Source organism: Cervus canadensis, chromosome 18, assembly GCF_019320065.1.
Source record: "Cervus canadensis isolate Bull #8, Minnesota chromosome 18, ASM1932006v1, whole genome shotgun sequence".
NCBI lineage: Eukaryota > Metazoa > Chordata > Mammalia > Artiodactyla > Cervidae > Cervus > Cervus canadensis.
Genome location: NC_057403.1, coordinates 10,376,150 through 10,502,777, shown reverse-complemented (window position 1 = coordinate 10,502,777; position 126,628 = coordinate 10,376,150). Strand labels below are relative to the sequence as shown.

General features: G+C 54.1%; 11 protein-coding genes and 4 non-coding genes across 25 annotated transcripts in view; 8 read left to right on the top strand and 7 right to left on the bottom strand.

The window, feature by feature from the left end:
- The window catches only part of ZSCAN22 (zinc finger and SCAN domain containing 22), an 8,174-nt gene extending 4,949 nt beyond the window's left edge, over window positions 1-3,225 (top strand). Inside the window, 4 exon segments of the mRNA XM_043435988.1 lie at window positions 2,182-2,730; window positions 2,733-3,120; window positions 3,122-3,154; window positions 3,156-3,225. Coding sequence (XP_043291923.1) covers window positions 2,182-2,730; window positions 2,733-3,120; window positions 3,122-3,154; window positions 3,156-3,225 — 1,040 coding nt within the window.
- Window positions 3,226-8,549: 5,324 nt separating this feature from the next.
- A1BG (alpha-1-B glycoprotein) lies at window positions 8,550-12,963 on the bottom strand. The gene is made up of 8 exons (XM_043435985.1): window positions 12,817-12,963; window positions 12,710-12,745; window positions 12,347-12,625; window positions 11,443-11,715; window positions 10,925-11,221; window positions 10,187-10,483; window positions 9,271-9,558; window positions 8,550-8,726 (listed from the first exon to the last, which is right to left on the bottom strand). Exons 1-8 carry the CDS (start codon window positions 12,848-12,850, stop codon window positions 8,719-8,721), a joined length of 1,512 nt encoding a protein of 503 aa, XP_043291920.1. The 5' UTR covers window positions 12,851-12,963; the 3' UTR covers window positions 8,550-8,718.
- Window positions 12,964-16,790: 3,827 nt separating this feature from the next.
- Window positions 16,791-26,147, top strand: LOC122420670 (wiskott-Aldrich syndrome protein homolog). Its single transcript, XM_043436061.1, has 2 exons — window positions 16,791-17,918; window positions 22,671-26,147. Exon 1 carries the CDS (start codon window positions 16,791-16,793, stop codon window positions 17,505-17,507), a length of 717 nt encoding a protein of 238 aa, XP_043291996.1. The 3' UTR covers window positions 17,508-17,918; window positions 22,671-26,147.
- A 686-nt stretch (window positions 26,148-26,833) lies between these two features.
- On the top strand, window positions 26,834-32,273 carry RPS5 (ribosomal protein S5). The gene is made up of 6 exons (XM_043436070.1): window positions 26,834-26,954; window positions 27,667-27,775; window positions 30,756-30,965; window positions 31,110-31,238; window positions 31,978-32,076; window positions 32,155-32,273. The coding sequence occupies exons 2-6, from the start codon at window positions 27,668-27,670 to the stop codon at window positions 32,221-32,223; spliced, it is 615 nt and encodes a 204-aa protein (XP_043292005.1). The 5' UTR covers window positions 26,834-26,954; window position 27,667; the 3' UTR covers window positions 32,224-32,273.
- Window positions 32,274-32,326: 53 nt separating this feature from the next.
- Window positions 32,327-34,641, top strand: RNF225 (ring finger protein 225). The gene is made up of 2 exons (XM_043436033.1): window positions 32,327-33,102; window positions 33,503-34,641. Exons 1-2 carry the CDS (start codon window positions 33,050-33,052, stop codon window positions 34,506-34,508), a joined length of 1,059 nt encoding a protein of 352 aa, XP_043291968.1. The 5' UTR covers window positions 32,327-33,049; the 3' UTR covers window positions 34,509-34,641.
- Window positions 34,642-44,612: 9,971 nt separating this feature from the next.
- On the top strand, window positions 44,613-52,489 carry ZNF584 (zinc finger protein 584). 3 transcript variants are annotated; one of them, XM_043436025.1, is made up of 3 exons: window positions 44,613-44,680; window positions 45,964-46,090; window positions 50,955-52,489. In XM_043436025.1, the coding sequence occupies exons 1-3, from the start codon at window positions 44,672-44,674 to the stop codon at window positions 51,959-51,961; spliced, it is 1,143 nt and encodes a 380-aa protein (XP_043291960.1). In that variant the 5' UTR covers window positions 44,613-44,671; the 3' UTR covers window positions 51,962-52,489. The 3 variants fall into 3 exon arrangements, with proteins under 3 accessions (XP_043291960.1, XP_043291961.1, XP_043291959.1); XM_043436026.1 differs by having other exon boundaries at window positions 44,632-44,680; window positions 45,946-46,090; XM_043436024.1 differs by lacking the exon at window positions 44,613-44,680 and adding an exon at window positions 44,688-45,116.
- Window positions 52,490-54,975: 2,486 nt separating this feature from the next.
- Window positions 54,976-63,423, bottom strand: ZNF132 (zinc finger protein 132). Of its 2 annotated transcripts, XM_043435893.1 has the most exons (4): window positions 62,973-63,423; window positions 61,116-61,196; window positions 60,791-60,959; window positions 54,976-57,793 (listed from the first exon to the last, which is right to left on the bottom strand). In XM_043435893.1, the coding sequence occupies exons 1-4, from the start codon at window positions 62,985-62,987 to the stop codon at window positions 55,869-55,871; spliced, it is 2,190 nt and encodes a 729-aa protein (XP_043291828.1). In that variant the 5' UTR covers window positions 62,988-63,423; the 3' UTR covers window positions 54,976-55,868. The 2 variants fall into 2 exon arrangements, with proteins under 2 accessions (XP_043291828.1, XP_043291829.1); XM_043435894.1 differs by lacking the exon at window positions 61,116-61,196.
- Window positions 63,424-63,661: 238 nt separating this feature from the next.
- On the top strand, window positions 63,662-80,061 carry LOC122420623 (zinc finger protein 324A-like). Of its 3 annotated transcripts, none has more exons than XM_043435952.1 (4): window positions 63,662-63,755; window positions 76,191-76,317; window positions 76,624-76,740; window positions 77,348-80,061. In XM_043435952.1, exons 2-4 carry the CDS (start codon window positions 76,197-76,199, stop codon window positions 78,739-78,741), a joined length of 1,632 nt encoding a protein of 543 aa, XP_043291887.1. In that variant the 5' UTR covers window positions 63,662-63,755; window positions 76,191-76,196; the 3' UTR covers window positions 78,742-80,061. The 3 variants fall into 3 exon arrangements, with proteins under 3 accessions (XP_043291887.1, XP_043291886.1, XP_043291888.1); XM_043435951.1 differs by lacking the exon at window positions 63,662-63,755 and adding an exon at window positions 74,269-74,617; XM_043435953.1 differs by lacking the exons at window positions 63,662-63,755; window positions 76,624-76,740 and adding an exon at window positions 74,269-74,617.
- Window positions 68,792-68,864, bottom strand: TRNAW-CCA. The gene has a single exon. It is a non-coding gene; the product is annotated as a tRNA-Trp (tRNA).
- LOC122421832 lies at window positions 75,179-75,308 on the top strand. Its single transcript, XR_006263641.1, has one exon. It is a non-coding gene; the product is annotated as a small nucleolar RNA SNORA30/SNORA37 family (small nucleolar RNA).
- A 1,987-nt stretch (window positions 80,062-82,048) lies between the features above and the next one.
- On the top strand, window positions 82,049-88,829 carry ZNF446 (zinc finger protein 446). Of its 5 annotated transcripts, none has more exons than XM_043436010.1 (7): window positions 82,049-82,108; window positions 83,341-83,708; window positions 83,784-83,985; window positions 84,258-84,388; window positions 85,465-85,546; window positions 85,669-85,767; window positions 85,882-88,829. In XM_043436010.1, exons 2-7 carry the CDS (start codon window positions 83,367-83,369, stop codon window positions 86,268-86,270), a joined length of 1,245 nt encoding a protein of 414 aa, XP_043291945.1. In that variant the 5' UTR covers window positions 82,049-82,108; window positions 83,341-83,366; the 3' UTR covers window positions 86,271-88,829. The 5 variants fall into 5 exon arrangements, with proteins under 5 accessions (XP_043291945.1, XP_043291946.1, XP_043291944.1 ...); XM_043436011.1 differs by lacking the exon at window positions 82,049-82,108 and adding an exon at window positions 82,134-82,849; XM_043436009.1 differs by lacking the exon at window positions 82,049-82,108 and having other exon boundaries at window positions 82,135-83,708.
- Window positions 88,830-91,899: 3,070 nt separating this feature from the next.
- SLC27A5 (solute carrier family 27 member 5) lies at window positions 91,900-100,222 on the bottom strand. The gene is made up of 10 exons (XM_043435897.1): window positions 99,432-100,222; window positions 98,874-99,083; window positions 98,390-98,548; window positions 95,302-95,426; window positions 94,061-94,255; window positions 93,891-93,981; window positions 93,119-93,317; window positions 92,563-92,660; window positions 92,332-92,462; window positions 91,900-92,251 (listed from the first exon to the last, which is right to left on the bottom strand). Exons 1-10 carry the CDS (start codon window positions 100,117-100,119, stop codon window positions 92,075-92,077), a joined length of 2,073 nt encoding a protein of 690 aa, XP_043291832.1. The 5' UTR covers window positions 100,120-100,222; the 3' UTR covers window positions 91,900-92,074.
- A 1,125-nt stretch (window positions 100,223-101,347) lies between these two features.
- Window positions 101,348-106,333, bottom strand: ZBTB45 (zinc finger and BTB domain containing 45). 2 transcript variants are annotated; one of them, XM_043435946.1, is made up of 3 exons: window positions 106,190-106,333; window positions 102,725-104,003; window positions 101,348-102,155 (listed from the first exon to the last, which is right to left on the bottom strand). In XM_043435946.1, exons 2-3 carry the CDS (start codon window positions 104,001-104,003, stop codon window positions 101,899-101,901), a joined length of 1,536 nt encoding a protein of 511 aa, XP_043291881.1. In that variant the 5' UTR covers window positions 106,190-106,333; the 3' UTR covers window positions 101,348-101,898. The 2 variants fall into 2 exon arrangements, with proteins under 2 accessions (XP_043291881.1, XP_043291879.1); XM_043435944.1 differs by lacking the exon at window positions 106,190-106,333 and adding an exon at window positions 105,862-106,183.
- Window positions 106,334-108,455: 2,122 nt separating this feature from the next.
- On the bottom strand, window positions 108,456-108,539 carry LOC122421843. Its single transcript, XR_006263651.1, has one exon. It is a non-coding gene; the product is annotated as a small nucleolar RNA SNORD78 (small nucleolar RNA).
- Window positions 108,540-119,973: 11,434 nt separating this feature from the next.
- Window positions 119,974-120,080, bottom strand: LOC122421882. The gene has a single exon (XR_006263683.1). It is a non-coding gene; the product is annotated as a U6 spliceosomal RNA (small nuclear RNA).
- Window positions 120,081-126,628: the final 6,548 nt, after the last annotated feature.

Here is a 126,628-nt window from a genome sequence, read left to right as displayed (position 1 = left end):
TGATGGGCTATAGTCTATAGGGTTGCAAAAAAGTTGTCCAGGACTGAAGTGACTTAGCACGCACATACAGTGGGCTTAGAGGAGGAAAGAAGAGTCTAGAGCTGAAATCCCAACTTGGCCACTAGCTGGCTGTGTGATCTTATAAAAGTTACTCAACCTCTATGAGTTAATCATGTGGTCTTGTACCAGTTACTCAAGACCTCCCCTCAGTTGGGCGTGCATTTCCTTGTCTGGAACACAGTGGTTAAAGTGCCTCTTTCTGAGAGCAGAATAAAGCTTACACGAGGCAGTGGAAGTTACCCACTGTAGTTGCAGCCTAGCGTAGAACAAGAGCCTGATGACGGCCAGCAGCCCTGGGAGGCAAGCAGTATAGTATCCCGTCTTCCAGATGAGGAAACTGAGGCCCAAATGAGGGCAAGACTGCCCAACCCTTGGAGCTGGCCAGTTGCAGAGCTAGAACCCTACTGTGGACCTAACCAACACTTATTCCAGCCACCCCCATCCTGGAATCTGTCCAGTAAACAAGGCCCAGTCAAGCATCCTCGGGTGCCATACGCACCCGTCAAGAGCAGGGCAGTTCAGGCACGCACCTACCCCGTACACGGGCCAGCTTGCAGCTGCCCCTTAGGTGTGCGCTGCCTTCCCAGCAGATTATGAAGAGCAGGCCTTGGGTGTCCAGGTGGCTCAGGGAGGCCAGGTGGGCATCGCCCACCACCCACAGCCCCAGGTGTCTGCCTGGGATTCAAGGGCGAGTCTCCTGCAGCCTGGATTGATTCCCTCTTCCAACCAGTATTTACTGAGCCTCTGCAGACTCATCCAGGTCCAAGCGGCAGGGAATGAGGGGGTAGGATGGAGCTCGAGCCGGCCCCGGAAGCCTGTCCTCAGCTGCCTGGCTCTCTCAGATCAGTTCAACCCCGGGGATTTCCTTCTGATATTTGAGACAAAATCGGGAGCCTTAAAGAATGGAGGGTTTGAGAGGTAGTGAGTGAGGGATGACTAGAAACCTGTGACACAGGGTTTTTTAATATATTGGTTTACAATGCTGTGTTAATTTCTGCTGTATAGCAAAATGATTCAGATATACACACATATACATTCTTTTTCATATTTTCCATTATCTTTTATTCAAGGATATTAAATATAGTTCCCTGTGCTGTACAGTAGGACCTTGTTGTTTATCCATTCTATATACACTAGTTTGCATCTGCTAACCCCAAACTCAATCCATCCCTACCCCTCCTCCCCCGTGGCCACCACAAGTCTGTTCTCTATGTCTGTGAGTCTGTTTCTGTTTCATCGATAAGTTCATTTGTGTCAGGTTTTTTTTGGCTGCGACATGTGCCATGCAGGATCTCAGTTCCCTGACCAGGGATTGAATCCATGCCCCCTGCGGTGGGACCAGGGAGTCTTAACCCCTGGACCACCAGGGAAGTCCGTGTGTCATATTTTAGATTCAACATATAAGTGATAGCACGTGATACTTATTTTTCTCTTTCTGACTTACTTCACTTTGTATGATAATCTCTAGTCCCATCCATGTTGCTCCAGATGGCATTATTTCATTCTTTTCATGGCTGAGTAATATTCCATTGTGTATACATACCACATCTTCTTTATCCATTCATCTGCCAGTGTACATTTAGGTTGCTTCCATGTCTTGGCTATTGTAAGTACAATGTGAACACAGGGGTGCCTTCTCAAATTAGAGTTTTGTCTGGATATATGCTTAAGAGTGGGATTACTGGGTCATATGGCAACACTATTTTTTAGTGTTTTGAGGAACTGCCATACTGTTCTCCATAGTGGCCAAGTCAATTTACATTTCCACTACACACCCTCTCCAACATTTATTATTTGTAGACTTTTTTGATGATGGCCATTCTGAGCAGCATGAAGTGGTATCTCACTTCTGATGTGCATTTCTCTCGTAATTAGTGATGATGAGCACCTTTTCACGAGCCCATTCGCCGTCTGTGTGTGTGACGCAGGTGGTTGATGGTGTCGGAGAACAGCCCTGTGCCTTTTGTCATCCAAGACACCAAGTGAGAAACTTTTCTTTGGAAACAGGACCACATGTCAGGAGTGGCCCACACCTTCCCTTTCAGAGTGAGGCCAGGGCTCGGCAGAGTGGGGGAGGCCTGGTATGGAAAAGCAGTGACTCTGTGGTTCGAACTGTTGCAGGCTGGGCGCTGGGATCTGAACTCACAGACACCAGCTGTAAGCAGAGCGGTTCGGAGGAGTCCGGGCCCTGGGACAGGGCCATTGAAACCGTGGGAGGAGGGACTCCCCCGGGACCTGCCTTTGGTGATGACCGTGAATCCAAGGGTGGCCTAGAGAGGCAGGCCAGACTCTCAGGGGAAATGTGGGCCCAGTCTGCCGCCCACCAGATGGATTTGAGGAAAACTTCAGGGCCTCACAAGGACGCTCCCCCAGCCCAGCCTAGCTGTGAAGCTGGTGCCTTGGGGGACAGCCCCCACGTGCGGCCAGACCTCACCTCCCGAGAGAAGACTCCTTCCGAGGAGAGATGGGATCCACCGGATGGCAGTGGGACAGAGCCTCCAGGCACGTGCTCTGGAAGGAAGCCTCCCATGTGTAGAGAGTCGGGGAAGACGCTCCGGAGCCCCTCGACGGCCCACCAGAAGACCCGCGCCCGCAAGACACCCTACACCTGCAGCGAGTGCGGGAAAGCCTTCTGTCGGAGCGCGCACCTGGCCCAGCACCGGGTGGTGCACACGAGTGCGGCAAGGCCTTCGGCCGGCTCACCCACCTGAGCCAGCACTGGAGGGTGCACACCGGTGAGAAGCCCTACGCCTGCGCCGAGTGCGGTAAGACCTTCCGCCGCAGCTCCTACCTCAGTCAGCACCGGCGGACGCACTCGGGCGAGTGGCCCTACGCATGCGACGCGTGCGGCAAGGCCTTGAGCCAGAGCACACATCTGACCCAGCACCGGCGCGTGCACACCGGCGAGAAGCCGTACGAGTGCGGCGCCTATGGCCGCGCCTTCAGTGACTGCTCGGCGCTGGTGTGGCACCTGCGGGTGTACTCCGGGGAGAAGCCCTACCAGTGCCGGGCGTGCCCCAAGGCCTTCACGCAGAGCTCCTCCCTCCTCGAGCACAAGCGTGCACACGGGCTAGAAGCCCTACCGGTGCAGCGACTGGGAAGGCCTTCAGCCGCAGCTCCGCCCTCATGGTTCACCTGCGCCTCCACGTCAGCGTCCTGCAGTGACGAGCGCACCTCCCGCCAAGGCGCAGCGCTGGCGAGGAACCCAAATTCCAGAAGAACCAGGACAGCTGGACTGGGGACTGGTGAGTCCCCGAAACGACGAGGTGCTTACGGACAGAATCTGGGGCCGCTGGGGGACAGCGCTTCATTCAGGGACGCAGAGGGAGGCTCTTCGGGCCAGCCAGCGAAGCTTCCAGAAGACCCGGCTGCCTTCCGTTCCCCACTCAGGGCCGTCTCAGAACAGCTGAATCCAGGGGGAGCGTTGGTTCTTGAAGCCGGGACAGACCACGTCACGCTGCTCTCAGGACTCAGGGGCCCCCAGGTGCTCGGGCGGGAGGCTCGTCTTCACACGCCCAAGTGGCTGCCCTTCCTGCCCGCCCCTCTCCTGTGTAATCGGGGGGCCTGCCCACGCCCACCTGTGCCTTCACACACACTGTTCCCTCCGCCTGCCCAAGTCCGACTCCAAGGCCAGCCTGGGAGCTGCCTGTTACACGAGGCCCTCTCCGACCCTCAGCCTCTCTGGCATTTGCCCTGTCCAGAGGGTGCTTTTGTCGCTACACAGCATCCATTTCTCCCTGCCCGCTCTGTGCACGGCCCACCAGTCGTCAGCCTGTTGATTTTAGTTACAACCTCCTCTACTCCATCTTCACCATCATTACCTTCTGCGGGCCCACATCCCCTGTCCCCAGGATTCCAGCAGGGGGGTCTCCTTCCTGACGCCTTTCTGCCTTCATTACACACACCACACATAAACACACACACGACATACATTTATTACACACACCACATACATACACACACCCCACATACATATATCACACATACCACTACACACATACACACCACATACATATATCACACACACCATATACATACACACACCACATACATACACACACCACATACATTTACCACACAAACCACAACACACCACATACATACACACACCACATACATATATCACACACATATCACACATACCACATACATATATCACACATACCACATATATATATCACACACACCACATACATACACACACCACATTTACCACACACACACACCACATAGATACACACAGCACATACATTACCACACAAACCACACATACACACCACATATATACACAGTCCCCCTACACACACACAAACCACATACCACATACGCACTCACATCACACATGTGCACACACTCAGACACACACACCACATACACAAACCACATACATACACATCCCCCTACACATATACCACATACACATGCCACACAAACTAGAGACATACCCCACATACATACACACACCCCACATACATACACACAGCACACATGCACACTGTATACAAACACATTTCCCCCACACCACGTACACCACACACAAACCAACACACACACCACGCACACATGCCACTTACATACACATCCCCACATACACACACACGGTTGTTTCCTTCTCCACACGGGCCTCCAGCAGGCTCTTTCCACAACCTGAATCTGATCGTGTCTCTGCAGTTGTGGGAAGCTCTCCACTGCATCACCTTCTACAGCAAACCTTCCTGAATGGGTTACAAGTTTGCTGAGACATAAGTGGCTTTGGGAACCAGGCTGTCTATCCAGTTACCTTCCTATATGTTTATGAACACTCATTTTGCTGTGTGCGCAGTGGAGTGAACATGAATTTAGATCACTGCCCCGTGAGATGAACCTGAGACTCCATCAGCTGCCATTCACGGTTGTTGGTGCCGGGCCCTCAGCCTTGTCTCCTGTGGCCCTGCCTCCCACACGCCAGCCTTGCGGAACACGTGCTTCCTGGAGGAGCCGTCCTTTCTCCCACGGATGTGCCTTTGCCTCTGTGCGTGGAACCCTCCTCTCTCTCCTCTAGGACGTTTCCCCTGTCCCTCCCCCATGTCCCCACTTGCGCTCTCTGCTCCCCAAGTGCCTCCCAGTGACTCCTCCTGAGCCTCCTACGTCTCATAGCTACTTCTCACAGAGCTTGGAGTTTGTCTTCCCTGAGGACAGTGAGCATTCAGGAGCAGGGCTGTGTCTCCTCAGTGTCCACAGCACACGGGCCAGAGGTGCTGGGCAAAGGCTGCTGAACACTTGACTGATGCCTTTCCACGGGCGGTCGCCACGCTCCACCCTGAGTCATCCTCATAGACGTTTATGTGGCTGTCTCCCCCAGTTGTGGGCCCTCCAGGACAAGCCACCCGATTCCTCCAGGGCCCCAGTGCCCAGACAAGCCAGCATCCGTGGCCTCCATAAGGTGTGCCGAGCCTGCCCTGTCCGTGGCCCCACAGCTCCATGACTGCCGCAGCTGGCCGTGAGCTCTCTGCCTTCCCTCTCAGCTCTGTGCCCCCATCACGCTTGCAGGCTCCATGTCTGTAACCGACATGGCAGCCTCTGTTCCTCTGTTCCTGTCAAGGCATCAGCCTTCTTCCCTCTGCTTTTCTGACGACCCTACGGCGTGTGAACCTGACCCCCACCACACAGCTGTGTATTGTGTACTGGTCATCAACACCATCTCTCCCTGTGTTTCTCTCTCCGTCTCAAATTCATTCCTTCTGTGTCATGAGTAAACAAAGACCTCTGACAAGTGAGGTTCAGAGCAGGAAGGCTGAGACCCAGGGAGACGGAGATCTTGTCAGCATCTCAGAGAGTTCCAGGTGTACCTAGACACAGCATGGCCGAGGCTCAGATGCTGAGGACCTGACAGGACGTGAGGGAAGACTGAGAGGCGAGAGACACGTGTCACCCTGCCCTCAGGCCCTCAGCAGGCTGCAGGGGACGGAAAAGACATGAACCTAACATCAGGCCTTGGGGACCCCAGGTAAATGCCTTCCCTGAGCCTCAGTGACCGGCTCGGTCAGGAGAGGGGATGATGAGACCCGCCTTGTGCAGCACCTGATGCAGGCTCTGGGCACTGGCCCTGACTGCTGGCACCTGACTCCCCCTTTCTGCCCCACCCTCCCGAGCCTCTCACTGAGGAACTGTATCTCCTCCCCACCTCGGCACTCAGAGCACCTATAACACCCACTTTGTCATGAGACATATATCTACTTATGTTTATCTAAAGAAGGAGGTCAGGGGAAGAAAGGAATCTTTATTAAGGTCTTACATCCCATTTAAATGGTAAAATATTAATTCTGAGTAGACTGCAAAGAGTTAAGTATGTATACTGTAATCCCAAGAGAAATCTTTAAAAAAGACTATACAAAGAGAATTCATTGGAATGACTAATGCTAAAGCTCCAATACTTTGGCCACCTGATGCAAACTGACTCATTGGAAAAGACCCTGATGCTGGGAAAGATTGAAGGCAGGAGAAGGGGACGACAGAGGATGAGAGGGTTGGATGGCATCACCGACTCGAAGGACGTGAATTTAAGCAAGCTCTGGGAGTTGGTGACGGACAAGGAAGCCTGGCATGTTGCAGTCCATGGGGTCGCAAAGAGTTGGACACGCCTGAGCGACTGAACTGAACTGAAACAGAGATGATCAAAAACTCAGATGAGTTAAAAAGGAAGCTGAGAAACAACCCAAAAGAAAGCAGGAAAGGGGAAACTGACAGATAACAAAAGGAACAAACAGGAAAGAAAAAGGCAGACCAAACTGTAAGCTTATATGTTGTTACATATATATGATCTAAACATACGTATTAAAAGGATTTGCCAGAATGAATTTAAAAAAAAAAAAAAGAAAATAAGAAACTTAGCTTTCAATATGATGATATAGGGACTTCCCTGGTGGTCCAGAGGTTAAGAATCCACCTTGCAATCCAGGGACGGATTCAATCCCTGGTCAGGGAACTAGATCCCACATGCTTCGTAGAAGCTGAGCACCACAACTACTGAGCCCCTGTGCTCCGAAGCCGCTGAGCCACAACTAGAGAGTTCATGTGTCCCAGTGAAAGATCCTGCATGACGCAATGAAGACCCTCAGGCCTCAACTAAGACCCCGTGCAGCCTAATAAATATTTTAAAAATAAATGTAATTATATGGGTAAGCTTAAAGTAAAAGAGTAGGGAAAGATATGTTATGAAATCTTCATCGAAAAAATGCTGCGATGACTACATTAATATCAAACCAAGAAGACTTACGAACAAGGAAAATTACTAGGACTAAAGAAGTTACATAGCCATAAAGAGACAATTTACCAAAAAGACCTAACAGTTCCAAATAATGTATGCATTTAACAACAAAGCCTTAAAATAACAGGAAATAAAAACTGATAGAGCTGAAAGAAAATAATAGACAAATTCACAATTATAATTGGAGACTTCAACACCCCTCTCACTAGAATCAACAAAACAAAACAAAACCAGTAAGGATACAAAAGAACTGACCAATGTCATCAACCAACTGGATGTAATGAAGTTGCAAAATGTCAAACTTTGTTTATCCAGAAATAAGTAATTTCCCATGATTTAAGCTAAGATAAAACTTTTAAAGCCTGATATTAAGCTGTTACTAATGTTTACCCCCAAAAGTGAATGGTCTAAGTTTCCACCTGAAGAAAATGAAAAGGAAGAAATTAATTCAGAATTAAGTAGAAGGAAGGGAATGATAACAAGTAGAGGTTCACAAAATAGAAAAGAGATAGTACCAAAATGAGCACTCTCAAAAGGTAATCTGTTCTTTGATAAAGATAAATATAAAAGATAAATACAATTGGTAAACCTCTAGCTAGACTGACAGAGAGGGAGAAGGGACACAGCATCAGTCATGAAAGAGATGGCATCACTGCCGACTCTGCAGGCATGAGCCGACTACAACAGCGCTATGAGCAGCTCTGTGCCAGCCAATCAGACTTCCCCGTTCAAGAAGTAGGCAAATTTCTTGCAAAAACAGTTTACCAAGCATTAGTTGACAATGCTAGCCTTACTCACAACTGCTGTATGTCAGCACCTGGAGGGCCAGGCTGGGGCGGGTCAGGGGTCCAGGACGGGTCCGGTTCGGGAACCGTGGGAAAGAGCAAAGACTCTTCCCATCCCGCGGCCTCGGGGGGCGGGGTGGGCGGCCAGGCCTCCGGAGCGGGACACAGCCCCGCAGCGCCACCTGGTGGCCGCTGAGCCGGGAAGACAACTGCAAAATGCAGCTTCTGAACCGCCCCCCAATCCAGTCATGGAGGTCCGGAGCCTCCGCTGCCTCCCACACCTGCGGGGGCTGGGCGGAGGGGACTGGGGAGCAGGAGGAAGCTTAATGGGAGAAGGCAGGAGAAGGGGCCTCCACCCTCAGGATCCAGCCCAGAGCCCACCCACCTTCAGGACTCAGGATCCCAGCATGGGGGCTCCCGCTTCCCGCACCTGGACCACCATGGGCCAGAGACACGTCTTAAGGGCTGTCTGCATATTTATTAGTTCCTGGGATGGATCAGGGAGAGGCGAACACTCCCCCTGCCCCCCAGGGAAAACTCCAGCTTCCCGCTGCAGCACAAGGCATCGGAGGCAGGCTGGATAAAGGACTTCCCGAGGATACCATCAGCACCTGGTCCGCCACTGGGTCAGCTTCCTGGACCAAGTGGACAAAAGAGAGCTGGTGGGGAGGGAGGCTCCCTGCGTCCTCCCCGGTGAGTCAGGGCGGGGCTCGCTGAGGCCTCAGCAGGGCGGGGACTGGTCAGCTGCCCGGGAGGAAACACGCCCCCACCGCCCCCTACAGTTGCTCGTGACCACGCCCTGCCCTGCCTTGCAGTCCCCCGACACACACACCCCCCGCCACAGCAGCCTAGGTGTGTGTGCGCGCGCGTACACACACACACACACACACACCCAGCAGTCTAGGGGTGTGCGCGCGCGTACACACACACACACCCACACCCAGCAGTCTAGGTGTGTGTGCGCGCATACACACACACACACCCAGCAGCCTAGGTGTCTGCGCGCGCGTACACACACACACACACACACACACACACACACACACACACACACACAGTAGTCTAGGCCCACCAGCCAGTGTCAGCGCTGGAGGGGCGCATGAAAGCGCAGCCCTGAGGAGGGTACCATCGGGGCAAAGGCCTGGACCGCAGCCCCTTCCTCCTGGGGCTTCAATTCACCTGCCACCCGGAGCTCCACCGGGTCGCTGAGCTCCGACAGCAAGGAGCGGGGCCCGTCGGTGCGGTAGCGGCAGCTGTAAGTGCCGGCGTGCTGGGGCCCCACGTAGGTCAGCACCAGGTCCGCGGAGCGGTGGGTGGACCAGGTCACCGCCAAGGGCTCCTCTTCGCCCGCGCGCAGCAGCAGGAAGGAGACGTCGGGCACCTGCGCCTCGCAGCGCAGGACGGCATCGCGGCCCGGAGTCACGGCCCCAGCCCACAGGGCCCGGAGCTGCGGCCTGGGCAGCGGTCCTGGGCGAGCGGCGGGAGGTCAAGTGAGGCCCCTCTCCCCCCTCCGACCCTGGGCACTGAGCCCCCAGACCTGCTATGAGGTCTGAGCCCCCCAGGGGTCCCCATCACGGGCACGCAGGGCCCAGGACAGGTGAGGAGGAGGAAAACGCCACCCTCCCAGGGGAGAGGGGTTCCCGCGGAGAGCACAGCTGGGGCAGCGGCCCGGAGGTGGGACCTGTGCCCCCAAGAGGCCTGGAAGAGGAAATCCGAGGAGCACACAGACCCAGGGCCGGCTGGGGCTCGGCGGGAATTACACCTCGACCCTCCGCATGGGCACCTGGGCTCTAGGAGGGCCGGGATCCTAGTCTGACCACCGACAGGCGCGTGGCGCGGGGAAACCAAGGCACGAGCCGGTGCAGAGCGGTTAGGAGTCTGAGCCCTAAAAACTGGATCCGCCCTCCATGATTTCCACCAAAGCGCCCCACCTGCCCGGCGCTCACGGGGGCGGTAGACAGGCCACTAGGCGGGGCGCCCTGGGGCACTGGCGGCCTGCCCCCCCACCCCCTCAGGCCCTGGGCGCCTCCCGTCGGATCCCGGGACAGGCGCCCGGGTAGAAGGGGGTCTCCGGGCCGCCGTGCCCGCAGCTCACCGTCCACGCGCAGCTCCAGGGTCGCGCTGGGCTTGGAGCCCGCGAAGGGCGGCGACGTGTCCGTGTAGACGCAGCTGTAATTGCCCGAGTCCACCGCCGAGACGTCGCGCAGCTCAAATTGGGCCTCGGGGCCCGCGGGGCTCAGGACGCGAGGCACCCAGCGCCTGCCCGCGTCCTTGCGCAGCAGGGTGAAGCGCACGCCGGCGCGGGGTGCCTGGCACCGCAGCTGCACCAGAGCGCCCGGCGCGGGGTTCAGGGTCGCGGGCTCGGCAGACAGCTCCGGCGCGGGGAGTGTCCCTGCGGGAAGAGCGCGGGAGGCTGGAGCCCAAACCGGATCCTCCCCCGGGAAGATCCGCCCCGCTCCCTCCCGGGAGGCCGGCGGGGACCACCCCCGAGCCTTCCTCCCGACCCGGCCCGGTCCTCGCAGGACTAGTCCTCCGCACTAGTCCGTGAGCGCAGGAAAATGGGGTGCGGGCGCGTTTTGTGGAAGGAGCACCCCCGAGCCCCCGACGGCCGCTTCCTCTCCTGAGCTTTACTCCCCTGGTCCGAGTCCTTAGGGGTCCTGCAGCACCCCCGGCCCCCTCTACAGCGGCCTCAGGGCCCACCGGGGCCGGCCCTGCGCTCCTCGCCCTCGGCTCGCGGGGGAGAGCGCGCCCCGGGCACAGGCAGGGCCGCGTCTGGGCTCCGTCCCGGCTCTCTCCGCCCTCGCAGTCCCGCGATCTCGTCCCTCAGGCTCACCGTCGCTCAGCACCAGCTCGGCCGGCGCACTGTCTCGGGACCAGGCTGCCAGCTCGCCGCGCAGCCGGTAGCGGCAGGTGTAGCCGCCGCCGTCCCCCGCGGCCAGCGCGCTCAGCTTGAAGAAAACGCGGTCCGGACTGCTGCTGGCCCGGGGTACCAGCTGCTCCTCCGCGCCCCGCCGCAGCTGGAAATCCACGCCGCTTAGGGGTGCCACGCAGGTGAGCGAGGCGGGCGAGCCGGGCCTCAGGACCCCGGCCGACTCCCTGTCCACCGTCAATGTGGGGGCCGGCGGCGGGGCTGCAGGGAGGGGGATGTCACTGGGGAGGCCGCTGGGGGGCCCAGCCTCCAGACCTCTGTCCCGGGAACAGCCTGCCTGTGGCGGTTCCGACACCCCTCCCCAGGCAGGGTGCTGCTTCCCACAGCCGTTCTCGGTGGGGCTGCTCAGGGTCCAGGGTAGCTTCTCGTCCTCCAGGAGCCTCCTCCCCCAGGAAGCCCTCTGGGATGGCCCACCCACTCACCCAGCTCCTCTATGGTCACCATGGCACTGGGCTCCGAGGGGGTGCCTGCTGCGTGGGTCCGGTAGCTGCAGCTGTAGTTCCCAGCCCGGTGGACTGGGAAGGTGGCTTGCGTGGACTCCGGGGCCTCAGCCACCTCCAGAAACTGGTCCTCACCTTCCCGCCTCAGCAGGAAGGTCACACCTCGAAGTCCCGTGAAGCACAGCAGCGTGGTGTTCAGGCCGGGTGTGATCCAGGACACAGGACTGGTTGAGAGTGAGGGTGCGGGCAGGGGCTCTGCGGATGGGGCAGGGGTCACGGCGGGGCAGGGGTCCCGGATGGCTCTGCCTGAGCTGGGAGACATGGGCTCCCAGCCCGAGCTGGACCTCTGTGCTCCTGACAGTGTGAGGGAGCCAGGAGATGGACGTCTCGATGGTGGCGTAAGCCAGGAATACAAGCGGAAGGCATGGGGCTGGCCTGCCCGCAGCTTCCTGGGGATTCAATCATTTATTCCTCACAGCCTTCTAGGGTCGGTGAAAACACCACCCTCTTTTTGTTCAGTCACTAAGTCTGTCCAATTGTTTGGCACCCCACGGACTGTAGCCCGCCAGGCTCCTCTGACCGTGGGATTCCCCAGGCAAGGATACTGCAACGGGTTGCCATGCCCTCCTCCAGGGGGTCTTCCTGACCCAGGGATTGAACTGGCCTCTCCTGCACTGGCAGGCGGATTCTTTACTACTCAGCCACCAGGGAAACCCAGTCACCCTTATTTTACAGATGGGGACACTGCGCTCAGAGACAGCACCTGAACTGCCTGAGGCCACTGGCTACTCCAGAGCAGCAGGAAGAGCGCAGGGAGGGTGAGGCGTGGGCAGAGGAGCCTCCCCAGTAGCCCACCTCCTGCCTTCAGGCCGTGGACCACACTCACCTGCTCCCGTCACCTCCACCAGGTTGCTCGGGCTGATCCAATCATTGCCGCCCTTGTAGCTGCAGCGGTAGAGGCCCCGGGTGGCGCTGGTCACTGGTCCCAGTGGGAACCTGTGCTCGTGGGCAGGGGACTCCAGGTGCACCGGTTCCTGGCCCACACCATCCTTGAGGAGCTGGAACTCCTGGGTCGGCAGCGGGCTCCGGCAGGTCAGCGTCACGTTGGCCCAGGGTGCCAGCGGTGAGCCAGCCTCAGCCCACAGGGATGGCCTGGGGTCGAAGACTGCGTGGGGGAGGCAGTCAGAGCCGAGTGCCCACCTGGGGGCTCACCCCGCAGCGCCCCCCGCGCCCAGGCAAGCCCACTCACAGGTCGCCTGCTCAGTCACCGGGCTCAGGGCCAGACCTGCAGAGACCCAGCTGTTAGGCCTCACTGCCGTCCACCCTGCCCCCGGCCACCCCAGGGCCCAGCCTCACCCCAGAGCAGCAGGAGGGCTGCCCCAGCAAACATGGTCCACCTCCTGCAGCCTCGGGGCTGTCTGTTGGGTTATAAGGAGCAGCCGGGGTGGTGGGGCTCACCCCCGCGTCCTTCCCGGAAAGCTGGGCTCCAGGGGCAAAGGGCGAACCTTGACCCCTGGAGGCTCAGCCACAGCAACAGTCAATAACCATGCTGAATGGGTTTGCTGCCTTCCGGTCAGTTTTGCAAATCTCTCACACGCAGTCACCTGGGGACTAGCTGCAGTCAGGATGCACGTTTCGGTCCCGGACACGTCAGAAGGACTGGATGCAGCTGCTTTTCAGGATCCTGCTGGCAGCCCTTGCGGGCGGGTTATTTTTCCCTTGGATATCCAAACCACAAAAAACCTGCCGGCCAAACAGGAGCCGGGTTTAATCCCTGAGTCAGGAAGCTCCCCTGAAAAAGGGAATGGTAACCCACTCCAGAATTCTCGCGTGGGAAATTCCACAGACAGAGGAGCCTGGAGGGCTGTAGTCCATGGGGTCCCAGAGAGCCAACATGACTTAGCGACTAAACAAAAAAAATCTCAGCTACAGCAGCAGAGATGAATCAGTGGTCAGAGCTCTGGGGAAAAGGTTTTCGAGTGGAAGTCAGCAACGCTGAAATGGTTAAAGGTGAGATTGCAGAGGAAGGCGCGGCCTGCAGACGGTGAGGGGGCCACAGGAGCTGCTTGTCCAAATCCCGAAGCTGAAGGCCCTGAGTTCAGAGCGTCCCATCTGGTCCTACATTCAGCGAGGAACCGGTCTGAGGCATTCCCGGGAGAAAAAAAGAGGTCATACGGACAGGCAGGACCTGAGGTTCTCACACAGGTCACACATCACACACACTCATCACACACACACACACACACGTGGCCATTGCACAACCTCCCATCTCCTCCAGGCCTGTGTGGACCTGGCCTTCAACCCAGGCAGGTGAAGGCCTCTCCCCCCACTGGTGGCATTGATCAGGTAATTCCTTGGAAATCCAGTGCCTCCCCCACCCTGTGGCAACTTGCCACGTTGTCCCTCGGTTTCTCCACCTGACAAATTAGTCAGCTAGAGCCCGAGACCAAAGGATGGGTGCTGGGAGCCCCTTCTCCAAGCAGGTGTGAGGATATCGGGGTGACGGTGAACACCGGCATGCCATGCCCCATGCCAAACTGTCCCCGGGGCCCTGACGGTCACCGGTCACCACATGGAAGATGTGACAGAGAAGCTCTGCTTTCCCAGAGCTCACGGGCTGGAGTCCGAGGAGGCTCGTCCCAGGCGGGAGGTGGGCCGGCCGCCATGCCGCCCATCCACCTGAGACACTGACCGTGCGGCTCCCGGAGAATGGGGCTGGGGGGACCCGGGTGTGCTGGGGGGCAGGCAGCCGGGGGCCCCCCTGCTCACTGTCCCAGCAGCCAGTGGGGACAACCTGACCCACAGTGGACGCCAGCCCAGGCCGACGGAGCTAGGGTCAGTGGCCGTGACTCCTGGGGGAGGTCAAAGGAGGTGCTTCTCTAGAATTTGAAGCCTGTTGTGCAAGTAAGTATACCAGCTGCAGGTTCCAAAAGGCGTCACCTGTACACCAGGATGGGCAGAGCGGCGGCCGGCAGGCCCTGTCGTGTGTCACCCCCTGTGGCTTAACTGCTCAGGCGCATCCAGCACCCGGCCCACGCAGAGTCTGCCCTGCCCAGGACAGATGGGTGGGAAGAGCTGGCCAGGGGGAGGCAAGCACAGAATGCACCCTCACGTGGCAGCTGGGAATGGAAAACAGTGCAGCCAGCCACTGTGGATGGCTGCCTGGACATGCCCCCAGTGGTCAAACAGCACACCACATGTCCAGTCCTACGTGTCCACCTGAGAGATATGGGAACAGGCGTTCAAGCAAACACTTGTACACTAGTGTTCACTGCAGAATTTTCCCTAACCACCAAAAGGTGGAAACCACCCAAATGTCCATCAACTGATGAAGGGCTAAACGAATTGTGGTCTACCCATAGGATGGAATATTACTCAGCAATAAAAAGGAATGAAGTACTGGTACGTGGTCAGACTGCAGAAAATATCACGGTCAGGGAAAGAAGCCAGACACCAAAAGGCCACATATTGTATGATTCCATTTATGTGAAAAATCTAAAACAAGCAGATCCAAAGAGTGAGTTAGTGGTTGCTAGGGGCTGAGGGGAGGAACAACGGGGAGTAACTGCTTAATAAACAGAGTTTCATTTTGGGGTGTGGAAATGTACTGGAATTAGTGACAATGACTATCGCACAACACAGAAAATACGTGAACTAAAAAATATAATGAAAACAAAAACCAACTGTACACTTTGAAATGGTTCAATTATGTTCTGTGAATTACATCTCAAAAACAGAAGGCACTCAGGGCATAAGGTGTTCCTGCCTTTGGCGTGCTGGGATGTCCACTTGATGCGGCCTGGGCCAGCCCACCCACCAACATCCAGAAGTCATCTGAGCCCCAGCCACAGGGACAATACTGCATTGACAGGAGGTGAGTGCATATATGTTTAAGCAATACTTCTATAATAAGAAAAACAAGGTCTTGGAAATCGTTAGGTAAGATAAAACATCAGCTTCTTGTCCATGGTCAAGCTGACTGCACACCAAGCAGGTTTTACATCAGAAGCTTAATTTGGGGTTGACAGCATTCTCCCCAGGGCACAGACTTCTCTTCAACCGGATGTGTCTTAATCCACTTGCTTCAAAAAGAAAACGTTCTGTGGGAAGATGGAGACACCTGCCGGGAATAATGGGCAGCGTGCTGGGGTGCAGGACAATGTCCTGTGGAGACCAAGCCCAGGGCACTTCAGTCACCACAGACAAGGAGCTGTGACTCCGCGAGGCCTGACTCTGGCAGGACGTGGGGCTCAGTTTGTCTGACCCCGGAGCCCTGGCTCCACACCCGGGGGCGCTGGCTCCCACCACCGCCCACCTCATTCAGTGTCTGCCTCTCACAGGGGTGGGCTTTACTCTCTGGCGGGGGTCTCAGGGCAGGCCCGGACTGCTACCTCCCCAGCTTTGCTTGAGTCTTTGCCTCTGCAGGTGTGACAGATTTCCTTGGTCTGCCTCCAAAAAGCCAGGCTGACTGCAGGGGACCAACTGCGGAGCTGCTGGGGCCGCTGCCAGGACCCTCTACTAATGGGGCCAGCCCAGGGGCCAGCAGACGAGGATCTGGGGTCCCCACGCACAAGGGAGCCATGAGTGCTGACATGGGAACCCTGCCACCCCTTCTGTTTGTACAACTGCAACCCAAGTGTGAACCTGGCCCCTCACAGAGAAGGGGACCCCACAGGAGAGCTGAGCCTTCGGAGGCCGTGGCCCTGCCAACACCTTGATTTCAGACGCCTGGCCTGTAGAATTGAGAGAATCAAGTTCTGTTGCTTTAAGTTGCCCAGTCAGTTGTAGCCACTTGTGCAGAGACCGGCCCAGCACCCTCACAGGATGGGTGGGTTGCATGGGGAGGCGGCCTTTCCTGACCCCCAGTGATGCCCTCAGATGACTGCTCAGTGCCGGACAGAGGGGAGACGGGGTGGTTCCTGGAAGCCGCAGCCCCCGTCTTGCAGGAAGGGGCCGTGTACTCACAGGAGGCAGGGCTGAGGGCGCCTCCAGACACCCTACCCCGACAGGTGGCTCCTCTGCGCATCTGCTGGGCCAGAAACCGGCCTCCCAGCAGCAGACCCGGCAGATGGAAGCTGCAGAGCGTGGCTGTGTCTCTGCCTCTCCTGCCCTGCTCCGAGCCTGCACCATCGAGCCACCTCTCCTGTACGACCACCTGCCAGCCACGGACCCAGGATCTGGAGCTGCGCTCAGCGAGGGCAGCCGGGAGCCTGTCCCTGACCCGGAACTGCAGTTGTTCCAGGTGTCTGACAGTAACCTCCCGTCTGCCCTGGGGGACCATGACCTCCACGCTGCGGGCTGGCCCAGCCTTCCTAACTGACTGCCGGTGAATGAGATTAGGGCTCGAGGACCTTCGGGCCCGCAGGGAGGCTGGGGGGCCAATGTCTCCCGTGCCGCGGCCTGCAGAACCGCATGCCAGCTTCCGTGGGAAGGAGGTGAGCGAGGCTCAGCGTCCTCAGCACCTGGACACGACCCCTGAGGCTGATAAGATTTTCCTGGAAATCAACAGAGGGCAGGCCGGGGGCGGCTCCACCAGCCCTTATCTTAGGCAAACTGCACCCCCACCGAGGGCTCCGGAGGACTCTAGCGTCTGTCCCTGCACCCGGCGGGAGGGGGGAGCAGGACGCGCAGCAGGGCGGGAGTGCAGTCTGCGTGCGGCCAAACTCCCTCCCACGCCCGTCCTCCCGGTGGTGCCGCCGCCCGGGCCTCGGCCTCCACCACCGGGACGCCGGAACCGGAGCAAGAAACACAGACAGGCCCGCCCGGAACTGAACGGCCGACAGCGGTGCCCGCCCGGGCCGGTGCCCGCCCGGGCCGGAGCCCGCGGACCGGAAGTGCGCCGGTCCGCCCCCGCCGGGACCCCGCGTGCGGCGCTGGGGTGGGAGCCGGGGTGGCGGCCGTGGGCGCCCCGCTCTCAGGCTGGGGTCGCGGGAACGCGCGGGATGCCCGTTACTCGCCGGGGGTGGCCGGCGCGGGTCCCCGGGTCCCCGCCAACTCGCAGCGCGGAGCCTTCCACCCTTGTGCTCCCGGCCGCGGCTCTGAAGTGAGGCGCGGCTGCGAGGACTGGCGGGATCCCCGCCCCCGCGGGTGCGCGCTCAGTTCCTTCAGTGGTGCCTGACTCTTTGCGGACCTATGGACCGCAGCCCGCATTCTCCTCTGTCCATGGGATCCGCCAGGCAAGAACACTGAAGCGGGAAGCCATGCCCTCCAGGGGATCTTCCCGACCCAGGGATCGAACCCTCATCTCCTTAGTCTCCGCCCCTGCAGGCCGATTCTTGAGCCTTCTGGGACGCCCCGCTCCCGGGGGCTGCTGGGAAGTGTAGTCCCGCTGAGCCCGGCTCTCCGTCCGCCCCAGGACTCCGGTTGCCGTGGTAACGGGCGCCCTTGAGCCTGCGTCGTCGCCAAGGAGATGGCGTCAGAGACCCTGCACTCGGGCGCACCTGGCCCCGGAGAAGCTGGTAATTGGCCACGACGATGCTTAATAGTCCTTGTCTCCTATGACTTCTGGGACATACGGACTGGGAAAGGCGTGGAAGGGTCGCGGGTGGGAAACACCTGGGCTGCTCTGAAACGTTCGGGTGAGCGGGTCGCTCGCCAGCGGTGAAATCAGAATCTCAGAGCGGGGCTCGAGCATTTGGGTGTCAGACCTCCGGGGCAGATTCTAGAATGTCCAGCCGCGTTCCAGAGCCGCGACCCCCGGGGCCCCACTGGTGACGCTGAGCCTGCTTGCTCTGCTGGGCGGGATGTGCAGGTCAGCCCCCCCACCCCCACCCACTATGCCACCCGCGTCGGTGCCCGCCCTTCCCGGGACTCCTGCACCACAACTATACGGACACACGTGATGATGTCTGCCGATGTGGCCCCCAGGTGGCACTCAGCGGTCCCGACGGTCCGCTCCCACTGTGTGTCCCCTTTTCCATCCTAATAGGTGTCTGGGTATCGAATATCCTGCTTTAGTGAGGCCTGTCTCCTTGCCCAGCGGCAGTGTCAGGGCTTGCTTGAAGCTGTTGGTGGGTTCACAACGCTCAGTGAGGTTGGAGCGGTGGCTGACCGGCACGCGGAAGGCCGCTTGCCCGTGTGCCTACCCTGGGGGAACAGGAAGGCCTTGCCAGGGTGGCTGCAAAGGAGGGGAGGTGCGTGGGTGCCTCTGCGGTGTGGGCAGGCCCCACTACTAGCTGAAGACTCTTGTGCACTCCCTGGGGCTTCCACTGCTGGGTCTCCCAGGGCTCAACAGGCTTGCAGAATTGGGACCTCTCAGGCCTGTGGGTGCACTGCGGCTGAAGGAGCTTCTCCTTCTTGCAAAAGGACCTCCTGCTCTGGGTGCAGGGAAAAGGGCCACTCCCTGGAGTGAATTATCTGCTGCCTCAGGCCTGCCTCCCAAAGGCCCTGTTGCTGTTGGGCAGTCGTGGAGGGTGGACGTGAGCACCTGTGTGAGGGACTTGTTTGGCTGGAGTTGGCTGCAGGGTCTGCTTTACAGAAGCTGGTTACCTAAGATGACCTCCTGTCCCGCCCCCTGCCTCCTAGGGCTTATGCTGGGAGCAGCACCCGAAAAGTACTTGAGTGCCCTGGTGGGCCACAGGGGGATTTTAGGGGCAAGACCCCTGGTCACTCAGGACACTGAAGAGGGAGTGGGGCTCCCGCAAGAGGTCCCTGGAAATGTCAGGCTCCTGGACCAAGGCTCATACCGGGCCACAGCCCTGGCAGCCTGTGCCCTGGGGCAGCTGTCCTGCCACCCACACGCCCCCCCACGCAGGAGGGGCCCTCTCAGCTCTGTCTGCTGGGGGCCTAGGCTCCACCTCGCCCTCACCTGAGGTCCCAGGACAGCTCATGGGGCATCAGCCTGCTCAGGGCACTGGGTTGGAGCGTCCATCCTGGGGACAGCCTCCAACTCAGGAGTCCTCGTTGCAGGACTTGGAAGAGCCGAGAAATGGAGAGGCTGGCCCTTCCCAAGAGGGGAAAAGCAAACTTCAGTGACTGAGGGATCCTGGATGACTTGGCCAGATTTCCTTGAGTCTTGAAAGCAGTAAAAGGGGAGAGACATAAAGAAAGGAGTTTCAGGGCCTTCCCTGGCAGTCCAGTGGTTAGGACTCCGTACTTCCTTTGCAGCAGGCATGGGTTCAATCCCTGGTTGGGGAACTAAGATCCACAAGTTGCTCGGATTAGCAAAACAAAAAAGCAGGAGCTGAAGGTAGCCGGTTCACTGGACTGAAGTAAGTGGTCAGGAGGCAACTCCTGACCTCTCCAGGCTTCCCCCCACCCTGCCCCCGCCGTCCTCTCTCACCTCTGTGACACCTGGCCCCATGCTGACCTCCACCTTCCTAAGACCCACCCTCTTCACCAGTTGCCCTGAACATCCTCCCAGACTGCCCATTTGACAAGCCACCCCCAGTGCTTGTCATTTGGTGGCTGTGCCAGCCCCAGGATGGAACTGCTGCTGACCAGGGTGGAAAGTGCAACGTGTACGTGTGGTCAGCAGAATAATGGATCCCAACTAGGGCCACATCATAATCCCCAGAGCCTGTGAGTGTGCCACCTCATTTGGCAAAGAGGACTTTGCAGATCTGATAAGCGATCAGGAGATAGAGTGTCCTGAATCATCCAGGCGGGCCCTAAATGTGGTCACCATGCTCCATCTAAGAGGGAGGATGGAGGCTGGTCGGCAGAGGAGGTGTGATGACAGAAACAGATCAGAGTGATGAGGCCGCAGGAATGAGCAGGGACCTCTGGCCTTTCCCTCCCCATTCAGCTCCGTGCAGACCCGAGGGATCTGAAATGCCACACGGAAGTTACCCAGTGGAAACAAAAGATGCAAAAAAGAGGTCACAGGGAAAGTATTTCTGGCACTCAGCTCCCTGTAGCTGCCTCTGGGTGGGTCTGGGGCTGTGGGCCATCTCTTTATACCTCTGTGCTCATACCTTTCCCCTCTCTTCTCCAATAAGTAGGTATTAGGAAATTGGAAGCATCCCGTTTTTGCTTTTACATTTCAGTGGCCCCCTTGTCCTAACACCTGGGCAGTTATCTACGATTGAGTACCAAATCACCTCAACATATGTATCCCCTACTCTTCAAAAGTTTGCTTTATGCCACTTTGCTGTGAAGAAAGATCTACATTAGAATCTATTTTTGCTAAATGAAAGAAATCTTTGAAGAGAATTTTCACTTTTAAGAAAAGTTAAAAAGGGAAAACTTCATTCCCCATTTGTTATGCAGAGAGCTAAGTGACAGAGGAAGCACACATATATAAGTTAAATAAGCAGGGTGACAATATACAACCTTGATGCACTCCTTTTCCTATTTGGAACCAGTCTGTTGTTCCATGTTCAGTTCTAACTGTTGCTTCCTGACCTGCATACAGATTTCTCAAGAGGCAGGTCAGGTGGTCTGGTATTCCCATCTGTTTAAGAATTTTCCATAGTGTATTGAGATCTACACAGTCAAAGGCTTTGGCATGGTCAATAAAGCAGAGTAGATGTTTTTCTGAAACTCTCTTGCTTTTTCGATGATCCAATAGATATTGGCAATTTGATTTCTGGTTCCTCTGCCTTTTCTAAATCCAACTTGAACATCTGGAAGTTCATGGTTCACATACTGTTGAAGCCTCGCTTGGAGAGTTTTGAGCATTACTTTGCTAGCATATGAGATGCGTGAAATTGTGCAGTAGTTTGAACATTCTTTGGCATTGCCTTTCTTTGGGGTTGGAATGAAAACTGACCTTTTCTAGTCCTGTGGCCACTGCTGAGTTTTCCAAATTTGCTGGCATATTGAGTGCAGCACTTTCACAGCATCATCTTTTAGGATATGAAATAGCTCAACTGGAATTCCATCACCTCCACTAGCTTTGTTCGTAGTGATGCTTCCTAAGGCCCACTTGACTTCCATTCCAGGTTGTGTGGCTCTAGGTGAGTGATCACACCATCATGATTATCTGGGCCGTGAAGATCTTTTTTGTATAGTTCTTCTGTGTATTCTTGCTACCTCCTTTTAATATTTTCTGCTTCTGTTAGGTCCATTACCATTTCTGTCCTTTATTTTGCCTATCTGCATGAAATGTTCCACGGGTATCATTAATTTTCTTGAAGAGATATCTAGTCTTTTACATTCTGTTGTTTCCCTCTATTTCTTTGCATTGATCACTGAGGAAGGCGTTCTTATCTCTCCTTGCTATTCTTTGGAACTGTGCATTCAAATGGTTATATCTTTGCTTTTTTCCTTTGCCTTTAGCTTCTCTTTTCTCAGTTACTTGTAAGTCCTCCTCAGAGAACCATTTTGCCTTTTTCCATTTCTTTTTCTTGGGGATGGTTTTGATCACTGCCTCCTGTACAATGTCATGAACCTCCATCCATAGTTTGTCAGGCACTCTGTCTATCAGATCTAATCCCTTGAATCTATTTGTCACTTCCACTGTATAATTGTAAGGGATATGATTTAGGTCATACCTGAATGGTCTAGTGGTTTTCCCTACTTTCTTCAGTTTAAGTCTGAATTTGGCAATAAGGAGTTCATGATCTGAGCCACAGTCGGCTCCCAGTCTTGTTTTTGCTGAATGTGTAGAGCTTCTCCATCCTTGGCTGCAAAGAATATAATCAATCTGATTTCAGAATTGACCATCTGGTGATGCCCATGTGCAGAGCCTTCTCTTGTGTTTTTGGAAGAGGATGTCAGTGCATTCTCTTCGCAAAACTCTGTTAGCCTTTGCCCTGCTTCATTCTGTACTCCAAGGCCAAATTTGCCTGTTACTCCAGATATTTCTTGACTTCCTACTTTTGCATTCCAGTCCCCTATCACGAAAAGGACATCTTTTTTGGGTGTTAGTTTTAGAAAGTTTTGTAGGTCTTCATAGAACCGCTCAACTTCAGCTTCTTCAGCATTACTGGTTGGGGCACAGACTTGGATTACTGCGATATTGGATGGTTTGCCTCAGAAATGAACAGAGGTCATTCTGTCTTTTTTGAGATTGTACCCAAGTACTGCATTTCAGACTCTATTGTTGACGATGATGGCTACTCCATTTCTTCTAAGGGATTCTTGCCCACAATAGTAGATATAATGGTTGGTCATCTATGTTAAAGTCACCCATTCCAGTCCATTTTAGTTCACTGATTCCTAAAATGTCAATGTTCACTCTTGCCATCTCCCGTTTGACCACTTCTAACTTGCCTTGATTCATGGACCTAATATTCCAGGTTCTTATGCAATATTGTTCTTTGCAGCATCACCAGTTACATTCCCACTTCACAGATGGGAAAACTGAGGCCCAGACAGGAAAGCCACGCATCCTGAGCTGGACCCATGCAGCCATGGCCCACGACCCGGGGCTGATCTGCCCCAATCTCTCACCCCAGCCGCATCCCTGAGGGGTGGAAGGGCGCGCCCCCCCCACCCCACCCCAGGGCAGCATCCAGGCGCTCCCGCTGAGCACCCGGCGGAAGAGGAGCCGGCGATCTTCTCTGGGCTTGGCCAGGCCTCCCGGTTACCGTGGCGACTACCACCCTTTCCGCGCCCGAGCCCCGCTCTGCAGGCGGCTGTAGGTACTCCTGCCTCCGGATAAAACTGGAGCCTCCCTGCGATTCGCCATCGCCTTGGAGACACATGGCGTCACCCAGCTGGCAATCACTTCCACGCTAGTGATTGGTCGTGCCCAGGGAAGGGCGGGGCTTTCCGTGTGGCTCCCGGCTGTTAGTCGGTTCCACTTGCAGGACAGAGGGAGGTCCGAGCGTTCCCCCGAACGTTTAAACTGTGTTCTTAGACCCCCCCTCCCCCGGACCAACTTAAGTTCCCGCCTCTACTTCCGACAGGTATGGATGCCAGGTTCTACCCCAGTTCCTGCCTTTGGGTCCCATCCTCCCAAATCCACGTATCCGTTTCTCACCCAGTTAAGGCGTTGGGTTCCCCCTCCTCAAGTCCCAGTCCCGCTTTCTCTCCGAATTTGTGCCTTGCATCTCCAGATCGCATCCGCTAGTATCTGTATCTGCGAGACTTCTGAATTCATACATCTGGCCTCCAAAATTTGAAATCCTGTACCCACGAATTCTGGATATTTGGATGTTCGAAATGTGTTTCTGGACTTATCCTTAATCCAAGCCTCTGAGAGCCCCTATTAATAAATACCCTGTCCTAAGTTCTTCCTCCCCTCTACTCTCCACCCCAAGTGTTGCCAAGTGAGGAGACAGGTCTGCAGCTGCTCCGGCATCGCCACCCCAGCCCTGCACGTTCTGTCCTGTTGCCCCCTCTGGCCCTCGTTCCGAAAAGCCACCCTGAACATGTGGTCCTGATTTAGAGCTAAGCAAATTGAGGACGGGGAGTGGGCTTTGACTAGCCCACCTAGCAGGTGAGCTGGCCTAGGCACCTCCCTTGCCTTGCACTCTAGGCCTATAATAAGCATCCTGGCCCAGACAAGCCACCCATCCCTGTGAGCCCAGACTGATGCTCAGTGGCAGGAGCAGTGGGAAAGATCAACTTGCTCTCTGCCAAGGAGATGGATGCCTATGTTGTGTGTGTGTGGGGGTGGGGGCGGGAAGACTAACAGTCCTGCAGGAATTAGAGGAACAATAAATATGCTTGTTTGTTCACATTCATTTGTTCGTTTGAGCAGGTTTGAAATCAAAGAGACCATCCTTCCTTGGTAATTACATGGTTACTTGTTCATGAACCTTTTCTTTAATAAGGGAGGAGCTTAGTGAGCAGAAAGAGCCCCTCTCTGAATCATGCCAGATCCAGTGGAAAGGCCTAGAATTGACTGGACTCATTTGTTCATTGGACACATATTTATTGGGTACTTTGTACATGCTGAGCTCCCTGGCACTGGGGGAGACATGATGCAGAGAAGTGGAGAGGCCAGCTGAAGTAGGAGAGGTCAGGTTCTGGGGCAACCAGCTTAGAATTCCAGCTTGGCCCCCTTTTGCTGTGTGACCCTGGGTGAGTTACTGCACCTCTCCGGGCCTTATGACTACCTAATCAAGTTGTTCTGAAGAGCAAATGGTCTGATTCCTAGCTTCCTAATGCCTACCTGTGATTAGGAAGGGGTTTCCCAAGGCTGACCTCAATTAAGAGGTGGCCAGGACTTCCCTGGTGGTCCAGGGGCTAAGACTCTGTGCTCACAAGGCAGGGGACCAGGTTTGGATCCCTGGTCAAGGAACTAGATCCTACGTGCTGCAACTAAACCGGTGTAGCCAAATAAAAATAAAAATAATTTCTTTTTTTTAAAAGAGGTGGCCAGGAAGAGGGACAGAACCAGGTGAGGAGGTGTTCTGAACAGGGAACACAGAAGGACTATGGGTCTGAAATTGGTGTCTCATGAAGGAGGGAGGCTCAGTGACTCGGTGTCTGCCTGAAGCCCACAGTGGGAGCAGCAAGACACCAGAGAACTACCGCATCCATCCTTCCATCCATTGTTTATCCAGCAGTTACTGTGAGCAGACACTGTACTTCCAGCTGGGGATACACAGAGAACAAGCCTGACATTCCACCCTCACGGAGCAGTTGGAAAACTAGGGCACAGAGGATGGCCAGGGCTCCTTAGTCCAGAGCGAACACGCTGCACCAGGAATTGAGGCGGGGGTCGGGGGTGGGGTTTGTAGAGCCTGGCCCCCTCCAGCCTGGAGAACACAGTACCAGCATCCCGAGGCTTACAGGATCAGACTCCGAACTTTGTGCCTGTGTCTGGGGACATGGGGAGCCCTGGCAAATAGTGTGTGATCTTCAGCTAAGCAAGGTGACCCCCGACCCCCCAACACAGAGGGCTTTACCGCAGGTCCTCCCACCTGCTCTCCACTGCTGGGTGGGTCACTCTTGTCAGGTCTATAAAGATGTCCATTATCAAGTGATCGCTGACAGCCAGGCCACAGACTCCAGACTCATCTTGTTTGATTTAGTTCTCATTTTCACAGACAGGGGAAACAGGTTCAGAGGGGTGGGCCCTTGTCAGCTTTTGAGGAGAAAGAGGCAGGGTTGGGGGGGGCCCTCTGGATCCTGCTGAGTGAGGGTGCCCAGTGCCTACTCCTCGCTTCCTGTTTTCCCCTGGGAAGCACTTCGCCAGCTGTGTCCCGGAGAAACAGACAGAGCCTACTTAGCCCGTCCCCACCCCCACAGACCACGGTGGAAAGCCCAGCTGCTGCTCTGCACAGAGCAGGGCAGAAGCCAGGGGAAGGCCACAGGGTGGTGGTGGTGGGGCTTGGCCTCTGGGTGCAGCTCCCAGACTTCCACACCCCAGAGCCTGAAGTCTGATCCCCTGCCCAGACCAGCTTCTAGGCCTGTGTCCCCCCTGGACAAAGACATGAGCTGTGACTGAGACACTCCAGAGTTTCTGGAAAGCTCTAGGAATTGAGATGGGATAGGAACGAGTCTTTATAGTCAGTCAGTCAACAAACACCGAAGCTGCTGAGCACCCGGAATGCATATGCCGGGACGGTGGACCAGTGAGGGTGTTGGAGACAAATGAAGGACAGCCTGAGTCAGAAGGCTGAGCCCCTTCGGGTGTCAGAAGGGGAGCTCCCAGCCGCGGAGGTTGAGATGGGCACTTGGAGATGAGGAGGCTCAGGGGACTCAGCTCCCCCAGATGCCGCTTCCTGCCATCTGCAGCCAGCACGGGTGTGCAGCTAGTGGTCGCTGCGCCTGCGAAGCCCGCCGAGGAGGCGTCCACGTCCCAGCTGGGCTCCAGGGTCTAGGCTGGGGGTGTGACTCTTACTACGTGCTCTCCACGCCAATCGCCGGGGTCACTGAGTGCGGCTGCAGAGTGGACAGGGCACCCACCACGGTGCGGCCCCTGCACTCGACCAGAGACCTCAGCAGCACAGGCCCTAGCTGAATCAGAAAGGGAGGGAGCTGTCCCCCAGGACCCCTCCCCGACCCCCTCCCGCAAGTGGAAATGGAGCAGGAAACGCGGGCACCAAGGAGAGACAGTGGGAAGGGGACCCCGGCATGGCATGAAGCGACGGGTCCCCTCTCGGAGGCTCAGGCCCCAAGCAGCCCCGGGCGCGCGAGCGTGGGGGAGGCGGACGCTCGAGTGGAGCCCGGCCACACGCGCGGGGCCGGGAGCACAGCGGAGCGCAGTCGCGACGTCACAGCACCACTGAGCCGAGCCGACCTGCGACGCGTGCGTGTCGGTGTAGCGATCACTGCATGCCAGACTTCTGACCTCATTAGACATGGCGGCGTTGGCCTCAAAGAGACCTTTGCGCCTGTGCAAGTGCCTCCCCAGCGAGCTTTCAAGTGCTGGAAGTTGGACTTCCGCCAGACTGGCTTTTGGGCCCACTTCTGCGAGAACGCATGCGCTGAATGTATACGTGTTCCGTCTGGCCCCGAGGCGCGTTTACATGCTCGTTCCGGATTGGCCCGTTACTAGGCCGTATCTGTATGCGCGCGCGCCACCTTCGCTGACCCGGAAGTTCTCGCCTCAGTTAAAGGCCTCAGCCCGCGGTGCGCGGCCTCTTCCTGTCTGTGCCTGGTCGGCGCGTGGTCTGCGACGAACGATCGAGACACCTAGGCTGTGCCTTCAGGTGAGGTTGTCGCGGAGTAGGGGGTCCGAGGGGCGACCCTGGGTCTCCCGGAAGCTGTGGGTGCGCCCCGCGCCCGGGGCCTTTCCTCCTGCGGTTGACCTGACGGAGGCGCGAGGAAAGTTTCTCTTGCTGTCTCGCTTCAGCTCCGCCGCCGCTGTAGCCTTGCCTCGCGGCGTACTGGGGAAGTTGCTCGCGGTTGCCTTGGTCTCTGCAGTTGTACTTTATTTACGTAAGAAAATTCCTTAAATAGATGCTTCCTCCTAAATAACAGCCCCTAATGATCTCCTCGGGGTCGGACACCAAGTTCAACTTTTGTATTGGTAAAACACAGAATTCTTACGCTATACTGATGAGGGAGCTGAGTCCAAAGAAGAGTTGTAGATCTGTAGGTTCGTAGAACTCTGGAAGAACATGGTTGGGGTTTGAATTCTAGCGGATGCAGCGTCAGGGCATTTGGACTCGGGGCATTTGCCCATCCCTGGGCCGGCCTGCAACTGTTGAGGGGGTGCCTGTAAGCCTTGGGCCTCAGGGTTCCTGGGTGAGAGACAGGTGTTGCTTGCTGACAGAGTGGTTTTTCTAAGATTCAACACGGTGGACCCAGATATTCCCAGCGTTCTTTGGTTGCTAGTAATTTCCCAGTTCTGATTGTGTTCTAAACTGGCCTCAGAGTTAGTGATACATATGCCTGGGCTTTGACGATTTTTATCCCTAGGATGACGGAGTGGGAAACAGCTGCACCTGCAGTAGCAGAGACCCCCGACATCAAGCTCTTTGGGAAGTGGAGCACCGACGACGTGCAGATCAATGACATTTCCCTACAGGTAAGGAGGGTGTAACGATTGTGCTCCCTGGCTGGGGGCGGGGTTACTTGAAACTTGTAGCCTTCCTGCCAAGTAGAGTTGAAGGTGACACAGGTAAAGGAGGGATTCCTGGACCACCACACCCACCATATCTGTTTTTCTTTGTATCCTGTTAGAGGTTGCTACAGTTTTTCTCAGGAGATGGTTCCTTCCACAGTAATTATCACATCGCACAGGTGGTTTAGTTTTTTTTGTGTGTTGTAGTGAAATATACAGAAAATTTATTTTTTAGTTTTATACATTTTGTTTTTTAAATGTGTTTCTTATTTTACTCAAGTATTGAAAATAGCAAAGGCAATACTATTTTATTCAGGCTATAACATTTGAATTATATGTTTTAGAATTAAATAAAAATGGGCAGTATTCATCAAGTCCAGAAGTTGTGCCCTGGAGAGAAGAGTCAAATTACAGAGATTCAAATGCCTGAAAATCTAAACACTTTCCAGTTGTCCCTCAGTGTCTGAGGGGATGTTGGTTCCAGGAGCCCCAAGTTTACTAAAACCCTCAGGTGCTCACGTCCCTTCATGTGCACAGGTATTTGAAGTGTACGAGCCCCAAATTATTATTTTGTGTGAGGAAATCCAATTGTCTCAGCACATGTGATTTTTGTCTTTTGGAGTTTTGTGCATCTTAACAAATTTAGGCCATAAAATGTTATTTAAATCTCATTTATATGGTATATGTATGTATCCCGGCACCATTTGTTGAAGGGACTGTTTATCCCATTGAATAGTCTTGGCACCGTTGTTGAATATCAATTCAGCAAAGATGTAAGGGTTTATTTCTGGATTCTGAACTCTTATTTCATTGGTCTCTATGCCCCCCCCCCCCCCTTTATTTTTGGTGCCAGTATCACAGTCTTGATTACTATAGCTTTGTAAGAAGTTTTGAAATTGGTAAATGGGAGTTCTCCACTGCAGTGTTGCCCCCACACTGTTTTACACTTGGGCTCATTAGGACATTTGTGGGGTCTTTATAAAAAGAATTTATGTTTTGTGACTGCATTGGTATTGTTCGGGCGCTAAGTTATGTCTGACTGTGACCCCATGAACTGCAGCACATCAGGCTTCCCTGTTCTTCACTATCTGTCGGAGTTTCCTCAAACTCACGTCCATTGTGTTGCCATCCAACCAGCATTACTATTTGTTACTGCTGTGCAATGCGGGGAACCCGGGTTTGATTTCTGCACTGGGAAGATCGGCTGGAGAAGGGATAGGTTACCCACTCCAGTATTCTGGCCTGGAGAATTCCATGGACTGTATAGTTCATGGGGTCGCAAAGATTTGGACACAACTGAGCAACTTTGACTTTTCATGTAAATCACAGTAACTAGGCACTGAGCCTAATGGAGAATTCAAATCTGGTTTTCACTCTGAGTGTCTTCTAGAGCTGTTTTCCTTCACAGGTTTGTTGGAGAAGGTTTGCAAGCTTAAAACGGCCAGATACTAAGTGTTTTAGTCTTGGCAGGTCCCATGATGGTCTGTCACATGTGTGTTTGCCTCTTTGTGTTTTTTTTTCCCCTTCTTGCTTTTTTTGGTACAAAACTTTAATAATGTAAAAACAATTTTTCACTTTTTCCTGGTGTTCTTCAAGAGGCTGGGGAAGCAGAAGTCAGCATGGTATCAAAATTCTCACTATCAAAAGTGTACTGGACTCTACCATGGGGCCCAGCAACATAACCAAATGCTTGCTGGGGTGTTTGGTATTCACAGTTTTTTCTTGCACAGTGCGAGTCCCTGCATGTACACCCATCTGTATACTTCTGTTTGTGCAAATGGTTCTCTCCAGAGGAGACTCCAGTCTGTCATGCCTATGTCAGAATCCTGTATTCTTTCCTGTCAATCCTTGGTTTTGTAGAAACTCATTGTTTGTAAATGTTCTTGTTTGTTTGTGGTAGAGTGACTTTTATGTAGGGTTCATCCTGGAAATAGGTCAGAAGTAATCCTTTTCAGGTACATAGAGTTCCTCTGACTCAGCCCCTCCCCCAACGATTTAGTGTTTACTAGATATTGTCTTGGGACATGTATGTTTTCATAGGCAAGATTGTTGAATGATTCTTTTAAAACAGTGGTTCTCTGGGATGGTTCCCCCATCAGCCCTTTAGGGAACATTAGGCAATGTCTGGGCACATGTTTGGGTCAGTGAAGAGTGAAGAACACTTTTAAAAGAAAACTGGGGTTGTGGGCCATCATCTCCTTAGTTCTCCACATCCTTCCTCCCATTGTTAAGAAAGTACTCTTTTTAGTGAGCTGGTAAAGTCACTTTGTTGTTCAGTTGCTAACTCACATCAGTCAGTTCAGTTGCGTCCGACTCTTTGCAAACCCGTGGACTGCAGCACGCCAGGCTTCCCTCTTTTTCACTGTCTCCTGGAATTTGTTCAGATTCATGTCCATTGACCATGCCATCCAACCATCTCATCCTCTGTCGCCCCCTTCTCCCGCCTTCAGTCTTTCCCAGCATGAGGGTCTTTTTCTGGTGAGTCAGTTCTTTGCATCAGGTGGCCAAAGTATTGGAGCTTCAGCATCAGTCCTTCCAATGAATATTCAGGGTTGATTTCCTTTAGGATAGATTGGTTGGATCTCCTTGCAGTCCAAGGGACTCTCAAGAGTCTTCTCCAATACCACAGTTCAAAAGCATCAGTTCTTCAGTGCTCAGCTTTCTTTATGGTCCAACTCTCACATCTGTACATGACTACTGGAAAAACCATAGCTTTAACTAGGCAGACCTTAGTTGGCAAAGTGATGTCTCTTTAATACTCTGTCTAGGTTGTCATAGCTTTCCTTCCAAGGGTCACTTGCTTAGATTTTATTCTTTGTGGCAGGCAGGGGCTCACATCCAAAGCCCCACAGGTGGGTGGGGGCTCCCGTAAGCGGGTGTTGGGTCCCTCTGGTACCCTCGGATGTCCATCCTGCTCTTGAGTGAGCTTCTTCCGCTGCTCCAGGATTACATTGCTGTCAAGGAGAAGTACGCCAAGTACCTGCCCCACAGCGCGGGCCGCTATGCGGCCAAGCGCTTCCGCAAGGCACAGTGCCCCATCGTGGAACGCCTCACCAACTCCATGATGATGCACGGCCGCAACAATGGCAAGAAGCTTATGACCGTGCGCATCGTCAAGCACGCCTTCGAGATCATCCACCTGCTCACTGGCGAGGTAGGGCCCGGGGCCAGAGGGGAGAGTGCCCTCAGGCACCCGAAGCCAACAGCACCCCCACCATACGCATGCTGGGGTCCTCCAGGGATGGGGAGGGACGCGGGCTGGGTGTCTGGCTCATGGACGTCCCCCCACGCCCCCCAGAACCCCCTGCAGGTCCTGGTGAACGCCATCATCAACAGCGGCCCCCGGGAGGACTCCACCCGCATTGGGCGAGCTGGAACAGTGAGGCGGCAGGCTGTGGATGTGTCCCCACTGCGCCGTGTGAATCAGGTGGGCTTGGGGCCTTTGGGCACACATGGCCACCCAGGAACAGCCACCAGGCTGGGTCAGAATGCTGCCTGGGGCAGAGGCTAGCAACTAGGGATGTTCACCTCTGTCTACATGTTTTACCTGAGTGTCATTTCCTCCAGGAAGCCTTCCAGGGTTCCCACCCCACAGAACACATCCTTGCTCTGGCCCTCTCCTGGGCATCATTTCGCTGAAGGGCCAGTTTCCAGGGTGTATGTTTTCATGTTGTTTTTATTTTTTTGGACCATGTGAGAACCCATTGCAGGTGTTCTGACCATTTTTCTGTTACAACTTCAGTGGGTGTCTCCTAGACAGTCTAGTCTGTCCCCACTGTCACCTGCAAGGAATTTAACAGCAACCTGTTGTTCATGTTGCATCACCAGTCCAATTTGTGGAGCTGTCCTCAGCACACCCTTTATGGTTGTTTGTTTTCTGTCAAGGCTCCTGGGCCAGGAGCACACATTGCTTTCCCCGTCTCAGCTGGTTTAAATCTGCTGCCATCAGGGGCCCAGGCCTCAGCCTTGGACACCCTTTTCCGTGGCCCTCAGTCTGATCCCAGCCCTGGCGGCCTGCTCTGGGCAGCACTGTGGGCTCCCACTGCTGTGCTTGGTGGGCCTGCGGGTGGCAGCGTGGTAGCCAGGGTGTGTCAGGGGCCTGGTACCAGAGAACTGTGGGCCCTCCTGGGGTGGGGGCACCTGCTCAGCTGACCCCCTGCCTCTAGGCCATTTGGCTGCTGTGCACCGGTGCCCGGGAGGCCGCCTTCCGGAACATCAAGACCATTGCCGAGTGCCTGGCGGATGAACTCATCAACGCAGCCAAGGTGGGTGAGGACGCTGCAGGGAGGCGGGGGTCTCAAGGGGAAGGGGGTCCTCATTGAGCTAAGCGTCTCTTCCTGCAGGGCTCCTCCAACTCCTACGCCATCAAGAAGAAGGATGAGCTGGAGCGCGTGGCCAAGTCTAACCGCTGATCACTGGCTGCAGCTGCAATAAACCTGTTTGCCCTGTGGGGCAGCCCCTTCTCCTGTCTGTCCTTGGCTGGGGCTGGGACTGGGGCTGGTGTGGGAGCCGGGGGTGAGGGGCAGGCTGAGCCTGGTGTCTGAGGAGTTGGCCACATTCATTCCTGGCGTGTCTTTGGCCTGTGGGGACCTGGATTCACCAGGGAGGACTCAGCTCGGGAAGCATCGCTGACTCAGAAACCGCGGCACCCTGGGCTGCAGGCCTGGCTGCCCGGACCGACCCGGCCGGTATCAGAAATGAGAGGGGTGGGGTTGCCCTGGCAGAGATGGCACTGGGCAGGCACTTGGGAGGTCCAGCCCACCCTGAGAGTTGCCAGGAAGCAGCCCGGGTCAGGGCTGGGCTCTAGGCTACAACAGTCTCTTCCTCCTGTCTGCTGGCCGCACGGCTCTGACCTAGTTCAATACACTGTGGGGTCTGCCTGCCTTCAACCCCCAGGACCCCAGAAGGCGGCTCTGGGCACCCTGTCCCCAGCCTAGGTCTCCCCCCATGGACACACTGGTACCCTGGATAGTTCTCATCCGACAGTGGTTCTGGGTGGAAGGTTCATGACCTCTGGAAGGCTGGAGGTGGGGGGGCCCCCTTCCAGGCCCTGGACTGTCATGGCCTTGTCAACCTGTGCTTCCAGCCTCCCCCAACACCCTGCTGAGGTCAGGCTTGTGCGCTCCATCCTGCCGGGACCTTCTGGGGGCGGTCAGACAGGTCCTATGGGAACCTGGAGGGCGCGGGCCCCGCCCACGGGGAGGGGCCCGCAGTGTCCACCTGCAGGCAGGTCTAGGGATGGGTTCAGAACCCGCGCTGAAGTGGCATCCTGAGGTTGGAGGCGCCACCAGGTAGGAAGAGGCTGCTGGGGTCTGTGCTTGGGGAACCTGGCCTGGTGGGCTGCCAGCCCGACGTCCTGAGGCTTGGGGCCTCTCCTTCCCCTGCCTCTTCCTTGAGTCTGGGGTCTCCCCCGGGGTCTGCCCAGCTCTCCTGGGAGCCCGTCGGGTCTTTACTGAAGTCCCTCAGATCCACTCTGCTCCCGCCCGGGGATCCCCAAGTCTGGCTCTGAGTCCGCAGTGCTCAGAGCCCCTAGACCCCATCCGCCCTCCGGCGGCCTCGGGTCCACATCCTCCACCACTCCCCGCATCCTCCTGCCCCTCCAGCCGCCTCCTCCAGGCTCTCTGCTCCTCCGGCAACCCTTCCCGGTGTTGGTCCCTCCAGAGCACGGCCGTTGACTGCCTCTCCCCGCAGGTCGGCCCGGATGCCCTGCCCTCGGCCGCCCTGGCTCCGCCGCCCGCGGGCCCCCCGGGGCTCGGGCCCCAGCACCCCGGGCTCCGCGTGCACCCCGCGCTCCCCCGGTAGGGGAGAGGACGAGGACGAGGGCGGCGAAGAGGAGGCGGACGGCAGCCCGGGCCCCATGCTGGCCCCCGCCTCCCCGGTGGAGTGCCTCATTTGCGTGTCGCCCTTCGACAGCGTGTTCAAGCTGCCCAAGAGCCTGGACTGCGGCCACGTCTTCTGCCTCGAGTGCCTGGCCCGCCTGTCGCTGGCCACGGCGGGCGGCGGCGCGGCGGTGGCCTGCCCGGTGTGCCGCGCGCCCACGCGCCTGGCCCCGCGCCGCGGGCTCCCCGCGCTGCCCACGCAGCTCGGCCTGCTGCCCGGCCCCGTGCGCGTCCCGCCGGCGCCCCCGGGCTCCGTGCGCTTCGACCGCCGGCGCGGCCTGCTCTACCTGCGGCCGCCGCCGCCCGGACCCGGGCCGCGCAAAGCCCGCGCGCCGCCGCCGCCGCCGCCGTTGCGCCTCGGCCGCCCGCTGTCACGCCGCCTGTCGCTGGCGCGCTCGGCCTGGCTCTTCCACGCGGCCGTCGTCCTGGCCGTGCTGGTGGCCGCGGGGCTGGTGGTCTCGGGCGTCTACATCTTCTTCCTCATCCCGCGCGCCACCACCGCCCACCCCGCGCGGCCCCAGCTCGTGGCGCTCGCCCCGGCTCCCGGCCTCTCCTGGTTCCCGCCTCGGCCCACCGCCCCAGCGCTCCGGACCCCCGGCAGGACGCCGCGCCCCGCGAGCCCCGACCCGGACTGGAGCCCCGGCCCGGACTCGGGCCCCGACCCGGACGCCGTCCCACCCGGGGCTTCGGAGCCCGAGGGGCTCCCCAAGGACACGGAGACACCTGCTGGGCCCTCGGAGCGCGCGGGGGGCGGGGTGGAGGCTGGCCCTGACCGGACCCCGCGGGCACGGGGCGCCGGGGCCCCGGGGTCGTCCTGAGGCTCCCCGTGATCCCCGCGGAGACCTTGGCGGGCGCGGGGCAAGGGCGCCCTGCTCCAGCGAGGCCCGGCGGCTCATTCCGGGCGTCCTCAGGAGGCAGGGACCCTCCCAAGGAACAGCCCCGACTGCAGTGCCCGTGGGCCACCGCTGGAGGAGTCCCGTGGGTGTCGAGGCCCCGCGAGGAGGCACTCATCAACGGGCCAGGGGTGCCCTTGGTCCGCATCTCTCCTGGGACTCCAGTCCCTGGGGCAGCATCCCGCGGGGCCCTGCTAGGGGTACCCCCCGACCCTGAGCCTCAGAAGTGTCCCCCAAGTCATCCTTGCCCCAGGAGAACTTTCAGCCCTAGCTGGCACCGGGGCTGCCTACTCTGATTTGACTCATCCTTTGGGCTTTTGCTGGGTCCCTGGCCACGTCTGCGAGTGGCCGGGACCAACCACCCTGTTCCTTCCCAGACTGGGTAGTTTGTTTTCCACTCTGCTGCCTGCAGGCTGGGCCTGGGTGGGATCCAGCCATCCCCACGCAAGGCCCGCGTGGTGGCCTTGCGCACCCAGCTGGGGCTGGGACCTGCCAGGGAGGGGCCTGGCCAGGCCTGCGGATGGACAGACAGCCCGGGCCTCCCAGACGGACTTCCATCTGGGCCCTGAACAGCAGCTTGCAGCGGGCCCTCGCTCCTGCTGTGGGGGGTGGCTTCTGGAGTTCTCTAGAAGCCTCCTCTTGTGAGGGCAGCTGTGGTCTGGCTCAGAGCGGCCAAGGTTGCCTGCAGGTCAGGCCATGTCGGCGGGGATCGCTCCCGACATTCCTGGCCTGCCCCACGGGGTCCTGGCTCCTCTGCCCACCACGAGCCCCCATCACCCGCATCTCCACCCCCTGAATGCTCAGGGTCAGTCCCTGCCCTCCTTCAGGGCTCCTTCAGCACCTTGTCAGCACTGAGGGCGAGGGGGCCTCTGCCCTCCCTGTGGACAGCAGCTTGCAGGGAGGAGGTCCTCCTCCTGGAAGCCTTCCTGAATTATCACAGTGGGGCAGATGGCAACTCCTCCCCACACAAACTGGACAAGGGCCTTCTGTCTCCCCCGCTTGCCCTGGGGCCCCTGTCTGCCTCATGTCACCCAGCGCGGGCGAGCTGTGTGGCAGGGCGGCGTCCAGCGTTTTCCAGGGAGGAATGTCACTTCTTTGGGGCTGGGGGCACCTGGTAGATTGTTTACATGTGTGTCCTCAGGACCTGGCACACAACGGGTGCCGAGTAGCTCTGTAGGGAGGGACGGCCCTGCAGGGACCTCTGCGGGCACCTCGGTTCACCCGGCTCCCGGCGTCCTCACCCGGGGGTGTCAGCAGAGCTGCTTCTGATGGGATCTGCTCCTTCGTCTGAGGGAGTGTCTCCCTGGACTAGTTCCTGTCCAACATCTGGGCCAATGATGCCCACAGGGGCCTGGACCGGGGTGCTACGTCACGGGGCAGGCCCGGCCAGCCCCACCGGGAGGAGACTGGTTGGGCAGGAGCAGGGCTGACTGGTGGTCTGTATAGCTTTTCCCAGCTGCTACAACAAATCACCACTGACTCAGTTCCTTAGAACAGCACATGGTACTTATCTTCCTCATTCTCTTCCTCACTTTCCTGCTGCACTTTTTCTGAAAAGGACACCAGGATTGCACTGAGCTCACCCAGATGATCGAGGACATCTCCAACTCCATATCCTTAATTTCATCACCTCTGTAAAGTCCATCTTTACTGTTAAGTAACAGATTCACATTCTAGGTATTGGGGGGGGGTGTTATTCAGCTTTCACAGGGTCTCAAATATCTACCTCCTCATCCCTCGCCTCCTCCACTACAGGCTGGGAAGAGTTGAGGTGGGGGCATAGAATGGGCAGAGATGGGCCCAGCCGCAGGGGTGCTCAGAAAGGGGCCCTTGGCTGCCAGGTACACAGAAGAGGAAGAGACAATGCTTTCTGCCTGAAGGTGCTCAAGGAAGGCTGCCTGGAGGAATAGTACCTTCGAGAATGCACTGAGTCAGGGGGACCTGAGGGAGGGAGCTGGTGACTGAGGGCAGCTGGCAGGGCTGGCTCCTCCTTGTGAAGCGGAGCAGGACCTTGCTCCCAGACCTTGTTCTCTGCCTGCCCTTTGCCTGTGGATAACTCTAGTCCAAGAAGAAGTTTAATCAGAGAAGTGAGAAACAAAGGAAAACAGTCTAAGGAGACTAATAATAATGTAGTCATTAAGTGTATTCAAGGACCTCCAGTTCTTTCTCATGGGCTAGAGATAATATTTTGAGCCATATCCTGTGAGCTACCTTATAGATACCAAAACACCAGCTGGAGAAGTTGGTCACCAGGTACGTGATGACTAAACTGTACCCAGGACTTGAGCTGCCACAATTCTGAGAATTGATCGCAAAGAATTGGGAACAAGAGCACCCAGGACTGAAAAACTGCACCTAAAACAACCAAGATGATGCTGGTCAGACCACTGATGACCAACTTGAAGCAGACTGTTAGGGATGACGGTGCTGTTTCTGCATGTAGTCCCCCCCCAACTTTGTCTGTAAAAGCTCTCACTGCCTGTTTGTCAGAGGGGGGAGTTGGCCTTTGGACAGATGGCTGCCACCCTCCCCGCCAGTTGCCAGCATCTGAAATAAAGCAAATTTTCCTTTCCACCAACCTGGCCTGCTTATTGGCTTTTGAGTGGCGAGCAGCCAGACACCCTCCAAGCATACATTTTGGTAACATGTGTCCTAACCTGCTTCCCCCTCCAAACTGTGGGGAGTGGTTGCTTCTCTACCTTCCCAGATGGGAGCCTGAAACCTCGTTCTCTCTTCCTGTAAAATGCAGCTGATGACTGAGCACAGGGGTCACGGAGCAGCCCTGTTAGCTGATTACCTCGATGTGTGCCCGCCCACTGCTCCTGAACAATGGGACTGCCTGCAACCACCACCTGGGCCAGGACTGCTGGGCACCTTCAGCCTCTGTGGCCACCTGGTACTGTGCGCTCCAGGCCTGCCTGGGCTCGCTCCATCCCTGCTGGGTGCACGCTCCACAGCTGCCCCAGTATTGCTCCTCTTCTTAATGGCCCCAATGCCTGTGAACGCTGGGTGGAGGGTGATGGCTGGTGGTGGGGGTGGGCGTCTCAGTGCCTGGCATGGTGCCAGGGAGACCTTAACCCATCAGACTTTATTCTATATTCTGTAAAACGGGAGATGATAAACTTGCAGGAAGAATTTTTCATTCTTCCACAAGTATTTATTGAGCGCCTGCTCTGTACTTAGGGCACACCAGAGGTGCGGTGGGAATGAGGGACTTGGCAGGGCAGTTGATGTCCAGAGGGCGACAGGGGGCCATCATCTTGGGCACACGACCCTCCACTCCCCAAACCTTTCCCAGGCCCTCCCCAGCTCTCCTCCCCTTGCAAACAAGGTGCATGGGACGCTCCACGCCACCAGGATCCAGCTGGCCTCTCTTCATGAGGGCCAGGGAGGCCTGTGGCCACACTACACTCATGTCCAGCCATGGGTTAGCCTTTTATCTTGAGGTTGAGGGCACAGGACCACGGAGGGCCCTTGCTGAACGCTGAGAGCAGAAGTGTCCAGCTTAGAGATGGGAAATCAGGCTGAGGGCAGGACAGGGCATGGACTCGAGCAGGGACCAGAGAGCCTTCTGCAGAACAACTCCTTTCAAGTCCACTCCTTGGCCCCGGCCAGGAATAGCCTCCCTCTTCCTTCCTCCTGGGGCCCAGCAACCGCAACTCTCTCCTCCATACACCAGTTTCCCAACCTCTTTATTCCTCCCGCTCACAAACCTAAGTGGCCACAGGACTGGAAAAGGTCAGTTTTCATTCCAATCCCAAAGAAGGGCAATGCCAAAGAATACCCAAACTACTGCACAGTTGCACTCATCTCACATGCTAGCAAAGTAATGCTTAAAATTCTCCAAGCCAGGCTTCAACAGTACATGAACTGAGAACTTCCAGATGTTCAAACTGGATTTAGAAAAGGCAGAGGAACCAGAGATCAAATTGCGAACATCCGTCGGATCATCGAAAAAGCAAGAGAGTTCCAGAAAAACATCTACTTCTGCTTCATTGACTACATGAAAGCCTTTGACTGTGTGGATCACAACAGACTGTGGAGAATTCTTAAAGAGATGGGAATACCAGACCACCTGACCTGCCTCCTGAGAAATCTATATGTAGGTCAAGAATCAACAGTTAGAATTGGACATGGAACAGACTGTTTCAAACTATGGAAAGGAGTACTTCAAGGCTGTATATTGTCACCCTGCTTATTTAACTTATATGGAGAGTACATCATGAGAAATGCCAGGCTGAAAAAAAAAAAAAAAAAGAAATGCCAGGCTGGATGAAGCACAAGCACAAGCTGGAATCAAGATTGCCAGGAGAAATATCAATAACCTCAGATATGCAGATGACACCACCCTTATGGCAGAAAGCAAAGAAGAACTAAAGAGCCTCTTGATGAAGGTGAAAGAGGAGAGTGAAAATGTTGGCTTAAAGCTCAACATTCAAAAAATGAAGATCATGGCATTCGGTCGCATCACTTCATGGCAAATAGATGGGGACACAATGAAAACAGTGACAGACTTTATTTTCTTGGGCTTCAAAATCACTGCAGATGGTGATTGCAGCCATGAAATTAAAGGATGCTTGATCCTTGGAAGAAAAGCTATGACCAACCTAGTGAAAGTGTAAGTCGCTCAGTTGTGTCCAAAGCTTTTCGACCCCATGGGCTATACAGTCCATGGAATTCTCCAGCCCAGAATACTGGAGTGGGGAGCTGTTCCCTTTTCCAGAGGATCTTCACAACCCAGGGATGGAAGCCAGGTCTCCCTCATTGCAGGCGGATTCTTCACCAGTTGAGCCACCATGACCAACCATGACAGCGTATTAAAAAGCAGAGACACTATTTTGCCAACAAAGGTCCATCTAGTCAAAGCTATGGCTTTTCCAGTAGTCATGTATGGATGTGAGAGTTGGACTATAAAGAAAGCTGAATGCCAAAGAATTGATGCTCTTTAACTGTGGTGCTGGAGAAGACTCTCGAGAGTCCACTGGACTGCAAGGAGGTCCAACCAGTCCGTCCTAAAGGCGATCAACAGTGAATATTCATTGGAAGGACTGCTGCTGAAGCTGAACCTCCAATACTTTAGCCACCTGATGCGAAGAACGGACTCATTGGAAAAGACCCTGATGCTGGGAAAGACTGAAGGCAGGAGGAAAAGGGGACGACAGAAGATGAGATGGTTGGATGGCATCACCGACTCGATGGACCTGAGTTTGAGTAATCTCTGGGAGTTGGTGATGGACAGGGAAGCCTGGCGTGCTGCATTCCTTGGGGTCGCAAAGAATAGGATACAACTGAGCGACTGAACCGAACTGAACCTCAGTGGTGTTCGAGGCGGGGAAAGCTAAGAGGGTGTCAGCAACGCGGACCAATCAGAGGCCGCATTCCGGGCTGGGGGCGTGACCGTAGTTGCCCTGGCAACTTGGCCCGCCTTCGCCGCAGCTCCTTGGGACTGCGCGTGCGTCACAGCCTCCCGCGCCGGGGGGAGGGACAGAGACACTCCCGCACTGACAGTCGGAGGAGCTTCTGCGGCCGCGGGGCCCCGGGAAGAGGCAGTGATCCGGTTTGTTATCGCACCGGTGGCGCTTCTGCTGAGCACAAGGCTCAGCGCACTGAACAGATACGTCCCCGCACTTGCGGTTCTTGGTGCTCAGCTAGTGCTCATCTAATAAATTTTAACGCAGACTAATGCGAACACAGGTAGATTAGATTACAAAGGAAGAGCGTGACTCAGATGGGCTCTCCCTAACCCTAACCCCTGGCCGACCTGGGATGTGCTGCGACCCTCCGTCCCAAGGGGAAAGCAGGCTCGGATGGGGAGCGTCTCCCCTAGGGGCACGCCTTGGCAGGGCAGCTGGGCATGTCCTCCTAAGCTGTGGCTTTCTCTGCCCTCTCAGTCTCTGCAGAGGCTGGGGCAGAGGAGCCAGGAGGGACCTGAGAGCTGCATGCCGCTCACTGGGCATGGGTATTTCCACTCTAGTGGCCATGAAAAACCCACATTGGATATGGGACTTTTCCAAGGAATCTTCCAGAAATTTGCTCGTTTTTATTTTTAATAATAGGTTTTTTGAAATGTAATCTAAACACATTCATACAATTTGCCCAGAGTCTACAATTCATTTTGTTGTTAATAAGATCATATAGTTACGCAACCATCACCACTATCTAATTCCAGAACATTTTAAAGAAGCCCCATCCTGATTCAAGTCATGTCCCATTCCTCCTTCCCCTTAATCCCCGGCAACCATGTCTACTGTTTGTCTCTATGGATTTACTATTCTGGGCATTTCATACCAATAAAATCATACATATGCAGAAATCCACCCTTTAGAACAGCAGCCACTGGATTGTTCTTCCCAGCCAGTGGAGCCAACTCAGCCATGCATGTGAACTCTGGAGCCAAACAGATGTGGGTGTGAATCCTACTTCCATTATAGCCTTGTTCTTAGCCCTTCTGAAACTCACTCTTCACTTGGGGAATGGTGGGGGTGGGGTACACTTGGCCTTGGGTGTGGCTGGCTTCACACAGTCTGTGGTCTCTGCTTTCAGGTACTCGTGGGCTGTGAGAGGACAGTGGGCCTCTGTTGGATTTAAAGGAAAAAAAAGATTTTTATTTTATTTTTTGGCTGTGTTGGTTCTTCATTGCTGCATGCAGGCTTTCTCTAGTTGTGGTGAGCGGGGGCTACACTTTGTTGTTGTGCGTGGGCTTCTCATTGCAGTGGCTTCTTGATGCAGAGCAAGGCTCTAGGTGCCTGGGCTCAGTAATTGAGGTGCACTTGAGCTTAGCTGCTCTGAGGCACATGGGATCTTCCTGGACCAGGGATGAAACCAGTGTCCCTTGCATTGCAAGGCGAATTCTAAACCACTGCTTCCCAGGTGGCGCTAGTGGTGAAGAACATGCCTGCCAATGCAGGATCCATTAGTCAGTCAGTTCAGTTGCTCAGTCGTGTCCGACTCTTTGCGACCCCAAGGACTGCATCATGCCAGGCCTCCCTGTCCATCACCAACTCTGGGAGCTTGCTCAAACTCATGTTTATTGAATCGGTGATGCCATTTCACCATCTCATCCTCTGTCATCCCCTTCTCCCACCTTCAATTCTTCCCAGAATCAGGGTCTCTTCCAATGAGTCCGTTCTTTGCATGAGGTGGCCAAAGTATTGGAGGTTCAGCTTCAGCAGCAGTCCTTCCAATGAATATTCAGGACTGATTTCCTTTAGGACGGACTGGTTGGATCTCCTTGCAGTCCAAGGGACTCTCAAGAGTCTTTGCCAACACCACAGTTCAAAAGCATCAATTCTTTGGCATTCAGCTTTCTTTATAGTCCAACTCTCACATCCATACATGACTACTGGAAAAGGCATAGCTTTGACTAGATGGACCTTTGTTGGCAAAGCAATGTCTCTGCTTTTTTAATATTCCGTCTAGCTTGGTCATAGCTTTTCTTCCAAGGAACAAGAGTCTTTTAATTTCATGGCTTCAGTCACCATCTGCAGTGATTTTAGAGCCCCCCCCCACCCCCCGCCAAAATAAAGTCTCTCACTGTTCCCATTGTTTCCCCATCTATTCTCCATGAAGTGATGGGGATGCCATGATCTTAGTTTTCTGAATGTTGAGCTTTAAGCCAACTTTTTCACTTTCCTCTTTCACTTTCATCAAGAAGCTCTTTAGTTTTTCTTCACTTTCTGCCATAATGGTGGTGTCATCTGCATATCTGAGGTTACTGATATTTTCCCCAGCAATCTTGACTCCAGCTTGTGCTGGAAGGAAGAAAGGAAGGAAGAACCCCTTCCTCAGTGATCAATGCAAAAATAGAGGAAAACAATAGAATTGGAAAGACTAGAGATCTCTTCAAGAAAATTAGAGATACCAAGGGAACATTTCATGGTAAAATGGGCACAATAAAGGATAGAGATGGTATGGACCTAACAGAAGTAGAAGATATTAAGAGGTGGCAAGTATACACAGAAGAACTGTGCAAAAAAGACCTTCATGACCCATATAACCCCAATGGTGTGATCACTCACATACAGCCAGACATCCTGGAATGGGAAGTCAAGTGGGCCTTAGGAAGCAGCACTAAGAACAAAGCTAGTGGAGGTGATGGAATTCCAGTTGAGCTATTTCAAATCCTAAAAGAAGATGCTGTGGAAGTGCTACACTCAATATGCCAGCAAATATGGAAAACTCAGCAGTGGCCACAGGACTTGAAAAGGTCAGTTTTCATTCCAATCCCAAAGAAAGGCAATGCCAAAGAATGCTCAAACTACCACACAATCATGCTCACCTCACATGCTAGTAAATTAGTGCTGAAAATTCTCCAAGCCAGGCTTCAGCAGTATGTGAACCGTGTACGTGAACAGTACATGAAATGTTCAAGCTGGATTTAGAAAAGGCAGAGGAATCACAGATCAAATCGCCAAAATTTGTCAGATCATCGAGAAAGCAAGAGAGTTCCAGAAAAACATCTACTTCTGCTTTATTGACTATGCCAAAGCCTTTGACTGTGTGGATCACAACAAACTGTAAAATTCTGAAGGAGATGGGAATACCAGGCCACCTGACCTGCCTCCAGAGAAGTCTGTATGCAGGTCAAGAAGCTATAGTTAGAACTGGACACAGGACAACAGACTGGTTCCAAATAGGCAAAGGAGTACATCAAGGCTGTATGTTGTCATCCTGCTCATTTAACTTATATGCAGAGTACATCATGCGAAACACTGGGCTGGAAGAAGCACAAGCTGGAATCAAGATTGCCAGGAGAAATATCAATAACCTCAGATATGCAGATGACACCACACTTATCCATAAGAGACACGGGTTCAATCCCTGGGTTGGGAAGATCCCCTGGAAGAGGACATGACAACCCACCCCATATTCTTGCCTGGGGAATCCCAGAGACAGAGGAGCCTGGCAGGCTACAATCCATACAGCTGCACAGAGTTGGACACAACTGAAGCAACTTAGCACGCATGCACAGACCCCCCAGGGAAGCCCTGATGTCAATTTTCAAAGGGCAATGGGGACTTCCCTGGCGGTCCAGTGGTTAAGACTGGGTGCTTACACTGCAGGGGGTATCGGTTTGATCCCTGGTCTGGGAACTAAAATTCCCGCATGCTATGTGGTGCAGCCAAAAAAAGGAAAAACAAGAAATTTGGACATCACACCAAAAAAGATACATAGATGGCAGAGAGAAGCAGATGAAAATATTCTAAACATCATATGCCATTATGGAATTTCAAATGTAAACAATATCACTACATATCAGAGTGGCTAAAATCCAAAATACTGACAACCAGTACCAGAACTCTACTGCTGTCCAGAATGCAAAATTATATAGCCCTCAGGAAGACAATTGGTAGTTTCTTATAAACTTAAATACACTCCTATTATGTGATCCATCTACCACACTCCGACGTATTTATACAAATGTATTGAAAATATGTCCACACAGACAGTGGGACAGGAATGTTTATAGCAAATTTATCCGTAATTGCTTATAACTGGAGCCAAACTGAGATGCTTTTCCATGATAAATGAATAAGGAAATTGGTACATTCATACAATGGAATATTATTTAGCAATAAAAAGGACTACGCTCTGGAGCCACAAAAAGGCATGGAGGAATCTTAAATGTGTATTCCTAAGGGAAAAAGTCAGCTGAAAAAGGTATATACTGTATGATTCCAACTTTATGACATTTTAGCAAAGGTAAAACTAGAGAGTGAAGTAGTGGTTGCCAAGGACTCAGGGGAAGGGAAGGTGGGGTGAATAGATGGAACCGAGGAGACTTTTCATGCAGCAAAACTATCCTGTAGTATACTGTAATGACTGACGTGTATAAAAAATGTGTAAATTCATATTTCCTACTTTAAAAGCAACAAAACCAGTATAATTATACTCTTTGGTCTGTAACAAACAAATAAATTTGCCAATAACGGAAGGGCAGGTGGGTGGGACAAATCTGTCCTCCGGCCGCGACCAGGTCCAAATGCCCAACCGGAAGTCCCAGGCCCGCCCTCGCCGCTCTCCCGGAAACGCCCCTCTCCTGGCTGTCGTTAGCTACATCGGTACAGACGCAGTCTGCGACGTCACTTATGCGACAGGTAGTTCGCGCGCGCCCCAAACGGGGTCACAGGTGACCCGGAAGTCGAGTTAATGAAGGCGCACGGGCAGAGGTTCCACCTGGAGGCGCTGGCGGGCCGGGGCTTCCGACGTTGCCGTCGGGTGTCCGTTTTGCCTCCGCTGGCGGTCTCTGCGTCACGGGGAGGGCAATGGGGCTGGGCTTCCGACGTTGCCCCGCGTTGTGAGGCACGTTGAGGGCCGCGCTCTCACCACAGAGACCGTCACTGCGCCTTTGCTCGCACCGTGACCCCGGCCATGACTCCCTTTTGCTGAGACTTGCTGTTGTCCCCCGAGAACCTCCCGAAGCGGCTCCTGGTCTTAATTCGGCCGGGGGCTCGGGCGGGCTGGCGGGTACGGATCTCAGCTGAGCCCGCTGAAACTCTCCGCCATCTGGTTCCGATGGCAAAGGAGGGGCAGGTGAGTGGGAGGTGCGCCCCAGGTTCTCAGCACCCGAACCCCCACCCAGCAGGTCGGGACTCTGAATGGCCTATGAGAGGTGAGGAAGGCTGTGACAGGTGAAGGGACAGTCTGTGCAGAGACAAAGGAGGGACGGGAATCTGGGAGCTACGTGTGTGGTGTGGTTCCCGGCGACAGAGGGTTGCAGGGTGAGGCGGTCCTCTGTGCAGAGCCGGGGGGTACCCTTGGCCGTGGGCCGCTGGAGGTGTGGCGGGGTGGGGGGCGATGCAGGAGGGACTTGAAGTTGCTCCCCGTGGTAGCACCCTGGAGACACCAGTGTGCACAATGGCATGCGAAAGTTGCCAGTGGGGTGGACTAGTGAGGTTGTGCTGAGGGTGTGGAGTTGTACCGTGCTGCGGTACAGAGTTATGTGCCTGGCGTGCAGGAGGGCAAAGTGGAGGGTACTCAGGCTTGAGAGAGAGACTGTATCGTGGGTTTTGTTGCTTCCGAATGGTGATCCCTGGGAGACAGGGAATTGACTGATAGGAAATAGGATGAACCTGTGTGCTTCAAGGCGTCCATCGATGGCAGCCTGTTGTTGTGGGCTGAATGCAGAGTTTAATAGCAACAAGATGAGAGAGGCACCCATGGTATTGGGGGCCCTGGGAATCCTCTGAGCTGGGGATCTTAGGAGGAGAGGTATGAGGGCTTGTGAGTGGTGGGGGCTCACAGGGAACCATGACGGCAGTGAGGGATGTGGCGGGACCTGAGGCACGGGTCAAGGGCGTGGGAGTGTTTCTCTGTCCATATTTTGGTTGGCTTTCTGCCCATTATTGACCCTAAGGCTCAGTGGAATTAATCATTACAGGGCCCGGTGACCTTTGAGGATGTGGCTGTGTATTTCTCCCGGGAGGAGTGGGGTCTCCTTAATTTGACCCAGAGGAGCCTGTACCGTCATGTTATGCTTGAGAACTTTGCACTCATTGGCTCACTGGGTAAGTCACACTTTTCCCCAACAGACTGACCACCTCTGCCTTTTCTCCATGGGAAATTCTGTTCATCCTAAAGCCCACAGAGTCTGTGTGCCCTTCCCCGCCTCTCTCTTGAGCAGCACTGTTGGCAGCTTTGACACCTGTTGCCCCACAGGCTCCTGGAATAGGGCTTGGGGGTCAGATGTTTATAGTTTGCCCAACAAATCCCAGCTCTGCCTCTTTCTGGCAGTGTGACTTTGCTGAAGCTTTGGCTGCTCTGTGCTCTGAGTTTTGCCTTCCTCCTCCAAAAGAAATTTTATAGGGCCCTCCCTGGGCCAGATGTCAGCCATGAATCGAAATCAGTAGATCAGTTTGGGCAGGATAGCCGTCTTTTTTTTGCTGCTTTGAGTGGTTTGTGGGCTTTTAGTTACCCATCAGGGATTGAAGCTGTGCCCTTGGCAGGGAAAGCGTGGAGTCCTAACCACTGGACCTCCAGAAAATTCCAGGACTGCCATTTTTAATATCTTTCAATCCATAAACATGAATGTATTTCTGTTTATTTAGCTCCATATATATATTTTTTCATATATTTTTAAAAAATAATTTTATGTATTTATTTATTTTGGACTGTGCTGGGTCTTGGTTGCTGTGGGTGGGCTTTCTTTAGTTGCAGCAGTCGGGCTACTTTTCCTTGGCATGTGCAGGCTTATTGAGGTGGCCTCTCTTGTTGCAGAGCATGGGCTATAGGGCACATGGGCTTCAGTAGTTGCAAGTGAGTTCAGTAATTTCAGCTCCCAGGCTCTAGAGCACAGGTTCAGTAGTTGTGGCTCAGGAGCTTAGTTGCCCCACAGCATGTGGGATCTTCCCGGACCAGAGATTGAACCCATGTCTCCTGCATTGGCAGATGGATTCTTTACCACTGAGCCACCATGGAAACCCACTAGCTCTAATGTTTTAAACAGTGTTTTCAATATACAAAGCTAAATTTATTTCTAAGTATTTTATTCATTTTGATGCTCTTTTTTCCTCCCCTCTCCTTTTTATCTTTTTCCACTTATTTTTATTAGTTGGAGGCTAATTACTTTATAATATTGTAATGGTTTTTGCCATACATTGACATGAATCAGCCATGGATTTACATGTGTTCCCCATCCTGATCCCCCCTCCTCCCTCCCTCCCCATATGATCCCTCTGGGTCTTCCCATTTTTTTAATCTTTTTTTTAATGCTCTTTTAAGTGGAATTTTTTTCTTAATTTCATTTTAGATTATATATTGCTAGTGTATAGAAATGTAATTGATTTTTGTGTACAGATCTTGTACTCTGCAACCTTGCTAAACTCATTTATTAGTTCTAATAGTTCTTTCAGTGGATTGTTTGGTATTTTATATATATATATATATATATATAATGTCAGAACATCTGTGAGTAGAGATATTTTTACTTCTTCCTTTGCCTAACCAACTTGGCTATTGGATATAAATTTTAAGAGTAGACATCTTTTCTTGTTCCAGTTCTGATAGGAAAAGCACTCATCAGTCTTTCACTAATAAGTATGATGTTAGCTATAAGTTTATTGCAATGTCCTATTCAGGTGAGTAAGTTCTCTTGTTGAGTGCATTTATTGTGAAAAGTTGTTAGACTTTGTGCAGTGCTTTTCCATGTCTATTGAAATGATCATGTGATTTTTGTCCTTTATTCTATTAATGTGGTGTATTACAGTAATTGATTTTCTATATTCATAAGAGTTATCAGTGGTATAGTTTTCTTTTCTTGTATCTTACTTGGATTGAGTATAATTTTGGCTTCAAAGGATGAATTGGGAAATGTTCCCTCGTCTTCTGTTTTATGAACAGTTTCTGAAATATCGGCGTTAATTCTTATTTGTGTTAATATTAACCTGTGACACCATCTCGGCCTAGCTTTTTTTTTTTTCCCTGTGCGGAAGTATTTTTTTTAAGTCTATTCAGCTGTTCTATTTCTTCTTCAGTCAGTTTATCTCTGCTTTTTTTTTTTAATTGTCTTTTTCTACTTTTGGGTTGGCTTTTTTCTTTATGTTCTTTGAAGTATAAAGTTAGGATATTGGTTGAAGGTCTTTTTTTAAAAATTCATTTTATAGTTGAAGTGTAGTTGATTTACAGTGTTTTAGGGGTACAACAGAGTGATTCAGTTATACATATAGAGATCTTTTTTACTATGTGTGTTGTGCCATTATAAGAAACATGTATTTTGTCTTTGTTCCCAGTTCCTTGGAATGCAGCTCCTAAAACTTTTGGAATCTCTGGAGTGATGAGATGCTTCTGTATGCTGATGAACATTGACAGTTGCTGGGGACCCCTGGATAGTCTCAGAATAGGGGCTGGGCATCAGAAATACCAGGGGATGATTGGAAGGTTGGCTTTTCAGTTACTCCCAGCCTCCTCCTCTCACTTCCCTACCCTGACATTTGTGGGGAGGGGGAGGGGCTGGAGTTTGGGCCAATCATCAATGGCCAGTGATTCAATCAATCATGCCTATGTGACAAAACATCCATAAAAACTCCAGAATGACCAGTTCAGAGGGCTTCTGGGTTAGTGGACACATCTGAGGTGCTAGGAGAACGGTGCCACCAAGGGCATGAATCCTTCTTACCGTCTGCATCCTCAGTCTCCACCCCTGGCATACCCTGCCCTTTTCATTTCTTACACTGGGCTGTTCCTGAGTTATAGCCTTTAAAATAAATTGGTAATAGTAAGTAAATTCTTTACCTGAGTTATCAGATCTGTTCTAGCAACTTATTGAACCTGAAGCGGAATCAATAATTGTGAGAATCTCAGATTTACAGCTACCAGAAGTATGAGAGGCAGGGGACTTCAACTGATGCCTGAGGTAGGGGCAGTCTTGTGAGACTGAGCCCGTAACCTGTGGGATCTGGTGCTAATTCCACGTATCTGGTGTCAGAATCGAATTGAATCCTTGAACACCCAACTGGAGTTGGAGAAATGGTATGGAAAACCCCCCCATGGATTTGGTGTCAGAGGTGTTGTGAATAAGGCAGCTCAATTTTTGTTGCTATAATTTTCCTTCTAAGCAAGACTTTCCCCATAACTCTTGGTATGTTGTGTTCTCTTTCATTTATCTCAAAGTGTTTTATAATTTTCCTTGTGGTTATTTAGGAGTACTTTAATTTTCATAAATTTGTGAGTTTTCTAGATTCACAGACATGGAGAACTGACTTTTGGTTGTCAGGGGATGGGGCAAGGAGCAGGAGAGGGGTGGATTGGAGTTTGTAACTAGCAGATGCAGATTATTATATATAGAATGGATAAACAACAAAGTCCTATTATATAGCACAGGGAAGTATATTCATATCTTGTAATAAACCATGTAGAAAGAATTCTAAAATATTTATGAATTTCCCAAAATTTTTTCAGTTGTTGCTTTCTACTCTGAAGTCTACTGGTTTGTTTTATGTCCTAGAAAATGGCCTCTTTTGGAGAATGTTCCATGTGCATGTCAGAATGGAGGAGAATATGTATTCTGTTATTGTTAAGTAGCATGTTCTATAGCTGTCTTAGAGGTCTAGTTGATTTTTAGCTTTATTCAAGTGTTACATCCTTCTTCATTTTCTGCCTAGTGGTCCTATCCATTTATGAAAGTTAGAAATTGAAGTCTCTAAATGTCTTAATTCTTTCTTTAATTACTGTCAATTTTGCCTCATAGGGGGTTCTTTTCTAGAAAACTGTGGTAAAACAAACCATGATATTTACCTTCTTAACACATTTTTTTTTTTTAACACATTTTTAAATGTACAGAAGAGGGTCCAACAAGAAGCTGCTATACAGCACAGGGAACTATGTTCAGTACCTTCTAATAACCTATAATGGAAAATAATCTGAAAAAGGTATATACACACACACATACATAACTGAATCACTTTGCTGTACACCAGAAACCAATACAGTACTGTAAGTCAACTATATTTCAATTTTAAAAAATTAATAAAAAATAAATGAACATTCAATTGCCTCTGACAATTTTTTAAAAAAATGCGGAGTCCCATGTTCTAATACTTGATTTCCTTCATGGTTGCCATGGTGACACAAGCTTCCTCTGTTTTTGTAGGGTGGGTCAGTCTTGATTTGGGCTGGCATCTTGTTACTGTTCTCCCTCTTAGGCTTTGCACCTTCAAAGTCCCCCAAGGTTGCCCAAATGGAGGGTGAGGAAGAGGCCTGGGTGCCCAACATGGTGGACAGTGTGGTCAGCAGAGCAGAGGCCAGGAAGGGTCCCAGACTCAGTGACTGGAGCCAGGGGAGGCCTTGGTTTCAGTGATGGGTATCTGTGTGCACTGGCATTTGGGTGCTGGGGCCAGTGACCACACCTTACTCCCACCTTGCCCCTCTTCTGGACTCACCGTGTGGTCTTGCAGTCTCTACTGAGGCTCTGGATGACCCACCTCCCTGGCCTCTGTCTTGTCATTCCCTCTTCTCTGTGCCACTGCAGAGCTGTCCACTGTGACCTGCTCTGCGTGTGACTTGAGATGCACACATGTAAGCCATGACCACCAGCTGCTCTGTCAGTCATCTTTTCACTGGGGCAGACATCCTCTCCACAGAGCTTGCTGCCGTCAGCATCACTGGCCCAGCTGAAGCCCTCTGCAGAGCAGGACTTGAGGACCATGACCCCCTCCCTGCAGTGCTTCCGTCTGTTTCCTCGTCCCTGTTGCGGTTTCCCTGTTCTGGGGTCGGGCAGAGCCCTGTTCCCCTGGGCCAGCCCCTCCTCATCCGAACCTTTCCCTGCAACCTCCTGCAAGTCTGTGGACACCTCCGTGGGTGTGTGCCACAGGCACCGGTGCTGAAGGTGCCTCCTCCCTGCAGGCCCGCTCTCAGTGCCCGCCTCTTCTGTCCCAGGTTGTCTGTGTAGACTGCAGGATGAGGACGCCCCTCACGAGCTCGGAGAGAGCTGCCGAGTCCGCCTGCCAGAGAAGCCCTCTCTGTGTGGGATGTCTGGACGGGCCTTCCCTGCCGCCTTAGGCTTCCTCCAGCCCCAGGCTGCCCGCAGAGAGGGGGCGCCCCGCGGGAGCCCCGAGTGCAGCAAGGCCTGCCCACCCGGCTCTGCTCACCAGCGGCAGCAGGGTGGCCACGCGGTGCAGACGCCCTTCCGGTGCAGTGACTGTGGGCAGGCCTTCCTCCAGGCCTTCACGCTCCTCGATCACCTTGTCGCTCACGCCAGAGAGCGGCCCTTCAGGGGCCCAGCAGGTGGAAGCAGCCCGACGGCGAACTCAACCCTGGTTCCTCACCGGAACGCTCACCCTGGAGAGATGCCCCACGTGTGCAGTGAGTGTGGCAGGGCCTTCAGTTACCCGTCTAAACTGAGGAAGCACCAGAAGGTTCACACTGGCATCAAGCCTTTCAAGTGTGCCGAGTGCGCGAAGACCTTCAACCGCAAGGACGCGCTTGTCCTGCACCAGAGAATCCACACCGGAGAGCGGCCCTACGAGTGCGGCGAGTGCGGGAAGGCCTTCAGCGTGCTGTCCACCCTCATTCGGCACCGGAAGGTGCACATCGGAGAAAGGCCGTACGAGTGCCGGCAGTGCGGGAAGCTCTTCAAATACAGCCACAGCTTCGTCCTGCACCAGAGGGTGCACACGGGAGAGAGGCCGTACGGCTGCGGCGAGTGCGGGAAGGCCTACGTGACCCGGTCGGGGCTGTACCAGCACCGGAAGGTCCACACCGGCGAGCGCCCCTACGAGTGTGGCCTGTGTGGGAAGACGTTCACCACCCGGTCCTACCGCAATCGCCACCAGCGCTTCCACACCGAGGAGCGGGCCCATGAGTGCCCCGAGTGTGGTCGCGCCTTCAAACACGGCTCGACCCTCCTCCAGCACAGGAAGGTTCACGCTGCAGGAAGACTGTAGGGGGCTGGCAGGCAGGCAGGAAGCCATCGGCCGCGGCTGGCGCCTGCTCAAGTTCTCAGTCCAAAAGGGAGGCTGGGGGGAGGGGCCGTTTGCCAGCGGAACCCGACGCCCTCACCAACGGGCAGGCGCGCTGCGCTCGGGCCTGGCCAGCTGATGGCAGTGTTGGGCCATTGTCAGTTCCTGTGACAGAAGCCGTCCTACCGCTCTGAGCCGGCAGCTCCCGTGGTGTGCATCAGTGACCCTATGTGCTCTGGGCAGCCGCCCTCTCCTCCATAAGGGACAGTCACGGGCGCTGGATTCCATGCGCGGCCTTATTCCCTCCCCCCAGGCGGTTCGGGTGCGGACATGACCTAGCTCTGGCCGACGGTAGCTGAGCAGTGTCTGCAGGGGCTTCCAAGGAAGGTTAGCCATCTTTACGGACGCTGTGGACGCCACTTTGGGTCCCTGTCCCGAATTTATCCAGCCCTGAGACTGTCTCAAGCAGCTCTGCAATGTCGAATAAAAACCTTTTGTGTACGCCACCCTTAATCTTTGGGCTCTGATCTCTGTGTGTGGAAGGACTGAGAACCAACCTGGGCTCATGAATAGAGGGCATGGTTTCTCTGGAGGTCCCTGACTGTCGTCCACCTCAGCAGGGACAGCAGGATGGCAGAGGCCAGCTCCAGTCAAGGTTGGCCAAGTTTGCACTGGAGCTTCAGACCTCCGGGGGAAGACTGAAGGGCTCTGTGGGTGGATCTCTGGCCTGGATGTCAGGTCTACCTCTGGGCCCAGAGCTTGCCTGAAGAATGGAGTGGTGGGGAGAAGTTCCCTGTGTGACTGGGGACAGGCACCAGTTGGGCTCCTCGTTTCTGGGGTAAGTTCTGCAACCTCCAGCGCTGGCCAGAAGCTGCTTCTAGAATCAGCTCAGAAGCCGAGCTCTCTGAAACCGAGAACGTGGAGGTAAGTTTGAGAGTGGCTATATGTCCTGCAGGCTGCAGGGGCTGCTGGGCAGAGTGAGTGGGCACAGGAGCACGGAGAGGAGTCCTGTGGAGCGGGGGGCCCGGCACACATGAGGCTTGAGCTGATTCTAAAGAGGAATCCATGGATGTGCCAGGAGCATAGTTTCAGGGGGTGAGGCGGGCAGTTTCTCAGGAATTTCAAGCCTGTTCCCGTGTCCAAGGTCGCTGTCAGCAAATAGCCTACAGGTTCCTTGGATCCTCAGAGCCTTTCTGGGCATGTTTACCTCCTGGCCGTCACCCTGGGGCTGAGAGAAGATCCTGTCATACTGGGATGCAGCTTTTGTGCCCTGGGTGGGATTCCTGGTGTGTCTGCACACCACAGCCTTGACTTTCTGCTGTTGCTGTTACAGGGCTCCAGGGAAGGAAGTTGTTGATTCACGTATAGATCCAGATCCTGCCGGTTGTGGGCCCTTTGATTTTCAAATGTTGGAAACTACTCTTTTACAAGGTAAATGTCAGTTCAGCGAAACTTGTTATGTGGTTGTCACTGTGTCCCTGGTCTATAAACAGTGCTTCAGGTCAAGAAGAAAACGTTAGTGGAGGCATGTTTGGGGAGAGCCAACCCCAGACTGGAGGCTTTGGGCTGAGTGGTGCTCAGCCAGGACCATGTGTCGGGGTTGGAACCCGCTGCTGCTGCTGCCCTTAGCTTCAGCAGTTCCCCTCAGCCACCCTGCTGGCAGGAGGGGCGGCAGCTGTGGGCGCAGGGAGCTCTCCGCCAGTCTGCTCAGCATCTCGAGTGTCGTGAGGCACATGCCACCCCAGGCCTGCTGGGGCCCCTGTGTGTGTAATCCCTGTGTGATCAACTGTCTGCCTTCAGCGTGGAGGTCTGTATGGAGCAGAGTCAAAGTCTGGCAGAGCCAAGCAGGGCCCAGATGTCCAGGCAAGTGGGGGTTAGGGCACTGACCAGACTCCTCAGCCCAACCGACAGGGCGGCATGACCTGTCTCCTGACCTCACGGCCTGCTTCTCCCCCATGGTCCCTCCATGGGTCATCCCTGCCTGGTGCCTCTGCACTGCCGCTCCATCTGGCTGAAAAGGTTCCTGGAGAGTCCTCGCCTCAGATTTTCCTGCCAGCCTAAAAGCGGGCAGTAGCAGCATCACTGTCACTCTCACCTGTGCTTCATTCCTCTCAGAGCTGCAGTTGCTCTGCAGTGACTGTGTCCTTTAGTCCCTTTGCACGTTAAACCTTTGTATTGCACATCAGATGGAGATGAAATGCATCTACAGCAGAGCTCAGGCAAAAGCCTGGTGCCCAGTAGGACCCCGGGGGATGTCTGGTGGCCCTGAGGGATGGTACACAGCCCTGTCGGAGCTGACCCTGGGGAGGGAGAAGGTAGGAGACCTCAGGGAAAGAGTGGTGCTTACTCCGTCCAGCTGCTGAGCCCTGGAGACTTCACTCCCCTGGCAGGATGAAATCCTCAGGCCCCTCCTGCGTGAAACTGACATTGTAGTAGGGTGGTGTAGACCGAACGCTGTGTCCTCCCACAATACCTAGGTTAAAGCCTAACCCACTCAGTGTTCTGTATTTGGAGGTGGGGCCTTTGGGAGGTTGATGAGGTCTTGAGGGAGGAACCCTTGTGACTGGGATTAGTGGCCTCATAAGAGAGGCCCTCAAGAACCCCCTCTCCTTCACTGTGAGGACACAGAGGATGGCTGTCAACCAGGAAGCAGATCCTCACCTGACACCAAATCTCCTGGCACCGTGATCTTGGATTTTCCAGTCTCCAGGACTGTGAGAAATTTCTGTTATTTTAAAGCCTTCCAGTTTATATTTGTTTGATCAGTTGGAATGGACTAAGACATGGGAGACAGACATCCCTCAAGAAAGCACACAACTGGCAGCTGTGAGCAGGGCTGTGAAGGGCCCTTCAGTGCGTCAGTGAGCCCCTCCTGGTGCACCTCATCTCAGGACCCGAGTCTGTCCTTATGTCTTTCTCCTGGGGGCTCACGTGACCCTACAGTTGGCTTTTACCTTTCAGTGAAGAAAAACTTCGTGGCCTGGAGTCACGTCTACTTCTTTTGTTGGAACTTTAAAAAACCTGGCATTTAATGATTCTTCTACAATCCGTAAGGCTTATTAATATTTCACCAGTATACATGGACACACACACCTATACACACACACACACACAATTTCTCCCTTGGTACAGTTTTAGGTGTATCCCACATATTTTGATATGCTGTTTTCATTTTCATTCCAAGTACTTTCAAATTTTTCTTTTGATTTCATCTTTCACCATGGATTATTTAAAAGTGTGATATTCAGTTTCTGAATGAGGGTTTCCCACACATCATTCTGTTCTTGATTTCTTATTGAATTCTGTTATAGTCAAGGTCCATACCACGTATTATTTCTTTTCCCTTTATCAGGCCTTCCTTTATGGCCCAGAATATGCTCCATTTTGGTAAATGTTCTACGTGCATGTGAAAAGAATGTCTATTCTGTCCTCTTGGACAGGAAGTTCTATAAATATTGATTAGGTCAAGCTGGTTCAAAGTGTTGTCTTCCACGCCTTTACTGATTATCTGGGAGGGTGTGAACATCCCAAAGTATAATTGTGAATTTGTCTCTTTCTCCTTGCAGTTCCATCAGTTTTTGCTTCATGTACCCTGAAGCACTGTTGGGTACATTAATGTGTAGGACTGTCATGTGTCTTTATTAATGAATCTCTCAACCAGCATGGGTCAGTTCATTCCCTGACTCTCTCAGAGGCAACAGGCAGCTAGAAAGAGGTTTATGCTCCAGAGGGGAGACAGCGCTGTGTAGGTTCCTAGGCTATTCAGAAAGGGCAGGGTAGCTTCTGAAGGTATTTCCACATCAGTGACACATTACGGAATTTCTCTGTAGTCTGCTGCCTGAAGCATGATGTGGCTGAAGATCTCCCAAAGACCATCTCTATGAGGCTCCACTCAGCTGTGGATCCTTCTATGCTGTGCAAGGTTGCAGAGGCGGCTGAAGATTTTCCCACAGTGGCCACACTCATAAGTCCTTTCTCTGGTGTGAACTATTTGGTGTCGAACAAGTGTGGATCTTTCACTAAAGGCTTTCCCACACTGGCTGCATTCGTAGGGCCTTTCCTGTGTGTGCACTCTCTGGTGACGAATGAGGTGAGAATTACTGCTGAAGGCTCTCCCACATGCACTGCACTCATAAGGCCTTTCCCCAGTGTGAACTCTCCAGTGATAGATGAGGCTGGACTTACGGCTAAAGAACTTGCCACATTTAGTGCACTCATAAGGCCTTTCCCCAGTGTGAACTTTCTGATGCTTCGTAAGAATGGACTTTTGGCTAAAGAACTTCCCACATTCATTGCACTCATAAGGCCTTTCTCTGGTGTGAACTCTCCAGTGCTCAATGAGACTGGAACTGTGAGCAAAGGCTTTCCCACATTCACTGCACTCGTAAGGCTTTTCCCCAGTGTGAGTTCTCCAGTGCTGAACCAGGCTGGAGTTGCGACTGAAGGCTTTTCTGCACTCACTGCACCTGTAAGGCCTTTGTCCAGTATGTACTTTCTGATGCTGAATGAGGGTGGAGCTATTGCTGAAGGTTTTCCCACATTCACCACATGCAAAAGGCCGTTCTCCGGTGTGGACTTTCTGATGGCGAAGGAGGTGAGAGCTTTGGCTAAAGTCTCTCCCACATTCACTGCATCCGAAAGGCCGTTCTCCGGTGTGAACCTTCTGGTGCTGAGCAAGGTTGGAGTTGTTGTTAAAAGCTCTCCCACACTCACTGCACTCAAACGGTCTTTCTCCAGTGTGAACTCTCCAGTGCTGCATGAGCGCAGAGCTGCGACTGAAGGCTTTACCACACTGACTGCACTCATAAGGTTTTATGTGGGTGTGGACTTTCTGGTGCCGAAGGAAATTGGAGCTTTGGCTGAAGGCTCGTCCACATTTGCTGCACTTGAAAGGCCTTTCTCCTGTGTGAACTTTCTCATGCCGAGCGAGGTGTGACCTGTTATTGAAGGCTTTTCCACATTCACTGCATTGATAAGGCCTTTCTCCTGTGTGGATTCTCTGGTGATGAATGAGGGTGAGTTTGTGGCTGAAAGTTTTCCCACAGTCGCTGCACGCATAATCTTTAACTCCTGTGTGGAATTTCTGATGCTTCCTCAGTTTATATGGGTGACTGAAAGCCTTGCCACACTCTTTGCATATATGAGATGTTCCTCCAGTATGAAACCATTGGTCACTAATAAGGGCTGATTTCTCCTCTAAGGAATTTTCAACTCTTGGGCATCTAAATGGTGTTTCTTCAGAGTGAGTGCTCAGGTGGCTGAGGAGGACATTAGTCTTCTGGAAGGCTTTCCCACTGTCACTGCAGTTGAAGGGCTTCTGTGAGGACTGGACCTCTGGGAGCTGCCCAGAATCGAAAGGGTGCAATGAGGCCTCCCTGCCCTTTGTGCTGCTATGTGGCTCCCCACTGCCATTCATGCTTGGGGGATGGAGGAGGTCATGGCTGTCTGAGACATCTTGGCCACCTAACCCACATGTAATGGGCTTCTCTGACAGAGAGCCTGTTGAGCTCTTCACAAACAAGTCCCTGTCTCTGTTCCATTGGAAGGGCTTCTCTCCATTGTACTCCTGATGCTGGTGAAGATTTGCACCAAACCAAAACTTTCTTCCATATGCTAAACATGTGCAGGGAGTCTCCCCAGTATGTCTTTGATGGTTGTCCAGCTGCAAAATGTTTTTCAAGAGTGGCTCACACGTGTCACAGCTGTCAGCCTTCTGCATGGAAGGAGGTACACTGGGAGTCCTGACCTGTGCCACCACTTCTCCAGAAGCATTCTTCTCAGAAGGCAACTCTTCACCTTCCACCACAGGCCAACAGCCTGAAAGCCGAGAAATTTCTAGTTAATGTGAGCATTCCACTTAGTGAAAAGGGTGACTTCCTTAGAAATGTGTCACTGACACATACAGGAATGGGCCAAGGGTTTGCCGATAGGCCAGGTGGGGCAGAGTTAGAGTGAAAGGCTCACTGGCAGGACAGGGCCCTCACCAGGGGCAAGAACTCAGAGGCAAAGGACCTGAAAGGACATTTTTCAAAAATAATATACACAAATGGCCAAAAAGTAAATGAAAAGAAGCTCAACATCATTAGTCATTGTGTGTACTGTGTGTGTGCTCAGTCATGTCCGACTCTTTGCAACCCCATGCACTATAGCCTGTCAGGCTCCTCTGTCCATGGAATTTTCCAGGCAAAAATACTGGAGTGGGTTGGCATTTCCTACTCCAGAGGATCTTCCTGAATCAGGGATCAAACCCACATCTCTTCCATCTCCTGCACTGGCAGGCAGATTCTTTACCACTGCACCACTGGGGAAGCCCATTAGTCTTTACAAAAATGCAAGCTCAAACCACAAGGATATACCACTTTAAACTTACCAGGATAGCTTTAAGAAAAAATGATAGTAACAAGTTTTTGATGAGGAAGTAGAGAAACTGAAACACTCATAAACTGCAATGGGAATGTAAAATGGTGCTGCCAATTGGAAACAGTTTGGGAATTTCATTGCTATGTATTTACTGAAGAGAAATGACATATATCTACACAAAAACTTGTACATGAACATTTGTAACAGCCATGATTTTTTAACAGTCAAAAAGTGGAAAAAAGCCAAATGTCCATCAGCTGATGAATGGATAAACAAAACTGGTATACCTATACGCTGGAATATTTTTCAGCCATAAAAATGAAAGAAGTATTACTGATATATTCTATAACATGGATGAACCTCAACAACATTATGTCAAGTAAAAGCCAGTCACAGAAAACACATATTGTATAATTCCATTTGTATAAAATATCTATTAATAGAATAAGCAAATCTGTATAGTCAGAAAGTAGATTAGTGGTTGCCTAGGACTCAGGACAGGATGAGGGAGGATAAAGAGTGACTGCTAAAGGGTACAGAGTTTTTCCTTAGGTAATGAAAATGTTCTAAAATTAAAGTATGGTGACATTAATTTATTGAAAAAGTGAAAGTGAAGTCGCTCAGTTGTGTCTGACTCTTTGCGACCCCACTGACTGTAGCCTACCAAGCTCCTCCATCCATGGGATTTTCCAGGCAAGAATACTGGAGTGGGTTGCTATTTCCTTCTCTAGGAGATCTCCCCGACCCAGGGAATGAACCCGGGTTTCCTGCATTGTAGGCAGACGCTTTACTGTCTGAGCCACTAGGGAAGTCCATTTGTTTATTATCCTTAATTTTAAAAAATTTTATTAAGTTCTGCCATAAAGCAAACTGCCTCAGTTATACATATATTCTTTCTCATATTCTTTCCTATTATAGTTTGCTGTGCTATACAGTAGGACCTAATGATTATCCATTCCATATATAATAGTTTGTATTTCCTAATTCCAATCCATCCCTCTCCCAACCCCCACCGTTGGCAACCACAAGTCTGTTCTCTGTATCTATGAGACTTTTTCTGCTTTACAGATATGTTCCTTTGTGTTGTATTTTAGATTCCACACATAAGAGATATCACATGGTACTTATCTTTTCTCCTTCTTACTTACTTCACTTAGTATGATAATCTCTAGGTGCACCCACGTTACAGCAAGTGGCATTATTTCTTTTTTATGGCTGAGTAGTATTCCATTGTATACATACACCACATCTTCTTTTCCATTCATCTGTCGATAGAATTTATGTTGCTTCCATGTCCTGGCTATTGTAAATAGTGCTACAATGAACACTGGAGTAAACTTATCCTTTCGAATTGCTGTTTTTTCTCCAGATATATGCCCAGGAGTGAGATTGCTAGATCATATGGCAACTCTATTTTTCATTTTTTCAAGAACCTCCATACTGTTTTCCATAGTGGCTGCACCAGTTTACATTCCCATCAACAGTGTAGGAGGGTTCCTTTTTCTACATGCTCTCTAGCATTTGTTAATTGTAGACTTTTTAATGATGGCTATTCTGACTGGTGTGAGGTGATACCTCATTAGTTTTCATTTGAATTTCTCTAATAATAAGCAGTGTTGAGCATCTTTTTACATGCTTTTTGGCCATCCGTATGTCTTCTTTGGAGAAATGTCTATTTAGGTCTTCTGCCCATTTTTCAATGGGGTTATTTTCTTGTTATTGAGTTGTATGAGCTGTTTGTATATTTTGGAAATTAAAACCCTTGACAATCATATCATTTACAAATATTTTCTCCCAGTTTCTAAGTTGTATTTTCATTTTGTTTACGGTTTCCTTTGCTATGCAAAAACTTGTAAGTTTTATTAGGTTCCATTTGTTTGTTTTTATTTCTGTTGCCGTGGGAGACTGACTTAAGAAAACACTGGTATGATTTATATCAAAGAATATTTTGCCTATGTTCTCTTCAAGGAGCTTTATGGAGTATGGTGATATTTATACACTGGAAACATGAAAACCCACTAAACGATACACTTTAAAAGGATGAACGTTAAAATTGATTTTTGTAAAAAAAATAAATAAAAGGGTGAACGTTATGATATATATCAGTAAAGGCATTTAAAAAAAAGTCTCTAGGGGAAGGGGTAAAACCTCGCCATGGCCCCACACTAGATCAGCCAGCCAGGCACAGGTAAAGTTGAGCAGGACCCTGCAGGCAGACCAGAATGCCTGATCCCCAACCACATGCTAATAGCATCCCCAACCTAATAGCTGTTAGGACTCCTCATGAGGCTGCTCAGGGAGAAACGGGGGTGCACACAGCCCAGGCCAAGCACTCACAGCAGCTACAACAGGAAACCTGGGCAGGAAGCAGTGTCCTTGGTCCAGCTTGGGGCTGGGCATAAGACAAAAGGCAGATGCTGGCCCCTAGGCCAGGGCAGGGCATGAGGGCCTTACCAAGTGAGGTCACGAGCTCCAAGGTCTCCAGCATCACGGTGTGGTACAGCTGCCTCTGGGCCTCATCGAGGAGCTCCCACTCCTCCCTGGAGAAGTGCATGGCCACCTCCTCGAAAGCCACCAGGCTCCCCCATGAGGAGACAGCAAGGCCAGGGGGCCAGTAGGTGGGCTGGAAAACAAACAAAACAGTCCAGCGGGCACATTCAGGCCCTTGATGTGCGACTCAAGAGTTCTGCCACGTGTCCCACCGGCATCTCCTCTCTTCATGACCCCCGTCCATCCTCCCTCCACCCGCTTGCAACTCACGCCCTCTGCAGGCCCTCACCTCCGAGAAGACCACAGGTGCTGGCCCCACTGGTGCCCTGCTCTCCTCACATTCCCACTGGCCACTGTTTTCAGACCAATCCTAACGAGAGAGACAAAAGGAAGGTGTGTAAATGGATGCTGTTTGAGCTCTAAGTTGTCACATGACACCCCTCTCCCTACTAACCAACTTCCCTGTGTCCTTCAGGTCACACCTCCCAAATGTAAGAAAATCTGGGCTCTCTTTTCTTTCTTAAGCCTCTGTATCAGGGCTTATTCCCTTATCATGTACACATCAATCCTCATACCTTTACTTCCCACATCCCACAATACCATCGCCCCTCTCCCTGGCCACACCACAGGCATGTTACCACTATGCACTTAGCTTGCCAACAGAGGCAAGCAGGAGCCGATGCTGACCTTGGACTGTCCTTGACTGCAAAAACTTCCCACTGAGAGAGCCATCACCTCTCTAGATAAAGCCTCCCTTCTTGGCTCTGTTGCTCCAACCTTGCACCCCAGAACCAGGAGTAATAATCTCAAACACCCTTTTTCTCTTCCAGCTCTAACGTTATGCATGCTGTCCCTTCACAAGTCATAGCTGTCCTTGCCCGTCCTAATACACAAATCCCTGACTTGCTCGTCCCGACTCTTGGCATGGCAACTCTTAGCTTGGGCTGAGCCTTTTTGTTCCTGATATTCCAGCAGCCTTAGACATAAGGAGGATGGCCACAAAACCCTGTAAGCTGTAGAAAGGTAAAACCATCTAAACTCAGGCCCCACTGTCATCCTACCTTACTTACTTCTGTGCTTTTTCTTTTCTTTTTTTTGTATTCACTTATTTGGCTGTGCTTGTCTTAGTTGCATCATGCGGTATCTTAGTTGTGGCAGGTGGAATCTAGTTTCCTGACCAGGGACTGAATCCAGGTCCCCTGCATTGAAAGCATGGAGTCTTGGCCACTGGACCACCAAGGAAGACCCTGTGCTTCATTTTTTCATCCCAAGTCTACACTCTATTCAGAGGCTTGTTCATCATCCTGAACCCAGCTCATAGCTGCAGACAGTGCGCAAGCACAGGCCTCCACCTGGCGGACGTCTCTAGTCTTAAGCTGGCATGAAATACACTTGACATCTCAATTTGGCAGTCTCAATGACATTCCAAATATGATATGGCCAAAATACAGTTATTTTCCCTCTGAAATCTACTCCTCGAACCATCTTCCAAATCCGAAAAAATATTCAGGGTCAACCGTATCTCCCTGCCACACATCAGGAAATCTAGTCCACCCTAAAAATTACATCCAGGAGCCAACCACTTCTCCTACCTTACAGGCACCTCCCTGCTCTAGCCACCAAAACCACACACCGGGACTACTGCAGTCACCTCCTCCATGATCTTCGGGCCTCCAACCTCACCCCACCTTCCAGTCTCTTCACCCAGCATCCACAGGCTTGTTAAGATCTGATTCAGATCACCTCCTCCTCTGCTCTAAACTTCCCGTGACCCGCACCACACTGAGAATAGAGGCCCAGCACCCCAGCCTCCCTTTCCGGGTCTGTCTCCAGTTCCCTTGCTCTCTATTTCCACCAGAAGAAATGGAGATCTGTCGTTTCCCTCAACACTGTCACTTTATGCCCACCTCCAAGCAATTGGCACATGCTGGTCCCTGTGTCACGGGTACCTTTCCAGATCTTATGCCATGTGATCAGCTCCACATAACCTCTGGCCTAGGTTCAGGATGCCAGGGGAAAGTGACTCTCAAGGGCCCAGACTCATATGCAGGCCTTTCGGGACGCCACCACTCCCTAACAGACCCCAGGGTCACAAGGGCGGGGATCTCAGCAGGTGAAGACATGTGTCCTCTCACCTGCCACTCACCTGCCCCGGGTCCATCAGCGACTCTGCAGGACCGGTCACAGCCTGTGGGCTGGGCGGGGCCGTGTCAGGCGGAGGCCGGGACGAGCCGGCGGGCTCACCCAAACCCCCACACACACACTGGGTGGGGTGACGCAGGTTGATGGTCGCACTCAGTGCTTCGACCGTCCCCAGGATGAAACGGAAGCTGCCTCCCCGGAACTTGGGACAAAGGCGGGGAGCGGAGAAACCGAGGCTTAGGAAGGAGGGGCGGTGAGCCAAGGGTAAAAGGGAGTGCCAAGGTGCGAAGAGGGTCCCAGAACGTCCCCCTGGGAGCCTTCGCCTCACGTTCCAGGGTGTGTCTGCCGCAGCCCCACCAGGCACAAAACTAAGACTGCAATGGCGACGCCGGAAGTCCCGCCCCACCCTCTGAGGCCAGGCGAAAACGCCCGAATCCTGACCCTCACTGGCTCCAGACTCGTGGACGTCTATGACGCTTTTCCCTGAGCCTATCGCTGTGACGCCGAGTCGTTGCCTAGGTGATTAGGCAGGACGCACCGCATCACGGCTCACGCGACATGAACTACACTACCCAGAACTACCCTCGCCTTGCGTTTACACCAGTATTGACCAATGATAGCCTAGGAGATAGGCGTTTCCGGGACGGCCACACCTTGGAGGGCGGGACTTCCGTTCAGATTGTTGCTCTTCTGTCCTGCTACTCCGTCGGTCGCGGGCGGACGGACCTGGTTGTTGGACTGTGGCTGGTGTCCAGGGGGCTCCTCAGGCCCGCGGAAACGGGAATGGGTAGGTACGACAGCCTAGGAGGTCCCGAGTGTGCCCTGTATGTCCCGTGACCTCAGCAAACGTCCCGTCTCCCCTGGGCTCTTGTGTCCTCGGCTGTCGGGGGACCGCCCGGCGCGGGGGTTGTCCTGCGGGTAGTCCGTCAAGGCCCGTCTGTGCCCGTGGCCGACCGGGAGTCGTCGCCCTGTGTGTCGTGTCCACTTTACGGAGAAGGGCCCCAGGCTCAAAAGCCACCCGTTCCGAGGTCATTACCCAGCATGTTGCTAACTGAGGGCATGATAAGCGAGCCGGGTGAGGTAGGGTCTCCTGGCCTCCACCTGGGTGGACTCCGAACCCCAATGCCGCTAGTCCCCGACTGAACCCCAGGCCTCGGTGCTCAGGACACTGGGGCGTTCATAGGTGGCGGCCTGCATTTCAGAGTCCATTGTGATAAAATGAGGGTGCAGGCGGAGGGATGTGCATATGCGAAGACTCGGAGGTGAGACTGGCCTGGGAGCATTCGGGAAAGTTCTGCTGTCTCCACTGCGGGTAAGCGACAGTGTGAGCATGGGAGTCCTACCTCTGTTGACGGGCTTAGGATCCTGGGAGCCACAGATTTTCATTAGAAGATGGATGGCCATGATCTGAGTTAGGATTTTGAAACTGCGTAAACACAGAGTTGTGGTGAGGGCTGAAAGCAGGCAGCTTCAGGAGGATGCTGCTGCAAATGTTTCTCCGGTGACCTTTCGAGAATAGAAGTAGGAGAGGTGGGAGAAATAATCAGATTCCCGATACGTTTTTCAAAGTGGAGTCGGTTTTCCATGTACAAATGGAGAGTGAATGTAGTGGAGGATAAAGGACTATCCCAAGTGTTACAGATAAAAAATGAGATGGAGAGCGGAGGTTGGTAGGAGGAGTATGTTTGGCAGAAGAGTAGCAGTTGGATTATGTGGGAGTAGAGTCTAAGTTGTCTGGAGACCTCTAAGTGGACCTGACCCGCGTGCCCGTGAACAAACAGGAAAGTTCCATTTGGCCTCTTGATGTCTAGACTGCTCTGCCCTGGTGGCCTGGACCAGGGAATGTCCTGAGATGGGATTTTGGAAGGGAAGTCTCAGCTGTGGTTCCAGATGGGCCCTGAGATGAGTGTGGGATGTCCAGATGAAGGACCAGTAGCTGAGTGGAGGAGGTGGGTGCAGAGAAGAGAAACTGTCCAAACTCCGATGGATGTGGGGACAGTGCGCACCCAGGAGGAGGGCCCATGCCCTCAGAGGTGAAAGGGTGAGCAGGGGTGTCAGGGGACGGGCTTTTGGAGACCTAAGGGGAGGTGTGGGCAGGACGGAGACTGGGGGCCCAGGTCCAGCGCCCAGTGTTTAGATCACATTCTTGTGCCCCCTGCCTGGTGTTGCAGGACCCAGTGACTTTTGAGGACAAGAGTGTGTGCCTTTTTTGGGGAAGAAGTAGGTCTCCTTAGTGAGGCCAGTGAGGCCTCTGTTGAGGTGTGGTGCTGTCTTCACCAGGTCAGGCTGCCATGTTCTCCAGGAGAGGCGCTGCTGGCCCTCGTTCTGGCCGTGTCCTGCTGCTGCTCCTCCCAGACCACCGTGTAAGCAACCGCGCGCTGTTTGCCTTGGGATCTTGACAGCCATGGTCCAAGATCAAAAACATCACAGCCTGAGTAGCAGCAGATGGGTCACCTTGGTGGTTTTCTAGTCGTGTGGCCCAGTCTGGGCCTGTGACGTTTCCCTCCCTCTGTCACCTGTCCTCCGGCAGCGTGTCGGGGCTCCGCTTTGTTGCAATGTGCAGGCTTCTTGTTGTGGTGACTTCTGTGGTTGTGGACCACGGGCTATAGAGAGCAAGGGCTTCAGTAGTTGTGGTGCATGGGTTTAGTTGCCCCGAGACACAGGAGATCCTCCTGGACCAGGGATCGCACCCATGCTGCCTGCATTGGCAGGCATTCTCTCAACCACTGGACCAGCAGGGAAGCCTGGCAAGTTTATGTTTAACTCCTTGGAAGCTCCTGAACTGGTTTCCAAAGGGTCTGTGCCTTTTTATATTCCCAGCAGCACTGTAGGACTGATCCAGTTTTTCCACCTCTTGCCAACACCAAGACAACTTCGTGGTGTCATCCTAGTGGGTATGAAATGGTATCTCAATGGCTTTTTTAAAAATCATGGCAAAATATACACAAGATTTACCATTTTAACCATTTTTAAGTGTATGGTTTAGTGGCATTAAGTAAATTCAGTTGTGCTGCTTTAACCCTAAACTTCTCCAGAACATTTTTATTATCTTGAACTGAAACTCTTTACCCCTGAAGCAGTCATCTCATTGGGCTTTTGATCTACATTTTTCTCATGAACAATGGTATTTTCAGGTGCGTGTTAACAGCCTGTTTATCTTCTTTGATGAAACGTCTATTCAGATCTTTTCCTTATTTCTAATTGGGTTGTCTTTTTATCTTTGAGCCATAAAGTTCTTCATAGATTCTGTGTTTAGAATCCATATGTAAGTATTTTCTAAGTATTTTTCCCTCAGTCTGTGGCTCATTTTTTTTAACTTTTATTTTATTTATTTGTGTTTTTTATTTAAAAAAAACACTTTTTATTTTTTATTGGGGTGTACCCAGTTAACAAACAATGTTGTGATAGTTTCAGTTGAACTGTGAAGGGACTCAGCCATACATATACATGTCTCCCTTATCACCCCTGCCATACTCCCCTCCAATCCAGGCGGTGTGCTCATCTTTTAATTTTCTGAATGGTGTCTTTTTAAAAAAAAGATTTGTTTATTTGGCTGTGCTGGGTGTTCGTTGTGGCATGTGGGATCTAGTTCCCCGACCAGGGGTCAAACCCAGGCCCCCTGCATGGGGAGCGCAGAGTCTTAGTCAATGGGCCAGCAGGAAAGTCTCTTATTGGTGTTTTTTTTTTTTTTTTCTAATGGTGTGTTTTAAAGAGCAAAATTTTACATTGTGATGTTAAATTTTATACTCGTTGTCTAATATATTAGTTTTTCTATTTATATATTGTCTTTGTGTCATACCTAAAAAATTCTTTGCCTAGCCAAAAGTCAAAAAGTTCTCCTTTGTTTTCTTCTATAAATTTTATAGTCTTAGCTCTTACATTTATGATCTTTTTCATAGCAACTTTTACGTATAGTTGAGATAAGGGTTTGGATTTATTTTTTTTGCCTGTGAATGTCTAGTTTTCCCAGAACCATTTGCTGAAAAGGCCATCTTTCCACGTTATACTTTTGTTGGAAATCAGTTAAGGGTATTTTGGTCTCTTAAATCTATTGATCTATATGTCTGTCCTTATGACAGGACCACACTGTCTTGATTACCTTGGCTTTATAGAAATTTTTGAAGTTTAGTAAGGAAAGTGCAACTTTGTTTCTTGGCATGATTGTTTTCCCTGTTGTATTCTGCATGTCTATGATTTTAGGGTCAGCTCGTTAGTTTCTGCTCAGAATGTCAGCTGTGGTTTTGATAGGGATTGCACACTCAGAACCAGTGGACCTGGGTTGTTTGTTCTGGCACCACCGGTGAAACATGGGTGTTCCATGAAGTGCACAGAGCCTGGCTGGGAAGGGTAACAGGCAGGGGAAAGGCTTCTCCCCAGGTGTGGGAGGCAGCGCTGTGAGGCCTCTCTGACCGCAGCTGACCACTCTGGTACAGGGAGCTGAGCCCACCCTTTGCTCTGAAGCCTGAGGCCCCAAGGCACACCTGACTGCAGCTCTGATCGCAAGCCCCCCTGCCGGCTGAAGGGAAGGGAAGGTCTGAGTTCAGGGGACAAACAGATGCCTCGGGATGCTGGGGAGAGCTCAGGGAGACAGTCCCCAAGCTTGGCTCACTGCATGCCTGCAGGAGTGTCCTGTGCCCAGCGCTCAGCTTCAGGTCGGTGATGGGGAGGGAGTGGAGAGGTGTCCTGAGAGCGGCCGCAGCGTGCTGTGCAGCGACCCCTGGGCCCTGCGCCTTCCTGTCTAGGGATCCCTGGGCTCCTTGTTTGCCTTTTGTCCTGAGTCACAAATGATAGCCCAGAAGCCAACATTCTGTATAGCTCTCTCCATGTATATAGAAAGAGTGGAGCTCGTACATACCTATCAACTTTGAAGTTTGGGGGGGAATAGTCTTGAACCTTTATAAAATCAAAAGGCTCCACGTAAAACATGGATTTCTCACTCCTCTTGGAAAAGCAGCAGATGAGACCACCAAATGTGGACCCCACCATCCCTGCCTCTGTTCTGGGCCCTGCCTCAGTGGAAACCAGCAGATGATGAGGGCAGGTGCCCCCAGGCTCACTTGCAGTGCCGCCTGTGCCCCTGAGATCTGGGCTGCAGACCTCTCAGCCCCAGGGCTCCTGCCTTGCAGTGATGGTCTTGCCGGGAGCAAGCCCGAGGAGGCCGCCTGCCTGCAGACTGTCGTCCGACCAGGAGCAGCATGCTGCGGCTCACACCTGCTCTCAGGTGGCCTCTGCACCCGTTCTCAGGTCAAGGTGAGCCTGTGTGGCACCTCCCTGCCAAGCTGAGCCCTCTCTCACCCAGGGCTCTGCCAGCAAGTGTGGCAAACGTGACACACCACAGCCCTCCTGAGCTCAAACCCAGTGTGTCCACACCCATGTGGGATCTTAGTTGGCACACCAGGGCTGGAACCTGTGTCCCCTGCATGGAAGCATGGAGTATTAACAGCTGGGGTGTGTGTGTGTGTGTGTGTGTGTGTGTGTGTGTGTGTGTGTGTGTGTGTGTATGCCACACTCTGTCATATCCAACTCTTTGCGACCTCAAGGACAGTAGCCTGAGAGAGTGTGTGTGTGTGTGTGTGTGTGTGTGTGTGTGTGTGCATGCCACACTCTGTCATATCCAACTCTTTGCGACCTCAAGGACAGTAGCCTGAGAGAGTGTGTGTGTGTGTGTGTGTGTGTGTGTGTGTGTGTGTGTGTATGTGCATGCCACACTCTGTCATATCCAACTCTTTGCGACCTCAAGGACAGTAGCCTGAGGCCCCTCTGTCCAAAGGATTCTCCAGGCAAGAATACTGGTGTGGGTTGCCATTTGCTTCTCCAGGGGATCTTCCTGGACTAGGGATCGAACCCATGTCTCCTGCATTGGAGGCAGATGCTTTACCATCTGAGCCACCAGGGAAGCATTAGCTGCTGGACCACCAGGGTAAGTGTGTGTGTATGTGTGTGTGCATGCGTGTGCACTCCAGTCGAACCCACGTCTCTTACCTCTCTTGCATTGGCAGGTGGATTCTTTACCACTGGCGCCACCTGGGAAGCATTAACTGCTGGAACACCAGGGAAATCCCTAAACTTTATTTTTTTAACATGGACATTCTTTATTTCTGGCCAGTGCACCCTGTTCTTTTCCCTACTTTCTTCAGTTTAACTCTGAATTGGCAATAAGGAATTTAAGTCTGAATTTTGCAATAAGGAGTTCATGATCTGAGCCACAGTCAGTTCTCCATCTTGTTTTTGTTGACTGTATAGCGTCTCCATCTTCAGCTGCAAAGAATATAATCAATTTGATTTTGGTGTTGACCATCTGGTGATGTCCATGTGTAGAGTCCTCTCTCTTGTGTTGTTGTGTTATGATCAGTGTGTTCTCTTGGCAAAACTCTGTTAGCCTTTGCCCTGCTTTATTCTGTACTCCAAGGGCAAACTTGCCTGCTACTCCAGGTATCTCTTGACTTCCTACTTTGACTTCCTTCTATGCTATCTTTTTTAGTTAGCATAGAAATCAAGTTAAATCATATATAAGCAAGAATGACTTCCCTAGCCCTCAATATGTGAACATTTCTTCCTTTAACATCTACGAAAAGAAAAAGTGCGCTCATTCTTGATGTAACAAGTAGCCAAGTAGGCAATGCTTAATTTTTGTATAAGTATACTTATGGTAAGCAGGGCTTCCCAGGTGGCTCAGTGTAAAGAATCTGTGTGCAATGCAGGAGATGCTGGTCTGATCCCTGGGTTGGGAAGATCCCCTGGAGGATGGTATGGCAATCCACTCCAGTATTCTGGCCTGGAGAATCCCATGGACGGAGGAGCCTGGCGGGCCACAGTCCATAGGGTCGCAAAGAGTCCGACGCAACTGAAGTGACTGAGCATGCATGGTAAGCAGACTAAAGCACCATCCCCGCCAAAGATTTGGAGGACTTAATGTCCAGAACATGTTGTTATAGGGCAAGAGGGAACTACATTTAGACGGTAGGTGGAAATAAGGTTGATAATCACCTGACTTTGGGACATGGAGATCATTCTGGATTGTCTGAGGTTGGCAGGGTGGGAGGAAACCTCGTAATAACAAGGGTCCTTATAGTGGAAGAGGGAGGCATAGAGACGGAGAGAGATCAATTCAGAGTGATGTCATGTGAGGAAAACTCAAGTTGCCTTTGCTGGCTTTGAAGACAGAAAAAGCCAGGAACCAAGGAATACTGGCAGACCCTGGAGTCTGGAACAAGCAAGGAAACCCCTTTTCCCCCCAGAAGCAGCGCAGCCCTGCTGAGGCCTTGATTTTAGAGCAGCTGACATGAGCATCAGACCTAGGACATTCTTAGATTTCTTTTTTTTTCATTCTTAGATTTAAAATATCTGTGTTGTGTTTTTCTGCTTTCAAGGGCTCATGTGATTATGCTAGACTAACCCAGGCAATTCTGGATAATGTGTCCATCTATGGGCCACGTCAGGTAACATGTTAATAGGTTCCGAGCATTAGGGTGTGGACGTTCTTGGAGAGCCGTGGTTCTGCCTACCATGCTGAACTCACATGGCTATTTCGTGTGCTCAGTCACTCAGTCGTGTCTGACTGCAACCCCATGGACTGCAGCCCTCCAGTCTCCTCTGTCCATGGGATTCTCCAGGTAAGACTACTGGGGTGGGTTGCCATCTCCTCCTCCCGGCTGTCTTCCCGACCCAGGGGTTGAACCCATGTCTCCTGCATCTCCTGTACTGCAGGTGGATTCTTTACTACTGAGCCATTGGGGAAGATTTCCAGATTCACATGGTATTAGATATCTTAAGATAAGTGCTGCGCCTTCCCTGGCAGTCCAGTGGTTAAAACTCTGCACTTCCACTGCAGGGGGTGTGGGTTCCATCCCTAGTTAGGGAGATAAGATTCCCTTCCCTCACGCCATGCAAGGCAGCCAAAAAATAAAATAAAACAGATGCAAAAATTATAAAATCAGAAGTTTCCACAAAGAAATCTGAAGGTCTAGCTCCTCCAGGAAGTGCACACCCAACAGAAGATCCTGAAACTGTGTTTACCTTTCCCGCTTTCCTTTCTACGAAGCTGTGCCTCTGGGCCCCGAGCCTGGAAAGCCATGAAGGTTGTGACTGCTGAAGTCACCAGGAGCCCAGCCTGGGCAACAGGAGCCTCCCTGGCTTTTGCTGGTGGGGTGACAGCTCTCAGGAATGTGGCTCAGGAGACTGCAGGATTCAGGACAACTTCAGCTGCTCAGGGACCTTGAGCACGGTGTTAACAGATGCGAGTTTGGCCCCTGTAGGTCTCACGGCCTGTGCCCTTGCCTGCTGGGCTCTGGCGTACCCTGTTGCCTGTTCCCTGTGTCCTACCATTCCCCATCTACGTAGAGGGGACCGGCCCCTGTCAGCCTGGAGTGGTGATTAGAGGGATCTGGTTTTTCTGGCCTGGCACAGAAAGATGGCTCATCTCCAGCTGGTGGCCACGCTAAGATGCGCCTGGTTTGAGGGACCTGCTTCCTTATTCTCAGACAGCTGTACCCCTCAGATCCTGTGATTCCACCTCAGGTAAGCTCTGGGCACACAGGTGACTCTGAGATCCTGGCCACAGTGCTTTCCCTGGAGGGCTTGAAGTCACAAGACCTTTCGGACCACATGAGGACAGAGTGCCTCCCCCGCCCTCCCGCTCTGTCCCCAGAGGCACATGGACATTGCTGTCACCACTGAGAATCTGATCCCTCAGCATCTTGGCAGTGACCCATTTCTGTTCTGCCTCCTGGGCCACAGCCGTGGCTCCAAGGTGATGTAACCCTTCCGGCTTTATTGTCACAGAATCTGGAGCATTCGGAAGGGAGTTGCCCCCGGGACATTCCAGTTGCCCCCAGCAGAGTGAGCCTGTCCAGGAATCCTCCCCCAGCACTGCCAGCAGACCCTCTGTGGGGCCTTTGGCCAGAGAGGGTCAGTTCGCAGCTCCCGTGCAGTTAGGGCCTAACAAGTTCCGACTCTTTGCCACCCCATGTCCATGGAATTTTTCAGGCAGAATACTAGAGTGGGTTGCCATTTCCTCCTCCAGGGGATCTTCCTAACCCAGGGATTGAAACAGTGCCTCCTGCATTGGCAGGCAGTTTCTTTACCACTGAGCCACCTGGGGAGCCCCATATCATGTCCCATAGCTATGTCTTTCTTTTAAAGGTTCTGTTTAAAAGAACCCCTCTGTCCTGTTTCAGAGGGACCAGCATGTGCAAAGGCTTGGAGGAGGGTATGCAGGACACCTGAAGTCCTTTACCACAAAGTCCCAAGGGGGAAGGATTCATGTTAGGCCTTTATCCTGGGGGGGATGGGGGTGGGGCAGGGGTTGGGGAGACATGATTGGACGAGTGACTAGATCTGACAAGACTCCATTTTGGGACTTCCCCAGTGGTCCAGTGGTTAACCGCCCGCCTTCTATTGTAGGGGATGCAAGTTTGATCCCTGGATGGGAAAATACGATCCCTCATGCTGAGATGCAAATAAGCCTGAGTGCCACAACTGCTGAGCCCACATGCTCTGGAGCCCGCAAGCCACAGGGAAGATCCCGTGTGCCTCAAATAAGACCTGACACTGCCAAATAAATACATTTTTAAAAAAGAGCATCCATTTGACATCCACATGGAGAAGGGAGAGGGACTGGGTGAAGGTCAGGGGAATGGGCCCTCTTGAGCCTCTACATGTGACACATTCCTGCCAGGCCCTTCAGTTCAGCTGCCCGTTCCTGGTCAGCAGAATCATGCTCCCCACCGAAGATGTCCACAGACTGCTAACCTGCCTGAGGGCTACCACGAGGCCTGGAGTGGAGGTGGGTTGCCATCTGTACCAGTGGGGTCAGGCTCACAGTCCAGGACCACCATGCGGACCCTGAAAGCTGGAGAGCCCACCCCAGTGACACATCTTCAAAGACACCTGGTTGTAGTAGGTAGAAGCCACGTGCCCGGGGACGTGGCGGGGAGCCTCCCGGTTCAGCCCCAGCCTCCATCAACACCAAAGGCAACTGAAGTGGGGGTACACGTAGAGCCCCTCACCAGTGCAGAGTAACCCCAGAGAAGCTACATGACACATCCACCAGCACCTTGACAGTGCTGAGGCCAATGGTAAAAGGTCAAAAAGTGGGCAGTGCCCCAATTCCTGATAATCTCACCCCTTTTCCCAAATAGTTGGAAAAACCCTTCCACTCGTTAAGTCTATGAAGTTGCCCAGCCCATAAAAGCTAATCACCCCATGTTTTGGGGCCTCTCGCTTTCTGAGATGGCCCACACTGTGGAGTGTGTTTCTCCCATGGTTGTTCTGGCCTTTTTGAGGCTGACTGAATTCTATCTATGGAATGTGTTTCTAAATAAATCTACTTCTTACCTATCATTTTTGTATCTCAGTGAATTCTTTCTGCGATGAGACATAAAGAACCTGAACTTCACTAAGTCTGGAGACCTGGTGTGTGATCTCAATTAAATGACCATGGGTTGGGACTTACTTGGCAGTCCAGTGGCTAAGACTCCGTGCTTTCACTGCACGGGGTGCAGGTTTGATCCCTGGTTGAAGGAATCCCTCGTGCTATGCCATTCAGCCAGGAAAATAGAAAAAGACCTTGTGTTCGAGTCCCAATATATGGGTTTAGACTGGGTTTGTAGTCCAGACACGTGGGTTCAAGGTGCACCTCAGATGAGACTTGAGTGTTCTTTGTGTACAAGAATGGCAGGAAACATGTTATGCCCAGATATACATTAGCTTTTCTTCAGTTTCAAGGTGAGCAAAATTTAAGTACAAATACTAATTGTAGTATTAAGGAAATCAGTCCTGAATATTCATTGGAAGGACTGATGCTGAAGCTGAAGCTCCAATACTTTGGCCATCTGATGCGAAAAACTGACTCACTGGAAAAGACCCTGATGCTGGGAAAGAGGGAAGGCAGGAGGAGAAGGGGACGACAGAGGATGAGATGGTTGGATGGCATCACCGACTCAGTGGACATGAGTTTGAGCAAGTTCCGGGAGATGGTGAAGGACAGGGAAGGACAGGCGTGCTGCAGTCCATGGGGTCTTAAAGAGTCGGACACGACTGAGCGCCAAAATGGATGCTATCTCTTGCATTACAAGGATTTACAAAGAATATTAATAAAATAGACAGCTGGACGGCCGTCTACTCCACTTCCCAGCGTCCCTCGCGGTGACGCTTTGCCGTTGCCGTGGAGACAGGCGGGCCCCGCCCGGCGTGCCTGCAGACAGGCGGAAGCCACGCCTCCCCGGAGTCCCTGCGCGTGCCTCCGCAACGCGCCACGGGCCAATGAGAGCTCGCGAGATTGGACTTCCGGCGCCTGGGACTGTCACTTGGCTACCGGTGTCCGGCCACGCCGGTGACGGCCGGAGAGCGCAGCGTCGCGGCCGGCTTGGCTGGAGGGTCTTGTGACCCGAGGCGCGGGCAGCGAGGACGCGCGGGAGGAGACCCGAAGCGCGGGCGGCGGAGCCAGGAGGCCCACGGCTCGCAGCTGGTCTCAATTTCCCCGGGTGCCGCGTGGGCTGCCGCCGAGCCGCGCGCTCTCTGGTCTCCACGCAGCCCCAACGCGGCGCCCCTTGACGGACGGGGAGAGTAAGTCCCGCGTCTGGGCGTCCGCCCTTTCTGCAGGTTCCAATGGCGGCGGCGCCTGCGGCAGCGCAGCCCGACCAGGCGCAGGTGAGGAGCGAGAGCCCGGGCGCCCCACCCCACCTTGCCTCTTCCAGGGACCAGAGCCCCGAGCCGGGGAGGCACTTCACCTGATGTCTTCCCCTCGCGCTTCGTCCTAGGCCCTGGTGTTCCGGCCGGTTGGGCGTGCACGCGTGGGATCCCCACTTCTTGCAGCTAAGGGGGTGAGGTGTGGATAGAACTTCCGAGGGGACGGTGCCCCGTGTGCAAAAGCTGCGAGGGAAGCCTGAGTGTAGACGCTTCTGAAACTGAAACTGCGGGACCGGGAGAGGATATGTCCGAAAGGACAGGCCGAGGAGTTAAGACTATCCCAGGGCACTAGGAGACTGGACATGCTTTAAGTCACGAGTTTTTAGGTATCCCATCGTTTTCTGGATGGAGGGCAGCAGAGGGGGTGGCGCTTTGCAGGGAGCAGGCTGCGGCCAGAGTCCGGGCAGTGAAGACGAGAATTCTGTGTAGATACGCTGATGTAGCAAGTGGGATGTGCGTGAGTGCCCAGTGGAAGGGCCATTCTAAGGTTTTCCGCCGGAGCACCCAACAGGATGCAGGTGCCTAGCACTTTCACAGATCCTCCTTGGGCAGTGGGGCTGGGATTTGGGAGCTGGTCCTGAAATTGAAAACCCTTGATTACATCCTTGCCTTGGGACTGTGTCAGTGACAACTGTCACTCAGTGGGACAGAGCCGGGGAGAGGGGAAGGAGGTGCTGTACACCAAATTAGGCATTTGAAGGGAAAGTAGGTTTAAGGGGAAATTGGGAGGAATCTATGGTATCTTAAGAGTGGAGGTGTCACATGGATCTGGAATTGTAGCTGTCCAACGACAGTGTCCTGGTGTCCTGAGCAAGGCCGAGCTTGGGAATCAAACGTAGGAGGAGGGGATCTCATGGAGTCAGCCAGGGACAGGCATGGATACTTAGGGCTTTAGGGAGATGGAAATGGCTGGCAGTCCTGGGGCTCTAGGGGGAAGTCTGGCAGGTGGCTGAGGGAAAGGAGGCAGCAGCCGAGTGAGGAGGAAATAGAGGAGGTCTGACTGTGGAGGGAGGAGGGAAGTGGCTTCTGTGTGCCCGCCAGGTCCTTGGGATCTTGCCTGTGGTGACTGCAGGGGATCAGCCAGCCCTCTGGTTCAAAGAGCAGCCTGGAAATGCCGGGCGCATTCTGCAGGAGAGGCACACCTGCAGGGCTGGGCGTGTCCTGGGGGCTCTGCTGCTGTTGCTTGCAGTTACTTGTGCAGGAGCAGCGAGGGCACCTTTGGGGTGGGTGAGCATTTGCAAAGGCTGGAGAATGGGTGGGCACGAGGGGCTTCCCTTGGGGGTTCCTCTGGCTTCCTCATGTAGATGGCTGGGCGGGGTTAACGAGGCATCTACGGCCCCGATAAGGAAGGCCCCGGGTAAGGAAGGCGGAGGGGCTCAGCCAGGCGAGGGGCGTTCTACTTGCAGAGCCTCGTGGGGTGGGGGTTGGGGTGTGCAGGTAGCAGCTGAGAGACGTGTGCAGAGGGAGCCTTCAGGACAGAGAGCTTGGGTCACACAGCCGTAGCTTCATCGTGTCCACCTTCCGACTCTGGCAGGGTCTGATGGCCTTTGAGGACGTGGCTGTGCACTTCTCCCAGGAGGAGTGGGGACTCCTGGATACAGCCCAGAGGTCTCTGTACCGCCGGGTGATGCTGGAGAACTTCGCCCTCCTGGCCTCGCTGGGTAAGCTCTGGGTCCCCATGTGGAGCTTGGTTGTTGCCAGGCTGGGCTGCCAGCACTAACCTCTCATCACCTGGCAGCCTGGGAGCAGCCGCGTGCCCGCTGGCCGAGTGTCCCTGTTAGCTGTGGTGTCTCAGCACTCAGTCCCCTGCTGGTGCTGCCAACACTGTTTTCCTCGCTCGAGGGAGGAGGTGTGACCCTGCCCTGGGGTGTGCCCTAGGCCTCCTCATCCTCACAGAGGGTGCCGTCTGCGTCCGGCGAAGCCCCGGCCCCTCCGTCTGCCCCTCACTCGCCCGTCTTCTCCCGCAGGCCTGTCTGTGTCCCGGCCCCATGTGGTCACGCAGCTGGAGCGCGGCGAGGAGCCCTGGGTTCTCAGTGGGGTGGACGTGACCCTGCCCCGGGATGCCCAGAGGAGGCCCCGCCGCGGTGAGTGGGGCTCGGGGTGTGAGCTGAAGGCCAGCCTGTGAGCTGGCTTCGTCCGCCTCCCTTCCAGGACACGGTCCTCTCTGGCTTCCCGCCCGCCTGACTGTTCACCTTCAGCCTCTTCTAGAGGCTCCGACTTTGGCCGTCCTTGAGGGTGGCTCTGGGGCCGCCCCCAGGCTGTGGGGAGACCTGCCCAGAGTCCCACCCTCAGCCAGTGTGTGTGGCCTCAGACCCTCACGGTCTTTCCTCACTACCTCATCCGTGAGGCCATTTATTTAAGGGCACATGGTCTCTTGAGCACTTGCGGTGGCCAGCTCCATTCCAGGCCCTGGGTACACAGCCTTGCCCAGATCACTTCTGGTCTTGCCTTTGTGGGGCTGACCCTGCGGGGGAGAGGCAGTCAGTAGGTGCTAGGGCTCAGGCGGTCAGTACCAGAGTTGGTGAGTGTGAGGAGCAGAGCGGCCCGGGAAAACCCCACGGCCAGCTCCATGCCAGAAGGGAGTCAGGCCCCTGTTCCTCCCCCTCATCCACGCTGGGGTTGAGGGTCCCCTCGCCCACCTGCATGGCCCGCCCAGGATGACCCAGTCCTCCACCGTTTCTGTGCCTGCAGGTTCCCCTCCCCTGGCAGAGAACGGCAATGTTTCTGGAGAAGCCCCATTCCCGGGGGCTTTCAGGGATGGTTTCTCTCTGGCGCCCGCCAGGGTCCTCCCCACCACGGGTGCCTATGAGCGCAGGAAGATCCCGGAGGGTCGGCGCGGCATCTCCCCGTCTCGGGAGAGGAGACCCACTGGGGTATCTGTGATCTACTGGGAGAGGCTCCGGCTGGGGCCGGGCAGCGGCGATGCCAGTGTGAGCCTCCGGCTGACCTCTTCTCTGCGGCCGCCGCCTGGGGACAAGGCTCTCGCAGAGTGCCTCGTGCCCAGTCAGCCGTCTCGGGTGTCGGAGCGGCGGAAGCCCTGGGCCCGTGAGGCCCCCGGGGGAGCCTTCTCAAGCGCTCCCGGGGCTCCAGGAGCGCGAGGAATGGGCCCGGCCTGGCGCGGGCCGCCCGGCTGGACCGAGCTGGGTGAGGCACTGCAGCCCGGGCCCGGCCTCCTCTCCGGGGAGAAGCCCTTCGAGTGCAGGGCGTGCAGCAAGGTGTTCGTGAAGAGCTCCGACCTGCTCAAGCACCTGCGCACACACACCGGGGAGCGGCCTTACGAGTGTGCGCAGTGCGGCAAGGCCTTCAGCCAGACGTCGCACCTGACGCAGCACCAGCGCATCCACAGCGGGGAGACGCCCTACAGCTGCCCGGCCTGCGGGCAGGCCTTCCGGCACAGCTCGTCGTTGGTGCGGCACCAGCGCATCCACACGGCTGAGAAGGCCTTCCGCTGCGCCGAGTGCGGCAAGGCCTTCAGCCACCGCTCCAACCTCAGCCAGCACCGCAAGATCCACGCGGGCGGCCGGCCCTACGCGTGCGCGCGCTGCGGCCGCAGCTTCTGCCGCAACTCGCACCTCATCCAGCACGAGCGCACGCACACTGGCGAGAAGCCCTTCGCCTGTGCGCTTTGCGGGGCTGCCTTCAGCCAGGGCTCGTCGCTCTTCAAGCACCGGCGTGTGCACACGGGCGAGAAGCCCTTCGCCTGCGCGCAGTGCGGCCGCGCCTTCAGCCACAGCTCCAACCTGCGGCAGCACCGGCTGCTGCACACAGGCGAGCGGCCCTTCCGCTGCGCGGACTGCGGCAAGGCCTTCGCCAAAGGCGCCGTGCTGCTCAGCCACCGGCGCATCCACACGGGCGAGAAGCCCTTCGTGTGCGCGCACTGCGGCCGCGCCTTCCGCGAGCGCCCGGCCCTCTTCCACCACCAGAGGCTCCACACCGGCGAGAAGCCTGCGCGCCGGCCCCGAGCCGGCCCGCGCCCCCCGGCCAGGCCGCCTTCAGGGGCATCGCCCGAGGGCGCACTGGGGCGGGAGGCCGGGCGCCCCGCCACCTCGGGCCCAGCCACCATCCTGAGGACCACTGAGTCCTGAGGGCGCGGCCCGACCTTCCCCGGCCGGTGGTTGGGCCCTTCTGCGCATACAGGCCCGGTCCTCTGCAGAGGCCTCCACTCTGGAGGAGCTTGGCGCGGGCACTGGGGTTCCTCCTGCACCTGGTGACAAGATCTGCCGCTTGTTGGCCACAGCTCACCCCTCCAGCCTCAAGCGGTCTGGCTGCAGAAAGGACGGGGGAGGCTGGCAGGGTGCTGCCGGTTCATGCGTGTCTTCACTGGTACCAGAACAGGAGGTGCTGGGGGGTGTGGAGGTGGTCCGGAGACATTTCCGAGGTTCCCACCCAAACTGGAGGCTTTGTAGGGAACTGCTGCACCCCTGCCGTCAGAAGATCCCCCACCCCAGGCCTCAGTTCAGCCCGGGCTTCCTGGGAGCCGGCCCGTGGACAGGAGGCCTTGTGGGAGGCGGCTGTTGGCTTTAGGACCAGTGGCTGGGCTCTGAGCCTCAGCTCCCGCCTCCGGGGAAGAAAAAACATTGAGGCTGCAGACGGCAATCTGCAATCCCCCGCAGGCTCCCGCCAGTCCCGCCTCTGCCTGAGGAGGTTTCTCCTGACAGCGCTGAGGGGCTGCTGTGGCTGGGGTCCCCACTCCCCAGAGGAGGCTGAGGCACAGAGAGCTCACCCTTTCACCCCACACTTAGCCTGCCAGCTTGGAGGGTGAAGCCTGCCTGACTCCTTGCACGAGGCCGACCCTCAGGACAGGGGAGTCCCCAGGGAGCTGGGGGAACAAGGTGCAGAGTGCCAGTTCCCTGGCTGTGCTTGTTCACTCATATTGTGGTCCTGGTTTAGCTCCTGCGTCCTGCCCTCCTTAAAGTCAGCGCCATCCGAGCCTCTCCAGCCCCACTGCCCTGATGGGAGGTGACCACAGCAACAGGTTCAGAGAAGGTGGGTGGGCCACTTGCTTCTGTGGGATCCAGTGCCATGTTCCTGCCTGTGCCTCCCTCATGGGGCAGAGGACTTGCCACCACGAGGCTGTGTGTGGTGCCCTCCTGAGACCCCTCCCCAGGGTGCCACAGCCCACACGGTAGGGACACTGAGGCAGACAAATGGGCTGGGGGCCCGGTTGGCTTCTTGTGGCCTTCCACGTGGGGCATCTCCACCCAGGGTCTCACCTCCAGGGAAGTTAATGGAGCATTTATTGGAGGGGGGAAAGACTAGAAGTTATGGCTTGGAGGTACGCTTTAAACTCTTGAACGGCACTGTGCAGGGCCGCAGCCTCAGCCTCTAGGTCGTGGTTCAGAAGGTTTTGATAAGACAGAGTCCAGAGAGACTCCCTAATAAAGGTTTCTTTTTAGAAACATGAACGGAGTTGGCCTGAAGTGGGTTTCATCTCAGTGTGATGCACACGTGTTGTCACACAGCTGCAGGGCCCTGGCTTCAGGCCTGGTCCCTGTGAGGGGCCACAGGGTAGAGGTGCAGCCTGTCTGTCCCCGGGGCAGCCGGGGACCCGGATGTGGTGGGGCTGCCTCACGCTGCAGCTCCGCTGGGAGATGAGCCCTTGTGGGTCCAGACCCTGGAATCTGAGGCTGTGGCCACGTGTGGTGACCCAGAAGGTTGACCACAGCCCAGTGGGTGCTCCAGCTCCATCACCTCAAGACCTCACAGGTGTGAGGTCAGAGACATGACACCACTAACTCTCCACCTGCTGGCAGGCTGCTGCCCCTGAAACCTCACTTGGAGGTAGGGAGAGGGGTCACACAGGGCCAGGCTCCCCAAGACTCCTCAGGGGCAGGTCCTCTGAGCCAGTGTCCAGCCGTCTTGGGCCCAAACTCTTTGCCCTGGTCCTTGCCTTGGCCTGGCTATGTCTCATCTTCCCCTAGGCTGGCCTCCATGAGGGAGCCTTGAGCAGGTCACATCAGGGTCTGTTGGCGTGGCTGTGAGATGCAGGCAAACTCCACAGCTTACAAACTCTGTGGTAGGACCCTGTTGAGTATCAAACAGGTTCCCAGAGAATCAGTCACATGCAACCTTTGTTGCATCTCAGAAGAAGCTCCTGGAACCTGCTTTCCACCCTGAGCCCTGCTGAACCCTCAGGCTAGGCCTGGTGCCCTGTTCAGCCTCCTTCCTGCTTCACTGAACTTTTCTTGCCATGTGGTTGGCTCCTTCTACCCCAGTTCCTCCACCCTCCTTGAGTCCACCCTCCCAGTACCGAGGGGTGATCAGAGGCTCCAGCCCTGTTCCTGTAGGAACAGCCACCATAAGTACCCCCCTGCCCCCATGTCTTGGCCCCAGAGTTGTCCTCCAAACCTTTGTGGTCATGTTGGGCTGTGTCCTGCCAAGCTGACCGCTCTGCTTAACCCCGAATGTGTTATGACTAAGTTTTTGTGGACTTTCTGAGTCAAGATGATGGACTTACATGCATCTTACTCGGTCCAGAAACCCACTGAAACCACAAGGAGCGTTTGAAACACTAACCCTTGGGAATTTCCTGGCAGTCCAGTGGTTAGGACTCCAAGTTTCCATTGCTGGGGGCCCAGGGTTCGATCCCTAGTTGGGGAACTAGGACCCCACATTCTGCGTGGTGGGGCCAGTAAGTAAACAAAACACAAACCTTCAAGTAGGAGGATTGTGAAAGAGGAGGCAGTGGCATACGGAAGCCAGAAGTGGGTGGAAATTGAGGAGCTAGTACCGATTTGGGGAAAAGTCAAATACTGAGTTGGCGCTGGCGGACGTGCAGGGTGGTCCCACCAGGCTCACGCTGTAGAAATCCAGAAGGCTTGAAAACCAGCAGCCCTCTGGAAGGGTAGACCCCAAACAAACATGACTGAGGGAAAGCTCCCGAAGAGGCTGTTAGAGCTCCAGCTCTCTCCACATGGTAGATGATGGAAGAGACCTTTCTTTGCAGGACTGATCTAGCTGAAGGCACGTCTGAGAGTCTGAGGATATAGATTACGGGACAGTTTCCTCATTAGCAGATGGGTGCCTGCTGTCCTCGCACACCCGCAGGGCGCTCAGTGGTAGTCGAATGACGGACCCCAGCGTCACCCTCGCTGGAGAAATTCCTGGGGAAGGCGGAGAACGCCCATGGGTTAGGCCAGCCTTCCCGGCAGATCCCTGCTTCCTCCTGGGACCCGAAGAGGCGAGTCTCTGGGAAACTTCCGGCCGCCCGGGAGGGCAGGGCCACGCTCCGGCGGTCGCCTTGGAAATAGCGGGAGGGGGGCCGCTGTGCTCCCGCGGTTACCAGGGCGACCGCCGGCGCCCAGAAGGAGGCTGCAGGGAGAGCGCCCGGGCGGAGCGCCAGCCTGATTGGCTGAGAGGTCACGCCCCGCCCCACCTCACCCCTCGGCCAATAGGCACCGGCCTGATGTGCGCATGCGCAAGGCCCGGAGGTCCCGTCCATCTCTGCAGTTGGTGAGTCCTCCGGGGCGGGTGCAAAGGGAGAGCGGCTGCAGGGACGGGGCGGGAGCCCACCGAAGCCCGCGGCGCCGCAGATGCCGCTCGGAGGAACGGGTCGCCCCTCAGCCGTGCGAGGACTCCGAGAAAGTGCACCTGCTCCGAGGCCGCGCCTGTGCTCACGTGCTGAGGCTCATGGGAAACGTAGTCCGACGGGAGGGGGCGGGGCCTCGGAGCAGACGCGTGATTGGCCAGGGCGGTGTCGCCGGGGCAACGCGCAAGGGGCGGGCCGATGGGGGCCAGCGGAAGGGCGGGGCCTTGGAGCAGATGCGTGATTGGCCAGGGCCGCGTCGCCGGGGCAACGCGCGAGGGGCGGGCCGATGGGGGGGCCAGCGGAAGGGCGCGGGGCCCCTCACCGCAGGGGCTCGTGGTGGCGGAGTGAGCGCCGGTAGGCGCGGCGCACGGGCTCTCCCGCCGCCGCCCGAAGTGCGCGGGGCGCCCCTCCCCCGAGCCATCGTCTGGCTCCTCCTCTGTCTGGGGCGCCATCCCTTCCTCCCGGAGGACTCCCGTCTCCCCTTCGTCTCTGGAAGGCCAGCTGTGGGGGTCGGGCCCGGTTCAGCCTGTCAGACAGGCCCCCCTTGTGGGCGCGTCTCCCTGCGGGCCCTCAGGGCCAGGACACGGTTGCCCGCGGAGCGCCCCACACAGCCCTAGGCTCTGTTTTGCTTGGCTTCCGCCTTTCACAAGTACGGTCCACACGGTGTGAGTCACGCACAGCTGTCCCGTGTCAGCGAGCACGGTGTCTCGGGGTCCACGTCGGCCCCTGCCTCGGCCGTGGCGCAGGCCAGCCCCTCGGGGTGCCCCTCTTGAGTCAACGTGACCTTGAGATGGAGGGGACGGGCAGCCTGTTCTCACCCTGGCTCCCCCTCTCTCAGCTCCTCGGCTGACCCTGGAAGCCTGGGGTAATTCCCCTGGCCTTGCGTTCAGCATCATCTCCTAGCTGTTTCCTGGAAGCTCCATCCGACTCCAAGTGGTTCACAAGGCTTCCTTCTGCTCTTAGTTCCAGCTCTTGTGACCTCTCCTTCCATGAAACTTTCCCCAGTTTAGCTTCGAGCATCCCCACACCAGGGCCCTCTCTGCCCAGACATCAGCATCACCACTGCCACCACCCCCCCGGCTGGGGCTGTCTGCACGCAGCTGCCTCACCTTGACTGTGGCTGTGTGGCTGGCAGCCTGACTCCTCTTTCCTGCAGGTGGCTCCAAGAAGATTCCCCACACAATGCCATCCCCACTGGGTCCCCCTAGTCTACCCTCTCTGGACCCTGAGGCCACCCCAGAGGATCCCGAGATGGCACGCCAGCACTTCCGGGGCTTCTGCTACCAAGAGGTGGCCGGTCCCCGGGCGGCCCTGGCCCGGCTGCAGTTTCTGTGCCGCCAATGGCTACGGCCTGAGGCGCACTCCAAGGAGCAGATACTGGACCTGCTGGTGCTGGAGCAGTTCCTGGGGGCTCTGCCCCCCGAGATCCAGGCCTGGGTGCGAGGCCAGCAGCCAGGCAGCCCTGAGGAGGCCGTTGTCCTGGTCGAAGACCTGCAGCGTGACCCTGGGCAGCTGCTGGGCTGGGTGAGTGTGGTGGTGGTGGCTTCTCTGAGGGACAGAATAAAACTAGTGCCCCAATGACCCTCCCCCCCACCTCAGATTACAGCACATGTCCTGCAGCAAGCTGTGCTCCCAGCCACGAAGAAGACAGAGGAGTTGGTTGGGGGTGTCCACCCCTCAGGGACAGTGGAGCTCCTCAGGGTAGCCTCTGGGGAGGGGCCAAAGGATGCCCAGATGGAGGGCAATGCCCAGCTCAGCTGCAGTGTGAAGGAGGAGCCTGATGGCTACGTACAGGAGACAGGTGAGGTGCGGGTGCACCAGGGCTGGGGCCCCTTGAGAGTGCAAGGGGGGAGTCCAGGAGAGGCTGTGTGGAGACTGGGGGCTCCTGGATCGGGTCTGGCGTCCTCAGCTGGGAGGCAGGCCCCACAAGGACTGGGTCCCCTGGAGGCTGGAGGGAAGGGCTGGCTGCCTGCCTGCTGTGTGCCTGGCACACAAAGAGCACGCCTTCCTGCTGCCAGAGGAGGGCCCAGGCTACAGCATCAACGCCAGCTCCTTGCCTGCCCTGGCTCGCAGGAGCAGCCCCTGACCCCTGCCTGCCTGGCTTCCTAGCATCCTCCAGCCCCCCACCTCCAGCCCAGTCCTGCAAGGAGCATGTCGAACAACAGGAACCGACATCTGCACCCTTCCAGCCACCCCGGCTTCAGGTGAGCAGCTCCCGGTTGGCAAGTGCAGCCCCGCTGCAGGAAGAGGGTGTCCTCAGGGGCTGCTCTCTGTCCTGCCAGTTGTCCAGGCTCCTTGGTCAGTGCTGCTTGTCCTTATTGCTGCCCCAAAGTGGAGTTGGTATCAGGGTACCCCTGGCAGGGTCTGGGGGACAGAACAGTGCTTGGAATGAATTCTGGTTTCAGGGAACTGGGAACCTGGTTTAGAGTGATGGGAACTGGCAGAGGTGGGATTCGCACTTACAGATGTGAGACAGAGGTTGGCAGGAGTCCTGAGCCAGCACCCGGTGTGAACCCTCATGTGCTTGTGCGGAAGGGACAGGGTCCCCAGTGTGGCAGGAAAGCCTGAGTGCCACCCAGCAGTCTGGCCTCCCTTGCACACCCAAGGTCAGAATGGAGACACTCTTGCCAGGAAATGGCCCGGGCCCTTCCTCCAAGGCCAGTCAGCCCTCAGCTACAGCCAGCTGGGCGTGGAAGCCCCTGTCACCTGGAGGGCTTGGGTCCTGAGTGCAGGCATCAGGGTCTTGTCCTTTCCCAGTGACACTGTTCCTAACCCACTCCACACTGAGAAGCTCCCGAGGACCCAGCCGCATCCTGAAAGCCTGGTTGCTTCAACAACAGTTGGCCCGGCTGTGTCTGGAGGTGCGAGGCAGTGCCTGCCCTCTGACGCCCCAGTCTCCCTGCAAGTTTGCTGAGGCTCTGGGCACTTCCCCTGAGGATCTCTGTTACCCTTGAAACCAGAAGCAGGGGAGAGGTGGTTGGGGTCCCCGCCATCCCCTAGCCTTTTGCTCCATGCAGCACACGCAGTCCCAGGGCCATCCAGGGGTCCTCAGCTTCCTTCTGCATGGCCAGAACCTGGGGTGGGGCAGCTGAGGGTGACTGGTGAGCCAAGAGGCAGCTCCCTTCCCAGGCCTGCATCCGCAGCGCTTACTTGTTCCCATCTCAGCAGGTGAGGCTTAGGTAATCTGCCACCCCTCAGGGGACCAGCAAGGCTCTGGCCGGGATTGGCCTGGTGGGTGCAGAGTAGACAGTTCTGTGGGTGATGGGTTGTGTCCCTGCAGGAGTGGGGGCTCCTGGAGCCGTCCCAGAAGGAGCTGTACTGGGACGCGATGCTGGAGAAGTACGGCTCGGTGGTCTCCCTGGGTGAGGCCCCCTCTCCTCCTCCTGGCCCTTGGGCGCACCTTGCCTCCCAGCGCTTCCCAAGGCCGCCCCCCCCCGCCCCTCATTCGTGCGAACCCCTCACCTGATGGGCCCCCAACCTCAAGCAGGGTTGCCGCACCCCCTGCCTGAGTCGCGTGAGAAGTCGCAGCCGGAGGCCCTGAGCACCGGATCCAGATCCGAGGGGCGGAGAAACCTCCGACCGGGTAAGTGGCCTCTCGAGCAGGGGCGGGGTGGAGGATGGGGGCGGGCGGGGTGCCCAGGCGCCCCGGCTGGACAGCGCTGGGTCCCCAGGTGACCTGGCCTCCTCTGCTCCCCAGGAGATGAGAGCGAGGGCCAGCCCGGCGGCCCCGAGGCCCCGCTGCCGCCGCCGCCGCCGCCGCCGCCAAGGAGCAAGCCCTACACGTGCGCTCAGTGTGGCGGCGCCTTCGACTGGAAGTCAGTGTTCGTCATCCACCGTCGTGCGCACGCCAGCGGCCCGGGCACCGAGAAGCCGCCGGCCGGCCCGCCCCTGCGCGCGCTCCCGGGCCCGCGCGGCTACGCCTGCGAGGAGTGCGGCCACAGTTTCAGCTGGAAGTCCCAGCTGGTCATCCACCGCAAGGGCCATGCCAGCCAGCGGCGCCACCTCTGCGCCGACTGCGGCCACAGCTTCGACTGGAAGTCCCAGCTGGTCATCCACCGCAAGAGCCACCGGCCCGAGGCCCCGTGAGCACGGGAAGGGTGGCCTCCCTGTCCAGGCACCGGCGTGGCCTGGAGACCTGGAGGCTGCCCAGGACCCTGGAGCAGGTCAGAGTCCCAGGGGGCCCCCTGCCCCGCTCAGTCTGCCGCCGGAGCTAATGCTCCCTGTCTCCTGCCCAGCTTTCTGAGAGGCCTGGCTGGGCTCCAGGCTTCCGCCAGCCCAGTGCCACCAGGGGACTTGCAAGCTCCCACCGGTGACCTCGTGTGGGCTCCCCCGACCTCTGGGACCACTTGGCTTGGTCACCAGGCCCCTCCCGCTCCTCCTGCAGAAGCTGGGCCCGTGGTCTGAGTGTGGATGGGCCAGGAAGCCCAGGAAAGCATGGCCCGCTTCCGTCTGCAGCCAGCTGCAAAGCTGAAGTTTATCCACTGTGCATTTTAGAGTTTTAACAGATTCCAGTTTTAAACTGGACAAGTTTCTGCAGAAGAATCGTGATATCTGGTCTCTGCTGGTCGGATCAGAGCACCTGCCCTCCCGCCCAGCCCCTGGAGCTGCTGAGCAGCCGGCCCCTGAGCCGGGCCAGCGTCCAGCCTGCCCGCTCCTTGGCTGCACTCCCCACTGCTGGCGTTGTTGTCCCTGCCTGAGTGGATGTGAAGGGAACTTCTCTCCAAGGATTTCTGGACAAGGATGGGCTCCAAGAACAGATGTCACTTAGGCCTGCAGGCCAGCGGCTCAGGGCTGTGTCCCCACAGCCTGCACAGTGGGCCACCCCTGGTGGCCCATCTGGGTCCTGGGCAGTCGTTTAGGTCTTGGCTAGTGTCCTGTGGTACTTTTCTACTGCTGCGATGGCTTGACACAACACGTGTATCCTCTTGGGACTCTGGATTGGGTCTCTCTGGGCCCAATCACGGTGTCAGCAGGGCTGGTTCCTCCTGAAGTCTCTAAGGGGGAATCCACTGTAAGGGTTTTTCTGGCTTGTAGAGGCTGCTGCGCCCTTTGATTTGTGGCCCTTCGCTACATCGGCAGCGCTTGCCGTGGATAGTGAGGTCCCATACTGCCTCCTCCTTGTAAGGCCCTTGGGGCTGCATCCAGAGTCTCTGGTAACCATGGTGATCCTCGTCTCAGGGTTGCACGTCTTCCACGTCCATCCACCTTCCTGCTCTCATCTGCGCAAGCCCTTTGCGTGTGAGGTGACATTCACGGATCCAGGGGTTAGGACGTGGACGTCTTGGGGGCTGTTACTTGGTGCACTTCGGTCTCCATTCTGCTCTAAAAAGAGCATTTCGTGGGAGGTGATTTCAGGGAAACACATGCACCCAAGGATTGAGCCCCCCGCAGCCTCGGGCACATGCAGGGGTCGCAGGAGGGTGTTGAGTGCTGCAGTAACCATCCTTACTGGGCAAGGTGGGGGACACATGGACGGGGTTGGGGAAGCTTACTGCAGCCTGAAACTGGGAGGGAGAAGCCTTCACGCCGGGGACCCACCTCCTCCATGTCCAGTCTTCTGGGACCTTTGAGCGGTTGACCATACTCAGGCCCGGGGAAGAACGGCCAGGCTGGAGGTGGAACTGGGCACCAGTGATCTCGTTACTGCATCCAAGCTTGTGCTGCTCGCTGCATGACAGGCCGGTGAATCGAGAGCCTAAGTGGTTAGGGCAAGGAGTAGCGCCTGTATTCAAAAAGCCAGCAAACTGAGACAATGGAGACGTGTGCCCCAGAGAACCATCGTGTCTGAGTTAAAATCCAGGCTGCTCTTACACTGAAAGGGGAGGAAGTCAAGTCAAACATTTCCTGGTTCAGAGGAGATGTGTTCATTTCCTCCTCCCTGTAGACACTCATAGGTGGGTGTGGTCAGGAGGTCTCCTGTGAGCTAAAGGAAGGAATTTTAGCTTAAATGCTCACTACCTGGGAGTCAGGGCTCCCAGAGGTGGGCTATTATGTCTAATTTAAGCTTAGAGGCAGCATTCCTCTAGTGACTGACTCAGGTGACAGAATTCAAAGGTTCTTCCTCATTATAACACAATCTGGCTGGCAGCCAGCGGTGAGGTCTGTGCTGGGGTCATGGAGGAAGGTGTCAGGCCAGGGCCCAGCCACACAGATGGTGAGGGGCGGGCGGGGGTGGGCGGGCAGCCTTCTTGGGAGATTTTTCATATTTAAAAGTAGTTTCTGTTCACTTAGAAAAGTCTGAAATATACCCGAGGACAAAGAAGCTCACGAAAGTGGTCGCGGATGCCACTGTTTTTCTCGGTGTTCACACAGGGGTGGGGTTTTATAGCCGGTTAAGTCTCTGCATGTTGTTCTGAGCCCTGCTCTTCCCGCCCACCTCCCTGTGTTACTAAAAATGCGACGTGTCATGATGCCTGGGTGGAGATTCCACTTCCTGGGTTTCCACCAGGCCCCGACAGTTCCTCCCCCGCAGCTCCCGGTGCCGTGAGGACACACCTGAGCAGACTCTCTGTGGGCAACCTGTGTGTTTCCTCAAAACAGGCTCCTGCAGAGTGGGAGTGGCAAGTTTTCCCGAGCGTGGGATTTCTGTTCTTGTTTTTTTCCTTTTCTTCTTGTTTTAAGAAATAGATTACAGTTCTGAGGTCAGGAGGCGGGCACAGTCTCATTGCGCTAAAGTCCAGGTCCTGCTTTCCTTCTCTGATCTCTGGGAGAACCGTTGCTACACTTTTCCACCCTAGAGGTGGCCTGCGTGCCGCGCTCACCGCCCTTCCCCAAACCTTCTAGGTTGGCAGTGGCCACTCAGCGCTCGCGGGGGCTTGCCCGAGCTCTCCTCTGCCCTCCTTTTCCACCTCTTATGGACCCTCGTGATGACGCTGGGCCCACCTGCATCATCCTGAACAGTCCCCCATCTGAGGGTCAGCTGGTGGGGTAAGGGGCTTTTAAATTCTCCGCGGACTCATCAGCGTCTTCCAGACACGTGGGCCCCGCCCGCCTTCCCTCGGGATGGAAGGGCACCCAGCAGCGGAGACTCCAGAATGTCGTGGACTCGCTTTTCCAACCCTCCTTTTCCACCCTGCAGGCAGAGCTCAGGAGCCCTGTGTCTCCACGAACAGCAGGCAGGCTCTGCCCCACCCACGTGCTCGGGTGTGTGGCGTCTCCGGGGGAGCTGTGTGTGTGTCGCCCTGTTGTCGCGGCCTCACGCATGACGGAGTCACATCTGTCACCGTCTTCCATGGGCTTTAGACCGCTCGTCCCAGCCAGCTCCACAGCACGGTCACCCTGCCTCTTGCCGTTGTAACTGGGCCAAGCCTCCTCGGCCAGCCTCCCGGGCACTCCGCACCCCAGCATCACCTGGGCTGCTTCTGGGCTGGGACCATGGGCAGCGTCTTCCCACCCGGTCCCAGCTGCTCGCCCCCCACCCCTTCTCATCTGGTCCTCAAGGCCACCGAGAGCCTCCGTCCTCAGCTGGTCCTCTCTCCAGCCCCGTCTCCTTCCTTGGCCTTTGCTCCCAAGTTAAATCTGCTGGAGGTGACCCAGTGGTTGGCAGAGCAGAAATCTGTTGCGAGTCTGTCTGACATTCGCTCCAGTGGGTGTAGGAGGGACGCTAAAAGTAAGGCCTGATTCTGGTGCCTCCTAACACCTGAAACCAGGAGCGCCTCAAAGGTCAGTTAGCAAATCCCCTTCCCCCGCCCTCCATGCTGCTCCTGGTAAGAGCCCTGAGTCAAACAGCTCCCCTCAAGTGACTAATTCCCCCCCAAGCCAGCAGTCACCCCAATAAGCCAGTCACACCCTCAGCAGGAGTCAGGGGCCCCCCCAGCCTCTCTTGACTACAAAGCCTGCCTCCCTCTGGTCCCGCAGGCACGTTACCCTGTGTAGTGGGAGGTGCTCTCCTCCCCAGGCTGAGATCACCTCCATCTGTTGTGTGTTCGGCTATCTCGGTAGCCCTAGGGCTGGTTGAACAGGAGATGGTTACAACACTGGGCCCAGGAGCAGGCTGCTCACCACGGGCGTCACGGCACTTGATGAAGATGCCCCATAGCCAGGTAGGGTACCGCACCCCAAAGCTGCTGAGCAAGGGTGGGGCAGGTGGGGAGAGCAGGGCAGGGAGAGCAGGGCGCTGGCCTGGGGCACAACTTTGAAGGGACGCCACAAACTCAGCCAGCAAGGTAGGTAAAGGCTTAATATTCTAAAAAATAAAAATGCACACGTTGTAAAACATTAAATTGCAGTGTAGAGATTTCTTAGCAGCTTTATGGAGACCCTGTGCCATGCAATTCACTCCTTGCCAGTATACAATGCAGTGGTTTTTAGTGTATTCACAGAGCTGTGCCTTCCTCGTCACAGGTTTAGAACTTTTTCTCACATTACCCAAAGCACACACCCCTGTTGGCAGTCCCCCAAGTCCTCCTCCCCCTGCCCCTGGCAATCACTGGTCTCTTTTCTGTCTCTGTGGATCTATCAGAGCTGTTCTTTTCTTGCTGCTGCTATTTAATAATAGACCATTTACGCATTTAGCACATTTGGTTTATCCATTCCTAAGTTGTCTGGACACTGGGTTGTTTGCAGGTTTGGGGACTGGGAATAATGCAGCTATGAACATTCATATGCAAGAGTTGGTGTGGACATATGTCTTTATCTCAGGTATAAGATAACTGTGATAATTGACCTTATGCTAACTCCACATGTAACCTTGAGATTACTTTTTTTTCTGTTTTGCGCTGGGTCTTTGTTATGGTGGGTGAGTTTCTCTCTAGTTGTGGCACCTGGGCTCAGTAGTCATGGTATGCGTGTTGACCCCAAAGCATGTGGTGTGGGATCTTAGATCGCCAACTAGGGATCGAACCCCTGTCCCCTGCATTGGCAGGTGAATTCCTTACCACTGAGCCACCAGGGAAGCCCTCCATCTTTTTTTTTTTTTAATATCCACAAACATCTGTTGAGGTGGACACGATCCTCAGTCCCATTTTACAATGAAGGAAACCAGTGCTTGAGAGGCAAGTGGGTCTAGGCATTGCCCAGGCCACCCAGCCTGGAAGTGGCCAGCTGTCAATCCATGCTGCAGGCTCGGGGACCCACAGACCCAGGTTCCTGTCCAGCACGCGCCCCCCTCTCCCCATGTGGCTCTCTGGGTTCCCAGCACACGCTCTTCTCTCAAGAGGAAATGCAGTGACAGCCTCAGTGGCCAGGGCCCCTTGAACAGGGCCTTACCAGGGGGGGTGGCCACAGCTTAACCCCACTTGCAGCACGGCACGTGCCCGAGAAGTGGGTGTATCGGTTGGCGGGGGCAGTTTGGCACAGGAGCCCAGGGACGCCTGGAGAGCAGAGTCCAGCACAAGACATGGCAGGAGCAGCTGACCACAGCGGGGCTGTTACCAGCACAGCTGCCCCTGCTGACGTCAGCCGGCCTGTGGCTCCCGCAGTGCCCTGAAGGTGCTTCCGGCCCCAAGACACCATGACCTTCGTTCTCCAGAAGCCTTGCCTGTGGCCCTTGTCAGATTGCCCCTCACAGCACTTCTCCCCACACCCTCCAGACCACGTCCTCGTCTGCAGCCCGGCCCAGCCCCGACAGAGGCCACAGGCAGACTCGGTGTGTTGTCGCCTCCTGGAGTGGCTGCAGCAGGCCGCTGGTTCCAGCCACTCCCCTGGCCTTGTCCAGACAGGCCTGCTCCTCTGGGGGGATCCCGCACCTCTGGCTTGTTCCCCATCCACACAGACATCCGTGTACACATCCGGGTTTATTCTCGCTCTGCTGCGGGCCAGGGTCACCCCAGCTTGTGAAGCTGGGGATAAGGCCAGGCTCGTCGGGTCTGGGGAGTGGGTGAGGGGACAAGCGGAGGCGGGGACCAGCGTTGGATGAAGCGCCTTCGGATGTCCTGTGAGCTGATGGGAGGTCAGAGTCTCCAGGCTCCCTCACACACTGCCCGGTATATGTCTGGAGTCAGGGGCCGGAAGGCTCGGGCCTGGTTGTCCAGCACGAACAGGGGGTCAGTGACGACGCTCACGTTGAAGCCCTCGCGCACCAACCGGGACTTCACCAGTTTGAACGTGCCTGTGATCTCCAAGGCGTCCTGCGGGGGGAGAGACTGTAACCTCGACTTCAACCGCCCTGCCGGGCCTCCCACCCACCCCTCCCGCCACTGGAGCTCACCTGGATTCGAATGAAATGGGGAGCGGCGTAGGCCGGGAGCGAAGTGCGCACGTGCTGGTACAGCCTCTGCCCGTCGAAGGCCTGGCCGGGCACAAGCTGCACGGCGGCCATGCCCACTTTGCCCTCACACCCTGGGGAGCACGTACACGAGCTGTCCTCTCCCGGGTTCCGGCAGCTCCCCACCTGGAACAAGCCCCCGCCCCGCCCACACGGCTGTGCACTCCTCCGCACCTGGCACAGGCACACCGTACACGTTCACCTCCTGCAAGAAGTCCACGACTGACAGCACGCCCTCCACCTCCCGCGTGGACACGTTCTCACCCTTCCACCTGTGGGGTTGGACCGGGTGCCTGGGATCAGGGTACGAGAAAGGAGGCTCTGCCCCTGACCAAGTGCCGCCTCCTGGCCCCTAGGCCCCGGCCTGTCCTGTGCTGAATATGTACGAAGGGACCCGCCCCTGGAAAGGATAGGCCCCGCCTCCTGGCCATAAGTCCCGCCCCCCAGAAAGGGTAGGTCCCGCCTCCTCCCCAAGTCCCGCCCCTGAACACCCGGGGTAGGAGGGGCCCTGCCTCCTGACCACCGAGCCCCACCTCCTGGTCATTAGGCCCGCCTCCCCTGGGTAGGAGAGGCCCTGCCCCCTTCCCTTAAGTCCCGCCCCCTCAGGAATCTCTAAGCCCCACCTCCTGTCTATTAGGCCCGCCCCCCGGGTAGGAGAGGCCCCGCCTCCTTCCCCAAGCCCCGCCCCTCCCCGAATCCACACGTCCTGCCCTGAGGAGCCCCGCGGTACCGGAAGGTGTCCCCAAGGCGGTCGCGGAAGTAGAGGAAGCCTTCGTGGTCCATGGCCAGCACGTCCCCGGTGTTGTAGTAAAGGTCGTTTGGGTGCCGCACGTTCTTCACCAGCTTCTTTTCTGACAGCTCCCGGGGCCCGCGGTAGCCCAGGAAGGGTTGGTGACGCAACACCTGGGTCAGCAGGAGTCCTGCCTCCCCTGGGGTAGGAGCGGGAGTCGGGCATTAGCTGTGGCTGAGAGCGTCAGGAGCCCCCCAGGCCGCGGCCCGGACTCTGCCAGAGAAGAGACAGACCCAGAAACGGATCCAGAGACAGAGACAGGAAATGAAGGTGGTATCAGAGAGTCCCCTCAGAAGAGGAAAAGGCCAACAAGGATGGACAAGGGAGAGACACAAATGGTGATGCGAAGAGAGATTCCGCTGTGACCTTGCTAGGCCCCAGGAGAGAAGACCCTCAGAGAAAGTTCAGGACAGGAGCTTGATGCCTGGGAGGATGGGACTTCCACAGAAAGCGCAAGCTGACACCTCAGATGGACACCCAGAGACTCAGCAGAGCCAGAGGTTGAAGCAGAGGAGCTGGGCAGAACCGACCAGTTGAGAGGGAGGTCCCAGACCGTGGGCAGACAGACCAGGGATGCAGGGCCTGGCTGAGGACTGCAGGCGCCACCAGTGGGCATCAGCCACCTCGAGACTTCTGGTGGCTTGTTCCAGCCATGGAGAAGCCCGCGGCTTTCCCCACTTCGCACACCCGGGGAGGTTCCCCAGCCCCATACCTGGCCTCGCAGGGATGCAGAGGCCATGACTGTCCCTCAGAGGCTCCTCTGTCTCCAGGCTGTACTGCACCAGCTCGAAGGGGGACAGCATCTATAGACGGTGGGAGGTGTCAGCAGAGGTCTGGTGGGCTCGGCCCCCGTCAGGGGCCCCGTCACGCCCAGCAACTCACTCGGAGGAAGCAGCTGGTCTTGCCCTGGGCCCCGCAGCGCCCAGGATAGTTGATGAAGCCGACGTTGCCCTCGGTGGAGCCATACATCTCCCAGATCCGAATGGGGCCGAAGCGCCGCTGGAAGGTCTCCCACACTTCTGCCCGGAGTCCATTGCCAATCGCCAGGCGGACTTTATGTGTCTGGTCCTCTGGCCGCTGCAGGGACACCCCGAGAAGGGTGAGGAGGGGCTGCCCTTGGGTGTGCCCAGGAGCCCTGACCCAGGAGAGTTATCCTGGGAGGTGACGGGGACCTGTATCTAGGGGATCTGAGTTCTTAACTTTAGAGTAGTTACCTGGAGTCTGTTACCTGGAGAGAGTTACTTGCAGGGCTTACCTTCGGAGGATACCTGGGAACCTTACCTGGAGGAATACATAGGGGTGGCCAGAGGCCTCCTATAGGGTCTGACCTAAGGGAGACCTCTGGGGTCTTATATAGGGATGGTTATCTGAAGCTTTTACCTGGGGGCGTTTACTGGAGGCCTTAGCAGGAGGAGTTACTTGGGGGGCCTTTACCTGAAGGTAACCTGGGGGACTGACTTGAAGCTTCATCTTGAGGAGTTATCCAGGGGCCTTACTTGGGTTAGTTACCAGGAACGTTTTCCTGAGTGGTTACCTGGATATTTTATTTGGAGGGACGTTAGGGCTCCCCTGGTGGCTCAGATGGTAAAGAGTTGGCCTGCAATGCAGGAGACTACGGTTCGATCCCTGGGTTGGGAAGACCCCCTGGAGAAGGAAATGGCCACCCACTCCACTATTCTTGCCTGGGTATTCCATGGACAGAGGAGCCTGGTGGGCTACAGTCCATGGGGTCGCAAAGAGTCGGGCTCAACTGAGGAACTAACACATACTCCTTGAGAGAGTCACCTGGGGTCCATGTGTCATTGATCCATGGGATGAGACCTGCTCAGGTCCAGTGACTTTATCCCGAGCCAAGCCTGCTCTCCGTACTTTACATGTTTGATTCTTGCTGCACCCCTGTGAGGTATTATTCTGTTTCCCCAAAGAGGACACTGAGGCTGAGAGAGGTGAAGTCACCGCCCGCCCCACCCCCACTCCCAAGATAGCACAGCTGATCCTCAAAGCAGCCGTGATGGGAAACCTTCACGTGGGACCCCCTATCCCGAGGGCCACTGTGTGAGTCCTGGCCCGAATCTCCCTGAGACCTTCACTGGGATGACTTGGGGGCGCTCTGTGCATCTCACCTGGGGTGTGTTGCACAGGTACCGCAGGATCTCACCCACATACTGGATCACAGTCACACCATGCTGCCGACAGTCGTCCCAGAAGCCAGAGGCAGAGAACTTGGGGGCCAGGACACAGGTCACCCCTAGAAGGGAGGAGAGGAAGGGGTTTCAGGTCAGGCCTCTGAGCTGCCATGAGAAGCTGCTCTGACCACCTGGCTGTGGTCCCTGAAGCCAAGGATGGCATCACACTCATCTTTGTCACTGACCCAACCAGGACTGCCCCCACGAGAAGAGCACAGCTCGACCTGAGTCTAAATCCTGTCTTCAGAATGTGTGGAAAGCTCGGTTCCTGGTACAAAGCGAGCCCTGCTGAATGAGGGCTGTGAGCCCTCATTTGTGATTGTGATAAATGTCTAAGGAATGCCTGTCTAGCTGGGCAAATGGATAGTGGCTAGAAGGATGGATGGGTGATGGGGGGCTGGGTTGCTGGATATATGGATGTTTTGAAGGATGGACATGTGGATCAGCACATCTTAGGGGCCACTACAGGCACTCCATGGAGAAGGACATGGCAACCCACTCCAGTATTCTTGCCTGGAGAATCCCATGGACAGAGGAGCATGGTGGGCTACAGTCCATGGGGTCGCAAAGAGTCAGACATGACTGAAGCGACTTAGCACTCACAGTCACTCCAGGAATGTGCTCCCTTTTTTTCTGATTCCCCTCCTCTGCAGCTGGCCCCGTGGATGGCACTCTCCCTACCTCAGCCCTAATCCTCAGAAAACCCTGCAAGATAATATCATCAGCCCTGCACCCAGAGGGACGACTGCTCCTGTGCTTGGGAAGGGAGCAGGTGTGTGTCTTCTTCGAAGCTGTATTTTGACAGAGGTGAAGTATAATGTCCTCTCTGTGAAAATGGATGCTGGGTCCTTGAAAGCAACAGCTCTGTTGGCAACCCCAACTGAAATGCCTGGATTCTGGAAAGGGCTTCAAGAGCTGCTAAGACCAGGGGGGAGGTTGATAAGGATTTTTCCAATGAAAACGTCCCAATTCTTCTTAGCCTAAGATGGGATCCCAGTTTTAAGAAGTCTCTGGCGTGACAAATTAGGAAGCATATGCACGTCACCAAAGTTATTTCCAAGAATAATTAAACTGAATCTGAAAACATCATGGGGATTCCTCTCTGGTGGTCCAGTGGTTAAGAATCCACCTTACAGTGCAGCGGACACAAGTTCCATCTGTGGTTGGGGCTCCCACCTGCCACAGAGCAACTGAGACCGCGGGCCGCAAGAGTCCAGGCACCACATCGAAGGTCCCGCAAGACACAACTCAGACCCACTACAGCCAGATCAATAAAGACTGTTTTATTTTTATTTATGTATTTATTTTTAATATATTTATTTATTTTTGGCTTCAACGGGTCTTAGCTCTGGCTTGGCATTGGGGCTCTAGTTGCAGTGCATAGGCTCAGATGCCCCGAAGCATGTGGGATCTTAGTTCCCTGACCAGGGATTGAACCCGAGTCCCCTCATTGAAGGGCAGATTTTCAACCACTGGACCACCAAGGAAGTCCCTAAAGACTGTTTTAAAATAAGTGAAAACACTATGACAGCCTGGAGTGGGATGGGGTGGGGGGTGGGAGGGAGGTTCAGGAGGGATGGGACACATGTATACCTGTGGCTGATTCATGTTGATGTATGGCAGAAACCAACACAATATTGTAAAGCAATTATACTTCAGTTAAAAAACAAAAAAGTGAGTCTCTTGTAAAGAGCAAAAAAAAAAAAGTAAAAATAAAACAGGGACTTCCCTGGTGGTCTAGTGGCTAAGACTGTATGCTCCTGATGCAGGCACCCCAGTTTGATCCTTGGTCAGGGAACTGGGTCCTGCATGCCACAACTAAGACCTGGTGTGGCCAAAGAAATAAAAACTGTTTTAAAAATAAGTGAAAACATCTCTAGAAGGACTATCTAGTTTTGACAGGGATGTGGGAGGGAGAGGAACAGAGACCAAGCAAACAAGTACAAAGAACACTTGAATTATAAAATGGAAATAATCTAAATACAAAAGAAAGAAAGAAAGAAAAAGAACACTTGAATTGCAAAAAGACAGTAAGATAATCGGGGTAATTTTTTAAAATTATATTCAATCATTTATTTGGCTGCCCTGGGTCTTAGTTGCAGCATGTGGGCTCTAGCTTCCTGACCAGAGATCAAACCTGTGGCCCCTGCAGTGGGAGCACACAGGCTTAGACACTGGACTAAGAGGGAACTCCTGGGAAATTTTTAACATGAAGTGAGCATCAGATAGTTTCCAGGAGTTACTGTTAATTTTTCAGGCAGGTGTGATAATCACAGTGGTCACAGGTGTTTTAAGTTCTTACATGTTAGAGATACATACTGCAATATGTACAGAGAAAGATAGTATCTAGAATCTGCTTCAAAATAATCCTGAAAGAAGGGAGTTCCTATGAAATAAAATTGGCAACATGTTAACAATTCTTGAGGCTGGGTGAGGATTTCAGAGACTTCATCAAACTATCTGCTCTACTTTCCTGTATGTTTGAAATGTCCCATGATTTTAAGATTTTTGAAGAAATAATGAGAGTAAAAAGTGAGAGTAAAGGGGAGGTGATACACAAAACACAGAAGAGCAAAATGCTGCTAGTGGCTGAGGCTGGGTGGTGAGCACCTGAGGATTCATGTAGAAAACTTTAGAAATTTTGATATTTCAATATTTTCCAGGTTAAAATTTCAGAAACGACAACAACGGCAACGAAACCTGGTCTGTTCACTGAATTCGTGGCCAGGTGTCCAGGGAGACAACCGGAAGGAAGGCTTGCTGCCGGTTCCCTCACTGGCTCCACCTGGGACACTGACTGCCAGGAATGCCTGACATCCACAGCAGTGCTGCTGGCTTCCCGCACAGCCACAGCCATGAAGGACTCCCCAGGTGTCCAGCCCTCTGTCCAGGTGGCCCTGGGCTTCGTGGTCCCTTGTCAAAGATGGGAACCTGGGGTTCTCACTAACCTATGGGGCTTGTCACCCTGACATCCAGGCTGGGAGTCCTGTGGATTGAGGGGGACCTCAAAGAAAGAAAGGCTTACCAAGGTCCAGGCAACTGAGGACTCCAAGGACAAGCCCCATGGTGTGGTACAAAGGCAGGACTGTGTAGACCACGTCATCGGCTGTGACCCCACACAGAGTCAGCATCCCTGCTACCTGCAGCACACGCTCGTAGGTGAGGATGGCGGGCTTGGGGAGCCCTGGGGAGAAGAGGGGAGAGGAGGGTAGGGCAGGTCCGCAAGCTCAGGGGTTTGAGGCTCTGCAAAACTGGCCAGCGTGGGTGGGTTTTCATCTGCGTTCAGCGGATTGATTCCAAAGGTCAAGGTTTCAGCGGCTGTTTACCGGTCAGAGGCAGGGTTCTGGCACCGACCATTCAAATAACACTGGCTGTCAACGTTGGGGCCAGGGGTCACAATTCAGGGGCAAGGAGGGTTTCAGAAGCCAAGTTTGAGGGCACAAATCAGGCTTGAGGTCAGTTCAGCAGGAGAGTTCAGAGGTCGGGCCTGGACATCGGGGCACGCTCACCGGTGGTTCCCGAGGTGTAGATGAACAGGGCTGGGCTTCGAAGCTTGATGTCTGCCCGCAAGTCGGCGGGCACGGGGTCTGAGGGGGCGGCGGCCAGGGCGGCGCCCAGGGCCCCCACCCCGGGCGTGGGGGAGCTGCGGCCCAGGTAGAGGCAGTGGACCTTCTCCGCCTGCAGCTTGGGCAGGACCTCCTCCAGGTTCGCCCGGAGCTCTAGGAGAGGGGTCAGAGGAGGTTTCAGGGGGTGGGGTGGGGGGGCATCCTGCGGTGGGAGGGGCGAGACGTGCCGAGGCTCCCCTGCGGCTGAGATGCACACCTACCTTACCTGTAATGGATATTGGGGTGTGAAACGCCCGCAAATAACCACGGTGGAAACAAAACAAAACAACTCTGGTACCCTCAGCATTTCTGTCCAGCAATTGGATTTGGGTCCTAAGAGCCAGCGGGTTGTGGGCTGTTCTAAGAGCCAGCCCCCAATGGGACCCCCTGGACAGCAGTCCTCCACCTCTCTCTCCCTTCCGCTGCGCAGCCCCTCCGACCCCCTAGTCCAGGGGTTCTCACCTGGGTCCACCACCAGCACGCGGGCCCCGGAGCTCAGCACCGCGTGCACCAGTGGCGGCCCGCGGCCGTGAGGGTTGATCCAGACCACCGGGCAGCCCAGCTTGGCCAGCCCCAGCCACAGGCTCAGGGCGGGGAGCGTCTGTGAGGGCAGCACCAGCAGGGCTGTGGGCTCCCGGGCGCGCAGGCCCGCGGCGCTGGCCAGCTCGGCCTTCAGGGCCCAGGCCGCCTGGCAGGCCCTGGTGTCCAGCTCCCGGAAGGTAACCGCGCGGCCCCCCGGCCCGGTGCACACTAGGATCGTACGGCCTGGCTGGGCCCGCGCGTGCCGCTCAAAGGCATCCACGAAGGTATCCGGCGGTCGGCGCCGCAAGCGCACCCAGGTGCGGAGGCCCAGTCGGAGCATCCGGAAGGTGTAGGCCAGGTCGGCAGGCAGCCAGCGGAGCCCCGGCGGCGGCCGTGCGGGCAGCAGGGTCAGTAGCAGGGCCGTGGCCGCCAGGCTCAGCCAGTGCGGCGTCCAGGGACCCAGCCAGGGCCCTGCCAGCACGGCCAGACCCAGCAGCACGCCGCAGGCGGGGTCGCCCAGGAGCCAGCGCAGGGCCGGGGCCGCTGCCGCCACCCATGCTGACTGCCCCAGGCCCCACAGCAGCAGCAGCAGCAGCAAGGAGAAGGCCAGTCGCCTCCAGAGCCCCATGGCACCTGCTCCTAACTCCGGGAAATGTCCAGGAGTGCCCACCTCCGCCCGCGACCCGCCCCTGCGCCGTGACTCATGGACTGTTGACCGCGGTGCGGGCCCCAGGACTCTGCCCTCCCGCCTTCCTAACCCCAAGTGTTTGTTTGGCTCTGCCTGCTCTTCTGCGTGTCGCCGGACCCTCTGCCTCCGTTCCTGCCACTGGGTGCCAGTCTCTTGGGAAACCTGCAAACAGTCCTCTGAACTTCCAGCGAGGCACGATAGCAAGGCAGCTCCGGCGACAGCAGGCCTCCCGGGAGGTTCCCTGTGCACCGACCTAACCTGACTCCGCGGGAGCTGGGTGGGGGCCAGGGACACAGCAGGTGCTCAGTAAGCCCTGAACGTCGCAGCGCCTGAGTTCAAACCCGGTCCTGACCCCCCCCCCCCACCCAGGTGACCCGCTCTGACTCTGCTGTACCCCTGGCATCAGTGGGGACCAGGTTCAGGGTTCAGGAGGCTGAACTTTGCCTGGAATGTGGGTGTGGCGGGAAAGCCTCAGCGGGGGAGCGCGGAAACGAGCCTAGGATCCAGACGTGGGCCCGCAGGCCACACCCCACGCACACACCCCTGCCCCCGGCTCGGGGTACTTTGCAGGCGGTGCCCGGGCCTTGCGCCAGCGATGTGAAGGAGGCCGGCGAGGAGGAGCCTCGAGCTGACCCTGGCTGGCATCTTCAGCAACCCGGGTGGGCAGCCCGAGGGGCCGGCCGCTGGTGTCTGTGCCGCCCCCAGCCCAGTCCGGCACTCGCGACCCTGCAGGCCAGGACAGTAATTCTGGGGCTCAGGCCCCCGCCTATCAGTAGCCTGGCCCCTAAGATCCTCTGCCCCCCAAAGTGAGTAGTTCAACCATCAAGGCCATCAGGACGCGGGAGGGGAAGGAAGCCTGAAGGCCAGAGAATCTGCCCGGAAGATCTCGGGGGAGGGGCCTCGAAATCGGCATCTTGGGAAGGGTGGGGCGGGGGCGGGGGGGTGTTGCGGCTTCCAGATCCTCATCAGAGGGGGCTGTTCCCCCGCCTCCACAGGAGAGGGGGCTCTAGGGAGCCAAGCGTCTCCTATCAGAGAACACGAGACTGCAAGGCGGCCCATCCTGCCGCGCGCCGCTCAAGGGAGCGCTGCCCAGCGGGGTGCTGCCCAGGCGCACTGCACCCCAACACGCACGATGGTCACAGCCGGTGAGGCACACATGGGCCGGGGCTCGCGCTTCTGGGTTTGGACCCCACGGCCTACAGTCCTTTATTACAGAGCAGGGCTCTCAAGGCCGGGCCTCAGTCCGTGGCGATGCCCTAGACGCCAGATGAGGGAGGGGTGGCTCGGGTCGGGGCGCTGGGGACCTCGTATCCTGGCACAGGGTCAGAGGAGCAGCCCCCACCCCACTCCCTGGAGCGGTGGTGGTGGTGGTGGGGGTCGCGGCGTGAACTGGAGTCGGAGCCGTGAATCCTGGGCCCGTGGCCATAGCTGAGCCCTAGGTCAGCCTGGAGATGATCCAGTTCTCGGAGGCGGTGGAGTCCCTGACCACTCCCAGCCGGACGCCACTTGGAGGGCCGAGTACGCAGGAGGGGAGGAACGAAGCAGGCGGGGCTGGGGAACAGGGCGGGCAGGAGCAGGGCCTGCGCTCAGGGACAGCGTGGGCCGGCGGCGGGAAAGCGGCCAAGAGGCCGAGACAGGTGTGACGTCGGCGGTGGACGCGGCCCGCCCGCGGAGCGGCGAGGCCAACCCCACGGGGCGCGGCCAAGCCTCAGGCCCGCATCAGGGCGCAGGGTGCGCGGCCAGGTGGCGCTCCAGCAGCGCGCGGTGCGAGAACACCTTGCCGCAGGCGGGGCAGGGCGCGCGCTCCGGCCGGTGGGTGCGCATGTGCACGTTCAACGAGCTTTTCTGCGTGAAGCGCTTGGCGCAGACGGCGCACTGGAAGGCGCGCACGCCCGTGTGCGTGACCATGTGTTTGAGCAGGTAGTCACGCAGCGAGAAGGATCTCCAGCACACGGCACACTGGTGGGGCTTCTCCCCTGCGGGCGACAGGGCGGGAAGCGCGCTCAGGTCAGCTGGGAAGGGGCTTTGGGGCGCCGTGCCTGACCGCGACTTCCCTCAGCACCCAGACGTGTCATTAACCCGGATTCCCCCAACCGGGCAGGGACGCCCCTCTCCCAGACCCTAATGGTGACACCAGGGTCACTACCTGTCAGTGACTCACGACTCCAACAGGTAGCCTCCTAGCAGGGAAGGCCGCAGGTGGGGCTGACCACTCAGGTCTACCCCCACCTCCCGGGGCGAAACCTCCCCCCCCAAACTTCCTGGTGCCAGGCCCAGGGCCGGGCTGCCCCTCCTCCATCCCTGCCGCGCCCAGAGAGCCCTCTGAACTCTGGTCGCTGGCCACCGTTCAGGGCCAGCGGCCTCACACTGGGAAAGACCCAAGTATATGTGCCCCTCCCTGCTGGCCGGTACAGAATCCCCGGGGTTACAGAGCAGGCCGCCCCACCATCCGAATCTGAGAGGGGAACCAGGCTGTGCTGACCCTTGGGTCATTGACAGTTCACGAAAGGCCAATCAAGGGGCCCAGAGACCCACCCCGGCTCACCCGAGTGGATGAACATGTGCTTGGTGTAGTTTTTCCGAGAGCTGAACGTCTTGTGGCAGTGGCTGCACTCGTAGGCGGGAGGCTCGGCACCCGGGGCGCGCGCGGGAGTGGTCGAGGGGGCCGCGGCCGCTGGGGCCGGGGCCTCCCCTAGAGGCGCGCTGGGAGCTGCGTCCGGCTGCAGCGCTGGGTAGAAGGCGGGCGGGGGTGCGGGGGCCGCTCCCGAAGCCGCAGGAGGGGGTTGCGCCGGCGGCCCGGGGGCTCCCAGGTGGAAGGGGAAAAGCGCCACGGGCGGCCCGGGGGTCTTCACGCCAGGTGGGCGGGGCCCCGACAGGACGCAATCGGGAGGGGCAGGGGTCTCGGCCGGACAGCCTTCGGGGGCGCCCTGATCGCCCTCTTGCCAGGCGGAGACGTAGCCGTCGGGGAACACGTCCTCGGCGGCCGAGGTCCCCCGGAGGAAGTTCCTGCCGGGCCCGCTGTAATCTGAGAGGCCGGCGGGCACGGGCGGCTCCTCCCGCGTGCCGTCCGCCGCGGCGGGCATGAAGCCCGTGGCGCAGTCGGGGAAGGCGGGGGGCGCCTGGCCCTCCCCGGGGCCGCCTCCCTCGCCGTCCTCGCCGTCGGTCTCGTCGTCGGCCTCGTCGTCGTCGTCGTCGTCGTCCGCGCCGTCGTCCGCGGCCGCGGTCAGCGCGGGGTCGGCGGCCGCGCCCTCCGCCTTGGCGGGTGCGGGGGGCGCGGGCAGCTGCAGGCGTGCCGGCTGGCGCTGCTTGCGCGGGTGCGCGGCGCCGGGGGGGCCCGGGGGCCTCGCCGCCAGCAGGTGCCGCAGGCGGTGGCGCAGCTGTGCGGGCGCCAGCGGCGGCGGCACGGGCGCGGGCGGGGGCGCGGGGGCGCCCGGCGCGGGCGCGCGGGCGCGGGCGATGATCTGTGTGCACTCGTCTATGACCGTCTGGATGCGCAGCACCGACGCGGCGGTGAGCACCTGCAGCGCCTCGCCCTGCGCCACCACCAGCGAGCCGCTGTAGAGGAACTCGACGAGCTGGCGCACCGTCTGCGCGGGCACCACCGGCGGCACGCGGATCTCCGAGTGGCCAAGCAGAAGCTTGTCCTGGAAGAAGGGCGAGCCGGCGGCCAACACGCATCGGTGGGCGCGCAGCGAGGCCTCTCGGATGCGGACCGTCACGTCACAGAAGTGCCCGCCCAGCCGCTGCCCGTTGAGGGTCTCGAGCAGGGACCGCGAGAAGTTCTGCAGGTGGATGTGGTGCACCGCCTCCGCCGCCGCCGCCATCTGCGCGGGACGGGCGGTGTGAGCGGGGGACCTCCCCTCGATCTGCATCGGACGGGGCGGTGAGGGGGTCAGCCATCCCTTCAGCGGGCCGAGGGGCCGCACACCCCCAGGCCTCAGGAGCCCCAGCCCTCTCCAGTGCCCCTGGCCCCTCCAAGTCCTGGTTCCCGACCCAGCAGGACTCCCCTCCCCGCCTCCAGGACTTATGTGGCCGCCCCCTCCTCCGACCCGCAGCCTCCAGCGCACCGCTCGGCGAGGGCTGGGGACAGCAAAGCTTTGCGGCCCTCCCGGTCGTGCTTACTGCCAGAGTGGGGAGACCCAGGGCTCGCCTCCCCTATTTTGCCCGACCGACCCCCTCTTCCCCTAACTCCCATCCATGGCCTCCCCCACCTTCTCCTCCAATAGGGTGGAGAAGAGGGCAGGGGCCCCTATATAGAACACCCCCTCCCCACCCTGCCAGTTAAGACTCCCACCACTAAGGACTTCTTTTTCATCTCCCCTTGGCAGGGCCCTCAACCTTGGCACACCCAAGACCCTTGCAAACCCAGACCCAGACCCAGAGGTCTGCTGCCTCAGAACCTGGTTATATCGAGTGTATGCGCAGGTCTTCAATGGGGTGGGGCTGGCATGAATGGCCTGGGGGTCTAAGGGTGCTCATAGTCACAAAGAGTTGAGAGGAGGTTGGGCATTAGGCTGGCAGGTTTCCTGACTGCGCACTAAGTGGCTTCAGTCGTGTCTGCCTCTGCAACCCTATGGACTGCAGCCCACCGGGCTCCTCTATCCATGGGAAGATTCTCCAGGCAAGAATACTGGAGTGGGTTGCCATGTCCTCCTCCAGGGGATCTTCCCAGTCCAGGGATGAAACCTGGGTCTCTTATGTCTCCTGTATTGGCAGGCAGGTTCTTTACCACTAGCGCCACCTGGGAAGCCTGGCAGGTGCTGCCGGAAGGGAGGAAGATACAAGGTCTCTGGCTGAGGGGAGCACGTCTAGTGGGAGACATGTCTTGCAGCCTGTGCTTCCTGGAATCTTGATGCGACCTATGGGGTACCCATGGGACCCAGGGTGTGGGTGTGGCATTGAGAGGGGCCTGTGGACTGCCCAGGTCTGTGTGATTGGTTGGGTGCATGTGGAGTAGCAGAGACCTCAGGTTTAGCATGGCTGAGCAATATGGACACTTCTTGTCCAACTACAGCCTGGAAATCCCAGCACTGCCCACCCTCAGGCACCGAAAAGGGGAAGCGATTCCCAGGGATCTCTGGGAATCTGAGAAGCTCAGCTACTTCACTGTCAAACAGGCAGCATGCTTGCTGGGCCTCAGTTTCCCCTTTATCAAACGGATGAGAAACCCTGAGACGGGCCCACTCTGCACCAGTCTGGTTCAGGTGAGGCCTCGAAATCCTCTGAACCTGCTGGGGTCTCAGACTCACCCCCTCTGGCTCCTTAGGTCCAAATCGACTTTCCTTTGCTATGGGCCGTTCATACTCCGTATCTGACCCCTCGGACCACTTTGTAGGCCTCCACCAGGCTCCCCCACCTCCCGGTCTATTCCCCACCCGACAGCCAGAGGGAGCCTGTTGAGATCTATTAAGAACAGATCGGGACCCTCCTTAGCTCTGGGGTCTCCATGATAATTCCTTACTCAGGCCAAGTCTTCACGTGCCGTTACCTCTGCCGCAAGCACTCTGCACAGGCTTTATACGCCCGCACCTAAAGGACTTTCAGCCTGTGCCCGGGCGACGCGGGCAGAAGCCCGCGCCCCAGTCCGTGGGGACTGGCCCTTCCTTTCCCGCCCCGCGCCCCGGCAGGCTCCGGTCTCTGCAGGTGCAGCGGAGCCTCGGGCGCCTCGGAACAAAGGCCCACCTTGAGCCGCGGCTCCCAGGCATCCTCGCTGCCGCCCCTTGACCCACGCCGTGCCCTCTGCTCCGAGCACCCTCTCGAGTTCCCTGCGTCATGCCTCGCGCCCCCTCGACTCCAGCACCCCGTTCTCCGATCGGCTCCGGCTGCGCCCGCCCCGGCCCAGGCCAAGCCGGGTTCCCGCCTCCGCGCCCCGGCCCGCGACATGCCCCCGTCCTGCAGCGCCCCCTCACGTCTGCGGCGAGCGCACCGAGCCCAGCGCGGGCGCCCCTCCCCTGGCACGCCCCGGCCTCCCCACGGGCCCTGCTGCAGGGGGATGCTCGCCTGACCCCACCTCCGGCTCCTCCTCAGGCACCAGGCCGGGCGGTGGCCGCCTCCAGCTCACCACCTCCGAGGCCGCACTTCCGGGCCGCGACGCCGCCGGAACCGAAGTCCGCAGCTGCCGCGACGCGGCGAACCATTCGGTCAGAGCACGTTTCCGGCGTTTCCATGGAGACTAGTCGCCGCCGCCAGGTCGCACTTCCGGCCAAAGTCGCAGGGGGCCGGGGCAATCACGCAGCTTCGCCCTAGCGACGGGGCGGGGGCGGGACCTGCGCTGTCAATCTGTAGGCCACGCCCCTCGCATGTGCTGCTGGGCGGGAGAAGGTGTGGCGGGGTGAGGGTGGGAGGGCGGTGGACTCCCAAGCCCGGGGCGGGTCCCGGCGGGTCAAAACCCCTCATAGATGAGGACATCCCAGGCCTCCACCTATGTGGGTCTAGCGGCTGCGAGTGGAATGTGGGAACATACGGGCACCACCTTGCCCTGGCCCAGGGAGAAGGTGAGGCACCCGGACTAGATGCCTCTACAGCAGGCGCACCTGCCCCAGGGAGGGGTGTGAGGAGGGAATGTTCAGAGTGCTTTCAGCAGGCCACACTCCGCGCCAACGCTCAGAAAATAAAGGTGGTAGAGGCGGTGAGATGGGTCTTGCGTCTAGCTGGGAGGTGGTGAACAGCCAGACTCCAAAGAGGCACTTTAGAGCCCAGAGTGTGTGGGAAGAACTGTCCCGGCAGAGGAACAGCCTGGACCTCCGAGGACCTTGAATTGGGCCTGGCTGTCCAGGGCCCCGGGGGAGCCAGGCCCACTGGATGTGGACTGACCGGGCCTTAGGCTCTACTCATGGGGGCTGAAAGAAGAGGGAGGTGATGCCTAGACCGCAGTGGACCCCATGCTTTGTGCAGCAGGTTCAGAGTCCAGAGTGGAAGGGGCCGAGTTCTCAGCTCCAGTATGAGGATAAGGTCACAGCCCCTGCCTCCTGCCTTAGGCACCTACTGAGCGAACAGGGAAGGGAGCATTCCGTGGCCCAGGCCCCCAGGAAGCTAATTAAAATCCCAGTCTCATGGCCTCATTGTCCTTGTTAAGAATCTGAGTCCTTCAACAATGGCCTGCCCAACTCCCTGTATCTCTTCCGTCCAACTTCTCATCCCTGGTTTTTATCACTGATCATGCTTCACTGGCTTCACAGGCCCCTTGCTGTGCCCACCTCGACCTGTGAGGCCAGGGGTTCACCTATGTCCTGTGTCTTGACAGCTGTTGCCACTGTAACCTAAACAGGAGTGGAACTGCCAAAGCTGCCCTGGACTGGCCTGATTCCACAGGATTTGGGGGCATTAAGTGAGAATTCTAATAGTTCATAGTACATAGCAGGTATAATTAAGGTTACTAATCAGCTGACTAGATAAGGAGATAGTCCTGGATTGTTTGGATGGGCTCTAGGGAATCATAAGGGTTCTTTGTTGTTGTTCAGTGGCTAAGTTGTGACTCTTTATGACCCCATGGACTGTAGGGCTTCCTGTCCACGCCAGGCTTCCCTGTCCTTCACTATCTCCTGGAGCTTGCTCAAACTCATGTCCATCCAGTCGGTGATGTCATCCAACCATCTTGTCCTCTGTCATCCCCTACTCCTCCTGCCTTCAATCTTTCCAGGCATCGGAGTCCTTTCCAATGAGTTGGCTCTTCGCATCAGGTGACCAAAGTATTGGAGCTTCAACTTCAGCATCAGTCCTTCCAGTAAATATTCAGGGTTGATTTCCTTTGGGACTGACTGGTTGGATCTCCTTGCAGTCCAAGGGACTCTCAAGAGTCTTCTCCAGCACCACAGTTCAAAATCATCAATTCTTTGGCACTCAGCCTTCTTTTTTTTTTTTTGATTTATAAATCTTTATTACAGTAGAAAGATGGAGAATTTCCTGGTCGTCCAATGGTTAGGGCTGAGCTTCCACTGCAGCAGCCACAGGTCTGATCCCTTGTGAGGAAGCTAGGATCCCACAGGCCGTGCAGAGCAGCAGCCAATTAATAGTTGTTTGCTCTTCTATCCCACATGCATCCATCTGGCTACCTGTTATGTCTGACTGGTATCATAAATGCCCTTGAATCTTCAGGACAACAGAACATCTGCCTTTGGTTAGAACTCCTCATTCCTTGCATTGTAGTCACTACCTCTCTTCACACCCCAAAGAAGTCATCCATAGAAAAAAATTTGTAGCCATCATCTGTAAGGAAAAAGACCTTTTCATTAAAATGTCAATCTTATTGTTAAATTCTCAAGTATTTTGTCAAAGGGTTCTTCAGTGTTAGACTTGTCAACATGCTAATTTCAGGTCAGGCACTCAGCCTTCTTTATGGTGAAAATCTCACATCCATACATGAATACTGGAAAAACTAAAGCTTTGACTATACAGACCTTTGTCAGCAAAGTGATTTATCTGCTTTTTAACATGCTGTCTAGGTTTGTCATAGTTTGTCATAAGGGTTCTTAAAGGTAGAAGAATACTTGAAGTAGGAGGAGGACTCCAAGGTTTTGAAGGCAGAGGGAGAGGGCTGTGTGGTGAGGAATGTGTGGGTGGTGGTAGTGGACTCTCGAATCTCAGAAGAGCCCTGGGAGACAGCCAACAAGAGAACAGGGACTTCGTCTTACAGTTATGGAGCTGGCTTTTCTAGCAACCTGACTGAGCTGGGAAGCAGACTCTTCCCCCAACCCAACACACACATACAGTTTTTGTTTTACTTAATGTTAGTTATTTTTTGACTGTGCCGCATGCCTTGTGGGATCCTAGCTCCCCACCGTGAGAGCACAGAGCCCTAACCGCCTGGCCTCTGGGGAAGTTTGGACAGTTTGTGTCAGGAGTCAGAAGCCTCAGCCCCTCCTCCCAGCTCACCCAGGGTCCCCAGTCTCCCTCCAACTTCCTGCTGTGGCAGCCACCATCCAAGGGGAAACCCAGTGTTCAGGTCTCCAAACCCAGCCTTATCCTGGTGGACATGGGCCAGATGTGGGATCTCACACGCTTGCAAAGTAATGCTCAAAATTCTCCAAGCCAGGCTTCAACAGTACGTGAACCATGAACTTCAAGATGTTCAAGCTGGATTTAGAAAAGGCAGAGGAACCAGAGGTCAAATTGCCAACATCCCTTGGATCATAAAAAAAGCAAGAGAGTTCCAGAAAAACATCTACTTCTGCTTTATGGACTACATCAGTCTTTGACTATGTGGATCACAACAAATTGTGGGGAATTCTTCAAGAGATGGGAATACTAGACCCCCCTGACCTGCCTCCTGAAAAATCTGTATGCAAGTCAAGAAGTAACAGTTAGAACTGGACATGGAACAAGAGACTGGTTCCAAATCAGAAAAGGAGTACATCAAGGCTGTATATTGTCATGCTGCTTATTTAACTTATATGCAGAGTACATCATGCGAAATGCTGGGCTGGATGAAGCACAAATTGGAATCAACATTGCCAGGAGAAATGTCCATAACCTCAGATATGCAGATGACACCACTCTTATGGCAGAAAGCGAAGAAGAACTGAAGAGCCTCTTGATGAAAGTGAAAGAGGAGAGTGGAAAAGTTGGCTTAAAATTCAACATTCAGAAAACTAAGATCATGGCATCCTGTCCCATCACTTCATGGCAAATAGATGGGGAAACAATGGACACAGTGAGAGACTTTATTTTCTTGGACTCCAAAATCACTGCAGATGGTGACTGCAGCCATGAAATGAAAAGGTGCTTGCTCCTTGTCAGAAAAGCTATGACCAACCTAGACAGCATATTAAAAAACAGCGACATTACTTTGCCAACAAAGGTCCGTTTAGTCAAAGCTTTGGTCTTTTCCAGTAGTCATGTATGGATGTGAGAGTTGAACTATAAAGAAAGCTGAGCACCGAAGACTGGGACTTGAACCCATGATCTTTTAATTATTATCACTCACCAGGTGTCTGGACTTTCTGAGGCTCAGGTTCTTTGTGTCTCATGACAGGAAGAATTCAGTGGGAGACAAAGAGGTAGCTAAGAAGTGGATTTATTCAGAAAGAAACACCCTCCGTAGAGTGTGGGCCATGGCAGAGGATGAGTACAGTCTCGAAATGTATGTGGTTAGCTTTTATGCCTGGGTAATTTCATAGGCTAATGAGTGGGAGGATTATGCCAACTATTTTGGGGAAGGGGCAGAGATTTCCAGGAATTGTGTCAGTTCAGTCTCTCAGTCGTGTCCGACTCTTTGTGACCCCATGGACTGCAGCACGCCAGGCCTCCCTGTCCATCACCAGCTCCCAGAGTTTACTCAAACTCATGTCCATTGAGTCAGTGATGTCATCCAACCATCTTAGCCTCTGTCATCCCCTTCTCCTGCCTTCAATCTTTCCCAGCATCAGGATCTTTTCCAATGAGTCAGTTCTTCTCATCAGGTGACCAAAGTATTGGAGTTTCACTTCAGCATCAGTACTTCCAATGAATATTCAGGACTGATTTCCTTTAGGATGTACTAGTTGGATCTCCTTGCAGTCCAAGGGATTCTCAAGAGTCTTCTCCAACACCACAGTTCAAAAGCATCAATTCTTCAGTGCTCAGCTTTCTTTATAGTTCAACTGTCACATCCATACATGACTACTGGAAAGACCATAGCTTTGACTAGACAGACCTTTGTTGGCAAAGTAATGTCGCTGTTTTTTAATATGCTATCTAGGTTGGTCATAGCTTTTCTTTCAAGAAGCAAGCACCTTTTCATTTCATGGCTGCAGTCACCATCTGCAGTGATTTTGGAGTCCAAGAAAATAAAGTCTCTCACTGTGTCCATTGTTTCCCCATCTATTTGCCATGAAGTGATGGGACAGGATGCCATGATCTTAGTTTTCTGAATGTTGAATTTTAAGCCAACTTTTCCACTCTCCTCTTTCACTTTCATCAAGAGGCTCTTCAGTTCTTCTTCGCTTTCTGCCATAAGAGTGGTGTCATCTGCATATCTGAGGTTATGGACATTTCTCCTGGCAATGTTGATCCCAATTTGTGCTTCATCCAGCCCAGCATTTCGCATGATGTACTCTGCATATAAGTTAAATAAGCAGCGTGACAATATACAGCCTTGATGTACTCCTTTTCCGATTTGGAACCAGTCTCTTGTTCCATGTCCAGTTCTAACTGTTACTTCTTGACCTGCATATAGATTTTTCAGGAGGCAGGTCAGGGGGGTCTAGTATTCCCATCTCTTGAAGAATTTCCCACGTTTTATTATGATCCACACAGTCAAAGGCTTTGACGTAGCTCATAAAGCAGAAGTAGATGTTTTTCTGGAACTCTCTTGCTTTTTTTATGATCCAAGGGATGTTGGCAATTTGACCTCTGGTTCCTCTGCTTTTCTAAATCCAGCTTGAACATCTGGAATTGTGTCAATGCCCACTTTTTGGTTCTTGATGATCCCCTTGGAACTGTCATGGTGCCCCTGGGTGTGTCAGCTTGCTAATGTGTTACAATACTCATCTGTTACAATAGTAATGTGTTACAATACTCATGTATTACACTGAGTATATACTAAGGATCAGAAACTAGTCAAGTTGCCTTGTCTGCCATCTTGTACACATTCATTTGGTTCTAACCAGTTTAAGTTCGGCCCTTGGGCTATGATACTCTTTCAATAGTTGTGCCTTTTCCCCTTCCCTCCAGTTTCACCAGTGTTGCTTCTCCAAGGTCAGTGCACCTGGGTCCCCTACTGGGCCCTTGGATTAATTTCCAAAAGTTAAAAAAAGAAAACAAGAAGCACAGAAAACAATAGAACACATACTGGAGCACTTACATTCTCAAGCTACCAAGTATTCTTGTATTCTCTCTTTTTATTATTTTTGTTCAGTGTTTAGTACACTAAAAAACTTTTTTCAAGTAAAAATAATTTTTTTTAAAGTAAAGTGAAAGTTTCTCAGTTGTGTCTGACTCTTTGTGACCCCATGGATCATACAGTCCGTGGAATACTCCAGGCCAGAATACTGGAGTGTGTAGCCTTTCCCTTCTCTAGGGGATCTTCCCAACCCAGGGATCGAACCCAGGTCTTCTGCAGGGCAGGCGGATTTTTTACCAGCTGAGCCACAAGGGAAGGCCTACAAAGAGTTATGAGGGAGACCTTTAAAATAAAGCTTGTAGGTAAAGGGAAAGCCACTGGACTTGTCACACCTAGGTAATTCTGTCCTGGTGGCCTCCTGTTCCATCCTTGGGTTAATGCATCCCTTGAGGCTATGTTCAAATGCTTGTTTTAACCAATGTTTCTCAGTGACTTCCCCTCCCTTCCATTGCTGCTCCTTGACCTGGGGCTGGGAGCTCCTGGCACCCTGGCACAGGGATCCAGTACAACCTTTCCTACCTCTGAACACCAAAGTCTCTGATAAGTTCTCCATGTCATGTGCACATATGACCCAGTCATTTTTAGTCAATTTACCGTTCTGTGGCTCAGCTGGTAAAGAATCCGCCCGAAATGCTGGAGACCTGGGTTCCATCCTTGGGTTGGGAAGATCCCCTGGAGAAGGGAATGGCTACCCACTCCAGTATTCTGGCCTGGAGAATTCCATGAACTGTATAATCCATGGGGTCGCAGAGTCGGACACAACTGAGCAACTTTCACTTGCACTTTCTGTAGCATCCTCCTGCTTTAGAACATTTCTCTCACCTCCACTGAGATCCCTCTGTCCTTGCATGTGAGTTTCTGATCCCACCCCTGTTCCAGGCAACTGCATATCTAACATCACTGTAGACTTGCCTGTGCTGGACATTTCATAGCAGTGAAACTGCACCATATGAGGTTGCCATAGCTTTGGCCGGCAAAAGATAGGCCCTGCTGTGCCTGCCATCCAGAGGTTGTGAATTTTGTCTTGTTGGATTGCTCCTTGTTTTCCTTTCAGAAGCTGTGCCCTTGGCCTCAGGTCTGAGGAACACTTCCCTGCTAACGTGGGTGACTGCTGCTGAACCCCCAGGCCTGCTCTTCCAGCCTGTCTTCCTGCTGCATCCGTGGAGGCTGAGGCCCACTGAGCCCTAGTCCCCTCCACTCTGCCCGCTTTGTGTTAAGATGCTGGCTAACTTCTCTTTTTGAATTATCTTCATTTTAGTTTTTTTGAAGTATAGTTGGTTTATAATGTGTTAATTTCTGGTATTCAGCCCAGTGATCCAGTTACACATATTTACATTCTTTTTTATATTCTTTTCCATTATGGTTTAATCGCAGGATATAGAATATAGTTCCCTGTGTAGGACCTTGTTGTTTGCTGCTGATTGCTGATTTAGTTGCTCAGTCATATCTAACTCTTTCCAACCCCGTGGACTGTAGCCCACCAGGCTCCTCTGTCTATAGGATTCCCCAGGCAAGAATACTGACGTGAGTTGCCATTTTCTTCTCCAGGGGATCTCCCCGACCCAAGGACCAAACTCACATCTCCTGCATTGGCAGGTGGATTCTTTACCACTGAGCCACCTGGGAAGTTCACCTTGTTGATTATCCAGCCTATATGTACTAGTTTGCAGCTGCCAATGCAGGAGACGCGAGTTCGGTCCTTGCCTCTCCTACCCTTGGCAACCACAAGTCCATCCTCTATGTCTGTGTATCTGTTTCTGTTCATAGATAGGTTCACTGTGTCATGTTTTAGCTTCCACATATAAATGATATTGTCAGGCGAGTGTATGTTCCTCGGTTCTGTCTCATCACAACAAAGATTTGGAGTGATGGACATTAAAACCCTCGGCGTGTCACAGCTCTCGGATTTTGGGCACACTGTGTTATAGTTCTGAGGTCTCAAACGGACTGTGTTATAGCTCTTAGACAAATCAGTGTTACAGCTCCATGTTACAGCTCTATTTTATTTAGATAATAGCAGGAAAATACATCTTTGAGGCATGAGATCATGTCGACCCAAAGACGTGAAGAGAAGAGCGCCGCAGCGCGCGTGGGGGTGGGGTGGGGGGGGGGTGGGGGCGTGGGGGGTGGGGGATAGAGAGCAAGAGAAGCATGCGCTTTGGCTCCTCTTTTTATATGTTTTTTTCCCTTTCCTGGGCCTGCCCTATGTAAATTGGGTTAGCCAGGAGTGTTGTTTGTTCTACCTGAGGTCCTCATTCCAGTCCTTGGACCTTCCTTTGTTCTATTTTTGCAGGCTTTTCTCTTCCTTATCTTTTAGCCACCACCATTCTGGACTCCTTTTCCCTATTCTAACTACCTAACATTCCCCCCTCAAGAGATGGGAGGCCCAATTCTTTGGGAATAGGGGCGTCGAGGTCTTTCTGGCTACTTCCTGCTGAACTGGGACAACGAGGGGTATTGGGCCTCCCCCTCCTGTTAGTCTCAGGCCTCAGAGTCCTTATAGCTGTGTCCATCTAAGGGTGAGTGATATTTTCCATGGTCGGCTGTAGTTTTATGTCTTTGTTGAACTGGAACTGCATGTTGTAGCTTGTTGACCTGGGCAGAGACAACACAGGTTAGACAATTGACAGTGCATGGAACAATCATAAGCAGCATCAATATGGCATAGCAAGGGCTAGTAGGGGCATTAGCCAATTCCAAATTCACATCGCCAGGATGGCTCAAGTCCCTCCTTGTTTAGCCATCAGAGGATCTATCTCCTGTCTGTTTTGGAGTACTATCTCTGCCAAGCCGTTGGCTCTTTAGAGCTATCCTGAGAAATCTTATCCCCAGAGAGCAGATTTTGGGGTTGTTCATTAGAATGGCACTCATTTGTAGTTCTGAATAGGTATCTGAGATCTCCCAGGGGCTCACAGGTGTATTGAGTGTCCTCTTCTGTTTTCTTTCATGGCTTGACTCGTGAGTAGTGAATCCAGGAGTCATGTCCTGGTACCTTGACTGCTGTGGGGGCAGAAAGTATTACAGGGTAGGGGCCCTTCCATGTGGGCTGGAGTTGAGCCTTTGGGGACCCATCTTTCCAGACTTTAATTAGGACTTGAGTCCCTGGAGCATATAGTGGTGACTCCTTAGACTCTTTTGGGTCCTGGTTCATACCCCGCAAGCATATATCCTGTTGGAATTGTCCAGTGGCCATGGTATAAGACTGGAGGGTCTGAACCTCTGGGTCTAGGAAAGAGGTCATTGACATAAACAAAAGGTCTCCCATATAGCACCTCATAAGGACTAAGACCAACCTGTCCCTTAGGGGCAATACAGGTGCGGAGGAGAGCTATTGGTAAAGCCTCCTTCCAGCCCAGGGAGGTCTCCTGGGTTATCTTTTTTATCGCTGATTTTAAGAATTTAAGTTTGGCTCTTTTTACTTTTCCTGAAGACTGAGGCCTCCAGGCACAATGGAGATAATAAGTAATGTCCAATGCTTTAGAGATCCCTTGGGTGATCTTAGAAGTAAATGATGTCCCATTGTCACTTTGTAACGACCTGGGCAGACCAAATCTTGGAATGATTTCATGGAGCAGTTTTTTTACCACCTCCTCAGCCTTCTCAGTCCGGGTGGGAAAGTCTTCAATCCATCCTATGAAATGTATCTATCATGACTAATAGGTATTTATACCCTTGAGAAACTGGCATCTGGGTGAAGTCCACCTGCCAGTCCTCTCCTGGGTAGGCCCCATGTCGTTGGACAGGCTGGGCCAGTTGGGGTCTTCGAGCTCCTTGGAGGTTGTTTAATTGGCAAGTGGGACACTTGCCTTATAAGTTGCCTTATAGAACAACTATATATATATAGTTGTTCCTCTGAAGGACTTTTCTAGTCATCTTTGGAGGGCCTTTTCCCCTAAATGAGTGGTGGCATGTAAGAAGTTAACCAACTTCCATTGGAGGTTCCCAGGCAGAAAAAGGAGTCCCTCCTTTTGGAACCACCCCATATGATCTTCTTGAAAGACCTCACTCTTAGCTTTAAGAGTCTCATCTTCAGTACATGAAGGAGTTTCTGGCAAATTAGTCTGTGGAACTAGGGTGGCAATCCCTATTAGGTCACTGTTCTGTAATGCTGCTCTCTTAGCTGCCTGATCAGTTGCTTGGTTCCCTCGTGCCACTTTCGTGCTCCCTTTTTGGTGTCCTTTACAGTGGGAGACTGAAACCTCAGTGGGCAGATGGACTGCCTCCAAGAGTCTAAGAATTTGATCACCATATTTGATTGGGGACCCTCAGGTGGTCAAGTGGCCCCTTTCTTTCCAAATAGCTGCATGTGCATGTAGCACCAGAAAGGCATACTTGGAGTCACTGTAAATAGCTATTCTTTTTCCTTTTCCCAGCTCTAAAGCTCGAGTCAGGGCTATGAACTCAGCTAATTGGGCTGAAGTACCTGGTGACAGAGGCTTAGCCTCTATGATCTCAAAATTGGAGACTACTGCATATCCAGCTCTTCTTTTTCCATCTAAGACAAAGCTGCTTCCATCAGTGTACCAGATTTCCTCAGGATTGGTCAGAGGATCTTCTGACAATCCCTCTCAGGGTTTTGTCCAGTGGTCCAAGGTTTCTAGACAAGAGTGAAAGGGGAGAGAGCCCTTGGGGGTAGGAAGGAGGGTGGCTGGGTTAAGAACCTCACAAAGGGATATAGTTAGCCCTGGATTTTCCATCAGCATTACTTGATATCTGAGGATTCTTTGATCAGACATCCATAAATGACCTCTCCCATTTAAAAGTTGTTTTACTTGGTGGCTGGTAAAAATAGTTAGTTTGCCCCCAAAGGAGAGTTTTAAAGCCTCTTCTATCATGATTGCAATAGCTGCAAGTTTTCAAAGGCAGGAGGGCCAGCCTCGGGCGGTTGGATCGAGCCTCTTGGATAAGTAAGCTACAGGCTGGGGCTCAGATCCCAACCTTTGAGTTAACACTCCCAAGGCTATTCCTTCTCTTTCATGGACATAAAGTTGGAATGCTTTTTCTGGGTCTGGCAACCTCAAGGCAGGTGCCTGAGTTAAGGCCTGTTTTAGTGTAGCCTCTGCCTTCTTTTGAGGAGTTACCCACATTAGTGGGATTGAATCATCCCGTCCTTTAAGCTTTCATATAAGGGCTGGACAATTAGACCATAGTTGGGTATCCAGATTCTACAATACCCAGGAAAGCTCGCAATTGTTTTCGAGTCTTGGGGGAGGGCAACTGGAGGATTCCTTGTACCCGATCAGAGGACAGCCTACTGGACCCGTGTGTAATCTGAACTCCCAGGTAAGTGACCTTTGTCTCCACCATCTGTGCCTTAGCACGGGAGACTTTATATCCCCTCTCTGCCAAAAAGTTTAGAACCTGAATTGCATGTTGTTGGCACTTTTCTCATCTGGAGAGCAGATTACTAGGTCATCTACATGACCTATATTGTAATATTCTCCCATTAGGTCGCAGGTCCAGATCTAGGACATACCGGCTAAGGACCTATCCAAACAAGTGGGGGCTATCTCTGAACCCCTGAGGTAATACTGTCCAAGTCATCTGTTGATGTTTTTCTCCTGGGGCCTCCCACTCAAAGGCAAAAAGATATTGGGATTCTTTAGCCAGTGGTATGCAAAAAAAAAAAACACACGCATTTTTGAGATCCAAGACTGTAAACCACTTGGCACTGGGTGGGATTTCTCCCAAGATTACATAGGGATTGGGTACTGTGGGATGGAAGGGGACTACAGCTTCATTTATGATCCGGAGATCCTGAACCATTAGCCAGGTTCCATCCTTTTTTTTACTGAGAGGATTGGGGTGGTACATGGTGAACTGGTGGGGACCAATAGCCCATAAGCAAGGAATTTATTTATTAAAGGCTGTAGTCCCTCCTGAGCCTCTCTTTTGAGGGGATATTTTTTCCGGTTAGGAAACTGAGTGGGATCTCAGAGGACAATGATGACTGGTTCAGCTTGGTGGGCTCGTCCAGGAATCCCCTGGTCCCACACCTGGGGGTTAATTTTGCCTTCTCATAGTTTTTGGTCCCTCTCTATTGGAGAAGGTGTAATGAGTTCTTCAGTAGTAACCAGGAGCTGTAGAGCTCTAGGAGCTGAAAAGCTTCCCATCACAAGGGTGGTCCCCAGTTTAGTGAGTATGTCTCTTCCCATTAAGGGAGTAGGACACTCAGGGACCACGAGAAACTGGTGGGAAAGTATTTGTTCATCCCAGCAACAAAGAAGTGCTTGGGTGAATCTTCTAGTAGTTGTTTTTCCTGTAGCACTCAAAATGGTACAGGTTTGGGAGGAGAAGGCTCCGGAGTAGGGGATCAAGACAGAGTAGGTAGCCCCCGTGTCAACCAAGGAATTCTCAGACCTACCTGCCACATCCAGTTGCACACTTGGCTCCAGCCCCTTGATGGTTATCTGTGTGTGTGCTGGCTGGAGCGGGCCGCTTCAGTCCTCTTGAACCATCCTGAGGGTAGGCTTGGCGCTTGACCTTGAGGCTCTTGGGTCCTGAGGGCAGAGTGTCGCCCAATGTGCCAGTTAATGGCATTTGTAGCAAGTCATTTTAGGAAACTTGTCAAGGTTTGGACACTCTTTGGCCCAATGCCCCGCCTGTCTACAGATTAGGCATTTGCCTAGTGCCTTGTGCTTCAAGGACTTCCCTGGTGGCTCAGACGGTAAAGCATCTGCCTACAATGCGGGCAACCCCGCTTCGATCCCTGGGTTGGGAAGATCCCCTGGAGAAGGAAATGGCAACCCACTCCAGTACTCTTGCCTGGAAAATCTCATGGATGGAGGAGCATGGTCGGCTACAGTCCACAGGGTCGCAAAGAGTCAGACACGACTGAGCGACTTCACTTTCTTGTGCTTCAAGGTCTCAGGGTTTGCCGTAGGGCTTCTCTGGAGGGCGGCCAGCATCTGGGCATGACTTGTCTCTTTCCTTCTCTCCCTCTCCTGGGCCTTGGCCTCCTTCTCCTGTTCTCTGTTATAAAAGGTATTGGTGGCTGTCTGATCATTTCATCTAAAAAGGCAGCAGAGTCCTGCTGCTGTAGCTGTTGTAACTTAATTTTGATAGTTGATGCACATTGGGACAGGAATTTGTCCTTAAAATCACCTGTCCCTCATAAGAGTCTAAGTCCAGATTGGAAAACTTTTGGAGGGCCTCTTTTAGCCTTTCCAGAAAGACAATGGGGTTCTCATTGGGCTCCTGAGTTATTGCTGAGACTGGGCACAGTCCCCCAAGTAATAGGCTTCCTTCTGTTTCCATGGGTGGATTTCCTTAGGGGTGAGTCTTTGTGAAACGTATCCTACCCAGTATTGTTGCAACCTGAGAGCCAGGCGTCCCTGGGTCAGGGTGCAGATGCCCAAGCAGGCTGAGGTGTGACAGCCTCCTAGAGATCGAATCCACAGGCAGGTTGAGGCGTGATGGCCTCCCAAGAATTGGGTCCCTGGGCAGGTTGAGGCGTGATGACCTCCTGGGACCCCTGGACTGGCTGTCAGATCCCCAAGCAGGTTGAGGTGTGACAACCTTTCGAGGACCAGATCCCTAGGCAGGTCAAGGCAGGTTGACCTCCTGGAACCCCCGACTGGAGTTGGGCATCCCCAAGATCTCCAGCATGACCAGTGCTGGGTAGGGTTAAGGGGTTGTAATCTTAACTCATTGCTGGTTTGTGCACCGTGGATGGGAATAGATATCATGATGTAAAGCAATCCAAGCCTGTGCCCTGAGACTGGGAAACAGTGTAAGAGTCATAAGCCTTATTCTCTTACTGTTCTAAGGGATTGTAAATCACTGATTTCTTCCCTAGTCCTCCATAAGAGCAGGTTAGGGTGTCTCCAATGGTAAACACTTTGTTGTCATAGACCCACTTTAGGTAATAACAGAAGGAGTGACAAAAGGAGTGGGTTATCTGGCCCTGTTAGGGACATTAAGGTATTTTATTTTATTTTATTTTTTGTTTTAAAAATGAAATTTATTGAGGTATAAGAAATATGGAACGCTTCACGAATTTGCGTGTCATCCTTGCGCAGGGGCCATGCTAATCTTCTCTGTATCGTTCCAATTTTAGTATATGTGCTGCCGAAGCGAGCACCATTAAGGTATTTTAATAATAGGCTGGGTGGAGCAATGTTGCTTACAAGGTGGCAGGGTCCCAATTGTAGGAGTTAGTAATTGGCTTAAGAACAAATTTGTTTAGAGGCAACAGACCAAATGTTCCATAAAAGTGGAGTGGAGATTTGATCCAGGGGTATATTTGTAACTTTAGGAGAAGGGTGGTAAGGGTTTGGGCCCAAACGGCCTGCGGGGCTAACTCCCAAAGTTGCAAACATTATCCCAGGAAGCCCAATTGCCTTTGAAGGTATGCCAACAGATGGACTTCTAGCAGGCACTCTGTGCCTGTTGCCCACCCTAGCGGGTTTACTGGGAGATGCTGGTGTTGCACATGTTATAGGAAACATAGAAGATGAAGACCTGAATATCTAGAGGGATTGGATATTATACAGTATTTCCCTCCCAAGGGCCAGCTATTTTCTTGTTGTCCCTCCATAAGATTGTAGAGGCAACACTGTGGGCCCGGATGGGGCTAAGGAAAAGAGCATGAAACAGGGGGGAAGGGGGCAGAGCACAACCTTTGAAAGAATGACATAGCACAGGGGCATAACGTAAACCGATTAAAATCAATCGGGTCCAAGATGACAAGTCAAATTTGCATAAACCTTAATACCCAATCTGTAAGCCAAAAGATGCACCCAGAGGTGGCAGGACAGCTCTGAGTCACTGTCAGAAGACAGAGGAGTGGGTGGTTCCCCAATGGCTGGGATGATCCTCCCACTCATTAACATAACCACCATTCTGGACTCCTTTTCCCTGTTCTAACTACCTAACAATATCACATGGTATTTGTCTTTCTCTGGTTTACTTCACTTATTATGATAATTCCTAGGTCCATCCATGTTGCGGCAAATGGTATTATTCCATTCCTTTTTTATGGTCAAGTAATATTCCATTGTATATATGTACCACATCTTTAGCCATTTATCTGTCAATGGCCATTTAGATTGTTTCCATGTCTTGGCTATTGTAAATAGTGCTTCTGTGACCTCTAGAGTACATATATCTGTTTTTTTTTTTTTTTGGCTGTGTGGCATGTGGGATCAAACCTTGCCCCCTGCAGTGGAAGCGTGGACTCTTAACCACTGGACAACCAGAAGTACCTGCATATGTCTTTTTGATTTATGATTTTGTTCAGATATATGCCCAGGAGTGAGACTGCTGGATCACATGGCAACTCTGTTTTTAGTTTTTTATGGGACCTCCATACTGTTCTCCATAGTGGCTCCACCAACTTGCATTTCCACCAACAGTGTAGGAGGGTTTCCTTTTCTCCTCACCCTCTCCAGCGTTTATTATTTGTAGACTTTCTAATGATGGCCATTCTGATCGGTGTGAGGTGATACCTCACTGTAGTTTTCATTTGCAGTTCTCTAATCATTAGCCATGTTGAGCATCTTCCTGTGCCTGCTGGCCATCTGTATTTCTTCTTTGGTTAATTCTTTTAACTTTAGGATTCATCTTTTAAAAACGAGGATGGTTTCCTTGCTGCCTATCTTCGGAAGCTTCCTTACTCCTTATGTGTCTCCTCCACACCCCCACGTCACCGTTTGTCTACAAACAGCCCTGAAGGCTGGCTTGTCCCTGCCTGGGACCCACTCAGGATTGCTTAGGTCCTTTGCTCCCTACTGATCTGGAAGCCTCACCTCTTCTTTTGAAATAAAGGTGATTCACATAACACAAAAATTAACCATTTTACAGTGAACAATTCAGTGGATTTTAGTATAGTTGCAGTGTTGCATAATCACACCTCCATTTAATTCCAGAATATTTTCCTCCAATAGCTCTCCATTTTCCCCTCTCTCCAGCCCCTGGCAATGAATAATCCTGCTGTATGTTTCTGTGAATTTGCATATTCTGGATATTTCACGTAAATGACATTATATGTTGTCTTTTGTATCTGATTTTTTTCACAGCATAATGTTTTCAAGGTTCATGTTTGCTGGAACACATACTAGTGCCTTGTTGTTCTTTTTATGGCTACGACTCCATTGTATGAAAATACCACGTTTATCTATCCATTCATCAATCCGTGGACATTTGGGTTGTTTCCACCTTTGACCATTGTGAATCGTGCTGCTGTGAACAGTGCTCTAACAGGATTTGTTTGAACACCGTTTTCAGTTCCTTTGGATGCATACATAGTTAACTGCTGGATCAAAGTGTTAAGTCGATCTTTAGCCGTTTGAAGAAGGGCCAAATTTTTTTCCAGGATGACTACACTACTTTACATTCCCACCAGCAAGGTAGGAGGGTTCCAATTTCTCCATATCCCTGCCAATACTTGTTATTTTCATTGAAAGAAATGTTTGTTTTATTCATTATTTATTTATTTGGCAGTGCTGGGTGTTAGTTGGGGCATGTGGGATCTAGTTCCCTGACCAGAGGTTGAACCCAGGCTCCGTGCATTGGGAGTTCGGAGTATTAGCCACTGGCCTACCAGGGAAGTCCTTATTTTAATTGTTTTTTTAAACCATCCCAAATGGGTGTGAATCAGTATTTCCCTATGGTTTGACTCTAATTGTTTCTCTAATGACTAATGATGTTGAATATCTTTTCATGTGCTTATTCTCCCAGCCCATTTGTATATCTTCTTTGGACCTTCTCTCCTTTTTCAACAGTTGTACTGGAAGTTATACTGAAGCATAAGTTATATGCCATAAAGTACACCCATAGCAGATATACCTCATATTGTGCAGCCATCACCACAATCCAGTTTTATAACATTTCTCTCTACCAAGAAGCTTCTTTCATGGGAATTCCCTGGCAGTCCTGTGATTAAGACACCATACTTCCACTGCAAGGGTCATGGGTTCAATCCCTGGTCAGGAAACTAAGATCAGCGTGCCTCACTGTGTGGCCAAAAAAGAAGTAGAAAACAGGAGAAACTTCCTCTGTGCAGTCTGTGTTCATTTCTGCTCCAGCCCCAGCTAGTCGCTGCTCTGGCGTCTGGCTGGAGGTTTACAGGCCCCTCAATGAGGATGGGTCCGGGACAGTGGATCCTGGCTTCTGGCAGGACCTGCCCCATCCAGATGGCCTCTCTCCCTGCCTCCAACATCCCCTTCAGCTCCCACGGATGGAAAATGTGATCTAAAGACTTGCTGGGCTTCGGGCCAAATGTTATTGGCTGGAACCCCTCACAGCGGGCGGGAGATGAGTGCCATCGCGTTCCGTGCAGGTTCTCCTGCTGCTGCTCCTAAGGGGGTGCAGTGGTGCCGGCTCCTCTCAGTCACGTCCCCACCGCCGTTCACCTTGCAGTGTATACGGCATGTATTCGGGCCTGCTCCAGACTCATTACCGCCTGGGAAATGATGTTTTCTGAATTCTGGCATTTAATTATCTCATCAAGGGCTGGGACCATGTGTTTCCCTGAAACACAGTTTCCTGTAGGAAGACAGCATCAGTCTGCATTCTCAGTGAGGAGATGCTGTAGAAGCAGCACCATGTGGTGGCAGATGGCCCTATTTTTCTGACTCTTTTTTTAGAAAATTTTAAGCTATAACATTTTCAGAAAGACTTTTATTCGCTTTACACAACAGTAAAAATTATGTATTACACACATTGTTGTTTTAGTTGCTAAGTCTTGTCCAACTCTTTGTGACCCCCATGGACTGTAGCCGACCAGGCTCCTCTGTCCATGGGATTCCCCAGGCAAGAATAATGGACTGTGTTGCCATTTCCTTCTCCAGGTGACTCTTCTTTTTGAGAACCTTTGGGCTTCCCTGGTAGTTCAGCTGGTAAAGAATATGCCTGCAATGCAGGAGACCCTGGTTTGATTCCTGGGTTCTGGAAGATGTGCTGGAGAAGGGATAGGCTACCCACTCCAGTGTTCTTGGGCTTCCCTTGTGGCTCAGCTGGTAAAGAATCCACCTGCAATGTGAGAGACCTGGGTTTGATCCCCGGGCTGGGAAGATCCCCTGGAGAAGGGAACAGCTGCCCACTCCAGTATTCTGGCCTGGAGAATTCCATGGACTGTATAGTCTATGGGGTCGCAAAGAGTCAGACATGACTGAGCGACTTTCACTTAACTGTGGATAGGGTGGATTCATTGTGTGTCAGTCAATGACAGTGGTTGTCTTTTTTGATGCGCAAGTCCTATCATTAGGTTTGGCTTCTGTTTCGTCTTAACAGGTTCCAGTCATCCTTTGGGCACTGACTGGTGTAACAAGGTGCTCCACGGGTGTGCTTCCACTGCAGGGGCACAGATTCCATCCCTGGTTGGGGAACTAAGTTCGCACATGTCCCATGGCATGGCCAAATAATAGAGAAAAATAAATAAATACACATAACCAGGTGCTCTGAGCTCACCTGGAGCTGTCCCTGAAATCCTTTGTCCCAGGACCCCTGGTTCCTAACTGCAGAGAAGGAGCTAAAGCTCTGGGCTCTGGATGTCTCCTATCCTTTCCCTCCCTGCCCTCCCTGGGGGCCAGAGATTCCCCAGGACTGTGGGAGCCTGGACAACATGGTGTACTCACTGGGATCGGTTTTCCCATCTGTGAAATGGGGGCTGCAGTAGGCAGAAGGGTGGCCCCAAAGATCTATACGCCATAATCCTTGGAAACCACAAGTGTTACCTCATCAGGAAAGAGGATCTTGGCAATTGTGATTAGGGACCTGGGATTGGGGAAATTATTCTGAGTTATTTGGGTGGACTCTAAATGTTAATTCACATACACTTTTATAAGAGCGAGGCAGAGGGAAGTTTGTCATCTGTCTTAATCGGTTCTAGGTACAAAAACAAAATAGTGATATTATAGACCAAGGCCAGAAATTTGGTTCTCACGATTCTGGAGGCTGAGAAATTGAAGAACAAGATGCCCACAAGGTAGGTTTCATTCTGAGGCCCCTTCTCTTGGCTTGGAGGAGGCTGCTGTATGGCTTTACTGTCACATGACCTCTTCACTGTGATCACAGCAAGCTGTCTGGTGTCTTTCCCCCCACTTTTTTTTTTTTTTTAATTTGTTTTTGGCCACTCCTTGTGGCTTTCAAGATCTCAGTGCCCTGACCAAGAATTGACCTGGGACCACAGCAGTGGAAGCCCAGAATTCTAACCACTAGGACACCAGGGAACTCCCTGGTGTGTCTTCTTAACAGGACACTTAATAGGATGGAGGGCCATAACATTGTACAGAAGGCAGTGACCAAAACCATCCCTAAAAAATAAATGCAAGAAGTTAAAGTTGTCTGAAGAGGCTTTACAAATAGCTGAGAAAAGAAGGGAAGTGAAAGGCAAGGGAGACAGGGAAAGATATACCCAAATGAATGCAGTGTTCCAGAGAATAGCAAGGAGAGATAAGAAAGCCTTCTTAAGTGAATAACAATACAAATAAATAGAGGAAAACAATATAATGGTAAAGACTAAAGTTCTCTTCAAGAAAATTGGAGATATCAAGGGAACATTTCATTCAAGGAAGGGCACGATAAAGGACAGAAATGGTATGGACCTAACAGAAGCAGAAGAGAAAAAGGAGAGGTAGCAAGATAACACAGAACTATCTGAAAAAGATCTCAATGACCCAGATAACCATGATGGTGTGGTCACTCACCTAGAGCCAGACATCCTGGAGTGTGAAGTCCAGTGGGCCTTAGGAAGAATTACTACAAACAAAGCTAATGGAGGTGATGGAATTCCAGCTATTTCAAATCCTAAAAGATGATGCTGTTGAAGTGCTTCACTCAATATGTCAGCAAATTTGGGAATCTCAGCAGTGGCTATAGAGCTAGCAAAGGTCAGTTTTATTCCATTCCCAAAGAAGAGCAATGCCAAAGAAAGTTCAAACTACTGCCTGACTGCGCTTATTTCAAATGCTCAAAAGGTAATGTTCAAAATCCTTCAAGCTAGGTTTCAGCAGTTTGTGAATCTAGAACTTCCAGATGTACAAACGGGGTTTGGAAAAGGTAGAGGAACCAGAGATCAAATTGCCAACATTCATTGGATCATTGAGAAAGCAAGAGAGTTCCAGAAAAATACCTGCTTCATGACTATGCTAAAGCTTTTGACTGTGTGGATCACAACAAACTGGAAAATTCTTAAAAAGATGGGACTATCAGACCACTTTACCTGTATCCTGAGAAACATGTGTACAGGTCAAGAAGTAACAGTAAGAGCCACACATGGAACAATAGGCGTTCCAAATTGGGAAAGGAGTACGACAAGGCTGTATATTGTCACCCTGCTTATTTAACTTATATGCAGAGTACATCATGCGAAATGCCAGGCTGGATGAATTACAAGCTAGAATCAAGATTGCTGGGAGAAATACCAACAACTTCAGGTACGGAGATGATATTTGGAATGACAGACTAATTACAGCTCAAGCAGACAGATCCTTCATTAAACAGGCAGCAGGTAGTACACTTCTAAGACATGGGAGCTGACTGATGCTGAAGGATTGACCATGATCCTGTTTTGTTGTTCAGTTGCTAAGTCAGGTCTAACTCTTTGCAATCCTATGAACTGTAGCATGCCAGGCTTCCTTCACCATCTCCGGGAGTTTGCCCAAACTCATGTCCCTTGAGTCAGTGATG

What these genes read in the sequence shown, in the direction of transcription:
- RNF225 (XM_043436033.1), top strand. Translation starts at nt 33,050, where the DNA reads ATGGGTTCAGAACCCGCGCTGAAGTGGCATCCTGAGGTTGGAGGCGCC. An exon ending in GAGGTTGGAGGCGCCACCAG is followed by an intron (nt 33,103 to 33,502) that starts GTAGGAAGAGGC and finishes CTCTCCCCGCAG; the next exon opens with GTCGGCCCGGATGCCCTGCC.
- SLC27A5 (XM_043435897.1), bottom strand. Translation starts at nt 100,119, where the DNA reads ATGGGGCTCTGGAGGCGACTGGCCTTCTCCTTGCTGCTGCTGCTGCTG. An exon ending in ACCTGTGCAACACACCCCAG is followed by an intron (nt 94,256 to 95,301) that starts GTGAGATGCACA and finishes GTGTCCCTGCAG; the next exon opens with CGGCCAGAGGACCAGACACA. An exon ending in CCCATTTCATTCGAATCCAG is followed by an intron (nt 92,252 to 92,331) that starts GTGAGCTCCAGT and finishes CTCCCCCCGCAG; the next exon opens with GACGCCTTGGAGATCACAGG.
- RPS5 (XM_043436070.1), top strand. Translation starts at nt 27,668, where the DNA reads ATGACGGAGTGGGAAACAGCTGCACCTGCAGTAGCAGAGACCCCCGAC. An exon ending in TCAATGACATTTCCCTACAG is followed by an intron (nt 27,776 to 30,755) that starts GTAAGGAGGGTG and finishes CCGCTGCTCCAG; the next exon opens with GATTACATTGCTGTCAAGGA. An exon ending in AACTCATCAACGCAGCCAAG is followed by an intron (nt 32,077 to 32,154) that starts GTGGGTGAGGAC and finishes CTCTTCCTGCAG; the next exon opens with GGCTCCTCCAACTCCTACGC.
- ZBTB45 (XM_043435944.1), bottom strand. Translation starts at nt 106,062, where the DNA reads ATGTCGCGGGCCGGGGCGCGGAGGCGGGAACCCGGCTTGGCCTGGGCC. An exon ending in CCTGGGAGCCGCGGCTCAAG is followed by an intron (nt 104,004 to 105,861) that starts GTGGGCCTTTGT and finishes CGTCCCGCGCAG; the next exon opens with ATGGCGGCGGCGGCGGAGGC. An exon ending in GCACATGTTCATCCACTCGG is followed by an intron (nt 102,156 to 102,724) that starts GTGAGCCGGGGT and finishes TGTCGCCCGCAG; the next exon opens with GGGAGAAGCCCCACCAGTGT.
- ZNF584 (XM_043436024.1), top strand. An exon ending in TGCACTCATTGGCTCACTGG is followed by an intron (nt 46,091 to 50,954) that starts GTAAGTCACACT and finishes CTTCTGTCCCAG; the next exon opens with GTTGTCTGTGTAGACTGCAG.
- ZNF446 (XM_043436010.1), top strand. Translation starts at nt 83,367, where the DNA reads ATGCCATCCCCACTGGGTCCCCCTAGTCTACCCTCTCTGGACCCTGAG. An exon ending in CTGGGCAGCTGCTGGGCTGG is followed by an intron (nt 83,709 to 83,783) that starts GTGAGTGTGGTG and finishes CCCCCACCTCAG; the next exon opens with ATTACAGCACATGTCCTGCA. An exon ending in GCGGAGAAACCTCCGACCGG is followed by an intron (nt 85,768 to 85,881) that starts GTAAGTGGCCTC and finishes TCTGCTCCCCAG; the next exon opens with GAGATGAGAGCGAGGGCCAG.
- LOC122420623 (XM_043435951.1), top strand. Translation starts at nt 74,576, where the DNA reads ATGGCGGCGGCGCCTGCGGCAGCGCAGCCCGACCAGGCGCAG. An exon ending in CGCAGCCCGACCAGGCGCAG is followed by an intron (nt 74,618 to 76,190) that starts GTGAGGAGCGAG and finishes CGACTCTGGCAG; the next exon opens with GGTCTGATGGCCTTTGAGGA. An exon ending in CCAGAGGAGGCCCCGCCGCG is followed by an intron (nt 76,741 to 77,347) that starts GTGAGTGGGGCT and finishes CTGTGCCTGCAG; the next exon opens with GTTCCCCTCCCCTGGCAGAG.
- LOC122420670 (XM_043436061.1), top strand. Translation starts at nt 16,791, where the DNA reads ATGAGATTAGGGCTCGAGGACCTTCGGGCCCGCAGGGAGGCTGGGGGG.
- A1BG (XM_043435985.1), bottom strand. Translation starts at nt 12,850, where the DNA reads ATGTTTGCTGGGGCAGCCCTCCTGCTGCTCTGGG. An exon ending in AGCCCTCCTGCTGCTCTGGG is followed by an intron (nt 12,746 to 12,816) that starts GTGAGGCTGGGC and finishes GGGTCTCTGCAG; the next exon opens with GTCTGGCCCTGAGCCCGGTG. An exon ending in GGTGACTGAGCAGGCGACCT is followed by an intron (nt 12,626 to 12,709) that starts GTGAGTGGGCTT and finishes TCCCCCACGCAG; the next exon opens with TCTTCGACCCCAGGCCATCC.
- ZNF132 (XM_043435893.1), bottom strand. An exon ending in CACCTGTGGTCTTCTCGGAG is followed by an intron (nt 60,960 to 61,115) that starts GTGAGGGCCTGC and finishes TTTGTTTTCCAG; the next exon opens with CCCACCTACTGGCCCCCTGG. An exon ending in GGAGCTCGTGACCTCACTTG is followed by an intron (nt 57,794 to 60,790) that starts GTAAGGCCCTCA and finishes CTCGGCTTTCAG; the next exon opens with GCTGTTGGCCTGTGGTGGAA.